At 47.7% G+C, this 144,179-nt stretch overlaps 1 protein-coding gene across 5 annotated transcripts; it reads right to left on the bottom strand.

Annotated features, from left to right (window-relative positions):
- Positions 1–26,166: 26,166 nt before the first annotated feature.
- On the bottom strand, positions 26,167–104,245 carry USP9X (ubiquitin specific peptidase 9 X-linked). Of its 5 annotated transcripts, none has more exons than XM_080652022.1 (45): positions 104,074–104,245; positions 84,080–84,333; positions 80,822–80,967; positions 79,531–79,610; positions 78,149–78,261; positions 76,916–77,134; positions 74,560–74,675; positions 74,103–74,354; positions 73,891–74,029; positions 71,959–72,111; positions 70,803–70,907; positions 69,949–70,155; positions 68,491–68,627; positions 67,168–67,316; positions 62,955–63,042; positions 62,135–62,477; positions 60,553–60,648; positions 59,826–60,037; positions 58,327–58,567; positions 57,624–57,773; positions 56,756–56,876; positions 55,165–55,295; positions 54,743–55,021; positions 52,794–52,919; positions 51,177–51,302; positions 50,412–50,578; positions 48,788–48,896; positions 48,443–48,589; positions 47,502–47,648; positions 46,934–47,156; positions 45,083–45,303; positions 42,852–43,042; positions 41,962–42,135; positions 39,128–39,269; positions 36,933–37,686; positions 36,007–36,130; positions 34,829–35,054; positions 34,221–34,350; positions 33,108–33,293; positions 32,414–32,634; positions 32,238–32,326; positions 30,153–30,309; positions 29,731–29,991; positions 28,821–28,916; positions 26,167–27,657 (listed from the first exon to the last, which is right to left on the bottom strand). In XM_080652022.1, exons 2-45 carry the CDS (start codon positions 84,173–84,175, stop codon positions 27,520–27,522), a joined length of 7,728 nt encoding a protein of 2,575 aa, XP_080508148.1. In that variant the 5' UTR covers positions 84,176–84,333; positions 104,074–104,245; the 3' UTR covers positions 26,167–27,519. The 5 variants fall into 5 exon arrangements, with proteins under 5 accessions (XP_080508148.1, XP_080508151.1, XP_080508149.1 ...); XM_080652025.1 differs by lacking the exon at positions 104,074–104,245 and adding an exon at positions 102,895–103,500 and having other exon boundaries at positions 29,779–29,991; positions 67,168–67,301; XM_080652023.1 differs by lacking the exon at positions 104,074–104,245 and adding an exon at positions 102,895–103,500 and having other exon boundaries at positions 67,168–67,301.
- Positions 104,246–144,179: the final 39,934 nt, after the last annotated feature.

A 144,179-nucleotide genomic window follows, 5' to 3' on the forward strand; every position in this document is an offset into this window, starting at 1 on the left:
CAGCCACTCTGGGCACCTTCTGAGGAGCCACAGAAAAGGTGCCTCAGACCCTGGCCGGTGTGGCTCAGTGAGTAGAGCGTCGGCCCCTGAAAGGTCCCGGGTTTGATTCTGGTCAAGGGCATTACCTTGGTTGCAGGCTCCATCCAGCCCCTGGTCGGGCGCACGCAGGAGGCAGCCAATCGATGTGTCTCTCTCACATCAATGTTTCTTTCCGTCCCTCCCCCTCCCTTCCACTCTCTAAAAATCAATGGGGAAATATCACCAGGTGAGGATTAACAACAACAAATCAAAACAGAAGGTGCCTCAGAATGGTCCGCCCGAGGGATGAATGAGAAGGCCAGTTAGACACAGGGTCCAAGCCCCAGTGACAAGGACTGCCCTGTGGTGTCCACGCGTGTATCTGAATGCCAGGGGGGTCCACGGTGGGCTCCCCAGCCTCCATCAAGGGACATGCTGCCACCAGGGGCCACGGGGACGTGTCAGCTCCACAACCGAAAAGCTCAAACGGATTGTGGAGTGGGGCCTGCTCCCTCCTGGGACTTCTAAAGGGCGAATGGGCCAGGCCGGTGTGGTCTGAGCACTGACATATGAGCCAGGCGGTCAGGGTTCGATTCCCGGTCAGGGCACAGGCCCGGGTTGCGGGCTTGATCCCTAGTAGGGGGCATGGAGGAGGCAGCTGATCTATGATTCTCTCTCATCATGGTTTCTATCTCTCTCTCCCTCTCCCTTCCTCTCTGAAATCAATAAAAAAATATTTTTTAAAATAAAAAATAAAATAGCCCTGGCTGGTTTGGCTCAGTGGATGGAGCGTCGGCCTGTGGACTGAAGGGTCCTGGGTTCGATTCCAGTCAAGGGCACATGCCCGGGTTGTGGGCTCCATCCCCAGTGGAGGGTGTGCAGGAGGCAGCCGATCCATGATTCTCTCTCATCATGGATGTTTCTCTCTCTCTCTCCCTTCCTCTCTGAAATCAATAAAAAAAAAAAACCCAAAACATGTATATATATAAAAAATAAAGGGCAAATGGTGGCCAGCTTCTGATGACAGTGGCCAGGACAGGGAACACTGTCCGTGGGTCAGCCTACCCTTGCAGAGAGAGGGGGGAAGGTTGTCTGGGTGCTTCCTGAGGGAGCCAGCCCTCCCTAGAGGACTTGCACGGTGGGGTGGGGTGGGGTGGGATGAGGGGCCCACGGAAGCCGAGGGCACGGCCCTGTGGCCACAACCTCCGGCCAGGTCCCAGCCCTGAGTCCTTGAGCCCCGGAGCAGGCGCAGGGGAGAGAGAATCACACCCCTCCCAGGAGCAGAGGGCGAGTCCCACCCCTCCCAGCTCTGCACCCTCCCCCACCCCAGTAGCTCGAGGAGGAGGGGGGGAAGGGGAAGTGAAAGGTGGAGAAATAGACAGGAAGCCAGCCATTACCATTACTGCGGGGGATTCCAACCCCGAAGCAGGCCTGAGCTGGGGGAGGGGCGGGCAACGGCCTGAAAGTCCCTCCTGGCTCCCCCCCCCCCGCCGGGCCCCTCCCCCGCAATAGTCCGATTCCCACGTGTCCGGCGACCCTGCAGCCTTTAGCCACCGCAGCACTTGACCGGTTCGCATGGAATTCACCTCTGGTGCCATCACGACTGCCCAGGAGGCGGCCGATGAGTGATTTTTGTCAAGAACATGTGTATATCCCGAGGAACAGAGCGCGAGGGGTTATTTGTGGAAGGTGGAAGCACACAGAGTCTCGTATAGGATCCGTTTCCCCGTTGACTGTCTTCCGAGGAGCATGTAATTGGTAATCACAAGATAATTAAAGATGAAAAGCTCCCGCAGAGGAGGCTGTGACGGATGGATCACCAGGGGGTTCCTTCTGACGCGGCGGGAGGGGGGGGAGACTGAGCAGGAGGGGAGCAGGCAGGTGAGGGGTCTGCAGGAGGCTGACGCCCGGGAACTGATGACCCTCCTCCATGAGCAGAGGGGCTCAGAGGCTGCGATTCAGAGCAGATGCTCCCCCCAACCGAGTAGCTGGCCGGGCACCTGACATGGCCCGGGGTGCGACGCTGAGACACACAAGCAGAGGCTGAGAGGCGGGCATCTGGGGTGATCTGAGATTCCTTGGGGCGGGGGGTGGGGGGCCTGGCCGCTGGGGGAGAGCCAGCCAGGGCCAGGAGCTGGGAGGGCAGGCGGGGGAGGGGGCGGGAGCGGGTCAGTGGGGGAGGGAATGGGGTCATCTGTAATACTTGATTTTTTTAAATATATTTTCATTGATTTCAGAGAAGGGAGAGGGAGAGAGAGATTGGAACATCAGTGACGACAGAGAATCATCCATTAACTGCCTCCTGCAACCCCCCCACTGAGGATCGAGCCCACAACCCGGGCATGTGCCCTGACCAGGAATCAATGACACAACCACTGCGCCACACCGGCCGGGCCCATCTGTAGTACTTTCATCCATAAAGAGACATTTTCTAAAAAAGCCATCTGGCCCTGACCGGTGTTGCTCAGTGGATGGAGCGTCAGCCTGCGGACCGAAGGGTCCCGGGTTCGATTCCCGTCAAGGGCATGTACCTTGGTTGCGGGCACATCCCCAGTGGGGGGTGTGCAGGAGGCAGCTGATTGATGTTTCTCTCTCATGGACGTTTCTAGCTCTCTATCCCTCTCCCTTCCTCTCTGTAAAAAATCAATAAAACATATTAAAAAATAATAATAAAATAAAAAAGCCATCTGGAACTCAGCTTTTAAGTGATGGCTTTCCATTCTTGCTTGGCGCCACGCAAATAAGCTGCGTTAATTTCCCCATTGCAAACTCCCCGACTTTCAGCGTTTGGCTTTGCTGTGTACCATGCGGGGACCCTCATTCAGTTCCGTTCGGTACTTTCACTATATTTACTGGAAGGACATGTTCCTGAGTACTGAACATAGCAGCCCTGGCCAGTGTGGCTCAGTGGATAGAACGTCGGCCTGCGGACCAAAGGGTCCCGGGTTCGATTCCGGTCAAGGGCACGTACCCCTCCCAGGGCGTTCGTGCAGGAGGCAACCAATCAATGCGTTTCTCCCACATCGATGTTTCTCTTTCCCTCTCTCTCCCACTCTCCCTAAAAATCAAAGGGAAAATATCCTCGGGGGAGGAGTAACAACACAAATTACTGAACATAAGTTTGCATAGCCCAGTGGTCGGCAAACTCATTAGTCAACAGAGCCAAATATCAACAGGACAACGATTGACATTTCTTTGGAGAGCCACATTTTTTAACTTAAACTTCTTCTAACGCCACTTCTTCCAAATAGACTCGCCCAGGCCGTGGTATTTTGTGGAAGAGCCACACTCAAGGGGCCAAAGAGCCGCATGTGGCTCGCAAGCCGCAGTTTGCCGACCACTGGCCCAGACCATCCATGCTCCCGGGAAGAGCCCTCCTCCTTCCAGAGAAGGAGCCTGGGAGCCCACATTATTTGGGGGAAGCAGCTCAGCAAAGGTGCCTAGCCTTCCTCTTCCCCAGAGCAACAGTCCCCCGATATTATTGGGGGTAGCAATGGGCCATTCCCAGCCTCCCTTGTCCCTTGGATGCACCCTCACATGTTCCTGAAACTACCCCCAGTGAACTTGGCGAGGGCCCAAGTCCTTGGGTGAAACTCAGACCATCATCCCTTGCGCAGGATGGAGGGGGGCTGCTTGAGTGTCCCGGCCTCCAGCTCAAGAGTCTGCATGGTCTGGGGATTAGCTGCACTCCCCCCCATGCCCCCCCCAAGTGGCCGGTGGCTCTTGGCGTGTGGTGGCACATGTCAGGGTTGTGGGCTCCACCCCCACTGTGGGGCTTGCAGGAGGCAGCGATCCATGATTCTCTTTCATCATTGATGCTTCTCTCTCTCTCTCTCTCTCTCTCTCCCTCCCTCCCTCCCTCTCTGAAATCAATAAAATATATTATAAGAACAAAACAATGTGGCCGAAACCGGTTTGGCTCAGTGGATAGAGCATCAGCCTGGAAACTGAAGGGTCCTGGGTTTGATTCCGGTCAAGGGCATGTACCTTGGTTGCGGGCACATCCCCGGTAGGAGGTGTGCAGGAGGCAGCTGATTGATGTTTCTCTCTCATCGATGTTTCTAACTCTCTACCCCTCTCCCTTCCTCTCTGTAAAAAATCAATAAAATATATTTAAAAACAAAAAAACAAAATGTGGTTTGTGCTGAACGCCTGCTTTCCTCCTGGGAGTCTGGAGCTTGGGCAGGCGTCAGGCAGGGGGTGAGCGACCAGCCCACAGTAACAGCCTGGGCGCTGGGTCTAAGGAGCTGGCCTGGGGGCACCATTTCATGGGTGTTGTCACCACGCGTTGGGGGAACTAAGTGTGTCGTGTGTCCCCACAGGGACAGGACTCTCAGAAGCTCGTGCCCAGCCTCCCTTGGACTTTACCCCAGTGCCGTCCCCTTTGCTGACGGAGCTCTGTGTCCTTCGATTGCAATAAATCACAGCCGTGAGCACAGCTATTTGCTGAGTCCCTGAGCCCTCCGGGGGATCACTGGACTGGACTGGGGGGTGGTCTTGGAGACCCTGACATCCCGGGCCCGGAAGGACCCGCTGTCACACAGACTCACACACAAAGCTCACCTCCCCCGTTCCGCTGGCCCTCCTGCTGCCCCTCCCTCCCCAGCTTCCCTCGTCTTGCCAGCCTCTCACCTCTGACTTCCTTTGCTCTCTCCATACCCCAACCCTGGACGTCATTGAGCATTCACTTTGCATCCCAGTGGCCCTGCCCTTACTCTGCCTAGGATGTCATTCTTTCCCTGTGTCACCAGCAAGGGACCGGGACCGAGGCAGGTCTGCAATGTGTGGGTTCTTGACTTCGTGCAGGAAACAATCCAGGTGGTTTTGAGGGGACGTTTATTAAAGCTATGGACAGAGAAACAAACGGAGGGATCAAGATAGAAGAGGCAAGATCCCAGCCACAGGAGTGAGCCACGCCGGGCTGTGTGGATGCGGGAAAGGAAGTCACAGCCACAGGAGTGAGCCACACCGGGCTGCGTGGACTCTGGAAGCAAGTTGTGGAGGCAAAAGGAGGGCCCTTGGAGACAGGTTCAGGGGGTTAGCCTAAGATAAGCTGCCGCTATTCACTGCTCCCCTGGTTGCAAGTCTCATGGGGACCCTTAGAGCTTAGGAGAAAGAGAGCAAAAGTACACGCCTAGGAAAGGGGGGTGGTGCAGGAATGCTCAAGAGGGAGCGGCTCTGACATCCTTTGTCTTAAGGGTTTTTATCGGTTTTTTATTTTATTGATTTATTTATTATTTTTACATATATGTTTATTGATTTCAGAGAGGAAGGGAGAGGAAGAGATAGAAACATCAAAGAGAGAATCATTGATCGGCTGCCTCCTGCACATCCCCCGCTGAGGATTGAGCCCGCAACCTGGGCATGTGCCCTTGACCGCAATCGAACCTGGGACCCTTCCGCAGGCCAGTGCTCTATCCATTGAGCCAAACCGGCTAGGGCTGTTTTTTTTATTTTAAAATATATATATATATTATTGATTTCAAAGAGGAAGGAGAGGGAGAGAGCGAGACATCAATGATGAGAGAGAATCATGGATTGGCTGCCTCCTGCACACCTCACACTGGGGATCAAACACCAGCCGGGCAAAAAAAATTTTTTTTGGGTTTAATTTTTATTTTATTTTTTTTAAAAATATATTTCTTTATTGATTTCAGAGAGGAAGGAAGAGGGAGAGAGAGATAGAAACATCCATGATGAGAGAGAATCATTGATTGACTGCCTCCTGCACGCCCCCTACTGGGGATCAAGCCCACAACCCAGGCATGTGCCCTTGACTGCAATCGAACCTGGGACCCTTCAGTCCCCAGGCCTACGCTCTATCCACTGGGCCAAACTGGCCAGGGCTCGGTTTAATTTTTAGAGCAGTTTTAGATTCCCAGCAAGATGGAGAGGAAGGTACAAAGATTTCCCATACACCCCTGGCCCTGCACATGCGCCAGAGCTGACCCTAGGCTCACTCTCAGGGTTGTGTATTGCTTGGGTTTGGACAAATGCCTAATGACATGTATGACACACACAGTTTCGCCGCCTTAAAAGTCCCCTGTGCTCCACTCTTCATCCCTCCGCTCCCCCCACCCCTCCCATCAACTGCTGACCCTATTGCCGGTTCCCAAATGTTGTCTTTCCCAGAATGCCACGCGGCTGTTCTCACCCAGCAGGTTTCAGATTGGTTTTCACTTAGTGACTCATTTTCCTTTTCCGGTCCGTTTCCTGCGGAGGGTTTCCCAGCCCTTCTGTCCTCTAGTGCACACAGCACAGTCTCCTCCATGGAAGAGACAGACCTTATTGCAGGTAAACTGCAATCCAACGCTCTTCCCTCGGGAAAAGGGGAGCTGACATTTACTGAATATTGGAGACCGCACATCCCAGCACCTGTAGGCTCAGCCACAGGACAGCCTGTCTAAATTGTCCTCTGCTTCATCTGCCAGAGCTGCCTCCCCTAGTCCCCCGCCCCCAAACGGGGTCCCATCTAAAGTAAGAAGAGTGTGGCTCAGTGGGTGAGCACTGACCTATGAACCAGGAGGTCACGGTTTGATTCCTGGTCAGATCCCCGGTGTAGGGCGAGCAGGTGGCAGCCGATCAAGGATTCTCTCTCATCATGAATGTTTCTATCTCTCTCTCCCTCTCCCTTCCTCTCTGAAATCAATAAAAATATATTAAAAAAAAAATAAAAATAAATTTTAGCCCTAACCGGTTTAGCCCAACCCAGGGCACATGCCTGAGTTGTGGGCTCAGTGGATAGAGCGTCGGCTTGCGGACTGAAGGGTCCCAGGTTCGATTCCGGTCAAGGGCATGTACCTTGGTTGCGGGCACATCCCCAGTGGGAGGTGTGCAGGAGGCAGCTGATGGATGTTTCTAACTCTCTATACCTCTCCCTTCCTCTCTGTAAAAAATCAATAAAATATATTTAAAAAAAATTTTTAAGTAAAACGAGAAAGAAAGCTTTGCTTTAAGGTTATATTATTTAGAACTCCATTGGGTATAAGTAACAGAATTTTCAAGCGCACTGAACCTCAGAAAGAGGTCATAGGTCATTAGGTGTGTGTGAACCAGGAGACCCTTATGGAAGATGGGAGGCTGCTGCAGGGGCCTCAGAAAGGCCTGGAAGGTGGCAGGGAGAATAAATCACTTTATTCTCTCTTTCTCTCCCTCCCTTCCTCCCTCTGTCCCTCCCCCTGCCTCCCTGGCCAGCAGCCTCCCACAGCTCCCCTAGCCACACAGGATGGTCTCTGGCCCTTTAACAGACACTGCTTCCCCTTCAATCCTAAATTCCTGGGCAAGGGGCCTGGCGGCCCAGGACCTAGGACAGGTGTGGGCTCCCTGCCCCAGCAGCTGGGCCTTGGCTGCTGGTACAAAGGGAGGTGCCTGGAGCGCATCCCTGTAAGGGGGAGGGTGGGGGGAGTTGGGGAGGGTGGGGGACGGAGGGCTTTCAGCTGGGCCTAGCCCTGTGCCGTGTGCCAGCCCTGCCCCCGGAGCAGGACCAGAGGGGAGCTGCGCTTTGCGTTTGCTTCAAAGCCCCTGGGGCTGGGATCTGGGCCAGGGCACGGAGGGACTCTGGGGCGAGCCTGCTTCTTCCTTCTTATGCAACTCGAGGGCCCCTGGGAAGACATCAGGATTTTGCTGGCTTGCTCCTTCTTCCTTTTTTTTTTTTTTTCAGTTGCAGCAGTTTACTTATTAATAAATAAATAAGAAGGAAGTAATGAACTAACCTCATGTTCTAGCCCGCGCTGTGCGCAGCGCCGGGAAGGGGCCGGACCCAGCGTGTCAGCATCTTCCGCTGCGGCTGCGACCGGCCAATGTAATTCATTCCTCCGCTCCCCTCCCCCTCCCCCGCTCCCCTCCCTCCCTCCCTCCCTCCCTCTGCAGTCCCCCGCCCCCCTTCCTCCCTCCTTCCCGCTCCCTCCCGGGTTGGGGCGTCCTTGGAAGGAGGGAGGCCTCAGACCTGAGGTGCCCCATCCGTCATTCCCACCATCTCGAGGAGGAGGGGACGCGATCGACAGGGAGATTGACACTTGGGGTTTACATGAGGGGGGGGGCCGCACCTCCAGGCCGGATGGGGGCCCCTCTGGGGACGGCGCTGGCCCTCCCCCGCCCCCAGCCATCTGCGCAGCGTCCCCGCTTGTATGCGACAAAGCAGGGAGCCTGGGTGTCGGGGTTCTGGGGATTGTGACTCAGAGGGGCCCCGCTCCCCCGAACCCCGGAGCTCTAGAGCGACCACGGGCCCCGGCGCGGCGCCCGCCACTAGTCCCCTCCCGGGATGGACGCGGGATCCACGGAAGGAAGCCCCGAGGTCCGAAGCAGCTCCTGGCTCCACCCGCTGGCCCGGCGCCCCTCCTCACCCCTCCCCATCGGGAGGCCGAGCCCGCGCCGTCGTGGCAGGCGAGCCCAGGGCTGCAGGGAGGAAATGAGGGCCCAGCAGCTGCCGGGAAGGCTGGGGTCCCCATTCCCCCCGCCCCGCGCCCCCGGGCTGAGGACAGGGGTTCCTGCTCTTTGGAGCCCCGCCTGGTGCGGGGCGCAGGCCGCCTTCGGAGGGGTTTCTGGCTGTGCGGCTCATCCTTATTGTCTCATGCCTAGAACATGTGTGTGACACGCAGGGGGGACCGGGGAGGAACTGGAGAATCCACATGGGGCCTGACGGGGGGGGGGGGAATGAATTTCACTCTGTGCGTTACGCAGCCGTGGAAAGACATTTACATATAAACTATTAGAAAAGGGGTTCAGCCCTGATCGGTGTGGCTCAGTGGATAGAGCGTCGGCCTGCGGACTCAGGGGTCCCGGGTTCGATTCCGGCCAAGGGCATGTACCTTGGTTGCGGGCACATCCCCAGTAGGAGGTGTGCAGGAGGCAGCTGATCGATGTTTCTCTCTCATCGATGTTTCTAACTCTCTATCCCTCTCCCTTCCTCTCTGTAAAAAATTAATAAAAATATATTTAAAAAAAAAAAAGAAAAAAAAAAAGAAAAGGGGTTCAACTGCAAGTACAGTGAAGCACCCTGAAATGAACGCCCTCCCAGTCAACCGCGGACCACGTGTCTCATGAGCACGGAGCTGAGAAATCCCTGTCACCTGCTGACCCCTAGCTGCTCGGAGGGAGCACAGCACGTCACGCACGTGCGGGTGCGGATGCGGGTGCACCCCAGGGGCAGGCACAGTGAACGGCAGGCTGCCCCTCTGGGTGTGAGTTCGCAGTGCCATTCCTCGGGATCCGTTTCTCAGGCCACAGTCCCATCTTTAGGCCGCGCGACACTGGATGCATATGCATTGTTCTAAGCCATCATTTCCAACCCCCCTGTGATTTTTCCCTTTTTACTATGAAAATGTCAAACATAGCCAGAGCCGGTTTGGCTCAGTGGATAGAGCGTCGGCCTGGGGACTGAGGGGTCCCAGGTTCGATTCCGGTCAGGGGCATGTGCCTTGGTTGCGGGCACATCCCCAGTGGGGGGTGTGCGGGAGGCAGCTGGTCGATGTTTCTCTCTCATCCATGTTTCTGACTCTCTGTCCCTCTTCCTTCCTCTCTGTAGAAAAATCAATAAAATATAAAAAAAAAAAAAGAAAGAAAATGTCAAACATAGTCCCGGCCTGGGAGCTCAGCTGGTTAGAGCATCACCCCAATGCACCAAGGTTGCGGGTTCAATCCCGATCAGGCCACATAATCAGCCAATGAGTGCACAGGAGGGTGGCCGTTTTCTCTCCCTCTCCCCTTCCTCTCTCGCTAAAATTAAAAATATATATTATTATTATTTTTAAAAATATATTTTTTATTGATTTTTTACAGAGAGGAAGGGAGAGGGATAGAGAGCCAGAAACATCGATGAGAGAGAAACATTGACCAGCTGCCTCCTGCACACCCCCTACTGGGGATGTGCCTGCAACCAAGGTACGTGCCCTTGACCGGAATCGAACCTGGGACCTTTCAGTCCGCAGGCCGACGCTCTATCCACTGAGCCACACCAGTTAGGGAAAAAAATTTTTTTTAAAGAAAAATGTCAAACATACAAAAATAGGTGAGTAGATAATGAATCCCCAGCTTCAACAATTATTAGGGTCGAGCCCATTTTGATTCATCCCTACCTTCCCCCACTTTCCTCTCCTATTATATTGTTTCTTTAAAGCAATCTTTTTAAAAAAAATATATTTGTATTGATTTCAGAGAGGAAGGGAGAGGGAGAGAGAGAGAGAAACATCAAAGAGGAGAGAGAATCATGGATCGGCTGCTGCCTCCTGCACACCCCCTGCTGAGGACTGAGCCCACAACCCAGGCATGACCGGAATCAAATCCAGAACCCTTCAGTCTGCAGACTGACGCTCTATCCACTGAGCCAAACCCACTAGGACTATTTTTTTAAATATATTTTATTGATATTTTTACAGAGAGGAAGGGAGAGGGATAGAGAGCTAGAAACATCGATGAGAGAGAAACATCGATCAGCTCCCTCCTGCACACCTCCCACTGGGGATGTGCCCGCAACCAAGGTACATGCCTTTGACCGGAATCGAACCCGGGACCCTTCAGTCCCCAGGCCAAAGCTCTATCCACTGAGCCAAACCGGTTTCGGCTATTTTTTTTGTTTTTAATGATAAACTGAGCTGTGTTCCTTCCAAGCTCCTCTGGGTGGTGGGTCGCTAGGCGGCTCTACATGTTCCTGGAGAGGAGTCATTGCTGTTCAGGGCGCACACCGGGCCGCGCCAGGATGTCAGTCTGCAGTGACTGCAAGGTGTTCAGATGCTGTAAATCCAAGTGTCCCCAAAACTTGGAAAAGCAGCGCATTGCTCACAAGGGCAGGGGGACTGAAGCTTTCGGTTGAGCAGCTGGCAAAGAGCTCAGAGCGGAAAATTCATTTGAATTTGAAAAACTAGCAAGGAACCTGTCACATCCCAGGGAAAGCTGATGGATGGAACGAAGAGAGTCAGATCAAACAAACGCCACGCTCCATGGGTGATGAGCAGGTGGGAGAAAAATAAGGACCACAGAAAGGTCAGGACTTCAAAGAAGTGAAACACAACAGGTGTCCCCCACTGGGGATGTGCCTGCAACCAAGGTACATGCCCTTGCCCTAGCCGGTTTGGCTCAGTGGATAGAGCATCGGCCTGGGGACTGAAGGGTCCCAGGTTCGATTCCGGTCAAGGGCATGTACCTTGGTTGCGGGCACATCCCCAGTAGGGGTCGTGCAGGAGGCAGCTGATTGATGCTTCTGTCTCATCGATGTTTCCATCTCTCTATCCCTCTCCCTTCCTCTCTGTAAAAAATCAATTAAATATATTTAAAAAAAAAAAAAGGTACATGCCCTTGACTGGAATTGAACCTGGGACCTTTCAGTCCGCAGGCCGACGTTCTACCCACTGAGCCAAACTGGTCAGGGCAAAACATATTTTTATTTATGTCAGAAAGGAAGGGAGACAGAGAGAGATAGAAGCATCAAGGATGAGAGAGAATCATGGATCGGCTGCCTCCTGCATGTGCACACACAAACACACACAAACTAGCGGGGTGTGGGCGCGGCTGTTTCTGAAACCTTACTGTTCAACCATTTCTATGAGCGCGTTGGGAAATCTCCTTTAGACAGAACATCTACATTAGTCATTCATTTTTACATAAGGCGACTCAAAGGAAAAGATGACTAAAAATGCATCTCTTTGCCCTGGCTGGTGTTGCTCAATGGATAGAGCGCCGGCCGGCAGACTGAATGGCCCGGTGTTCGATTCCGGTCAAGGACACGTACCTCGGTTGCAGGCTTGATTCCTGGCCCTGGTCGGGGCGAGTGAGGGAGGCAACCAATCGCTGTGTCTCTCTCACATCGATGTTTCTGTCTCTCCCTCTCCCTTCCACTCTCTCCGAACACCAATGGAAAAGTATCCTCAGGCGAGGATGAACAACAACAAAAAATCTCTTCCACATTGCTATCTGTAGGACATCAGATATTATGGGTGCGAGGTTACATCTCGATGTTCAACCTTCACTGGTCCAGGTATATATGTAAGTCATGACAATTCTGTGAATAAGAAGTGAATTGTGTATCCCTGACCGGTGTGGCTCAGTGGATAGAGCGTCGGCCTGCGGACTGAAGGGTCCCAGGTTCGATTTCGGTCAAGGGCATGTACCTTGGTTGCGGGCACATCCCCAGTAGGAGGTGTGCAGGAGGCAGCTGATCGGTGTTTCTCTCTCATCGATGTTTCTAACTCTCTCTCCCTCTCCCTTCCTCTCTGTAAAAAATCAATTAAATATATTAAAACACACACACACACACACACACACACACACACACACAAAGTGAGCTTGTGATTTACTTAGCCTTTGCTGTGTAACAAGTCACCTCAAAGTGCAGTGGCCCCAACAGCCATGGAGATGCTTCGTCAGGACTGTGGTTGACTGGACTTACTGAAGAGACAGGGTCTGATGGCTGGAAGGTGCAGGCGGCCTCCGTCACACGCCTGGCCCATCCTCTAGTTCTGGATGGACTTCCTTCTGTGGCAACAAACCTGCCGCGAGAATCCCAGCAAAAGCCTCCAGCTTCCTGACCAAATCGTGAGTCCCAAGTCACTCCCGCTCTCTTCTGTCCCTCAGGGCAGGTCACCGGCCAGCCCAGACTGGGGTGGGGGTGGGGGGATGGAGAACAGACCTCCCTGGATGGGAGGAAAGAAGGTTGGGGACACATTGCAAAGTGAATGCTAGCATGGGAGGGGATGGTGGCCTTGAACCTATCTGCCTCAGTGTGCTTTCATCAACACAGCTTTTTAGTCTTATTTTTTAAATACATTTGTATGGATTTCAGTGAGAAAGGAAGACGGAGAGGGAGAAACATCCATGATGAGAGAGAATCATGGATCGGCTGCCTCCTGCACACCCCACACTGGGGAGTGAGCCCGCAACTCGGGCCTGTGCCCTGACTGGGAATCGAACCGGGACCTCCTGGTTCATGGGTTGATGCTCAACCACTGAGCCACACCGGCCGGGCAACATAGCTTTTTTGGGTTTGTTTTTTCCATGTTGCCTGTCAATGATATCTCAGGGGGATGTGCACTTTTAAGGGCTACACAGCTTTTTCTAGGTCTTATGCTTGCACGGGCCACACACAGTTCCTCATCTAGACTTTATAATGAGGGACACGTCAAATGCTTGACGGTCCCCAGGAAGGAGAAGCTTCGGAAGCGCAGGTAAGCACCTGACATTCCTCCTCATCCCTTAAAATGGTGCAACAGCTGAAGGCTCTGGCGGTTCTTCCTCTGTGGACAGATGACATATTGAAATTTCTTATCGTAATGGAAATGGACTTTGAATCCAAATGTATCTTCTGATCAGGCGCTTGAAAAGAAAGAGAGCTGCCGAAACCGGTTTGGCTCAGTGGATAGAGCATCGGCCTGTGGACTGAAAGGTCCCAGGTTCGATTCCGGTCAAGGGCATGTACCTTGGTTGCGGGCACATCACCAGTGGGGGGTGTGCAGGAGGCAGCTGATCGATGTTTCTCTCTCATCGATGTTTCTAACTCTCTATCCCTCTCCCTTCCTCTCTGTAAAATATCAATAAAATATATATATATATATATATTTAAAAAAAAAAAGAAAAGAAAGAGAGCTAACGTGCTTATGACAGCACTGGGCTGGGACCCCGGAAAACGGAGAATCAGCCACAAAAGGATCCAGGGACCCGATCCCCCATGGAGATGGCGCTTCTGGGCGCGCTGGGGCCCTGCTCTCCCCGCCTCCCTGCAGCGACCCCCCACCCCCCACCCCCTGCAGGCCCAGCCGCCCTGCGGCCCCTGGGAAGCCAGCAGGCTCATGATGCTAACTGTGGAGACTTGCTCCGAGCTGGGCTCACACCTTCTGGCACCCAACACTCGCCCAGTTTTAAATAACAACAAGTCTATTTTGGTGCCCCAAGCCTATTTTCGCCATCTGGCGCATCCTCGTGCCTTTCACGGCTGCTCTTCAGGCAGGACCAGCAGCTCCCCCCAGACACCAACTGGGAGACCTTCAGATCACGTGACACCAACGGAGACCTTGCAGGTCACGTGACAAGCTGCCTGGCTGCAGGCCACACCCTCTTAGCCAGGGGTCCTCAAACTTTTTATTTATTTATTTTTTTAATATATTTTATTGATTTTTTACAGAGAGGAAGGGAGAGGGATAGATAGTCAGAAACATCGATGAGAGAGAAACATCCATCAGCTGCCTCCTGCACACTCCCTACTGGGGATGTGCCCGCAACCAAGGTACATGCCCTTGACCGGAATCAAACCTGGGACCCTTGAGTCCGCAGGCCGACGCTCTATCCACTGAGCCAAACCGGTTAGGGCTGGACTATAGTTTTTTAAAAAAACTATGAACAAATTCCTATGTGCACTGCGGGCCCGGGATGCGTCGGCTGCTAAGCAGGACAGGCAGCGGCCCCCGGCGGGCCGGATCCATGTCCTCGGCGGGCCGCATGTGGCCCGCGGGCCGTAGTTTGAGGACGCCTGCGAGTCTTAACTCTGAGCAACACGCTTTACAAAACCGCTTTCTGCAAAGGTCAGCGGAGCAAAAGGTCAAGTGCAGGTTTGATGGAAAATAACCTTTTTTGCGTAACAGGTGATGACAATCTTCAAATACCCAAGAGACTGAGTGGAAGAAAAAGCGGTCCTCACCCTGGGCGGGGTGGCTCAGTGGATAGAGCGTGGGCCCATGGACGAAAGGGTCCCAGGTTCGATTCCGGTCAAGGGCACATGCCCGGGTTGCGGGCTCCATCCCTGGCCCCAGTCAGGGCACGTGTGGGAGGCAGCCAATGGATGTGCCTCTCTCACATTGATTTTTTTGGTTTCTTCTCTCTCTCTCTGTCTCCCATTCTCTCTAAAAAGTTTTAAATTTAATTTAAAAAGCACTCCTCTGCCTGAGGCAACGGGGACATGATGGGCCAAAGCTACCCCAGCCTGGCCGGTGTGGCGCAGTGGTTGAGCGTCATCATTGATTAAAAAAAAAAAAAAAAAAAAAAAAAATATATATATATATATATATATATATATATATATATGGTTTGTTTTTTATTTTATTTTTTTAGTTCTTTTTTTTTATTGTTTGAAGTATTACAAATAGTAGTACATATGTCTCCTTTTTTCCCCCATTGACCTCCCCCCGGCCTCCCCTTCCCCCCAGTACATGCCTTTACTTGCCCCCCCCCCAGTGTCTTGTATCCATTGGTTATGCTGATATGCATGCATACAAGTCCTTCGGTTGATCTCTTACAGCCCCACCCCCCAACCTCCTCTGCCTTCCCGCTGTAGTTTGACAGTCTGTTCAATGCTTCCTTGCCTCTGTATCTATTTTTTCCCCTTTTCTTTCCTTTAAAAAATCTTGCCTCTGCAGACTAGAAATAAACGTATAATAACAAAAAAATGTTTGAGTCCCAATTTCAATGTCCAACAGTTCTGAGTCCCTGTTTCAATGTCAAACAGTTCCTTTTTATTTTTTTATTTTTTTTTAAATATATTTTATTGATTTTTTACAGAGAGGAAGGGAGAGGGCTAGAGAGTTAGAAACATCGATGAGAGAGAAACATGGATCAGCTGCCTCCTGCACACCTCCCACTGGAGATGTGCCCGCAACCAAGGTACATGCCCTTGATCGGAATCGAACCCGGGACCCTTCAGTCCACAGGCCGACGCTCTATCCACTGAGCCAAACCGGTTTCGGCAAACAGTTCCTTTTTAAATATATTTTGTTGATTTCAGAGAGGAAGGGAGATGGAGAGAGAGAAACATCAATGATGAGAGAGAATCATGGATCGGCTGCCTCCTGCACTGCACGCCCCCTACTGGGGATCAAGCTCACAACCCACCTGGGCATGTGCCCCTGACCGGGAATCGAACCCGGGACCCTTCAGTCCGCAGGCCAATGCTCTACCCACTGAACCACACCGGCTAGGGCTTTCCTTCATGTTTTAAATAAATAATATTTAAATGCATAATAATAATATTTAATAAATAATATTAAATCCATAGCTACCCACGGACCAACCTCCTCAGAAGTGCCTTCACCTGGCCTGGGGGCTCCAGAGGCCTGGGCCTGGGCCAGGAGGCCCCAAGGGAGCAGGCAGGAGGGCCCGCCAGGAGGGGGACATGTGAGGACGGCAGGGCTTCCAATGCTTGGGGCCAGGTGTAAGCTTCCGCCACAGGGGACAGAGCAAGGGAACTGGCTGGGCCCCCAGAGTGGACCTCGCTGCCCTGAAGGCACCGGGGCGCGCACCTGCAGCCCATCACTGCACCCCGCTCAGCCCCCGGCCCCAGGCCAGGGTCCCGCCAGCGCCTGCGGGGAGGACACTCCAGCCCCACGTCCCCTTGGCTCCTGCTGTGCAGCCCTCCCTTGGCATATCCCATTCCCCATCCCCATCCCCTTTCCTCTAATAAATTCCATTAAGAATATGTATTTGTATTGATTTCAGAGAGAAAGGGAGAGAGAGAAACATTCATGATGAGAGAGGCCCCCCACTGGGGATGGAGCCCACAATCCGTGCATGTGCCCTGACCGGGCATCAAACCGGGACCTCCTGGTTCATGGATTGATGCTCAACCACTGAGCCATACCGACCCGGCTCAAGTATCTTTTATTTATTTTTTTTAAATATATTTTATTGATATTTCACAGAGAGGAAGGGAGAGGGATAGAGAGTCAGAAACATCGATGAGAGAGAAACATTGATCAGCTGCCTCCTGCACACCTCCCACTGGGGATGTGCCCGCAACCAAGGTACATGCCCTTGACCGGAATCGAACCTGGGACCCTTCCGTCCGCAGGCCAGCGCTCCACCTTTCGCTTCTTAAACTCTCCCAGGGCTCCTGGCCTGCCTCCTTTCCTGCGGCCCGGACACCAGGTCAGGAGGGAGCTGCCTAAGAAGGGGTAGAACCAAGCCGGTACCCCAGCTTTGAAGGCCTGCACCTCAGGAAACAGCCCCCAACACATCTGCTTTGAAACCACCGGGATGCGCGGCCCGGACGGGGAGGACTCACCGGCTTGGGGGTGCGGTCCTGGCCTCCCCAGAACTCTTCCCGCGTCTGGATCCGAGCTCTTGGGCGGCCACCAGGGCCGCCTCTCACGGCTGAGGAGTCCTGGAAGGGCCACCACTTGCGGGTACAGCCAGAGGCACCCCGCGGCCCAGGCTCGGGAAAGAGCCTCTCATCCCAGGGCCCGGCTGCACCGGGGTGGCCCCACCCCCAGCTGGGGCCACTTCAAGTCTGCAGGCCGCCCGCCTCCTCTGCCCCATGCCCCGCAGCTGTGTGCGTGTGTTTACAGAAGGAGGGGGCCGGGCTCAGTGGCTGAGCGTTGACCTAGGAACCAGGAGGTCACGGTTGAATCCAGGTCAGGGCACCTGTCCGGATTGCAGACTCCATCCCCAGTGTGGGGGTGCAGGAAGCAGCCGATCCATGATTCTCTCTCATCATGGATGTTTTTCTCTCTCCCTCTCCCTTCCTGAGATCAATAAAAACATATTTAAAAATATTTACGTATTTCTGATTAGCCCAAGGAGGAAATGATGTAGGTAAAAGGGTGCAGATTCTGCTGTAAGAGGTTCTGAGGATCAGCCCACAACCCAGCCATGTGCCTTGCCCAGGAATCAAACCCAGGACCCTTCGGTCCACAGGCTGACATTCTATCCACCGAGCCAAACGGGCTAGGGTGTAATCAGAAATATTATTGCTCAGGGCAAAAATAAAAAGGATCCCAAATCAATTATATAGAAAAGACTCCTTTATTAACTTTCGGTTGAGAATAGGTTTGTATATTTTCAGAAAACAACTCCAAGACCATGTGGATTCCTGCAACAGAGAGGAATGGACAGGTCTGCTCCAACCACGAAGACAAGAGGAGAAACAGTCCAGAGATGGGAGACACTGACGACGCCTTGCCACGCTAGCAGTCAGCAGCTGTGCGTCACGGCAGGTTGCCCAGGACCAAACCAGAGAGGGTCGGACCTGCATTGCCACCATGTGCCCACCATCCAGATATCATTGCTGACATGTACACATAAGGAACTGTTTGACATTGAAGCGGGGACTCAGAACTGTTGGACGTTGGAATTGGGACTCAAACATTTTGTTATTATATGTCTATTTCTAGTCTGCAGAGGCAAGATTTTTTAAAGGAAAGAAAAGGGGGAAAAATAGATACAGAAGCAAAGAAGCATTGAACAGACTGTCAAACTACAGCGGGAAGGCAGGGGAGGTTGTGGGGGGGCTGTAAGAGATCAACCGAAGGACTTGTACACATGCATATAAGCATAACCAATGGATACAAGACACTGGGGGGGGGGCAGGTAAAGGCATGTACTGGGGGGAAGGGGAGGATGGGGGGAGGTCAATGGGGGAAAAAAAGGAGACATGTACTACTACTTGTAATACTTCAAACAATAAAAAAAAAAAAATTAAAGTAAAAAAAAATGAAGTACAATCCAAACAGGAAAAAAAAAAAAAAAGAAATATTATTGCTCAAATCAGAACCTCTTGTGGCTTCTAGAAATCTCTACATGAGTGATGAGCAACCTTTATTTTTCCTCACAAGAGCCAATTTAGGGGGAAATGGTGTTTGTGAGCTACATACATTTGCACTTCAAATGAAAATAGCTTTTCGTCCCATGGGGGGGGGGGTACTTGCCAGTGGTCGGCAAACTGCGGCTCTCGAGCCACATGCAGCTCTTTGGCCCCTTGAGTTTTTAGCAAAGGCCAGCTTAGGAGTACCCTAATTAAGTTAATAGCAGTGTACCTACCTATATAGTTTAAGTTTAAAACATGTGGCTCTCCAAAGAAATGCCAATCGTTGTCCTGTTGCTATTTGGCTCTGTTGACGAATGAGTTTGCCGACCACTGGTTTATGCTAATGAGAAAGCCAGGTCGCTTTCCAGTTGCTAAAAGGTTAACTCTGGCACATGGAAATGAATGAAAAAAAGCTGGGGTAGCAATACTTTTTTTAGTATATTTTATTGATTTTTTACAAAGAGGAAGAGAGAGAGACAGAGAGTTAGAAACATCGATGAGAGAGAAACATCCATCAGCTGCCTCCTGCACACCTCCCACCGGGGATGTGCCCGCAACCAAGGTACATGCCCTTGACCGGAATCGAACCTGGGACCCTTCAGTCCGCAGGCCGACGCTCTACCCACTGAGCCAAACCGGTTTCGGCAATTAGACTTGTTTTGATCCAATGCAGGAGACCAACTTGCCGCGAATCCTGCTTGTCCTTAAGGCACGGCCATCTGTACATCCGTGAGCGCTCAGCTGGCTCCTGAGGCGCAGCGGGAAAGGCCAGCGCTCTGAACGGCTGCTGGGCCTCTGGGCAAGGCCCTAAAGGGAGCCCGAAGCGAACCTACTGGAACTGGTCTTTCGGAGGCTTTAAGAAATCTATGTCACAAAAAATAAGTGCTTGTCCTGGCCGGTGTGGCTCAGTGGATAGAGCCTGCGCCCTCCGATGAAAGGGCCCCTCTTAGATTCTGGTCAAGGGCACGTCCCTGGTTGCAGGCTCCATCCCCAGCCCCAATGGATGTGTCTCTCTCACATCGATGTTTCTCTCTGCCTCTCCCTCTCCCTGCCACTCTCTCTAGAAATGGATGGGAAAATATCCTTGGGTGGGGACTGACACCGAAGTTGGGACTATGTTAGGCGGCTGTTGGCCTGCAGATCCCAAGTGGGGTTAGTGTGGTTGCAAGATCACCTTTCTCGCCGCGAGGGGTCAACTCATTTGGTCTGTGGGGTTCAGAGGCCCCCCGCCAAACCGCCTGGGCTCCAGTCCCTGCGAAGCACGGGGGCCGATCTGGCTCCCCGCGGGGGGAGCCACAGACAGGGCGGGTGGGGGAGGCCTGCGCCAAGATGGTAGATGCGGGAACTAGAACCCACAGAAGATACAGAAAACTCCGAGGCATCACATGATCAGGGAGATGCTTCCGGCTTCACTTCCTTCCGCCTGCAGTTTGGGACAAGAATGTTCCTCCCCGCAGCAAGACAATAGGGTCCTCATTGTTAGAAATGACTTAATGTTTCTCTCCCTCCCTGTCCCTTCCTTTCGGAAACCAATAAATAACACAGCCGAAACCGGTGTGGCTCAGTGGATAGAGCATCGGCCTGTGGACTGAAAGGTCCCGGGTTCGATTCCGGTCAGGGGCATGTACCTTGGTTGCGGGCACATCCCCAGTGGGAGGTGTGCAGGAGGCAGCTGATCGATGTTTCTCTCTCATCGATGTTTCTAGCTCTCTATCCCTCTCCCTTCCTCTCTGTAAAGAATCAATAAAATATATTAAAAAAAAAAAATAGCCGAAACCGGTTTGGCTCGGTGGATTGAGGGGTCCCGGGTTCGATTCCGGTCAGGGGCATGTGCCTTGGTTGCGGGCGCGTCCTCGGTGGGAGGTGTGCAGGAGGCAGCTGATCCATGTTTCTAACTCTCTATCCCTCTCCCTTCCTCTCTGTGAAATATCAATGAAATATATTTAAAAATTAAAAAAAATTTAAAACAAACAAAAAAAACAAAAAAATAAATAACACAGAAAAGGGGGCGGGGGCGCTGCAGGGTTGATTAAAGGGGGAGAGGGGAACGTAGGTAAGACTTTCAACAATCAAGATGAAAAGTGATTTAAAAATCCTGGACAAAAATAAATAAATAAATAAATAAAAATCCTGGACATTGTCAAAACCGGTGTGGCTCAGTGGATAGAGCGTCGGCCTGCGGACTGAAGGGTCCCGGGTTCGATTCCGGTCAAGGGCATGTACCTTGGTTGCGGGCACATCCCCAGTGGGAGGTGTGCAGGAGGCAGCTGATGGATGTTTCTATCTCCCTATCCTTCTCCCTTCCTCTCTGTAAAATATCAATAAAATATATTAAAAAAATAAATAAAAATCCTGGACATTTATCAGGGGCCACGGAAGCTACGAAAGTTGCCTTTATTTCTGCATCCCCAGTGTGATGCAGTTTCATTACGTTGTCTGCTTTGGCAGTGACTTTGGAATGCAGAAGAAAAGGGATCGCGTATGTTAAAATGCAACCCCTTGCTAGATTTTTCCCCACCAATATCATCTCATCAGGATAACTAATCCTTGCGGCTCAGCTTTTCCAATGCAAATAGATTTGACACTGAACATCGCGTAAGCGGAAGGCTCAGTCTTCCCTTTGTTCTCTCCTGTGGGGGTGCAGCGGCTGCGGGGGGGGGCGGGGGGAGAACTGGGGAACAAACAGCTTCCGCGCGGCTGTGAAACGCCCGTGATGGGCTCAGCGGAACGACACGGGGCGGGCGGATCGCTCAGTCCACGGCGCGCCCCGGGCCCCAGCCAGCGCCCCAAATGCCGCCCCGCTCCTTTTATTTCTTTCACCAAGACCGGAAGACAAAGAGAACAATTTCTCCTTCTCCTCTCGCCCTGCGAGCAAGCCCAGGAAAGCCATTTAAGCTCTTGGAGCTGATTTTTTTAAATCCTCACCCAAGGACACGCTTTTGTCATTGATTCTACGGAGGGAAGGGAGAGAGAGAGAGAAAAGAGAAACAGCCCTTGGCTGCCTCCAGGGGTGCAACCTGCCACTCGATCCTTCAACCACCCAAGCCCCCCACCCCCCGACCCCCCGGCCAGGCTGCACGTCGTTCGTGTCTATGATGAGGGTATTTCCTCTACCTCGGGGTTCTGAGGACGGAATAAGCCAGTCTCTCCATGCAGCCTTGTTTTATAGAAAAGACAACATAAATACAATGCCATCTTGTGAAATCATGTCGTGGATACGTAGGGAAAAATTCCATAGGCATTTTCCAAAGCAAACAACGCGATAAAGCCGCCCCCCGTCCCTGAAAGTCACCCCCCAAGCATGAGCCAGAGCCCCTCGGGGGGACCCGTTCAGCCAGTGTGGCAGAGGATGGTTTTGCTAATTCAGCCACAAAGCTCGCTGTACACAGAAAGCGACGCGGCAGCTGGGGACCCCCGCCCCCCGCTTTCCTTCGCCTGTCTTCAGAAAGCAGGAGGGCCGCCGTGGTCCCCAGCGCACGCGTGTGTTGCTCTAAAGCAAATCGCAGGCCGCCCAGCATCTGGGGTCACAATGGATCGCGGGGTTTCCTTCTGAGCTGGAAAGCGCTGTCGGCTGCGCAGCGCGCTTTGTGCTCAGCCCCGGCTTTGGTTTCGCTTTTCTTTGAAGCGGGGGGCTCAACGCGCCGTTTCATTTGTCATTCGTTCGGGGACGCTGGGCGGCAGGGGCTGCGGGCGTGAAGCTGGGGGGATCGATCGTCTCGGGCAGAATCAAAGCCCCCCCCCCCCCCCCCCCGCGTTGCAAAAGCGGGGCTGAGCGCTTTCCTTTTCCCAAAAGAAAATTGGACAGACCGGGACACCGTCCTCTTCTTGCTCTTGAACCCCCGTGAGAAAATCAGATGCTAGCAATCGTGTTCCCCAAATGGGGGAGGCTGGCTCCTTAGACCCCCCCCGCCCCCCCGCCATGGAGCAGGCCATTCAAACCAGGAGCCGCGGCCACTTCAGACACACACCATCCGTTCCTTTGGATGGTCTTGCTCGCAGACAGTACATTATGGATGCTCTCGAATTTACCAATTCTTTTTCTATTTTCTCGGAGTTTTTTTAAAAAAAATATTTTTATTGGTTTCAGAGAGGAAGGGAGAGGGAGACAGAAACATCCGTGATGAGAGAGAATCATGGATCGGCTGCCTCCTGCACGCCCCACTGGGGATGGAGCCCGCCACCCGGGCCTGTGCCCTGACTGGGGATCGAACCCTGGCCTCCTGGTTCACAGGTCACTCAATTTTGGAATATTGTTACATCGCCGCCGCTGAAAAGAACTCTGGGCTCAGGACCGCGTTTGTAGGGCGCTCTGTTAATAGTCTGAGGGCCCCTCAAGGGCTCAGTCCCAGCAAGCTTTGTCAACGGGCCGGCTTTGTTGACAATCACGCACACAAATAGGGTTTCTGTATCCCGCTAGCTTAATGGGAAAAAGAAAGCAATGCGAGAGGAGCCCACAACGAAAACTTGCTATTTCAAGGTACATTCACAAGCATCGCCTTGGCATGGATTATTACCAAAGGGGATCCCCGTTTTTGTTTTGCTTTTTTAAAAAAAAAAATATTTTAATTTTTTACAGAGAGCGAGAGTGATAGAAACATGTTTGAGAGAAACATCGATCAGCTGCCTCCCGCACACTCCCTCCTGGGGATGTGCCCACATCCAAGGTACATGCCCTTGACCGGAATCGAACCGGGACCCTTCAGTCCACAGGCCGACGCTCTATCCACTGAGCCAAACCGGCTAGGGCCCCCCCTCCCCCGTTTTAATATCCCCGAAAGCCAGCTGATTTTGCCTAGGTGCATCTTAGAGGCATTTGTGACTTGATGAAATGCGGTATATTCTAATGGTGGTGGAACACAAGACCCTCAAACCATTCCCATTTTTTAGTTTGGTACATTTAAGTGGAATGTCTTTAAAATAATCAACTCATTTTCACATGGGTCTGAAATGTTTGATGGAGGAGTTTCCCTTTAAGAAAATATTTTTATTTCACGGAGAGATCAATGATGAGAATCATCAAAGGGCTGCCTCCTGCATGCCCCACACTGGAGATTCGAGCCTGCAACCCCTGCATGTGCCCTGATGGGGAATTGAACCGTGACCTCCTGGTTCATAGGTCAACACTCACCACTGAGCCACACGGGCAGCACTTCCACTTAACTCCCATGAAAACATGTGCCCTGCTTCATTGCTCATTATTTATTTAAAGGAACTTTTAAACACCAAAGTGTTTGCTGAATCCTGATTTTAGAATGAACAGTTGTCAGCAATTACATAACTCAATTTTTGAACTTAGATGTGAATATGCTTTGAATATACAGTGAGGGCAGAATTTCAAACACTACCCTTTATAAATCCTGTTCAAATCTATCACAGCTCTAATTTACCTTCCATTTAGAATCCTTATTTCAATAAATAAAAGGGAAAGCCGACGTTTAATTTATAAAGTTTTATTTTTGTATATGTGCTAAATCTTAGGACCTGTGGACAATCTTCAGTCAGTCTCGGCTTGAAAAAGGCTGAGAAGTGTGTGATCTGGTGGTGAAATTTCCTTTTGGGAATCTGGGTTTCAAAATAAAAACATTTCACTGATTTCCAGGTTTAAAACATGATGTATCTTTCCCCCTTTTTTCTCACACCTCTAAGTTTGGAGGAGAAGTGCTACATTTTGCAAACAAATGAATCGTCAGAAATACAATCGGCAGCAAGGTAATACATTGAGCATTTCTGTAGTGAATGATCACACCCCAAAACTTTCCAAACACTAAACACTCACATCGGTGCGGGACCAATTCCGGTTGAGCCCTACTATGAAACCAGTACTGAATGGTTTTTCCGGTAACACAAAACGGGGGGTGGGGGTGGGGGGGAGAGGGCGTGTTCTACTTGCTAGGCAGTATATAGGTACCTTCAAACTAGAGACCAAAATCGGGCACTTATAATGAATGAAAAGGCAATTTTCTTATCCAGTTACAATTCTAAATAAGGCAGGATATCCACCAAATGAACCACAAAATTCAGCAGAGTTCTTGGGAGAACATAAGCTGGAAAAATACTAAAAAACACTTGAAAGGAACTCTTTTGGAGTTATCTGAATATTCAGACTGCTGCTTTCGTTTAGAAATGTAAATTCAAATAAAAAAAGGACCCTCATCTTTTGAACCACTACAAGGATTAAATACTTAAGTAGTTATTCGCTAATAAAAGTTAATCATGAAAAAATATAAAACATTTTAATAATTCTAAATTTGTATACATAAGAGCTAAAAGACACAAGGTTGGGGAAATTATTACTGAGAAAAATCAACGAAAAGACAAAACCCCCAAATAGGATTGTGTTCTTATTTCTGCCTCTACGATGCTGAACATGGAAATTTGCTTGGTGGAGGGCTTAGAAACAGCAGCAATATGGTTTTTACCAAGTTGTGCACGAAAACACTTCGATCCAACAGGGCAAAGCCCTTGTTCACAGATGAACAGTGAAAATATCTTCAGTCTCTATGTCAACAGCTTTTACCGTCTTCTAGAAAGGAATCATGCCATTTAGAATTCTGGGGATACTCCTTCGAAAGGAAGACTAGCGATTCCGCAACAAACATTTAAAGTAGGAAATATATATATGGCTCAAGAAATCAGTTGAGGGATAAATAATCTTTAGGCACTTTGAAGACTTGAAGTTTAAAATGTGCCATTTATGTTCAGAAAAAGATCTCAAAATCACCACTACGTTGCTCTTACAATAACATGCATCTTAAAATTTCTGGTTATACATTAATGCTTAAGAGTTAAATATAGAAAATAATTTGCACAAACAAAACAAACAAACATAACTCTGTTCATTTCCCCTTGATCCTGGTCACAACACAGACCACTCTTCCTCAAACGGAGGGAAAACAAAGCCACACGCCTCACCTGGCACAAGGGGACTTGTACACGGAAAGCAACCACGGTTGGAGAAAAATCCACAGCCTTCTAGCACGTCAAGCCATTCGAAAGTTGCTAAATGAAGTACATTTGTTAAGGAGCAGGGAATGCCAGTCGCCTCTCGGATGGTGAGATGGTGTGTTTCATGAGGGCGACTTGTCCAAATCAGGTGAACCTATTGCTAAGGAAGCTTGGAATTGAACTTTTAAAGGAAAAATTACCCAATGGAATTGCAAACAGCTTCCATCGAACGGAACACATTCCGATGTAATGTATTTAAGGTAAAAAACAGGATCTATCTGGTGTCAAAATTTCCTAGTATCACAGAAAATCTAGAAGCGCAGATGGACTGCAGAGAACTGTAAGGTACCCCAAGCTTCATCTGAAACACCTCCCCCCGTGACCACAATTTTGTCTCTGCTTTGATCCGTTCCAACCACAGCCTTTTGACAAAAGGTGCCTGTTAACTGAACTTTAAAAAGTACAACCAAGCTTGTGCTCATTAGATACACATGTGTATAAAAAACATACAAAAAGTACAAGATTGACTGTTGGGACGCTGTCACAGGGTCAGCGTCCCGTTTCCCTAAATCCTCAGCGAAGGGCCAAAGGTCAGCCCTCCCTGCACACAAAAACTCCAGGCTATGCACAGGACTGACGTCAACATGCGGTCCTTCCGGGAAAAAAGGACAAAAAACACCACCACACCAAGACAAAAAGTTCTTCTTAAATCAAACTCTATTTGTGAATTGAGCAAAATAATTTCTATAAAACGAAACAGCAAAAAAATATTTCAATAGAATAGGGTGGACTGTATCTGTGGGCAGGGGGTTTGGTTTCTAGACAGCTTCCAAAAACTTACACAGATTCAAGTTAGCAATTCTCTTTTCAACACAGTATGAACCGATGCGTTTCTTATCTCGAAGTCAGTGTTTATTCTGAAATCACATACCTCAATGAGGGTAACTAACCGGTATTTCCTCTTTGATCAGACCCTGCCTCAAATGCTGAACCTTTGTGGGATCAGGGGAAAGGAGCTGGGACGATTCTGGCTTTCAAGTAAAACTGGCTGAGCACACTCAACCGGCCGCCTTGGTGAAGTGGCACCAAGCTCTGTGGGGCTGAGGACTTCCGCTTCACTGGGATCCAGAAGGAAAGTTCGAGAAGACACACCTAATAAGCTCTACCAAAGAAACAAAACAAGCACACCCAATAGTCTTCTATTAGGCTCCGAGCATCCTGACACAGCGAAGTGTTGCATATTTGTCTTAAATGTTTTAAAATTCCCATCACCGACACTCACGCCTCTCTATCCCACCCAGAGAGCCAACTGTGCATCAGGTGTAAGCAACGGATGTGCGCCTAACTGAACACCGCCTGCTCGCCCCGGCTCTCCCCTTGGTTTCCGGTTTATGTTCTAGGCGTAGAAGGGAAAGCTGAGCGAGGCAGCTGTCGCCGGGGACAGCCGCTGTCCTGGGGATTTGTCCTCACTAACCTGTGGGAAGCCATGCTAAATGTCACAGCGTAACTACAGCTTCGAAAGGGCGAACTAAGATCCGAGTAAAAAGGCAATGAGAAAGATCTAGAAACGAGGCTACATCACCAGTTTGCCACATCAACCGAGTGGTTTCTAGGCTGGCAGGCAGCCTTCCACGCGTCGGGATGAGCCTGACTGCAGTGGCAGAGGAGGGGCAGGACCTGCTGTGTTTTGGTGAAGGGGCTGATCTGTGAATCTCCTCAAGAAAAGAGGTTCTTGCTTAAGAATTAACAGTCAAACATTAATATACTATGTACACCTTTGCCATTTTTACACATTAGCATCAGGCCATTTATTACAAAACACTATACACTTTCCACTGCAGGCGGGTTATATATGGACAGCAAGTTTCTGCAGATAAGACAGTGAATAAACTTTCCACTCCATGTTGATTAGGAATAGTTTTTTTTTTTGTTGTTGGGTTTTTTTGTTTTTTTTTAGTTTTTTTGTTTTTTTAGTTTTAAATATTAGCCAGACACAGAAAAAGGTTGGACTGTAAGGCCTGGGTGCACAGTCTTGATGGAACCAGTTGGGCGTGTGCGTTTCACTGATCCTTCGTCTGAGGCGGGGACACTTCTTCGCTGCCTTCGTAGTTTTCTTGTGCTCGTTGGCCAGCTCTCTGGGGGTTGTTCATGTGGTGCGCCGCGGGGCCGGTGTACGGCTGTCCGTGCACATGGTTGTTCTGCGAGGGGAGAGGGCACAGGTATGTTAACATGGTCATGTATGAACCTGGGACCTCATAAGCACAGGCTGAAGTTGGCGGACATGTAAACACTTCCTGGATCCCTGGGACTTAAAGAATGAAGTGCTTGGCCTCCCGGTGGGGAGAAAGAAATGGCTGGGATAGAAAAGCTAGCCTGGATGCAAACCCAGAGCCCCATGAGGCAGTGCGAGTCTGTACAGCCTGTGGCCCAAGCGATTTTCTGTTTTAGACCCAAGGCTGACAAGTAAGGGACCACAGCTCACGACTGCTCACGGTCAAAACGTTCACAGGAAATTCCCTGTGAGCCAGAGCACATCGATTCTGACTCTTCCCAGCACCTGAAGCGTCCTTCCGCTCCACCGAACCCGCCCCCTCTCCTGTCCGTTCCCACCAGCCAGGCCGCGCTGATTTTCCCATTAGCTTTCTATAGTCAGCATTGTGAAAAGTCAAACATGCAATTTCTAACCCCTTAACGTGCTTCTACCCCCCCTGAAATGTGGGGAAGAATGCCTTCAACGGGATCTGAAGGTACGGCTCCTGCACTGGCAGCAGCGGCTCCTGGGAACTTGTTAAAAGCCGAATGGGCAGCTCCGTGCGGTAACTAGCCCACCAGGGGGGTTTGCTGCCTCGAAAGATCTGAATTAATCACGTTGGGTTTTAGAGAGAACTCTCACTTAGAAAGTTCCTTCATCCTAATTTAACTTAGTTATTGATTTTACAGGAAATTGATGGAACTGTTAAATCCTTGATTTTTCCCCAACCACTTTTACTGTCTTGCTTAGGCTAAATGACCAAGAAACCCTTACATTCTGACCATATCTTAATGTCTTCACAATCCATTTGCAGACTAAGCCTAACAGGAGATGTCGTCATAATCCTTTGTACTGTATTCTATCATTTTATGTTGACACAAATTATCGCCATTTTGCCAACTTTCCCTCCTAGTAAAAGAGGGGCACCTAGTTGACCAGAAAAACACCCCATCACACCTCCCTCCAACCAGGCCCCACCTGATCACGCCCCCAAAGCTCGTCTAGATAATCTCTCTTCTACTTTCGTTACAACAAAAAATGAAGCCATCCTTTAAATATGGCATAAAACTTAACTCCCGGAGATAAAAACACACACTGACCCCCACTTACCTGTTGATACTGAGATCCAGGGGAGTGGGGGTACAGCGGGGCATCTTCGGGGGGAGGTGACTCATGCTCATCTGGCGCATCTTGGTCATCTGGCTCCTAGTGTTAAGAGATTTAAAGAGAAAGAATCACACAGGCAAACTCGAGTTTATTTTAACCTTTTTTCTACCCTATCTAATAAAGAGGGAATATGCTAATTGACCGTTACACCCCCCACAAAGATGGCAGCACCCACAGCCAATAAGGAGGAAATATGCTAATTGACTGCCACACCCTCAAAGATGGCGGTGCCCACAGCCACAAGATGGCGGTGCCCAGTCCCCTCAGGCCCGCCTGGGCGGCAGGCGTGTGGCATGCCCGGGCCCTCCCCACACACCTGCCTCCAGAGTCCCCCAGTCCCCTCAGCCTCCCAGGGCCGGCCCGAGTCGCAGGCAAGCCTCGGATGGTGGCTGCCCAGCCGCCCAGGGCCGCCCGAGACTCAGGTAACCAGGGCCGCCCGAGACTTGCGCTGCTGGCAGTGGCAGCAGCAGAGGTGTGATGGGGGCGTCACCTCCCGCCCCTGAGGGCTCCTGGACTGTGAGAGGGGGCAGGCCGGGCTGAGGGACCCCCCCTGCCACAGTGCATGAATTTTCATGCACTGGGCCTCTAGTTTGAAATAAAAATTGATAAAACTGACCCACTAACAACTTTTCTTTTACTGCAGATAAACAAATTAAAACAATTGAAAAAAATTCCTAATTTGGATTCTCTTAGAATTACTCTATTTCAGGCAATTTAATAGAAATTTCTCTAGAAGGCAGCGCTCTCAATTACTTAAGACCACATGTAGTAAGCACTGAAGCCAAGACCCCAACATCATATTTTTTACATTATTGTTAACACATAAACACTAGCCTACGAAGTAAAGAATTACTTTGGTTTCTTCCATTCCTATCTGCTGCACACTGGTGGCTTTGTTTACCTCCTCTGGACAGAGTTCACAAGCTTTTGCAAGGGTCATCCTAGCACTATGCGATCTCTCCAAGAAATAACCATTGGAGGTCTCATTGCTTTGCACCGGAGGTGACCAGTTGTTGTACGTGTACTGAGGGTTGCCAGTGTAGGGTCGTCTTTCGAGCTCATCTCCGAGCCACTCCACTGCCCAGGTCCACTTTCTTTTCAGATCTCCGTTGCCCTTCAAAGGAAAAGGAAACGATCTATGCCAAAGGTTTCGGGATCCTTTGCAAAGTGAACTTAAAACGACAACTCCAAATTCGCATGTTTCTGTTCTTTTGAAACAGATCCCTTCATTCTGACTCCGATTTCTACAAAATAATTGTAAGAGGAAACCCTCACCTGCAGAATCTGGTAAGCAACAGGACAGTTGCTGAAGAGAGCCACCATGCACTTTATGCACTGGTACGCCCTCTTTTGATAGTGATTCTTAGAGCGCTGGATTGTGTCAAACAGCCCATCTCGGTCATCGGGGATCCCTTTAAGTGCATTATGAATTCTGAAAGAGAACCACATAGAAAAGGAAAACGTCTAAAATCAGACAGCAGCTAACATTGATTGAGTGCCTACTATGTGCCACTCAGTATCTTTGACGTAGTCATGTACTCTAATGCTAGACAGTAGGTAGTTACCAATCCCTTGAACAGACGAGAAAAGGGGTAGAGAGGTTACATAGCTTGCCCAAGCTCATATAGCTGCCTAGTAGTGTGGCTCTTACCAATTTATTAGCAATCCCAAAATGATTTTGCCGGGTATGGAATGAAAATACACAACCAGAAGTGACAGAGTAATATAAACTTTTAAAATTAAAGTTTATAACAACGAAGTACTTAAGAACTTGCTTCATCAGTTCCTTTTCTAAAGCTGTATTTCCAAAGGTAAGTTACAATCCAGGGACTCGGCCACAGTGACATACTTTGGAAATCCGGAATTAGCATGAATTCTAATAATGAGAATATGTGTCAGGCAAAACAATTTTTACCAGCAATACAATTGGGTTGCTTGGCCAAGGATGGATGATTTCATTTCAGCGCCTGCCAAACTACAACAGAACAATATGCAGTCCATGATTTATTGTTCTGGCCCTCCACAAGCAATTTAAAAAACGGGTGTGGCCTTAGCCAGTGTTGCTCAGTGGCTAGAGCGTTGGCCTGTGGACTGAAGGGTCCCGGGTTCGATTCTCAGTCAAGGGCACATGCACGTCTTGCAGCTCAATCCCCAGTAGGGGGCGTGCAGGAGGCAGCCAATCCATGATTCTCTTGCATCATTCATGTTTCTATCTCTCTCTCTCTTTCCCTCTCAGAAATCAATAAAAATATGTAAAAATAAAGAAAACAAACTTTAAAAAAATGATCGTGGGGCAAGAATGTGCCTGGTTTGTTTTGTATTCAAACCACCACCCGCCAGCAGACATAGTGCATTATTATTCAGCCACAAAAAAGCAACCAAGTACTGCTTTGTGCTCTAACACAGATGAACTTGCAAACATTACGCTAAGGAGATAAGCAGTCACAGAAGGACAATTGTGACTCCACTTATTTCGAGTGCCCTGGCAAACCCTGAACACTCTGTCTATGACTAGGACAATCCACAGAGGCAGTAGGTTGGTGGTTTCCAGAGGATGGGGAATAGGGAGCGCCTGCGGAACTGGGTATGGGGTTTCCTTTTAGGGTGACGGAGATATTCTGGAATTAGACAGTGGTAATGGTTGTGCAGCATGTGAATGTACTAAAAGCCATTGAACTGTATACTACGGCGAATTTTACTTTTTTGTTAATCCTCACGGGAGGATATTTTCCCATCGACTTTTTAGAGACAGTGGACGAGAGGGGGAGAAGGGAGAAAGAGAAACATCGATTGGTTGGCTCCTGCAACCTTTTGGTGTACAGGACGATGCTCCAACCACCGAGCTACCCGGCCAGGGCGCGACGCTTTTTACACAAGCAAATGTTATCTCATGTGACCAATTCGAAAATGTAACCTAATTCTAAAAAAAGCCTAGGTCATGAATAAAATGAAAGTATTTACCAAAAGCCTATGCTAGTTTTCCTTAATTTAGAAAAGAAAAATGGAAAGAAAAGTTACTATATTAAGCATGCAATTGGGGCAATGAGAGAAAAGAGTAAAAATAAAATCAAGTTATGAGAAAAACTTATTGTTCGTGCTGAAGTTTTTGTTTAAGATGCAAGGGCACCGCCCTGACCGGTTTGGCTCAGTGGATAGAGCGTCGGCCTGCGGACGGAAGGGTCCCAGGTTCGATTCCGGTCAAGGCCATGTACCTTGGTTGCGGGCACATCCCCAGTAGGGGGCGTGCAGGAGGCAGCTGATCGATGTTTCTCTCTCATCCATGTTTCTAACTCTCTCCCTTCCTCTCTGTAAAAAATCAATACAATATATTAAAAAAAGAAAAGATACAAGGGCACCTACCTGTGAGTCTGCCACGAGTCTTCAATCAGCAAGATTTGCAAAAGCAGGTCCAAATAGGGCCGCAGCTCGTAAGTGTAGGAATACGCAACCTGCAAACAGGCCAGACACAGTGAATACCTTATGGGAAGGAACAACAAATCAAATGATCGATATAGGAATGTTGATTTTGCTTTAACCTGCCACAGAAGTTCACTGAGGACAGTAGATGAGAACTGAGGGTTCTCCCAGCAGCAAAAACGAAGCAGTTTGACGGTTTCCTCCGAGTTACTGCAATCCTCAATGATTTTCTTCACATAACTTGTCCTCACAAATAAAATGTCTGCCACATTCTGCTGAATTGGCATGATAGGCTGTGATAAATTGGGATCACCAAAAGGGTTGGGAAGAGGAGGATTACCTAGAATACAGATTTGCCATCAATGAAAAACCAATAGGCTCCTTCACAACAGTACAGAGCTTCCAGCATACAAAACAGCTTATGGGCTTTTAAATTTTTATTTTAGAAAAAACAGCATAAACCTTCGATCTTGTTTCATATTTATTTATTTAACTTTTTAGTAGAAGGATTCTTTTTTAAAGAAACATTTTTATTGATTTCGGAAAGGAAGGGAGAGGGAGGGAGGGAGATAGAATCAATGATGAGAGAGTCATCCATCGGCTGCCTCCTGCACGCCCCCCAATCAGGGCTGGGGGTGGAGCCTGCAACTGAGGCACATGCCCTCGATCGGAATCGAACCCAGGACCCTTCATTCTTCGGGCCGATGCTCTATCCTCTGAGCCGAGCCAGCTAGGGCAGAATTACTTTTAACTGGGTACTGCATATGCCCAGCAGGATTTCAGAACCACCGAGGAACAGAGCATTTGACTTACCATTGATTGAGGACTGCATTCTTGACGAGACATTGCAACAGCGGATCAGCTGTGACACTACTGAATACAGCTTGCCCAGCTCAGCATACTGGTATTTGATGGGAGGACCTGGGCCTTCGTCCAAAGACACAAGCATAAAGGTGGCAGGCACACTCAGTTTCAGAAGCTGTGTCTTCTCGGCCACACCTACAATGAAGAGGGACGAGAGACAGAGAAGAATTATATGAGAGGATCAATTGAGATGGCACAGGTTTCAATAATAAAGTAAGCATCTAAAATATTTTTCTGTAACTTTTGTGATCAGAGAATTATTTAACCAGAACAGAAAATCTACCGAGTTGTACTGAATCTAAGAATTAAAATGGTTAAACGGCGAGCATAACATGCCAATCACACCAAGTACCCATCTATTTCATTCAACAAATACCAAAATCTGAACACTGTCAGAAACAGTAAGTACAAGATAGTACGGCAGTTTCTTTTTAATTATGTCTTCCTTTATTTAAAGGAAGTATTACATACACCCTCCTCCCCTTTCCCCCACTGACTGCCCCCAGCCTGCCCCCAGCAAAGCATCCTGCCAGGGCAGGTCTTACGGGATCACTGAAAGGAGAGCAGGTGAGGGAGGAGCTGCTGTTATACAGAAATAATAGCGTTAATAACAAGGGCATTTAAGTGAATATTCATATTATTCTGAACTTTAAGTGACTTTACTTCAACAAAAACTTATGTACAAGTCAGTCCTTCACTCAACTTGTGGAGCACATACAACCACCTGGGGACCTTGTAAAAATGTGGGTGCCTTGGGCTGGCCTTGAGAATTCTCTTTCAGTTGGTTGGGATGGGGCGGGACTAGGAATCAGCATTTAAAAAACCACACAGATCTGGCACCGCCGCTTCAGGAGAACAGTATCATTGGGCAGAGCCTCTGACCTGTGCCTACTGCGGAGGTCAGACACATGCACAGCTACAGTACAAGGTGCAGAGGGCAGTGAAACAAGCCCCAGGTGAAATTCATCTTTCTACCTCAGACCAGGTTATGTCTCAGCACTTGACTTAGATGACTCCACCACCGAAGACACTGAGCCAGCATCAGAAAACGCCCGTTCTTACCTAAATTGGCATACATCACGAACAGGTTGAAATACTGCTGCAGATGGCGCCCGTGCTCCGAGACCTCCCTCCTCAGGAGATTCAGCACCGCCCTCAGCAGGTGATCGCTGAGGCTTAGGTTGTCATAAGCCTGCGAAGGAGAACACATCAGCGGCTTTTCAGAAGCAAGGTGCAGGCATGACACAATTCAATGCGCATGGAAAAGGGACACACACATGTATATGTTGAATACAGGCAGAAGTTTCTGGAAGGACTGATGACAAAGTGATTAAAAAGGGTTGCTTGTTAGAAAGGGAATGGAGAGCCACGGCAGATTTCCTAACAGAGCCTTCAGACTATTCTGATTTTTTAAAAAATAAGTCTATTTAACAGTAAGTGTATAATTAGGTCACCGCATGTAAATGATTCAACAGAGAAAACGCGAAATTTTCAAGAACCGATAATCACTACTCATTGCTCTGAACTCCTTTAAACGGAACCCACAGACATCACACTGTGCGGTGTGTGCGCACGCACACGTTAGGTAAATATGTAAGAGAGGCACATACATGTGACTTCAACTCCCAGGAAACAGAATTTATTTGTAACCAAAAGACCCGAGCAATTACCTGACTAGAAGGTCCGGGAGATGCAAAAGGTGAAGGGCACGGGCCATCTTGCAAGGAGAAGTGCGCAATGAAAACGATCAGCTTCGCAAAGGCGCCCCTCACCTCTGCACTGGGGCACTCCAAGAGGTATTCAGAGAAGCGATTGGACACATTGAAAAGGACATTATGAGCAAACCAAAAGCGCACGCTCTTGCTGTGACGAAGGAGAATACACAATGCATCATACCTAAGACAAAGCAAAAATAAGTCTATGAATAGCAATTCAGGCACACGTTTCATATAGTACAGGGGCGGGTCTCTATGAACCAAATAAAACCCAAAAACCTGTTACTACTGGAGGGTGCTTCTAGAACTAGTCTTAAAATGACAGGTGAATACTATGACTCGGTCTATTCTCACAAAGAGACAGAACAGACACCATCTTGTATGTCTGACTTCTCTATAAATCTATTGCCAAACTCCTCCTGGGTTCACAATGGGAAACAGCACCTGCCCCGCCCTTAACCATCTTACCACTGGGTAAGTAAAAATCGCTAAGTCAACGTATTATAATGGCCTTTACACGGTCACAATTACAAACACAGGAAGCTCGTTCTTTACCCTTTTAATCTATGGCAGTATTTTTTTTAAAAAATATATTCCATCGATATTTTACAGAGAGGAAGGGAGAGGGAGAGAGAGCTAGAAACATCGATGAGAGTTTAGAAACACCGATCAGCTGCCTCCTGCACACCTCCCACTGGGGATGTGCCCGCAACCAAGGTACATGCCCTCGACCGGAATCGAACCCGGGACCCTTCAGTCCGCAGGCCGACGCTCTATCCACTGAGCCAAACCGGTTTCGGCTCTATGGCAGTATTTAATATAGGAAAGCTAAAATGCATTACTCCCTGATCAAATAGTTCAGATTTTTTTAACTACCATCCTGTAATCTTTCGTACAGGGGATGTCAAAGATGATACAAAATAGTAGAAGCAGAAGGCTGCTTTTGAGGAATAAAAGGCCATGTTTATTAATTTAAATAATTACTTCAATGTGCTTTCTCTCACTATTGCTACCAACAGATTTTAAATTCTGTATTCCGATCTGAAACGAGATTATCATGGTTTGGAAAAAAAAAAACTGAAGAACCGAACTAAGTGCTAGTAGAATGGGAATGAAAACCCAGGGCAATGTACCAATCGCTGGCCGAGCCGCGGACCACTTTCTTGGTATGAAACCCCGTGGTGAAGAGGAACCTAGCAGCAAGCTGAATACTAATCATGGTGATTTCTTCAGCCTCAGGCAACAGGTGGTCTTGCCCTGTAAATGAAATGCAGACAGGAAAATCAGACCAGTTTCTATGTGCAAACCCATTTCAAACACGCGTGCATTCCCACCAATCCTCAGAAGTCTACTCGTGAAATAATTCTTTTATATATATATATATATTTTTTATTGATTTCCGAGAGGAAGGGAGATGGAGAGAGAGAGAAACATCCATGATGAGAGAGAATCATGGATTGGTTGCCTCCTGCACGCCCCACACTGGGGATCGAGCCAAAACCTGGGCAAACCCGGGACCCTTCAGTCCGCAGGCCAACGCTCTAGCCCAGGGGTGGGCAAACTTTTTGACTCGAGGGCCACAATGGGTTCTTAAACTGGACCGGAGGGCCGGAACAAAAGCACGGATGGAGTGTTTGTGTGAACTAATATAAATTCAAAGTAAAGGAGCGGAGGAGGGGAGAGCAAGAGAACCCTCTGCTCTTTCGGCTCCGCGGGCCGGATAGAACAGCCGAACGGGCCGGGGCCGGCCCGCGGGCTGTAGTTTGCCCACGGCTGCTCTAGCCTCTGAGCCAAACCGGCTGGAGGGCATGAAATAATTCGTAGTTCTCTAAAGCACATTCCAAACTAATGCTCAAGTCAAAAACCAATTGGTGTAATAAACAAAAGCTCCCGTTTTCCAACAGCAAGACATCATGCTCCTCTTTAAAGATGAGTCTTCTGAAGTCAGGGTACAAACCACCGACTGAGAAAACCACATGCTGATGCCTCCGAGGAAACCCTGCCGGGACAGGGAGAGCCACGCTTTAACAGGAGGCAGCTACACGCTTCGGACACTCACCGGGAGGAGGGTTTAAGTAAACACCATTACATGTAAGCAGTTTTTTCATGAACTGGAAATACTCCAAGCTGTACTGCATCCGGTTGTGCATGAACTGCACGTTCTGTTTGCGCACGCTTCTCTCAATGGCCGACGGCATGACGATCTGATGGGGCCTGCTGGTGACGGCGAGCTCCGATATGTATCTGATCAACTCATCGCCTTGGTCTATTGTGTCCAGTCGCTCGTAAAACAGTATGTAGGCATTCCACCACCTTTTCTGGCGCCTGTATGACATGCGCTTCATCATGTGATCGAACACTTCTCCCATGTACTCTCCGCCGAAGCACTGGTTTTTCATTTCTTCGTCGTCATCCATCTTGCACTCGGTCACGTCGCCATCGTCGAATTTATACCAGCGGTTTCTCTCCCCGTCCACGCCGTTCCTCTGGATGATGTAAGAGTAATAGTGGCCGCCGCTCGCCTGGCCGCTGTGGACCAGCACGCCCACGAGCCTGTACTTGGTGCTGCCCGCCGCCTCGCTCTCGGTCGGCTCGTTCTGCTGAATCAGCTGACTCTCGGGGTTCACGTTATCTCCCTCCAGCTTTGCGACACCCGCCACCGTGTAAGGCTCCATGTCCAGCTCTCGAGGAAACTCAAAGTAATCATTGAACTTGATCGCACACTCTCTTTCCCAGTCATAGTCGAATCGTTTCAGTTGGATAGCGAGAACAGGAGGTAATTTTTTAATTAGCAGGCGTTTGACAGTATCAACCTAAAATAAACAGACCGAGTTACTAGAGGCTGCTCTTACAATCAATCCACTGCAAAAAAAGGACTTTAAAATTGTTATTAAATTCTTTTTTAATTAAATTCATTGAGGTGACACTGTACGTGCTCTTAAGACTAATTTGAAATTGTGTGTCAATAAACACATGATAAGGAACACAAGTTAATTCTGTCACAGTTGATATTTTAAAAAATACTAACTAAAACTAGTATGGAAATAGCTAATGCCATTTATTAGAAATTACAAAAATTATTAATAGAGAAATGACTCACTGCATGGTTTTTACATGGTCACTGAACCATTATTACTTGTTTGATAACTACTGTTAATCTAATGAAGGTGTAGTTTTCTGTGAGCAAAAGGAAGAAATCCGGTAATAGCAGCTAATATTTACTGGGTAACCAGGTACCGAATAACATGCTAGGCGCTACCCAGAAGTAACATATCCACTCCTCACAACCCTCTCGGGCAGGGGCTACTGAATCTTAAGGATGAAGGTCAGGAGTAGCAGAGAGATCGAGTAACTTGCCTCACGTCTGAGAGCTGTGGGTGGCAGGCAGTATGGCCTTACAACTCACCATCATCTCAACCTCTAGACCAGGGGTCCTCAAACTTTTTAAACAGGGGGCCAGTTCACTGTCCCTCAGACCGTTGGAGGGCCGGACTATAGTTAAAAAAAAAACAACTATGAACAAATTCCTATGTGCACTGCGGGCCCGGGACGCGTCGGCTGCTAAGCAGGACAGGCAGCGGCACCCGGCGGGCCGGATCAATGTCCTCGGCGGGCCGCATGTGGCCCGCGGGCCGTAGTTTGAGGACGCCTGCTAGACTTTGACACCTGCCTAAGTGGTGTGTAAGGCAAAAACAACACAAAACCCAACACAGGGGAGTTCTATGTGAGAGGGTCTGGGAGCCCACCCAAAAATACACATTACTGTAGTTTGAACTGTCTCTCCCCAGAAGATGTTAGGTGCCCACAGATAAAAACCATCAGGTGGGTCTAAAAATCTGAGCCAAGTGGCAGAAGAAGCCTGATGTGGCTAAAGGAAGTAATTAATGGTTTCAGCAAACCTCTTGGTCTTGACAAGTAACTCTGGCCATGAGAGAAGAATTGATAGGGTCAACGACTCTATAGCTTCGAGGATTTCAGTAGCAGTGTGGTTGAGTATGAATAAAAAATGTCTGTGTTTCAGTCCAGAGAATGTGATACTAAGCTATTATGGCTGCTGTTTTCCCTACCCTCCCAGGCAACTTCCTCTCCATTTCCTTTCCCTGACAAACCTTTCAATCAGTTACCATCTCAACTGCCCTCCGCTACCACTACAAAGCAGGGTAGGAAATGAACGTGAATTTTAAGAACGTCAACTTCTTCCCAATCCATTAAATGTAATCATAATTAAGGTAGACGAGACGGGACAATTCATACCTTCTTATTGCATTTCTCACAATGATATGCATTTGCACCTTCTAATAAATCTCCTTTGACATACTGTTCCAAAGAATCAAGAAGGTTTTGGTGATTTCGAATGTCTACATTCAAAGTCGTAAAAGATTCTTCACACTCGTATCTAAAGATGTTATTTAAAAAAAGATCAAAAGGGAGTTAATCCTCAGTCTACTAAACATTTAGTCGCGGGCATTTGCGGTATGCATACTACAAATGAAACCCGTGGCTGCGTGGAAATGTCGAGAGCACGATCTTACGAAGACCCTGAAGTTCAATGCCTGCTCCACAACGGAACTAGTCTGGCTCTTGTCACAGGCCGGTTCACACGGAGAGCCCCAGCTCTGGTTTAGGGCTTTATTTGTCCCGAGCAGGGGTAACAGGCTGCGTGGGCCATTGGTCCAATGCGGCCCTGCGCCTGTTTTTATCACGTTTTATTGGAACATACCTGCCTTGACCTACTGTCGGCCTGGCTGCTTTCACTAGAACAGCAGAGTTGAGTAGGTGCCTCAGAGACCTCACAGCCCCCAAAAGCCTGCAATATTTATTTCACTGCCGGGCCTCTTACAGAAAATCAGTAATTTCCGAATAAATCTGAAAACCATCGAAAACAAATCAAGGACTAACAGGAATAGGTAACTAAAGAGCTGCCTATTCGGCCCTAGCCAGTTTGGCTCAGTGGATAGAGCATCGGCCTGCAGACTGAAGGGTCCCGGGTGTGATCCCAGTTCAAGGGCACGTGCCCGGGTTGTGGGCTCCATCCCCAGTAGGAGGCGTACAGGAGGCAGCCGATCAATGATTCTCTCTCATCATTGATGTTTCTCTATCTCTCCCTTCCTCTCTGAAATCAATGAAAATATCAAAAAAGTTGGCTATTGTATCAAGCAATTAAAAACAAGTATGGCCCTGACCTGTCTGGGTCAGTGGATAGAGCGTTGGCCTGTGGACTGGAGGGTCCCAGGTTTGATTCCGGTCAAGGGCATGTACCTTGGTTGCGGGTACATCCCCAGTAGGGGGTGTGCAGGAGGCAGCTGATCCATGTTTCTCTCTCATCGATGTTTCTAACTCTCTATCCCTCTTCCTTCCTCTCTGTGAAAAATCAACAAAATATATTTAAAAAAATAAAAATAAAAACAAGTATAAACATAAACTGACGAACAAAAATAGATCCAGAGACACAGAAGCATCAAATAGACCGTCAAAACTTGGGGGGGGGGGGTGGGGTGGGGGGAAGAAGAGGAGGGTAAGAGATCAACCAAAAGACTTGTATGCATGCATATAAGCATAACCAATGGACACAGACAATAGGGGGGGGGGTGAGGGCATGTGCGGGGGGTGGGTAGGGGGGGGAGGGGTAAGTGGGCCGGGAGAAGCAATGGGGAAAAAGGAGACATATGTAATACTTTCAACAACAAAGAATTTAAAAAAAAGACGTGAAAATGAGAATTTTATTGTCCACCTAATGTAACAAGTCTTTTTTTAAAGAAATATTTTTATTGCATTTATTTTAGATGGGAAGGGAGAGGGAGATAGAAACATCAATGAGAGAGAATCACTGACCGGCTGCCTCCTGCACACCCCACACTGGGGATGGAGCCTGCAACCCAGGCCTGTGCCCTGACCGGGAATCGAACCTGTGACCTCCAGGTTCCTAGGTCAATGCTCAACCACTGAGCCACGCCGGCCGGGCATAACACGTCTTTCAAAAGGACCACAGGCTGTGCAGGCTACGCGAACAGTGACATGCCCCCGATCTGCATGCTTTAACCTAATGCAACCTCTCGTTCACACAGTATTCCTCACCCCAATGCTTTCTCTGTGTTCCAAAGCGAAGCAGCCCGCCAACCACACACACACACACACACACACACACACACACACACACACACACACACACAACCCATGACCACATAGGGTGCTGCTTGGGCTCGGAGAAAATACTCTCTTACTGTGATATTTTGGCAAAAACAACTTCAAACCAACATTAATTGATAGATTCCAAAACAAAATTCCCAGGTAACAGGCAGAAACATGATCAGTAATGGATTTTTAATAGTTACCGAACTATTTTCAGTAAGTCCTGCTCAAACAATTTCCCTTTTAAGTAAAAAAGCCAATTTGTTTAGTCAACTCTTGCTATATTCCTTGTGGAAAACATACCTTAAGGATAATGACCATAATCAATGCTATTTTAAAAGTCAGTATTTCATTTGTATAGGAAATAGTGCTCCATTTCTGTCATCTTGTAAAGTCATTGTATTTACAATATTATAATTATTTTAATTCTAAAACAAAGGACACATTTATAAGTAACATCTGCATTGGTATGGAAAATGCTATTTTATTTCCTCAAAAATAACCATACATAAAATGCAAGAGTATGAAATAGTAAGGGATTATACAGTAAAAAGAAGCAAATCTATATCTATCTATCTATCTATCTATCTATCTATCTATCTATCTATCATCTATCTGGAAGGCTAATATGCAAAATGTCCCCGTAGAAGTTTGACCGGAGTTCTACTGCTCGATATGACGTGCACTGACCACCAGGGGGCGGTGCGGAACAAAGGAAGGCCCTGATCGCCCACCAGGCCTAGGGACCCTACGGGTGCATGAATTTCGTGCACCGGGCCTCTAGTTATTTTATAAAAACAAACAAAAAAACTCCCAAAGTAGTGAGGTATACACAGTACATAATTCATCCAGTCTGAGATACTTAGTCATCAGTGGCATACTCCACATACCTGCTAATAATTTTATTTTTGTTAGTAAATAACCAGCACAACATAAACTACGTAATAATGACCACTTACCTATGTGGGCAGCCTTGGCAAATCTTCTGATCAGCAAAGGAACCTCCTAAAACTTTGCTTAGCATAGCGGGATGTCCTAAGGCTTTCAAAGCTTCATCTAAACTATCCACGAGAGAATTAAAAAATTCTAAAGCATCATGTTGCTCACGTAGATTAACAGGCTCACCCCAAAGCCTAAGAAATGAACGGAATAAAAGCTGTAACGTGACGCTCCCAGAACAATATATGCAATGTATTTTTCAAGGGTGGAAACCTTTACAGGGTAAATGACTATTTTTTCCCTTCAACAAATAATTGCAAGGGCAAAAAAAAATAAAAAATAAAAAAGAGACTAGAGCCATAGCAGAATTTTGGTGTATGGACTTAAGTAGTGTCCTGCTTTTAAGATACAGTAATAAATAATCATGAGACAAGGGTATTGAGGACTTTTTAGAAGACAGGACAATAGAATTATGGTTATACTTTTCAAAAGACATCTGAGATACACACTGACATATTTATGGGCGAAACTACGCATGAGATCTGCTTCAAAGCGATGTGGGAAGCAGCGGAGGGAATGCGGAGTGAAGGAGCCTGGCCGTGAGCTGGTAACTGAGTAGCGTGGCACATACGTAGGGGTTTATACTATTTTCCCTACTTCTCTCAATGAGAACTTCTCAAAACCGAGAAAAAAACTAACATCGTTCAAAGACTAAAGAACGCTGCCGCCCCTTCCTGTGACACTTTCTCCCTCCTCCTTTGAGGACAATGAGCAAAAACCCTAATAGGGAGTTTGAGTGTTACTACTGCTGAAACGTCCAGTGCCTTCCGACATCGGTCTTAGAAGTTTAATGTCTTGAGAGGTTCCCAGGCTTAGGCCGCATCCCTGGCACCGCCCACCCAGGGTTTACCTGAACTGCTTCCAGAATCCTCGGGGCACGTAGTACTGCAGCCGAGAAGCAGCCAAGTGGCCAAAGATGACCTGCAGGTGCCTGAGGACACCGATGTTGTACTCCTTCCTGTCCTCTGTTTTACTCAATGCTGGCTTGTCTTCAAATTGCTGAGGATAGCCAAATACATCATCTCTGGGATCAACATTGCTCTGGAAACAACAAAGGGCATGGGTGAGCTAATTGAACTTTCAAGTATACGCAAATCTGCTGAGACAAAAGCCAATTAGTGAACAAATGACCTGTATGTCTACTTTCTATTTCCAAATAACTTGGAATTTGTAAATTTTCATTGCCAACATTTCACAAGAGTTGTTCTAAAGCAGGGGTGGGCAAACTTTTTGACTCGAGGGCCACCATGGGTTCTTAAACTGGACCGGAGGGCCGGAACAAAAGCACGGATGGAGTGTTTGTGTGAACTAATATAAATTCAAAGGAAAGGAGTGGAGGGGAGAGCAAGAGAACCGGATAGAACAGCCGGATCCGGCCCGCGGGCCGTCATTTGCCCACGGCTGTTCTAAAGGAAGAACCCCGGCTATGTACGGGAGAGGTGGGAAACACAGCTGGTACTCAGTGTAGCGATGAACCTAGATGGGGCATAATGCAGGCTCAGCGCTATCAGCGAGGTAACTTGTACAAGTGAGTTACGGGGGCAACGCATTCTTCGTGTAGCTGTTGTAGTGCATGAAATAACTTTTGTGAAAGAAACTGGAACCTTTGTACATGGTTGGCGGGGACGTGAAAAAGAGTTGTGAAAAAGCCATTGTGAAAAAGAGTTCCTTCGGCCCTGGCCGGTTTGGCTCAGTGGATAGAGCGTCAGCCTGCGGACTGAAGGGTCCCAGGTTCGATTCCGGTCAAGGGCATGTACCTTGGTTGCGGGCACTTCCCCAGTGGGAGGTGTGCAGGAGGCAGCTGATTGATGTTTCTCTCCCATTGATGTTTCTAACTCTCTATCCCTCTCCCTTCCTCTCTGTTAAAAAAAAAAAATCAATAAAGTATATATTAAAAAAGAAAGAGTTCCTTTAAAAATTAACAACAGAACCCTGGCCGGGTGCCTTGGTTGGAGTGCTGTCCTGTAAACCTAGAGGTTGTGGGTTCCATCCCTGGTTGGGGCTCTCATGGGAGGCAACCCATACACACACACACACATATCCTCGGATGAGGACTGAAAATTAAAATACCATCACCACAGGACCCAGCAATTCTACTTCTGGGCACATGCCCCAAGAACCGAGGGGTAAGTCTCAGAGACACATGCACACTCCGGCTCATAGCAGCGTTATTCACAACAGCCAAAGGGCGAAGCAACCCGTGTCCACGGGGATAAAGCGTGGCATGTCCATACATGGGATCCGTTCCGCCTTAAGAGGGAAGGAAATGGACACACGCTTTGACATGGACAGACCTGGAGGACAATGTGCCATGTAAAATAAGCCGCTCACAAAAAGACAGACACGGTACGATTCCAATTATGTGAGGGGACTGGGACAAATTCAGAGAGACGGAGAGAGACTTGGGGCTGCAGGACTGTGCCTGAGAAACAGACAATATCTAGTCCCTGCCCATCAGAACTTACAGTCTAGGGAAATAAGCACGTAGATAAAAACGCCAAACAAAACCCCCAAACTCGAGCAGCGTGGCGGAGTGGAAGACAACAGAAAGCAGAGGGCACAGCTTTGCACAGAACAAAGGCGGGACGTCTTATTTGAAATCGCATCGCGTTTTGTCTGCCTTGTTTACTTGTGGGTACAATTAGGCCTCTCTCTCGTTGTGCTTAGCTCAGCGTCTCAGAGCTGTGATAGGCTACAGAACTAGAATTTGAACTTGAACTTGCCCTCGGAGCAGTGGCTCTTCACCAGGGGTGAGTGTAAGCACCCCCCATGAAGCTTTCCTAAAAGGCAAAGGTGCTTAGGGGGCGTGCAGGAAGCAAGCAACTGATGATGTTCACCTCTCATCGAGGTTTCTCTCTACCCCCGCCCTCCCCCTCTCTCTGAAAATCAATAAAAACGTATTTTAAAAAACGAACTAGTTTCAAGTCCAATAGATAGTCCATGCCAGAAGATTCTAGCTTTATTTCCCAACATACGCCAACCGGCCCAATGAAAGTACAACACTCCCTGAGAGAGAACAGTGTTCGGTATCAGAACTTGAAACAGAGAACAAAAAAAACGCCAATAGAATAAAACATTTACCTCATTGTCCTGCTTCTCATCCCCCGACATATCATCATCTACATCACTACCTGTGCCTTCAATGGCAAGAATACCGTTCCTGATGGAGGGGATCATGTAGAGCTGCTGGATCACAGAATTCATGTAGCAGGTAGCACCGGCATTCTTCAGCCCCACAAATCCTTTGGGAGGGCGGGGTCCAACAGGGGGCAGATATTCCCACTCAGTAAGTGCTTCACATGCTGAAAGGAGAGGAGAGATTCTTCCAGTAGGGACACACCCATTTGACCCCCCCTTTCAGCTCTCCTAAGCTGATCCGTTAACATCAGCAACAATTCCACTCCCACAGCCGCCTGAAGGGGCGCTCCAAGCCTGCATGTCACCCTCAACAAACCCGGGACACACAGCAACGTGCTGGCACTATGTGGGTTCTTACTCCCCACCTGTGAGCCCACGTGTTATCGGGCGTTGCTTCTCCTAATGGCAGCCTCAAGATTGTACGATGCTACCTGTACTTTTAGCTTTATAGTTTAGTCATTAGGAACTTTCTACTTTTGTATGTTTTTAAAGGTGCCTTCCAAACCCATGGTGGCATTAAAGGCTATATAAACACATCAACATATTACAGAAGGACCCCTGCTTCTGGGAGAGTAGCTAAAGGTCTAACCCAGTGGTCGGCAAACTCATTAGTCAACAGAGCCAAATATCAACAGTGCAACGATCGAAATTTCTTTGGAGAGCCGAAAACCGACTTCGGTGCGTGGGCCACGAAGTTTCAATCGCACTGTACATGCGTGCCCACACGTGGTATTTTGTGGAAGAGCCACACTCAAGGGGCCAAAGAGCCGCATGTGGCTCGTGAGCCGCAGTTTGCCGACCGCTGGTCTAACCTTTAAAGCAGTCAGTTTCATCGGAATCTCCTAAAATGTTATTTAAAACGACCTTCTATTCTGAAGTCTAACATATCAAAAATAATGACATGTTCTTAAAAATTTACTGTAATCGATTATATTCTTAAACTTTGCAAATAGTGGTTTTCTCTTAAGAAAAAAAAAAGGCCTCTGTCGTGTTTGATTTTTCATTCCAGCTTTCTAGGTCACTTTCTGTTGCCCTCATTCATTTTGTGCAGGGGTCCTCAAACTTTTCAAACAGGGGGCCAGTTCACTGTCCCTCAGACCGTGGGAGGGCCGGACTATAGTTTAAAAAAAACTATGAACAAATTCCTATGTGCACTGCGGGCCCGGGACGCATCGGCTGCTAAGCAGGACAGGCAGCGGCACCCGGCGGGCCGGATCCATGTCCTCGGCGGGCCGCATGTGGCCCGCGGGCTCTAGTTTGAGGACGCCTGATTTTGAGCTTCAGCTCCATATCTGTTAAGTCTGGAGGCTATTTCACAGGCTTCACAGGAGCGTTAACTGAGGACATAAAGCGCACAAAAGTGTTGTCTTCTCCATTCCCAATCTTCCAAACCAGATTTCCTTGGCGCTCACATGGAAACAACAGTCACGAGCTGCCAAGTGAGGGCCTGGACGGTTGTCAATGCATGCAACTTGGATCTGAGGTTTGAACTCTGGCTTGGAGTTTGGCTTTGGCTACATCTCACTCTGGAGTTTGGGTGTTATTCCAGATTTGATGGAGACGGAGTTTACTTTGCTCAGGAGTCACACTACATACAGGAAGGCAGTTAACCAACATTTGAGAACTTTTACATTAAGGCTCCCTCCTCACTTGTCATGGTCTTAAAATTATACATCCGTTTGCTAGAAAGGCTCAACTAAACCAGCTGCTGAAAGAAAAGCCCGCACTGAAGATGGTTACTGAAGAGAAGGAAAACAGAGTTTGAGGTCTGCTATCACATTAGGTAATACTCACTGGTTATGGCTGTGCCAATGTAATACATTTCAGTCAAAGACTCTACTATCTGCTTGAGATTCCTCACGCAGCCAACCGCTAACGCCACCAGTAACTCGAAGCCAGCGTTGATGGTCGCCGGTGAGCTGCAGACGGGGATGGCCTGCTCGGCGGGCAGCTCCCCGTTCCTCATGTACTGCAGGTACACGTTGGACGCAGGGAAGATGAAGTCGTCAATTAACTCCTATGAGGCCCAAAGAAAGACGGCGTGTTACGATGACATAGTATCTGTGTGTCATTATACGTTCATGTTGTAGATTAAATCACTTGTCAGAACTCAAGACCTCATTACATCTCCAGAAAACTTATTTGCATTTCCCAATAAAAAGACCCCACTTTGTAACACTGCACTACAATGAACCACCATACACAAGTTTGTCTCATTTTAGTCTGACAAAGTGAAAAATTCCGATTTTCCGAAGAGGAAAATTAAACAGTGCTTATTTAACTTCATAAAATACATAGCACTGAAATGTCACTTATATACGAAAGTTAGAAGGCTGTAACAGGACCAAGACAACGGACTCACTTTAATGAGGCTAGCACCTCCCTTTTCACAACCGATATGGTACTTCTTCTCGGGGGTTTGAAAGGCCAGCAACTCTTTTGTTACCCCCAGGTGGCCTTCCAAGATCGTCTCCTCAACCCCTGTGTCACCTGTTCTCTTAACTTCATCCTGCCAGAAAGACAAAAAAATAAAAAAATAAAAAAATCAAACATCCAGCTTATGAAAAGGGAGGCAGCAAGGGAGGGAGGAACCAGAGCAAGAGAGGGCTGCGCAGACATGCGGAAATCCCTTCCGACCTGTCCATTCTAAGCCATTTCAGAACTTTCTAGAAGTCGCTTTAGAAGCTACCGAAGGCTAAAAGCTACAAATCTCTTCAGAAAGAAATTCCCATACAATTCTAAGTAAAAAGTATCAGGTCTTAAGATCAAGAATTAAATTAAGTGCTAGCCTATCAGATTTATTAAGAATACTTTTTAAAAGATGAAAATTTGTAACAAGGCCCACGATTCTAAAATGAAAGGTGAAAATCTGATTACCAAGTCTCAAGGGAAACAAAGCATTTTTTTTAAAAAAAATATATATTTTATTGATTTATTACAGAGGAAGGGAGAGGGAGAGAGAATTAGAAACAGAGATGAGAGAGAAATATCCATCAGCTGCCTCCTGCACACCCACTACTGGGGATGTGCCCGCAACCAAGGTACATGCCCTTGACCGGAATCGAACCTGGGACCCTTCAGTCCGCAGGCCAACGCTCTATCCACTGAGCCATACCGGTCAGGGCGAAACAAAGCATTTTACAGAAGTAGCTATGCATCCATACTGTGATCACCGAGTTACTAACACCCACCAATGCAGGGTCCTTTTCACTACTCTTTCGTGTTTTTCACTTAACCAAAATGCTCCAAACTGTAAGCTGTTAATAAACTGCTCAACTGATCGATATGGTAAATGCAACTTACCCGAATTCTTTTCAGCCAGTCAATTTCATTGTTGAGAAGAACTTCGGCATTGGGTATGTTAATGTTACTGTTGTAAGCGTAGTTCAGAAGGTGCCTCAGGAGGGTGAAGTAGTCCCCCGAGTGTTTAGCTCTCTCCCTGGCTGTGCTCTGAAACAATGAAGCAGAATGACATGAAGTCGCTTCTTACAAACTCACCTAGAGCAGAGGACTAACATCGTAGGGGAAAGTGTTCAGCTTAATGCACGAACAGACCGCTCTAACTTCAATACGATCTAACAGCACGACCTCCTGAGAGGCCCTTGTGTGAAGAACGCACCGCACGGGTAAGCGTCAGGAATGGCTCACCCCCAGGACGGTGAAGAGCAAGGTGATGAAGAAGAGCAGCGGCCTGTGGCCCATGCAGCACCGGGTGCACATCAGGAAGAACTGCTCCTGCGCCACCTGGCGGACAGTTCTGCAAGAAAAAGGCTTCCGGGTTAGTGTTTGTTTCTCATGAAGGAAAAAAGCCACAGAAATACAGTCCTGGTCTCCCTGGGCGGGGGGGACCAAGAGGTAGAGAAATTAAAAAGTTAAAATACAAGTATACAAGGTAACACCCCCTTAAGCCAGCAACATGCGTCCATGGATTTAGGCTGTGTGCCAAGAACTGTAACCTCAAGTTGTCACGGACGGGTCTGAAGGTGCCATTTAACACCTGTTCCTTGGCAAAGACAAACACTCCTCTAGATACAAGATGCGCCACAGCGAGCCTCACGCAGCTCTGGTGCGAGGTGAGCCGAGAACCGAACGCCGAGCTCACTGCGAAGAACCCGAGCGCACACGCTGCGTGCACTCACCCCCCCTCCTGGGGGTTGGAGGGTTCTGAAACCCCACACGGTCCTACAAGCCAGAGGGTGGATTCTGGTGGAACCCATGTTCACTGAAGTCAGGAGTACCACTTTTCTGGGGGAGAATAGGGTGGTGAAGGCCGGGGGTAGGCCGGGATCTGGGTGGAGGGGGACAATGGGAGCGGGAATATCTGTAATGAGCTCAGTAATAAATATTAAAAAAAGTCTGGCCGAAACCGGTTTGGCTCAGTGGATAGAGCGTCAGCCTGCAGACTGAAGGGTCCCGGGTTCGATTCCGGTCAAGGGCATGTACATTGGTTGCGGGCACATCCCCAGTGGTGGGTGTGCAGGAGGCAGCTGATCGATGTTTCTCTCTCATCGATGTTTCTAGCTCTCTATCCCTCTCCCTTCCTCTCTGTGAAATATCAATAAAATATGTTTAAAAAAAAAAAAAAAAAGTCTGATTAAATACTCCTCAGATGCAAACGAGGGCTTATGGTTGGTTTTTATTCTTAGTGTAAAATACGGAAGTTCTTACCATAACCCTGCCTTCTGAACGTCCTACTGAATTAACAACTTCTCTTAAATAAAAAACACACACACACCTTGTAGCTAGGTATTCAAGATGGGAGGCTAATGGCTCTATTTAATTTTAAATCTTGTAAACTAGATTTCTAAAACGGGCTACAACATACACCCATTAGGTCAGACGAAATTCTGAAATCAGAGAAAAATGAATTTCACTTTGGCAATGTTGGCGTTTTGCAGAGACTAAAACCAAACAAATATGGGTCTAGGCCAGGGGTGGGCAAACTTTTTGACTCGAGGGCCACCATGGGTTCTTACACTGGACCGGAGGGCCGGAACAAAAGCATGGATGGAGTGTTTGTGTGAACTAATATACATTCAAAGTAAAGGAGCGGAGGGGAGAGCAAGAGAACCGGGTAGAACAGCCGGATCCGGCCCGCGGGCCGTAGTTTGCCCAAGGCTGGTCTAAGCAAAACACGTTTAAATAACATTTTCCTAAATATTAATATGCTACGGAGACAATAGAGTTTTGACGGCTGGGATCCGTCTTGCCAGCAGAAATGACCTCTGTACACCAAAGCAAATCCAGCTGCTTACAACGAAAAGGAACTTACTTGCTGTGACAGTGCAAGAGCAAGTCAATGATGAACGTCTGCCACGCCTTTTCTTTGCTCAGAGCATCCAAGGCCGTCGGGATCAAGGCGAAACACAACGTCATCACCTCCAGGGCTTCGCAGCAAACCTGTTCGTCCTCCAGGTCCAGCTCGTTGCCCACGTTGGACTGTGAAACGACAGCGGTAAGTCATCTAGAAAGGCCTTTAAGGAAACGTTCCCCCGGCTTCCAGCCAGTGGGTACCAGCCCCTCCTCACCCAAGCCACCTGGCCCCGGCCGCCCCCGGCAGCTCTAGGAATAGTCTGGCAATGACCGCAGCAGACAACCGAGCCCAATTCCAGGGTCTCCCTTCCCAGGGAGCCGCAGGAGCGCGCTGAGCACACCACCACCGGCTTCTGCCCGCCAGACCCCTGGAGGCCTCCTGAGTCGGGTTCTTGGGCACCAACAGCCACTCCTTCCTAGAGAACCACGCTGCACCGCAGCTAGGAGCCCCCGGCTAGTCCCATCCCGTAGCTCGCCTGCAGCGCCAGCTTATTTTATTTTTTTTTTGCAGCGCCAGCTTATTCAAGCAACTGTCTCAGGTAGCTGATAAGGAAGGTTTGACAACCTACAATACGTCTGGGTAGGTAGTTCACTGACGGTCAGCTAAACTCAGATTTACACCGGACAGAAAGGTGATGGGGAAGAAGAGTGAGGACAGGAGCAATCCAATTCAGTACTGAACAACATTTACTGGAGAGAGAGAGATTTCTGTGACGGCTCTTACCTTTTCATAAATTTTAGTGATTTCTTCATTTGGGCTGAACACCAGCTGCAGAGCCCCACACCCGGAGGCCCAGATGATTTTCTGGATAGCCCTGATCACGCAGATGTCAGGCATGTACCTCGAAGCCTGCAAGACAGGGAGGAATGACGACAGGAGCAAGTGAGTGAGCGGAGTAAGCGCTGAAAGAGCAGACACGCTTCTCCTCGGGAAGGAGTCGAGTCCTGTGTGCTCAGGTTCCCACGTGGCCTGGCGGTGCCACGCAGTACACACCTCCAAGCCATACGACTCCCAGAAGAACCGCAAAAAGACTACAGAGCCCTGACCGGTGTGGCTCAGTGGATAGGGCGTCGGCCTGCGGACTGAAGGGTCCCGGGTTCGATTCCGGTCAAGGGCATGTACCTTGGTTGCGGGCACATCCCCAGTAGGGAGTGTGCAGGAGGCAGCTGATCGATGTTTCTAACTCTCTCTCTCTCCCTTTCTCTCTGTAAAAAGGCAATAAAATATATTTAAAAAAAAAGGACTACAGAGGACTGCCGCCATTCCTCGCCTCGCTGTTAGCCTGAGACACAGAAAAACCTGTGCTCACACCAACACTCGTCCAGAATGTTCACAGCAGCTTCACTCGCGACCAGAAAGGGGAAGCAATCCTGACGGCCTCCGCCAAGTAGACGGACAAACGCAACCTGAACTGTTCACCAGGGGACGCCACTCGACAGTAACAAGGGATGGACTAATGGTTCCCGCAGCACAGCCAGTTTCCAGTCGTCATTGGGCGTGAAAGAAGCCAGACATAAAAGAACACGGAGTTTGCTTCCACCTGTGTGAAATCCTAGAAACAAAAACCTAGTGTCCGGTGACAAAAGATCAGCGGTCACGTGGGGCAGGGATGGAGGGAGAACGGACCGCACAGGGGCACCCCAAAAGTGATGGGATCACGTGCTTGGGAGGCGTTTCTCAAAATTCACCGAATTACAGCCCGGCCGGTGGGGCTCAGTGGTTGAGCGTCAACCTAGGAACCAGGAGGTCAGGGTTCGATTCCTGGTCGGGGCACAGGCCTAGGTTGTGGGCTCCATCCCCAGTGTGGGGCGTGCAGGAGGCAGCTGATCCATGATCCTCTCTCATCATGGATGTTTCTCTCTCTCTCCCTCTCCCTTCCTCTCTCTCTATAAAATCAAAAAAAAAAAAAAAATTCAGCGAGCCCTAGCCAGTTTGGCTCAGTGGATAGAGCGTCGGCCTGCGGGCTGAAGGGTCCCGGGTTCGATTCCGGTCAAGGGCATGTACCTTGGTTGCGGGCACATCCCCAGTAGGGGGCGTGCAGGAGGCAGCTGATTGATGTTTCTCTCTCATTGATGTTTCTAACTCTCTATCCCTCTCCCTTCCTCTCTGTAAAAAATCAATAAAATATATTTAAAAATAACAAAAAAATTCAGCGACTCACAAACTGGAAAAGCACGCTGCTTACTGTACACAAAGAAGACTACACCCAGAAAGCACCGACACTGCTAGGAGACCAAGCCCTAACCGGCGACAAGGGGTCATGCTAAATGCACAGGGGGCGAAGGCAGAGAACCCCACGAACGCGCCAGGCGGCCAGAGCTTGCGAGGCCGCGCACCCACCTCGTCGGAGATCTGTTGGGCCAGGCGGATGGACACGTTCCGCAGCATGCACTCGGACGACGGGTTCGGGATGCTCTGCAGCGCGCTCTGCAGCACCACCGCCTGGTCGTGCGTGACTTGGTTGACCTGGAAAAGGTGACCGTTTCACTTGGAGCCAATGATCGGTCCGTAACCACACCCCCTTTTTCCTCGCCCATCACCCTCCCCCGGATGACCTCCTTCCACAGCCAGCACCCCACAGTGCCAACCGCGGGGGCTTCTTCCTCTTAGGCGTGAGAGCCCCCCCCTCCCCAACTGCTCCAGGCCCATCCAGCTCATGTCCCTGCTCTGGGCTCAGCATCACGGTAAGCCTGTCAACTGCTCCACGCCTTTCCCACGCATGCTCCCGGGCAGACCCGTCCCCAGGGCCCCATGACCAAATTCTTCTTGGGAAAGGAGGAAAATTAAGAAAAATCAGTAATAGAAGTGCAAAAACATGAATGGTATCAGTGTTTTACTTCATGGAGTAGCCGTGTTTTTAAACCCACAAGATTAGATTACTTTAAGGAGTCCTTTTCAGGCAGTTCTGCCCGCCGTCCAGGCTGCCCTGTCCCTCCTCCACGGTGCAGGCAGAACCCCTGTGTACCTCTGGGCGCACCCGGCCCACTTTCGGAATCAATGCCGTAAAGGGCGAGCGAGAGGGGAGCACTGAGCCAGGGCCCGCGATGAGAAGGTGTTAGCGAATCAAGAACCACGTTTCCTAGCCTCACAAACGGGCCAAAAAAATGCAAGACTTAGGCCGTGGAAGACTAATGAAAAATTTCTAAAATATACAAACGTGGCGAGAATAGTATTAAGAACGCCCATGTACCCATTGGCAAGCTCCAAGAATTATTAACAAAGGACCCAAATTGTTTAACTACCCTACCCCCCTTCCTTGCTTTCTGTCCCTTCCCCGGCCCAGAATATATTTTGAAAATAAATCCTGGATATGTAATTTCATTTTTTACTTCAGCAACTACTTAAAAAAAAAAAAAAAAAAAAAAAAAAAAAAAAAAAAAAGGGCGGTGGTGGGAAATAGTCCTTTCAAACATAACCATGGTGCCATTATCACACCCAAAACAATTATAAGTGCTATTATCTCAATTACATGTGACATTATAGTATCACATATCTAATCGACATTCCAACCTCCCTGATTAGAACCTAAGCCTTTAAAAAAAAGAATATATTCCTGAAGTCTTTATCTCCCATCAGTAACTTAGCAAATCATCACATATGATGCATATAACTCACATTTCAGTCTGTACTAAACGCAGCGTCACACCTCTAACCAACAGGCATTAAATTCTAGCATATCGTGAGAACTTTTGGTGGCAACAGGCTAAGTCAATTACACCTTTTTTATTCCCACCGGTGTCTTTAATACAGGGCAAATACAAGTCCATAAGGAATTCATACGGAGACTTTATTAGGCTTAAAAGAACTGAAAGTTGCCCCAACCGGTGTGGCTCAGTGGATAGAGCGTCGGCCTGCGGACTGAAGGGTCCCTGGTTTGATTCCAGCCAAGGGCATGTACCTTGGTTGCGGGCACATCCCCAGTGGGAGGTGTGGAGGCAGCTGATCGATGTTTCTCTCTCATCGATGTTTCTAACTCTCTCTCCCGCTCCCTTCCTCTCTGTAAAAAATCAATAAAATATATTAAAAGAAAAAAAAAAGAACTGAAAGTCAAACAGGATTTAAGGGGGCGCAGAACTAGTCTCTCAAAAATATAGTGAGCGAAAAGCATTTGCACTTTTAATAGAAATAAAATTTAACAGAAAAAAAAAAAAAAACAAACCCCTAAAAACAACACCCTAAAATAATGCATCACTGCAAAGGAACCTGAGACAGTTTCCCCTTGAACTTGATACTTGGGAGGTGCTGAGAGGCTGAACTTTAAAAGGTTTTGCAGAAGCCTGCGTTCTTACCGATGTCAGAGGCGTCACGCCTTCTACACCCGGCTGAAACGCTTCCGCCACAGCGCGGACGTGGCCGTAGCCAATGGCCGTCAGCAAGAGCTTGGCTATTTTCAGGGCATTGAGGTAGGCACCCCTGCGAGTCTCCATGTCTGCACTGGGCAGGAAGTTATTCCGGGTCAGCATACTCAGGACCAGGGGCAGGCCACCGCTTTTCAGGAAGTGAAACTGGAAATCAGAGGAGTCTTCGGCCAGAGGCGCCCCCGCAGGCATGAGCAAGGCGTAGACCACCTGGAAGAGAGGGACACGGCGCCCGTTTCCCAAAAGAACCCTCCCGGCCGCTCCAAGGAGACCCCAGGCCGCTGGGCCGTCCTCCACACCAGCACCGGGGCCAAGCGTGCAGAAGGCGGGGAGACGCGAAGGAAAAGGCGAACCTCTGTCAGGTACAGCACTTGGGAGGCGGAAGGGCCGAAGAAGAGCGAGTCGAGCGATGGGCTGAGGCTGCTTTCCCCGAGCTTGGCGTGGTCTAAGCAGATGGCCCTCAGCTTCTCTATCGTGGTGCTATCTGCAGAGGAGAGACACGGGCTCAGAGCAACGCCCTTCATGTGCGCACAAGCAGGTCACTTGGGGTATTTTGCAGACTTTAGGTGAAGTCACAATCAGTTCAGTTCCAGGCCCCGCTTCACAAGACAGAAGCAGATCTGGATTGATTCAAGAATGCCTGAGTAAATAGGCAAACCAACCAGCCGCAATCAGCCAGCCAGACCCCAGTGAGGAAGCTGGCCCCTCCTACTCAGACTCAAATCAACATGCCCTCCAGCCCCCCTCCAGCCCCCGGAGACTGAAAAAGCACAGGCACTTCAAAAGCAAGTTCTTAAGGAAAAATAACAAAAAGGAAAAAATGGCAAGCTCGCCGAAACCGGTGTGGCTCAGTGGATAGAGCGTCAGCCTGCGGACTGAAGGGTCCCAGGTTCGATTCCGGTCAAGGGCATGTACCTTGGTTGCGGGCACATCCCCAGTGGGGGGTGTGCAGGAGGCAGCTGATTGATGTTTCTCTCTCATCGATGTTTCTAGTCTCTATCCCTCTCCCTTCCTCTCTGTAAAATATCAATAAAATATATTTAAAAAAAAAAGAATAAAGGAAACTGCCTGTTGCTAATTTTTCTAAAAAAAAAAATGGCAAGCTCTTCCCTCCAATTGAGCCCACCACCCAGGCATGTGCCCACTGATGTTCAACCACTGAGCCACACCGCCCGGGACCCCTGCTTCCTTTCTTAAAGAGTGTGAGTGTATGTGTGTAGCAACCATGGCGACAGCTAACATCTGTTGAATACTGATTACATCCCAAGAACTAGACCATGTGTCAAAGAGTTATTCTTATTAGCTCGGTTTTACACACCAGGATTTGAACTGAAGTCCGGTTGAGTCCAAAGTCTCTGATCTAAACACTGTAATACAGTCATGACTGGCCTTTCTGAAGTTGGCTGTTTCAAATCTAGGCCTATACTTTGATCACATAAAATATGGAAAGAAAAAAAAAGAAGCGCCCTCAAGTTTCCCTGCTTGGAGCAGCCTGGCAAGAGCTCACTGTCGCCACCTGGTGGCATTATGCTCTTAAAAACAAGACCAGGGATTCTGGAGTCCTGGGTCAAACACCAAGCCGGTGGCTAGAGGGGATTGGAAAATGGCATTACAACGAGGCAGGATTCAATCAATGGGTTAAAGGAGACCATGCAGTTCATGTGGATGCCGATGTAAAGGAGCTCCAGGCTTCCGGAGAACCTGTGCCATGGGGCAGGGTGTTGCCCTGAAGGCGAGCACCGGCCCTGTCCACGAGTTCTATCTGAAAGCGGTTATTTGCGGGAAACCACCCAGTGGACCGAAGATTGCCAACTCCTGCTCTGGCCTATGCCGAAAGGCGTGTTCCACCTACGAACAGAAGCGGCTAATACATCCTGTTACCGGCCAGCATGTACTTTATCAACGTTAGTTTTTGTTTTTGTTTTTGTTTTTTTTAAATCTTACCTGGTGGCATAAGTTTCATAAGCACTCTTGCGCCATCTCGAAGTGATGGCATATTTAGGCTGCTACCTAAGTCTGCCACTTGCCAAAGGAAAGAGATGTATCTGGGATGCAGGGACATTATCTAGAACGCAAAACACACGAAACATTACCTGTACAGTCCACCTCCCAGGAAAGCCCAATACGTTTAACTGCCACACTGGGCTTATGCCTCCCCTTCTTCCCGCTTTTCACAAACCCTTCAAGAAACACACTGTCCAAGACGCCTCCAATAACTGCTACGTGACAGTTCTTTTTGACTCTTTGGTTAAACGATTTCTCTCATACATGCGAGCTAGAGCCTGTACTGATAAAAGGGGGCCAGGCCCACCAATAACTGAATTCCTAACCCACTTGTAGGGAGCAAATCCTTTTGACACCGGAGGGGCTGTTATTGTGGCCGTGAAAATTGTTGTGGGGAGGGTAGGAGCGGATAAGGGAGGGAGGAGTCACTGTCTCTGTAGATACAAGTTACTGACAATCAGAGAGAATATTTTCCGACAGAAACAGCTCTGAAGGCAGGACGCACTATGGTGGTATGGACAGAAACCACAGCGATGTATTTCCAAACTTACATTCAATAGTTATAATTAAGCTGTACAACAGATCAACTTTATGGAAACGTAACAATACTGGATCTACAGGGAGAGGTTTGAGATTCCCATTACAACCACCTTTCGGAGGGATCCACTCGGAAGTTCCGTTAACTAGAAAGCTATTTGATACGCAGGCACAGTAACCTCCAGGGAAAAACCCACCCTGTTCAATACCCTGCTTTATTCTCCAAGAGGCCAGCACAGTGCCCGGCGTACGGTAACTCACAGCTACTTACCACCCCGGGCAAACAGCTTTCCACTTCGGGGTTGGGACCATCGCTGTAATGGTTGCCATGGTTTCCAGGAGATCCAGTTGAGGAATCAGAAGAGCTATCAGGGCTCGAAGGCATATTGGAACTTATTTGTGTGAGCTTGGCTGTAATTAGCTGAAAGTGATACAGTACGTTAGCAGCAGAGACAAGGCAATTAAAATACACCAAACCGCAGTCAGTAACACACCAACCAAAACCCACACGCTGTACTTTTCCTAAGCATTGTCTAATATAACAGCACCATTTGTTTTTAGAAAACCTTTCCTCTACTACATCGATGCCTGCTTTATTTACCGTTACAATCCCAACACCGATACACAGCCTCACATGAACAGATGCTCAAGTAACATTTACTGAATGCAGTGTTGACTGTGGAAAGAAAAATAGCCTCGGCTTTGACTTCCTTTTTTAAAAAATATATTTTTTATTGATTTCAGAGAGGAAGGGAGAAGGAGAGAGAGAGAAACATCGATGAGAGAGAATCGTGGATCGGCTGCCTCCTGTACGCCCCACACTGGGGGCCAAGCCCGCCACCCAAGCATGTGCCCCTTACCGGAATCGAACCCGGGACCCTTCAGTCCACAGGCCGACGCTCTATCCACCGGGCCAAACCAGCTAGGGCTCAGCTTCGATTTTCTTGCAACGTTTGGTATTTCTGGATGCTTACCGATTTATCCTTTAAGTTTAATTGTCCAATCAACTTCCGGTCATCTGCAGGATCGATCAGCTCCCCGCCCACGAAGAGCTCGATTTTTGTGTGGGCCACGTTGGCTTTAATGCGGTTGAGGATGCACCGCCGCACGGAGCCAATCGTGTCGTTGGTATGGGACCACACGTCCAGGTCGTCAACCTGCCTGCCCTGGTTCGGAAAGCGGACTATGAAAGAGAGGTGTTTGCCACGGAAAGCTCTGGGGGACGAGAGAGAAACCATCGTCACGCTCAGCAGACTTCCAAACCTCCTCGCAAAGAAGATAAAGCTACAAATCGAACAGGGAATGTTCTTGATTAAACCAGAGAAAGTGAGCTAAGGCTAGTTATTTTCAGGGTCTTGAACATAAAAACTTACGGCGCCTTTGAACTACAAATACTGTAAGCGATCTTAAAAACACATCCCACTGTTGCAACTGTACTCCTGTGCCTATGGTTGCAGAAAATGAAGCATCTAGTTTATAAGAAATTCACACAAAGACACGAGTTACACTTGACTTCTTTTAATGCTATAAAAGCCCAACCCACTGAGACTTCAAATGTGGAAGGTAACTTTATCTAAAGAGCACCAACAAAAATGCTAAGGTGTTCATTTTTCTCTGAAAGTCTTAACATCAGAATTCACCCCCTCAGAATAATATTTATATTAGTATAAATATTACTGCAGATAAGATACAAAAAGCACAAATAAATAAGGAGCAGTTGTAAATAATTTCACGATTAACAAAGAACCATTTCATAGAGAAATCTTTTTAAAGAAACACTGATGACAGTCCGTGTTTAGAGATGCCTATAAACATCTCTAAATAATAAATACTGTTTGATTTGCTAAGTGGCCAGACCGTAAGAGAACTGTTCTTGCTATTCTGGCTCTCTGTCAAAGCAGCTTTTAACAGGCCTTTACGATTACTCGCTAACCTTACTCGGCCGTTATTTTTAACGGTGTAAATGAACGGCATCAAGACACTTTGAACTGTAAACATTCCTGCGACACTTACCAGAAAACAAGTCATTGGCAAAAATAAACCAGCAAGAGAGCAAACTTGACTTGAGTGAGAACACTAAACAAAAAAAAAAACCCGAAAACAAAACAGAAAATAGATCCCGGAAAACAAAAAGAGGTCTAGTATTGACCAAAGATTTCAAAAGATGCAAATAATGTTCTTCATGGCCAAGATCCCAACACTTTCTTCTGGTACATCGACTTGAGAGAGAGAGACCCATCAATGCAAGACAGAAACATCGATCCGTTGCCTCCGGCATGTACCCCATCAGGGGACCGAGCCAACCCGGACAAGCGCCCTCACCGGGAGTCGAACAGCAACCTTTTGGGGCACAGGACGACACTCCACCACCTGAGCCACACTGGCTCGGCTGGAACATCCCTTTCCCAAACCCAATGGCTAGGAAATACCAAGCCATCAAGCAACAGCACCGGTGGATCAATTATTCACAAACCTGGACATCGGCAGAATTGTTCTTTCCTCGTGGTAATCGCTGTCGCATTCATTTATGTACTCCCTCAACACGGTTAACACTCGAACCATCCGAACAGCTTCCTGTCTCGCACAATTAATACTGTCTTTGTCACCATCCAATACGCACAGCGTGTCATAGGAGGCTTTCAAACGATCAAAGCAAGACTGAATAAAGTCTTCATGGATCACCACCTGCAAATAACGGGTCAAATATGACAGTTCAAGTTGCTTTGAAATGTCAAAATTAAATGCACATATAAAACTTTATTCCAATTAAAGATGGCAACAACTCATTAAAGGGTAGCCGTCAATTAACCATGATTGTATTTAGCCAGGGAGTCTATACTGATAATAAAATATACTATGTATTGTCAAAGGAAGCTAGAGTTATATAAGTATAAACTAGATACTAAAAAAAAAAAATAACCTTCAGGATTAGGTGTTATAATCAAAAGAAATTCAGTCAAAATCTCTTGCCATAATTATACTCAAAATGATCACTTCAAGATAATTATTAGGACTAGATTCACTTAGATAGCATTTTGTATGAGAGAAATAGGGACCAAATATTTCAGGTATATTTATAATAAGAGTTGAAACAAAAGAATTCCTAGTTAATTCTAAATTAAAGAAAAGTTCTTTAAAGCAAAAGAGTTCTTCAACCAGATTTTCTATTTGCGTACGTCTGAATACACGGCAGTCCTCACCTGATTGACCTGTAGCCTCGGCCCCAGGTTTGTGTATATCTCTTTAAGGAGATCTATAGCTCTGCTGGCAATATCATCATTGCTCTGAATCACGACCTAGGTTCAAAAAGATATCTCAGTTGGCCATTTCAATTCAAACCATACCGTCAGTTATTTTGAATATAGCATTCAATAATTTCAGGATACACCGACTTCGGTAATCAAGACAACCACGTACCATTAAGTGAGAAAACAGACCAAAATAAAGAAGACAAATGCAAGGCTTTGAATAAAGAAATTCGTTAAAGAGAAGACTCATTTCCCTAAGGACATAATACGTTTTAATCAGGAGGATCATTATTTTTATTGACATACAATATATGTTAGTTTCAGGTGTACATTAGTGATTATTTGTATAAATTACGGAATGACCACCACGATAAGTCTAGTTACCATCTGTCACCAAACTACGTTATCATAACACTGACGATATTCCTTCCCTGTGCTGTACCTGAAATCCCCATGACCTGTAACTGGAAGGCCGTACCTCTTAATCCCCTTTACCTATGTCACCTGCCCCAACCAACTTCTTCAGATCTCTATCCTTCACCTCATTATGACAGTGGGGTGCCCATTAGATGCAGAACTTGGGGGCTCTGAGGAGGCGTCTTAGGGCCGAGCCCCGTGGCTGGCTTGGGGAAGGGAAGGGCAGGGGAGGAGCACAGGACTGAGGAGAACAAGTCAACCGGCTTTCCGTTCGCACCGCAGCTGAGTTTTCCATTCCGGAGCAGTGTGTACGTTTTTATTTTAAAAAAGGGTTCCTGCCATGTAAAAATGCTGAAAACGTGTCAACCGTAATTGAAAATCTTAAAAACTATTTAAAAATGTTGCAAACCCCTGAATCAAAAAGTCTGAATAATCAAATACCACAATAAAGATCTTAGACTAGCCAAAACCGGTGTGGCTCAGTGGATAGAGCGTCGGCCTGCGGACTGAAGGGTCCCAGGTTCGATTCCGGTCAAGGGCATGTAACTTGGTTGCGGGCACATCCCCAGTAGGAGGTGTGCAAGAGGCAGCTGATCGATGTTTCTCTCTCATCGATGTTTCTGACTATCTATCCCTCTTCCTCTCTGTGGGAAATCAATAAAATATATTAAAAAAAAAAAAAGATCTTAGACTAGCTAGCTTGCAGAAAAGTATTTCATGTAAAAATTATATATATACACTGCTGTGACCAGGTCAGGTTTTTTTTTTTTTTTTTAAATATATTTTATTGATTTTTTACAGAGAGGAAGGGAGAGGGATAGAGAGTTAGAAACATCAATGAGAGAGAAACATCGATCAGCTGCCTCCTGCACACCCCCTCCTGGGGACGTGCCCGCAACCAAGGTACATGCCCTTGACCGGAATCGAGCCCGGGACCCTTCCGTCCCCAGGCCGACGCTCTATCCACTGAGCCACACGAGCCAGAGCACCAGGTCAGGTTTTTAAAGGCAGGAGCACTGAATTAACCCCACACTGTGCCACCATGCATAAACCTTGGGGGTATCGCTGCTCAGCGGAGTCAGTTTGAAGAGCTACAGCTATACACCGCCTCACTTACCCTCCAAAGGTAGTCCAACCCGATCAACTCCAAGTCATCCATCATGTAGGCTCTCCTCTTGGCCACTAGCTTTCCTTCTCGACAATTCACAGCTTTGAAGAACCGCTCGAAACATTTCATCCCGTTTTCAGTTAAGAGGGAAGGGTCGAGCTGCAGCACGTTACTTTCGAAGAAGTCCTTGTTAATGTCGGGGTCCAAGTCCGGCTCATCCCCCATCAGCTTGGAGTACCACTTGAAGCAGGCTTCCCGGTCGCACAGGTACACGGCGTTCTCCGCCAGGCACTTCCAGATCTGCTTGGCCTGCGGGGCGCACAGCCACAGCTGGCCGTCCTTCAGCAAAAACCTGGACAAACGGATAAAAAACGGGCCATCAGAGCTCCATCACGTTTACCCCGAAACGCAACCGATCTGTACGCATCTAGTCGCTGCCTCGTGCTCCATTTAGCTTCGGCTCAAGGACATGAACCTTTGCCTCACCCCATCCCAACAACATGAACACGTGGCTCGGGACTGCCTGTGTCGGCCACTGCTGGGGCGCACCAGGCACCCGAGGACTCAAGCGTTCTTTCGGGTGCTGGTCCAGCAGCCTTTGGTCCCCATTCCCCGAGTGTCTCGGATGCCATTACGGTCAGTATGGCTCTCTAGCTGGTTGTCTCAAAGGATGGAAACTTGCGCTTAAGAACGGAAATCTGTACAGAAGTTTAAAATGTGTTCCCTTCAAGCACTGCAAAGGAGGAGAGTTAAAACTCAGACGCATCGGACCAAGTTGGCTTTCTGGTCTGGGTCTTAAGGAGAGCAACGGTGATTGCCTGACACGAACCTCAGGAAGTTCAGCCGCTCCTGGACTTCTTGAACGTGACTGTATCTGCTTCCCAGCCTGACAGTTTGTGGGTCATAGTCCTCATGGTCTGCAAGTCAAAAAGGAAAGCAGGCGTGACATATCCGGACACCCACATCACTGGGACTTCAACCGAAGAAAATGAAGTCACTTAAAAAGTCATTCACTGGACACGAAAAGGCATGGTGAAGTTTACTAATCATTGGCGATTTCTAGTCATCTCCTATTTCCCCCACAAAAATAAATGCTCCTTATACATAACCAAAAGGATCTGTTAAATGCGCTATAAAAAGAATTACTGACCAGGTTTCGCCACTGTAAAGCTGCTGTCTCTCTCTTTGTAACTGGTAATCTGTGGGGAGCCCACTATTTTAGCATCACCCCACCCCTCCTTTTTATTCAGGGGACAGCACTTTACGAAGACGTGGGACCCAAATGATCAAGAAAAGTCAAGCCGAAACCGGTTTGGCTCAGTGGATAGAGCGTCGGCCTGCGGACTCAAGGGTCCCAGGTTCGATTCCGGTCAAGGGCATGTACCTTGGTTGTGGGCACATCCCCAGTGGGAGGTGTGCAGGAGGCAGCTGATGGATGTTTCTCTCTCATCGATGTTTCTAGCTCTCTATCCCTCTCCCTTCCTCTCTGTGAAATATCAATATATTAAAAAAAAAAAAAAAAAAAAAAAAAAAAAGCAAAGTCAGGAAGAAAGATCCCTCTGTGCTAAATGGGAATGGAGAGGCCCTACGTTTCGTTATAGAAATGCTTCCCGGCTGTGAGAACGAAGATGGCAGTGGGTTTCCCTGTAAGCCTTCAGCTCCAAACAAATCCTGTGATCAGGGAGCGGGCAAATGAAGACTGAGCCACACGGCCCGGGCAAGACGACCCCTTTTTGAATCATGCTGCCAGCTATTAAGATTCCGCTGAAAACGGGAAAAAGCAGGTGAGACTAAATTAACTCCAGCGGCTCTGGCTCAGGCTAAAAACATAAAGTGGTTCTTGTCATTACGAACTGCCCAACTGTCTCGAATCCATTTCAGAACTCATGAGAAGAGTTCACTTTTTAAAAAGCACCTGTAATTGATGCATAATTCAAATACCTTAAAACCTATCCACTTAATATGTCTAACCCAATGGTTTTTAGTATAGTCAAAGCTACAAGATTTGAGTATCACAACCTACCCTCACATTCTGTAAGATTTCCCATCATCTCAAAAAGAGGCTCACATTTCATATGAATGGAAATCTTATAACATGTGGTCTTTCGTGACAGGTTTTTTTCTACTTAGGCCGGTGGTCGGCAAACTCATTCGTCCACAGAGCCAAATATCAACAGGACAACGATTGACATTTCTTTGGAGAGCCACGTTTTTTAAACTTAAACTTCTTCTTTAAAATAGACTCGCCTAGGCCGTGGTATTTTGTGGAAGAGCCACACTCAAGGGGCCAAAGAGCCGCAGGTGGCTCACGAGCCGCGGTTTGCCGACCACTGACTTAGGCTAACATTTTGCAGGGTTCATCCACGTCGTAAGATCCTTTTACTGCTAAATAGCGTTCCACTGTATGCATATACAACATACTGCTTATCCATTCATCAAATGATGGCCACAGAGGTGATCTCCACTTTTCTGGCTAACATCCACATCCAAGGTTTCGCATGGATCTGTTTTCATCTCACCTGGGTCTGTCACTGGGAGTAAACTGTGTGACCAATTCTGCTGACCACTCTGAGGAACTGCCAACTTGTATTTCAAGGTGGCCGCGGCACTCCGAATCCCACAAACAACACACAGAAGCTCCAGCCCCTCCTCAGTCTTGCCAACACTTGCAGGTGGGCCGTAGCGTCTCACTGTGGTTTGAGATTTGCCTTTCCCCAATAACTAACGAAGTCGAGCATCTTTTCATGCACCAAATGGCCACGTGCTTATCTTTGGAGACATGTCTACACAGATCCTGTCGTTTCTTAATTGGGTTGTTTTTTAACTGCTGAATCGTAAGAGTTCTTATAGATTCTGGATACAAGTCCCTTACCAGATACATAATCTGTAGCTATTTTCTCCCGTTCTTGGGTTATCATTTTATTACTCTATCATTTGCAGAAGTTTTAAATTTCGATGTAGTTCAACATATCGCGTTTTCTCCCCTAAAAATGAAAAATGTTGCTTTGCCTAACCCAAGGGCACAAAGATTTACTCCTGTTTTGTCCCTCAGAGTTTTATACTTTTACGTCTATGGCAATCCTACCAATGAGTGAAAACAGAAAAGTGGTTTCATACTGTGTTGTATTCACATAAAAACTTGAAAAGAGCGACTTGGTAAGCACCAGTGCCTGAAGGCACTAGTAGTAAGACCACATAAGTAAATGTTAAGAATTTCAGTACATTCATTACTTTAGTTAATAATGTTAAAAGAGGAGGTGGAGTCAGCTAACTGTACTACTGAGAAATGCTTTCTTTCGAAGATGAAGATGCTAGCGGTGGAATATGGGCAGGACAGTAATATTGGTGAAATAGTTATCAGAAATTGAGAATATCAGCCCTGACCGGTTTGGCTCAGTGGATAGAGCGTCAGCCTGCGGACTCAAGGGTCTCAGGTTCGGTTCCGGTCAAGGGCATGTACCTTGGTTGCGGGCACATCCCCAGTAGGGGGTGTGCAGGAGGCAGCGGATCGATGTTTCTCTCTCATCGATGTTTCTGACTCTCTCCCCCTCTCCCTTCCTCTCTGTAAAAAGTCAATAAAATATATTTAAAAAAAAAAATTGAGAGTATCAGCCAAGTGAGGAAGCCTGATGTTACCCTCAATTTCACGTTTATCTGAGTTTCACTGACATAGGAATGTATGAAATGTTAAGCGAAGATCTCATTTCATAGGCATATTGGGATTTTATACAATGCCAAGTCTACCCACTGTACTCAAATAACGAGCGTTAGAAATACCCTCATTTTAGCCAGTTAACTGCCAGGATAGTTTGAATTTAATTAAAAAAGGCTCGCCGCTTGCATCTATAGACTAAGCGTACAAATGGTTACAAATACATCCTCGGCTTCTACAAAGTCTGCTATAGAATGTCAAGAATGTTCTGTTCAGTAACCATGATGTTCACCTCCACCTCTAACACTGGTCATACACCGTTTCCTTTCCCTGGCTATGGGAACACACCGGAGCCTACGAGACAGAGTGTGTGTGTGTGTGTGTGTGTGTGTGTGTGCATGTGTATGCGTGTGTATGCGCGTGGGTGGGTGTGTATATGTGTGTGTGTGTATGTGGGTATATATGTGTGTGGTGTGTGTATATGTGTGTGGTGTATGTGTATGTGTGTGTGGATGTGTATGTATGTGTATGTGCGTGGGTGGGTGTGTATGTGTGTGTGTGTGTGGGTATATATGTGTGTGGTGTGTGTGTATGTGTGTGGTGTATGTGTATGTGTGTGGGGATGTGTATGTATGTGTATGCGCGTATGTATATGTGTGTGTATGTGGGTATATATGTGTGTGGTGTGTGTATGTGTGTGTGTGTGTATGTGGTGTGTGTGTGTGTGTGTGTGTATGTGCGCGCTGTGAACTGGGCATAAGCCAGGAGTATGTGCTGAGAATGCCTCTGACCCCCAGCACAGACTCTCACAGCCGTCCGAGGGCAAAGAGCATTGAAAGGGAGCTCCGCAGAGGGCGGGCACCCACAGCCGGGCTGTTGAAACAGCAGGAAACTTGGCCGTGACATGTTTAAACAGCTTCGCACTTTGAAACCAACGTAAACGTGGATTCTTGCAGCCTTGCACCTCCCCGCTTGTGACTTTTTAATTCACAAACCAACGCGCCTATGGAACATGGACTTAGACAAAAAAGCTTTCTCGGAAAGATGATGGCGGTGGCAGTAAGGAAACAAAGGGTGAAAATGAGTCAAGCACATACCTAAGAAGGCAAGAAACAATTGTGGGAGGGGCGGCCACAGCCTCCAGGCAGGGAAGGGAAAGAATTTACCCAGGGGAGTGGGGCAGGCAAACTCTAAAGAGCCGGAAAGGGAAAGGCTGGCGGGAGGTTAAGACTGTGTGAGAGTTGAGAGGAAAGGGAAAGTGGATCATAAGCTAAGAAAGGAACACACGATACATCTGTCATCTCTAAGGTAATTAATGCTGCCCCCGCCTCCAGCGGGGAAGGGAAGTGGCTGTTATTTCCCAGAATTCCCGTTAGCGTGTAATACATACCTCTAGCATACAGTCTCATGCTTTCCATGTAAGTTGCAAGATTTTCTGCTACCAAAGTAACTAGGGCATGATTGTGCTGAAGTTGATTGATTAAATCATGGCGATAAAATACATGGGGACTTCGCTGAGTTTGACTGAAACGAGAAGAACTTAACAATATAATTAGGCAATTAATTCTGTTGGAATCAAAAGAGTTTATATAATCTAAATTCTTAGCTACTAATTGAAAAACTTCAAGTGGGTTCTTTCATAACAGAAGCATACTTCTGGCCATTTACTTTAGTGGCAAGCAATTGAAAAGAAAACCAATGCCTCAAAAAAAATAAAACATACCGTTATTATCTAATACACACACAGAATACATTAATATTCTCCACTACACCAATGGGAGGCTACCTTAGTAACCGATTTCTACTTTTCATTATACTAGTGCCAAAGCACTTGTTTAAGTTCGCATAACTATTTGCAGAATTATAAAATAGAAACACTCCTCGCAAGATTAGCTCCACAAAAATTATGCTGCAATTACAGTAAAGAATGTACGTTTTCTCCACTGTTTGCTCCTATCGCTTTTGTAATTTCACAGTATTTTTCTAGCCTTAAAAAAACACCACACAGCAGATGACAAAGTTCAAGTGTTAAAACCCAAACACGTGGCCTTTTCTGTATCAGGCATAATCATAATCATCAAGAGCTGGAAAGGACCTTGGCAATCATTTAATTTTCTACATGTAAGAAAAGTACATTTCTTCAGTTTAGAGAATCCTGACAGAATGCTATGGCTGTTTGGATTCAAGGGTCATAACCCAGGAATCCTGATTCCACTGTGAGTCCTCTTTGCATTACACCCAGCTCTCTTTTCCCCACATTTTTCTTTCTCATGTTATCAGTTCCAACTCTATAAGCGAACGATACGAGGACCAATTAGCCCAGGAACCACAATTTAGCAAGTAAGGTCATGTATGTACAAGGGCAGACACTGGGCAGAGAGGGACACAGGCAGGAGGGAAGAACTGAAGGGAGAGATGAAATTGACACTGTCTGGCTCCCTGGCTGGAAGCAAGAGGGAATTCTGAGCCCAGAACCCGAAGGCAATATTATTGTCTTGACTGCGACACGTATCACTTAACTGCAGCTTACTTCCTCATCAGTACAATCAAGCAGGTGGTTATGATAAAGGAATCTTTTCTTCCAAATAAGCTCTTCTCTCAGCCGATCGTCCCAGTCTAATTTTCTCAGTTTGCTTCTACCAGCTGATAATGCTGCGGTTGCTTTTCAAAAGACGTAAGGGAAAAGACTGAAATTTTCTGTTAAAAGCCTTACCTCAAATTCTGAGGTGCCTCCCCAAACAAACTACAAATTTCTCTAATTTGTTTCAGTGCGGGGATGACCCATTTGTCATTTGTACGAAGTTCTTCTATAAAGCGATCTATCCACTGGATCTTCTGTGTGTCACGGTCCTTAAACGATTTCAATGTTTTATACAGGTCAATATAGCTTTCAGAATTACAAAACACAGCTTCTCTTGTACGATTAGCAACACAAACATTATGCCGTAACTGCAGTAAAGAGTTCAATGATAATTTTAAAAGTTGATGTAAGTACATGTTTATTTCACATTTACTATCAAAACTCTACAAAGTAAGACTCTATTAGAAAAGTTCAACATGACAGAGACTCGGATATAGCTACAGCTAGCTACACAAAGGTCTAGAGACTAAGCATTAGGCACACGGACAGAAACGGATTGGAAACGTTTGCCAGGAAGTGCGCATTTAGCTTCATCAATGGTTTTAGAGATTCCACCATATAATAAAATTCAGCAATAACATAGAAGCCTGATGGTTACCCTACACACGTTTGTTTTGAGCACACCGAGGGACCCTGAGGATTTATATTCTTACCAAGGAAATGATGGTCTGGCAACTTAGTTTCACCACAAGTAAAAACAAGGACATGTCCACATACACACAAGGAAAGGGACAGAAACGTGTATGGGCACAGGTGAAGTCAACATTATTTCATGTAACATGTTTACTTCTGATACCTCTACTTTCCTCCTTCCCCCGTCAATCGTCATCAGAAATGCAGGTCTGCGCACCTAATGTTAAGTTTGAGTTATTCTGTGGGTCTCCATTTACTGGTTGAAATACTAAATAAATACTTAACGGTCACAAAGCAGCAGAGCCAACGACCGCAGCACCTGACCTCACACCTACTTGAGCTTATTTCTTAGCTCTTGCTGAAATTTCAGTTCATCGGCGCAGCACAGTTCTCGTGAGGGAGAAACGGGCTGTGCAGCCACGTCCACGCGTGAGTTAGAAGGACACGTGTGCCCAGTTAGAATGCAGGGAGGCTGCTGTGTAGCCCGTTCACAGGAAAAGGCACCAAATGCTTTGCTGTTTGGGAAATTTTATTAGTTTTTCCTAACTTCTCTGTAAGCAGAGAAACCTAACCTCCCTTACCCCCTGAAGTCTCCGCACAGCTTTAACATCTCCTATCTCAGGATCTGGTTGAAACTGGCATTTCAGCACCACACATGTGACAAATTTTTCTCCCAAGGGGACTAAAATACTTCTCAGATGATACTCCAAAGTGTGACAGACACCTAAGAGGGGGCGGCAAACTTATACGAAGGAAGTCAATCCTTGAAAATTGCTTCCAAAATATATTGGAATAACCTGACTGTTCTGTAGCTAAGCAACCCTCATTGTGAAGGGAGAGAGAGGAAGAGGGGGAGAGAGAGAGGAGGGGGGGGGGCGCCGAGCGGCACCCGCTCACCTGGGAGCAGCTGTAATCGAGGATTTTGATGTGGGCGCTGAGGGCCAGGTCCATGATGTCCACGGGCACGTCGTCGCTGTGCGCCAGGTTCCACAGGAGGTTGAGCACCTTGTGCGCCATCACCCCGTCCTTATCATCCTCCGCAAGACGCCGAATCAGCTCCAGGAGCTTCTCACGCTGCTTTTTACTTGCATTTGTCCAACTCGCCTAGAAGAGCAATTCAAACGACACGGAACAACGCCTTTCTTCCTCCCGCTTACACTGTCCCCGGTGAACTATACAGTCATCACAAAAACATGGCCGAGCACAGAATTCTTCCAAGTGATTCTCCAGAGCAGGGGTTCTCAACCTTTCCAATGCCGCGACCCTTTAATGAATCGTAATGTAAATAATGCAGAGCCTAGCCCAGGGGTGGGCAAACTTTTTGACTCGAGGGCCACCATGGGTTCTTCAACTGGACCGGAGGGCCGGAACAAAAGCACGGATGGAGTGTTTGTGTGAACTAATATAAATTCAAAGTAAAGGAGCGGAGGGGAGAGCAAGAGAACCCTCCGCTCTTTCGGCTCCGCGGGCCGGATAGAACAGCCGAACGGGCCGGATCCGGCCCGCGGGCCGTAGTTTGCCCACGGCTGGCCTAAGACCATCGGAAAACACAGATATTTACATTACGATTCATAACAGTAGCAAAATGACAGTTATGACGTAGCAATGAAAACAATATTATGGTTGGGGTCACCTAAGGGGTCACTGCATTAGAAAGGTTGAGAACCACTGCTCTAGAACAACTCACAGCTCTAACAAATTAAGTATATTCAAACCACAAGGGTGCTCCTTTAGTTTATGTTGAACCTTACCTTAAAGCAATCGAAGAGATGATCGAGTTGTTCAGGAGAAAAATCCCAGGCCAACTTTGCCAATAGGTCATGTACATTCTTCACAATGGCCTCGTGCTTCCCCGCCTGGTGGAAACGCAAAGAAAACCAGAGACGTTGCTGACAACCATCCCGTAGAATAAAAGCCTAATATTCATTCCACCAGTCGCTATGACGTGCACCGACCACCAGGGGGCAGACGCTTGATCAGTAGGTTAGCTTGCTGCTGGGGTCCGGCGATTGGGACTGGGCCGGACACGACCTGGAGCCCTCCTGCGATCCCTCCTGCGATCCCTCCCGGGCCCGATCGGGGGCCCGATCCCAATCGTGCCCCGGGCCTCTAGTTAATCAATAAAGTATTCCCAGCTCCTTCTGTGTAAACACGAACATAAAAAATGCGTGACATTTTAAATGCTTTAAAACTGCCATCTAAAACCTGACGATTCAATTTTTTGCTCTGCATGGGAATTCATGCGAACCATTATTGAATTTAATGTGTCAATTTTAACACCGCACGTAGGAGAAACAAGGCACTCCAACAGTATTGTTTCGGAACTGCATCCTTAAGCACTTACGGGCACAACGGAATGTGTTCTTGGTTTCTAGACTCACGAAACGAAGCGCTGTCATCTAGAATTCAGTAATACTTCCCACGTGACCCATGAGCAGAAACGTGTCAGTAGGATAACCAAAGGAATCATTTTGCAGCCCTGAACTAAAACCGTTTGCTCTTCTCTCTGAGAAACTATAAATCCTTTGACTGTAGGTTTTTATAAACAACCTAGTGATTTCACTCCTTACAGTGACCTTTTTCTTTGTATCGTTTATGAAGAAACCAACTGTAGATGTCCTTCACTCTTCCAACAGGCATTCCTTATTGTTTCACAGTTTGCCTCGTATTTCAAACCACCCACAAGGACCAAATTTATCCGATAGATAATGTAACATACTTTTATTAAAAAATATTATTGGCTATTTCAAAAAGATTCCTGACAGGATCGCCGTAAACAACAAGCATTTACATATATTAAAAATAATATGATATAAGCCTTCACCCCATTTCCTAACTACTGTATTTCCTTAGCATTAGCATCTGTCATTTTTTAAATTCCAATGGCCACTGTTCTACTCTCCGTACCTGTGCTGCCCAGATATTATCAAGGTCTTGCAAGGTCAGAGCCTTTTCTTTGATGACGAAACGAAGAATCTTCTCCAGCTTCTCCACGTACTGTGGCTGGTGCAGGCTGTCTCGCAGGACGATGGACAAGATGTTGTTCTGCTGTATCCATTCCTAAACACAATTCGGAAACTGTCTTAAAGCAGGAACTAAACGCAGAAGCTTTTAAAGAGACGCGAGTTAGACCAGGGGTGGGCAAACTTTTTGACTCGAGGGCTACCATGGGTTCTTAAACTGGACCGGAGGGCCGGAACAAAAGCATGGATGGAGTGTTTGTGTGAACTAATATAAATTCAAAGTAAAGGAGCGGAGGGGAGAGCAAGAGAACCGGATAGAACAGCCGGATCCGGCCCGCGGGCCGTCGTTTGCCCACGGCTGAGTTAGACAACGCACATGCAACCTTTTGTCTCCCACCTAAATCCCTGGCCCAGGGCCGATGACGAGGCCCCCAAAGCAAAAATAAACAAGCGAGCCTCCATCCAACAAAAGCTTCCACACAGAAAAGGAAACCATCAACAAAACTAAAAGCGACCTATCGGATGGGAGGGAGTAACTGCCTATCGTGTTATCTATCAAGGAGCTAACATCCAAAGGATATACAGAACTCATACAGCTCAACAGCAAAAAAGCAATCCAATTTACAACGGGCTGAAGGCGTGAATAGACATTTTCCCCAAGATGACATCCAGATGGCCAACAGGTAAAGATGCTCAACGTCAGTCATCAGGGAAAAGGCAACTCAAACCACAACGACCTGTTAGCTCACGCCTGTCAAAGGGGCGCCTTCGGAGACACACAGGGAGTGTTGGTGAAGATAGGGACAAAAGGGAACCCTCGCACACTGCTGGTGGGAATGTAAGTTTCTTTAAAAACAGAACGAGCGTATGATCCAGGAATCCCACTAGAGGGCACACACCCCAAAGAAATGAGCTCCTCCTCTCAGCTCCCTGCAACACTTTTTTTTTTTTAAATATATTTTATTGATTTTTTACAGAGGAAGGGAGAGGGATAGAGAGCTAGAAACATCGATGAGAGAGAAACATCCATCAGCTGCCTCCTGCACACCCCCCACTGGGGATGTGCCCGCAACCAAGGTACATGCCCTTGACCGGAATCGAACCCGGGACGCTTCAGTCCGCAGGCCGACGCTCTATCCACTGAGCCAAACCGGTTTTGGCTCTGCAACAGTCTTTACAGCAGCCAAGATAAGGGAACAGCCTAAGCGCCCATCGAGAGAGGCGTGGATCAAGAAATCGGAATATTCTTCAGCCACAAAAAAGAATGACGCCTTGCCACATGTGACAACCGGGGGCCTATGTCAAGTACAGTGAGCCAGACAGACGGGTGGCTGCAAGAGGCAGGGGATGAGAGAAATGGGTGAACTGTTTTTACGCTCCGCCCCCCCCTTTCCCTCCTTTAAGTTTAAATAAAAATTGAATAAAAAAATTTTAAAAAATTGCCAGCAGTATTAATTAGCAATAGTAAGAATATGCCCTGCATACAAATATGTATGGTAACTAAGGTCTCCTAAACTTTCAATGTCAAAACGATATAAACGTTCAGTGCTTACATTCTTAAAAGGATCCAACAGTAAATCATGCAGCTCTTATTCTGGCAACTGCATTTCCTATTTGGAAACCTTTAAGGGCCAAATCCGGACCAATCCGTTTCCAAGATGATCGCTATGTGCTCCCTTTCCACCAACCCCGCCCCACAAGCTGATGACCCCTTCAGCTGTACGTTGACACAGGTGGGCTGAGATGCTGACACCATTACCAAATAGTCAACGATGCCGCTGCAGCAAGTTCTCGGGAGTACCCGAGTCAGAAATCCATGCAACCACCTCGCGATTTCAAGGTTTGCTCTGAAATGCAATCACCGACTTGGACTTACTGCCATCCGCTCGGCTGTCAGCCACTCTTCCTCCTCGGGGTTGCCATGGCGGTGAGTGTAGTACGACACGCTGGAAATCACCTTGTTAACCTCATTCAGCGCGTTCATCTTGCCATTGAAAGAAGAAATTTGCAATAACCTGTAAAAGAAACCGTGTTGAGTATGATTCTAAGTGTCCAATAAATAACGGTTTCAAGAGGTAAGTATCTTACCTAAGTATCATTTTTAACCTAAATATTTCTAAATTTTTTACAGTTTCCTCTTGTCCTGGAACCCTTGACGCTAAATTCTTCAAAGATTTAATAATCATGGAAAGGGCATCATTTTTGGCTTCATTCTTTGCTTCTTTTTTCAGCTCTTCGTCAGTTAAGTTCTCTAAAAACTGTGGAACCATTTCTATGACGGGAAGAAAGTACTTTTTCACCGTGTGGAGAGTGAGAAATTCGTAGCTTTGTCCAAACGGTCTGAAATAAAAAAGGCGATACGGATTCCTCTTGTAATACATGACTTCTTATAACCAATCAACTGGGACTGAACTCAACTCTTTACATTAACTTAAAAAATCCAAGTTATCACTTAAAGAAGAAGCCACACTTGAAAAGAGAAACTCAATGTGTCATCTAGCCATTTCTAGAATGCACTGAAGATGGATTTGAAAACAGAACTTACTTAATAAGAGCTGCGATTATTTGAACGTTTAATGCTGATCCACTAATAAAACGATCATGCAAAATCTGGAACCCATTTAAAGTGCCGAATTTGTTGAGGAGATCCACCAGCCAACCCTGCAACACAGTGAATGGGGAGTCAGCGGCCTGCCTTCAAGGCTCTGGCTGAAGTAAGCTCTGGACTGAAACATACTAGAAACAAGCAATTCAATAAAAGAAAAATATTAGGTAAAACCATCTTAAAAACCCCAACGGAACAAAATACTGCACATGCTCACAGGAACGCTGACACACAGACACTAAGGAGCCGGACAGAGTACACGACTAAGGCACAGCAACAGCCTCTGCTCAGGCCCATTCAGCCGGTGCACAGGAATTAGAAGCCAGACTTTGATTTCTTAGATCCCAACATATGAAAATACCTTTTTATCATCTGAAAACATATTTTAAAAAATCTAAGAGGATAAGATTCTTTAAACACACACACACACACACACACACGCACACACACACACACACACAGAATATATTCAGTAACTCAGATGTTTGAACTCACTTTTTGTTACAGGTAACAACCCCTGGTATTATATCGGATTCTCCTGACTAGAACATGCAGGCTGATGCTTCTGCTGACTCATGGGAATGCGCTCAGTTCTCCTCTTAGAGGGAGCATGATGTGACAGTATAGGTTGTCTTTCCACCGCTTCCCAAAGAAAGGGCCATGACTCAAAGTCAAATGCCAACGGGGATGTAGCTAAAAGCGTGCTTACGTGTAAAAACTTAAAACGAATTCAAATGTTACGGAGAGGTAAGAATCAAATGTATCTAAACATGTATGTACACATAACCTGTTATACTGTGCCTTCCAAAAGGCCATTTTAGAAGCCGTTGAGGGGAGGAGAGCCAGTTTCTCCACTAAGCCTTAAGCAAAAATAATTCCTACCACTATCAAAAATCCGAAAGACATGTCTAGCAAAATGAAAAATGCTAAGTAAAAGGTAACTGATTTAAAGAGACAATATGCTGGAGTTTGGGGTAGTTCTGATGTGATTTTATGAGAATCTAAATTAACTAAATTCTCTAATGAATCAACTATCGTATTTCTATAAATTCATTATTTCCTACCTTTTTATTTGTTCTTATAAGCTAATTGAAAACAATTAACTCACCAGGTCCCTCTTGGCATCCAGCAAACCTAAGAAAGCACACACTGATGTGACGTATTTTTACCTCTCAGTAATCGAAACGCAACCATTAGGCTGATATAACCTCCCCATATGTTTTCAGCTGCAATGTATGTTTAAGCCAGTGGTCGGCAAACTCATTAGTCAACAGAGCGGCAAACCGCGGCTCTGCCGACCACTGGTTTAAGCAATTAGGAATACTCAGTAATTATTAACACTCAAGAGCTAGGCTTGAAAAAAGATAAAATATCTTCAGCTATAATCCACCTTAAATTAAGTTGTTCCCTGTGAGTCTCTTAGAGATTATTATTGACCTACACAGGGAAAAATAAACTAAAATAAAGGAATACAGGTATATTTTGGAGATTGCCACCATTTCAAAATTAATTTGGTTTGCTCAAGCACAAATAAGCCAGAAGTGGCAATAATATGAGCCTTGGGAAATACCAGAAAACCTCAGCTCTAAATTAACACATTGTGAGCATTTCACTTTTAACAGAATAAACCCACCATTACATACATAAATTCCAATTTTCCTGGCTGGTTTTTTCCATTTATAAGGCCTACAATATTAAAAATGTCTCCCTAACGTCTAAAAATTAAAACTATATTGTTAATTATATAATATTTACATAAGAATTATATAGTTAGGGATATATTTTAAAGTATACACCGTTTATGCTGACATACAAAATTTACATTGGAGAACTTTTACATAATTGCATTTATGTATACTATTTCACTGATATTGATGTTTTACTCTTTTTCCTTTCATTTATCATTTCTGTAACTTCACTTTTATGACACATTAGACACTTATATAGTATATACTTGATCTTGGACATAATTGTAGCCTTGGTCAAAGTAGTATTTAAAAGCAAAAATACGGTCTGCTTTATACTAACCCAAATCAGCACGATTTCCCCAGAGGCTGGGCAGAACAATGGGGACCAACTACACAGGGAAAGCTTAAAAAAATCCAGTCCAAAACTATTCTGCCAATTACACCTCAATAAAGTGGAAAAAAATCCCCAAGCACAAAATAATGCAGATCTCTTAAAGAGCAGTATTACATTACTCCTCCCCATGTTGCGAGGAGGTTCGATCCCTTAAAGTTCTGTGGCACAGCAAAGCAACTGAACAGTGAATTGTGAAAATAACAAACCAACACACTTTTGGTGAGCGAGGGTCTGGAGAACGAGCAAAGAGTTCATCTTCAGGCAACTGAACACTTGAGGAAACGGATTCACACGGACGGGTACCATTGTAGATATGGAATTTGCAATGAGGATTTAAGGCCATGGAGAGAAGTTCTAGAAGTGGAAACCAGTCTTGGGACAACTTGGCCACACATAGTTCCACCAGGCGATGAGTGTTATTGATAATACACCTCTGTTGTATATAAGGGGGAAAGGTGATTTAGAAGATCAAAACATTGCAATTCCAAACAAATAGTTTCTGATCTTCATTAATTATGTTGTAATGCTCTTTCCATTCTTCTATATTGATCATTTGGACATTTCACTAATATTGGGATCAAACTGACATATCAAAATACAAATGTGCATCTACTTTATAATTTATCTAGTACCTACTTTCAAAAGCCATTTGCAGTGGCTTAGAACATAAAGAAGGCAATGCTCTATGTCCCCAGACAAGATGCAAATCGCCACTGTTTTCTCTTTGGAATTTATATACTAGAGGCAGCAATTCTAGAATCGAAATAATACAGCAATTATCCAAGGTGGAGCAGATTTGCTAAGCCTCAAAGCAAACACCTGCCAGCACGTGCAAAGTCTCCAGTTCTGTAGTTACAGTACACTTTGCTAGACAGGAGGTGTCCGCAGAGAATGCCTTCAATTCTCCACCTGAGAATTTTTTTGTACCGCAACCACAATTTGAATTCAGGACTACAAGTATGTTTGAATACCGGCTTGTGGTTTAAATTTTCCGTTCTCACCTCTTCCACATGCCAAGGTTGAGGCCTGAAGGTTTCTCTGCTGTCTCTGTATGGTGGGTTTGTGTGTCTGTCTGCGTTAACCCTGTGTCCCAGCTATTAGATCCCCACCTTGGGCATGTTTCTCCTTCAGTGGCACATAAAAAACGAGGAGAGCATCTCACGATTGGGGGCATCATTGAAATGCGGTGACTCGCTCGCCTAAGGTCACAGATTAAACCAAAGTTTCCTAAATCTCGTCTCACACTCATTCTCAATGATCGTGCTTCCTTCAATAGACATTATCATTTCCAAAAAGGATTCTCAAAGTTTTGCATTTTCAAACCTTCTTAATTCAACCAAAGGATCAAATATATATAACCAAATATACGTGTGTGTGTGTGTATGAATGAGAAATACAAGAATCACTATGTAACTGTGAATTTTTTAAAGTCAAATGCAAGACTCACGTGAATCTCAAACTTCCAGCCACTCACTGCCTCGTCTGTAAGGATTTTAGTGAAGGATATTGTGAGCCCATCTCGAAAGAATCGCTGACATGCTTCACTTTTAACATCAAGGCCTAAGGAAAAGGGGAAAAAATTAATGTAAACAAAGTATTTCTCTGGTTGTCTTATGATGTCCAATTATACAATAAAAGGTAATAAACAGTTATAAACTAGTCACTGACAGCTAACCAAGGCCGACTAGAGCTTTGGGATTTTAATTATATAAAAGAAATGACAATTAAAACCAGCACTATACTTAAAAACAAGTATGAACCTTCCCTAAGATAGTCCCAGAAAAGAAATATAGAGGTGGGGAAGATACATGTCCAGTGTCTAAACCACGCCAAGGACAGAAGTCTCTACAAATCTGAATTGATAACTGTGTGAATGAACATCAAATACTTGAGCAGTGGAAAATAATTGTAATCTGATCAAGCGTTTTCATAGCTTATTACATTATTTATACCTACTGACAACTAGAACATATCCATGGCTACCCTATTTCAGGAACTGAAATATAACTGCCTGACTGGACAGTGTGGTTCAGTGGTTGACCCCTGAACCAGGAGGTCACAGTTAAGATTCCCGGTCAGGGCACAGGCCCAGGTGGCAGGCTCGATCCCCAGTGTGGGGTGTGCAGGAGGCAGCCTATCGATGATTCTCTCTCACAATTAATGTTTCTCTCTTTCCCTCTCCCATCTTCTCTGAAATCAATAAAAACGTATTTATTTTAAAAAAAATGTAACTGCCCTTTATTTGAATTTCCAATTCCTAAAAAAGTGAATAGAGAATACTACAGTAGTTGTCCTTTGCTAAGGAGAATTCAATTGCACCTAGTAGACCAAAGTCATTGGGGGAAAAAGAGTAATTCCAACATTAAGTATTTACCTCTAGATAATAGAATAAAAAGACCAGATTCCTTTTTCTTGGCTTATTGAAAAGTTAAAAAAAAAAAAATCTGACCTCATCTTTCAAGTTTTTGAGAGAAAAATCAAACTTTTCCTATGTATTAAATAAAAAAACATGTAAGCTAGGCCAGTGGTTGGCAAACTGCGGCTCGCGAGCCGTGGTTTGCCGCTCTGTTGACTAATGGGTTTGCCCACCACTGAGCTGGGCAGTTTGCTTTAAATATGCATATACACAGATTTTACGTATAACTTCAGAATTTACAAACACCCTTAAGGCTGTCCAAAGGACACGAACCCTTGCTCTAGGCGTATGCCAGAAGCCATGGCAAGAAGTCACTGTCAGATGTGAGAGAGGAAAACGCCAGTGTTCAGCGATGAAGGGAAAGGCTAGGTAGCAGCACAGACTATGGAAAGCATACCAACAGCGAAACTCACCTTTTTTACTAAGATCAATAGCAGCTTCTAGAAGCACTTCTAATTCCCCTTTCGGCAGAACTGGAACCACCCACCGAGGCCTGAGAGTGTTAAAAATATAAAAAGATGTTTGTTTATTAGTGCGCTGAAAGAGGCACCGTAAATGAGCTACGAGTGATACGACGTCAGCATGAAAATACTAATATTCAAATAACATTAAAATAGTAAAACAAGGTTGGCAGAGTATCTGTGCTGTGAGACTTGTTTTCTAATGCTTTTAAGGAACTGTCAAACAGAAGATATAGCTATGAGAGAGAGGAGAAATAAAATTATTTTAGTAATAGAATATAAACCTACTGCAATAATCAAATGTCAATTAAATGGATAAGCTTTTGTTCCAGTTCGTGGGAAAGCACTCTTTCAGGACTCAGATTAGGAGACGTGATGATGAATCACTACTGAGTTGTTTTCGATTTCCTTGCAAAGAAGGAAAAAAATGGGAGGCGATGATTTGATTTCTGCTTTGATTCATCACTCTGTCACCTTTTCCTGAAGGCTAAGGGAGAGGGGAGTCTCCGAATTTACTCAGATGCCTCCGCAGGCACCCAACCCGCCCCCTCCCCCAAACCAGGACGCAGCCAGCATCCCTGTGCTAGGGCAGGGGTGGGCAAACTTTTTGACTCGAGGGCCACCATGGGTTCTTAAACTGGACCGGAGGGCCGGAACCAAAGCATGGATGGAGTGTTTGTGTGAACTAATATAAATTCAAAGTAAAGGAGCGGAGGGGAGAGCAAGAGAACCCTCTGCTCTTTCGGCTCCGCGGGCCGGATAGAACAGCCGAACGGGCCGGATCCGGCCCGCGGGCCGTAGTTTGCCCACGGCTGTGCTAGGGCCTCTGGCACCAGACCAGCTAGGATCTCTTGATGGCCTGGTTCACCTCAGGGCCATGCAAAAATCATTCAAGTCACCCAGCAACCGACATACCAGCGAGGAAAGAAATCTTCATAAAATCTCAGAAAGGGCAATCACACGTCCAGCCCCACCTCAGAAGCCGACCAGCTCTGGTTGCGATCCATCTGAAAACTACTGGGGTGGCGCCCTTTCATTTTTAAAATCCATTAAGAACCACAGCTTCTAAGTTCTTGACAATGACTGACTTGACAACGTCAGGCTATTAAGGGGGCCGTGTGGGTACTGTGGGAGCCTGTCCACTCCTCCTCCTCCTCCTCCTCTTCTCCGCTACCCGTCACTATGCCGAGACCGGGGTGCTGTGCCGCCTGTGTCACACCCACTCAAAGCCGAACCGACTCACCTATTGATCATGTCATCCAGCTTGGCCAGGTCGGTGTGCGGAAACGCAGGCTCCTCCTCTTCCAGCTGCGGGGGAGCGTCACCCTGACCCTGCTCATCGGGGGGAGTTGCCGGGGAATTTTCATTGGAAGAATCAGGCGATGACGTCTGAAAATGAACAATCCCAGACTGAGCGTTGTATGACGTGTGTACATCTAATACTTCAAACACCAACACTAACCAGGGGGAAATGACATAAATATTGTAAGCTTAGGTTTAAGGCCGTCTCCGTGCCACTGTGCTTTAAAATGATTTCATTTACTTCTCAGCAGCCTAAGGAAGTAGTCTGCCATTTAACAGATGGAAAAACACCCTCAGACAATCATTAATTAGCCCAAGGTTACAAAGCTCCAGCTCTGTGGTCAGGATTTGAACCCAGATCTAATTCTGCAGTTTGTGTTCTTAATCAACAATGTATACTGCTGTTCTGCTTACACTTCCCACCACGACAGACTTTATTACACAAATAAAAAACGTCACATTTTACGGATTTAAAAGGTTTGACTTGTAACTTATTTTTTAATTTGGAGAGAAAAAAATACATTTTATTCCATACTTCCCCTAAGTCTCAGATCATTATCCAAAAACTATTATAACTTCATGACTGTGGTTTCTAAATAAATCACATCATTTTCACCTGATGTAGCTAATTTTATTCATTCGTTCTTCCTTTCTAGCTCATCTTTCTCTTCACCCTACTTCAGCTGTGGATACTTTCACAACCTAATAAACTTTTAGGACCTTAATTCTCAGGAAAGCTGGTTTATTATTTTTTTAAAGCCCCTTTTCCCTCGCCTGGTATATATATTATAAATAATAAACTTTCACGTACTCACAACAGTAAACCTACTCTGCCCATCCCTATATACATGCTCATAGAAATCATAAAGAATGAAGACAAAAATAACAGTTGAAATACCTGTCATAGAACAACAGATAAGCACCAACATTTAAAATGATTTCCTTCCAATCTTTGTTCTATGAGCAAAAAAAGCCCGCCTACGTATGTATACATTTCAATAATATTAAGATGATACCTGCTTAAGCCTGTGTCTTTCCATTTGACAATTGCGTCTTTTCCTACACATCATTAAGAATCTTGTATAAAAAGTTTAACGCCATATAAGTATTAAATGAATTAAACAAATTAAAGGGTATTCAGTATTTTGCAGTTTTTATTGCTCAGATAAACAGAGCTGCAATGCATCTTCTTGTACATCCATCTTTGTGCTGAACTTCAATCATTCCTTAGGACGGGCGCCTGGACAGAGAATTACTGCAACAGCGGCACTGAAATAGGGTGCCACCGAGCGTTACTCCACACAGGAGCCTACAGTCCCCCCGGAGGGAGCACCCTTTAAAAAAATGTTACATGTGCAGTGAAAAAAACCTGATGCATTTTAGCGATTCCTTTAACGCCAACATGTAAAAAGCATATCCCCAAAGAAAAGAAAGCTGGGAAGTGATTAATGCTGTAGCTCCTTCTTGGTCCGACAGTGTCAAATCTTGCGAAATACTGCAACTGAAATTCTAACATTAGAAGTAGAGAAGAAGAAAATGAAAGGGACCTCATAGAATGTAATTTATTTTGTTCCTTTGTTGTTTAAATCATCATTTACGGAATTGCAAAGATCTATTAGAAGAGAACATAATGTGGAATCATAATATTAAATGGAATACCACATAATAATAAATTGAAACCCAAGAGCTCTAAGAATTATTAAGAACACCTTAGCCCTAGCTGGTTTGGCTCAGTGGATAGAGCGTCGGCCTGCAGACTGAAGAGTCCAGGGTTCGATTCCTGGTCAGGGCACATGCCCGGGTTGTGGACTCGATCCCCAGTAGAGGGCGTGCAGGAGGCAGCCGATCCATGATTCTCTCCCATCATTGATGTTTCTCTCTCTCTCCCTTCCTCTCTGAAATCAATTTAAAAAATAAAAATAAAAAAAGGAAACAAATAAAAATAAGGTTAGAAGAGAGGTTTAATTTTGTTTAAAGCCACACAAGCCATAAATACTGCCAAAGACATTAGGAATCCATGCACAACACAGGTATAAAGCTTGGGACTAAAGGGAGCAAAAGATACGCAAACTTCACTACTAGCTCCCGGTTTAAAAATAGGAGTCTCTGGCACCCAGCCTTAGACTATGTTTAAAGAAACCTGAATACTGGCTAACGAATTCATGACACAGGAAAGACTTAACTCTGTCCAACACCTGTGACCATGTACTTCAGTACTTTTATGTCTTAAATGTGGGGACTGGAGAGAAAGAGAAATAAAGTTGACACATTTATTTGAAAAAATATTAGAACGTGACCTGCTCACTTCTCTAAAATGGCAGGGGGAGAGGAAGAAAGGGAGAGGGGAAGATGCATGTGCAACTCTTTTCCTTCTTTCTCTCTTCTTTAAATATATTTTTATTGATTTCAGAGAGAGAAACATCAATGATGAGAGAGAACCATGGATCGGCTGCCTCCTGCACGCCCTGTACTGGGGATCGAGCCCGCAACCCAGGCATGTGCCCTTGGTTGGAATCGAACCTGGGACCCTTCAGTCCACAGGCCAACGCTCTATCCACTGAGCCAAGCTGGCTAGGGCCTTTCCTTCTTTTTTAAAATATGTTTTTATTGATTTCAGAGATCTAGAAACATCAGATGAGAGAATCAGGATCGGCTGCCTCCTGCACGCCCCACACTGGGGAGGAGGAGCCTGCAACCGAGGCACGTGCCCTTGACCGGAATCGAACCTGGGACCCTTCAAGTCCGCAGGCCGACGCTCTATCCACTGAGCCACACCGGCCAGGGCTTGCGCAGCTCTGTTCGATTACCCTTGTGCTAGAGAATGCCTACTCTATGACACCAGTTACCGAGGGCCAGAAAGCTGGTATGGCGCACAGCTAACATCGGAACACCAGCAGTATGAGCCGAGTCCGTGCTCTTAACCACTGTATGACTTGCTGCGCTCCCCCAGAATTGACACGGGGCTTTAAATGCTTAATTTTACCAACTCACAGCGTAAGATGCCAGAACAAGGACTACAGACTCAGCGTCACCATCTCCAACGCCCGAGCTTTCTTGTTCCCGTGGGAGACAGCTAACGTGGACTTTCCCAAAGATGGTTTATGGTTGCTTCACCAATTCTTCAGAACATGGTCCATCCGTTAAGCGCCCCACAGGAGACATACCAATGGGACTCGGACGCGCCCCCTCGAAGTCCTACCTGATTCTGCTGGAGGGGGGGCTGCGACTGGCCATCAGGAGCCTGACCCTGGTTGTCATTCCCTCCTACTGGAGAGCCACGAGTCGTGGCTGTCATACTCGACACAGGGCAGATCTTTGCAATTTTGTCTGCTTATGTAGTTGTCTTGAGAAAAGAAATCAGAGTCCACTTATAGAAGACGAAGTACCAGCATCTGTCAGTCTTCGGAAGCTCCAGTTCAAGAATAAACCATCCTGCACAGACCATTGCATAACCTACAAGCGGAAGAAAAAGGAACCTTTGTTTTAGACACAACAAACAGGCGTTAGGGAATCGCTCCCACTTAATGTCACCAGTGAAATCAGTGAGGAGAAGGTAGTTATAGAAATGAGAGCGCAGAGCGAGAAGCTCAAGTCTCATTAATACTATATCCAGCTTAATAAGCTGGCGGCAGCGCATCAGCTGTTACACCAAGGAAACCCAACTGTCTTCAATTCACCAATGCCTTAACCCAGTGGTCGGCAAACTCATTCGTCCACAGAGCCAAATATCCACAGGACAACGATTGACATTTCTTTTGAGAGCCACATTTTTTAAACTTAAACTTCTTCTAACACCACTTCTTCGACATAGACTCGCCCAGGCCGTGGTATTGTGTGGAAGAGCCACACTCAAGGGGCCAAAGAGCCGCATGTGGCTCGCGAGCCGCAGTTTGCCGACCACGACCTTAAACGCACTGCCAAAATGTGTCTGCTCAAGACAGACAAAGGGAATAAAACCTGACTCTAGAAACTTCTCAGGAAGCACTGCACAGCCAGCACCCCTCACTGGTGCCAAATGCTTTCAAACAAGCTTCCCAGTGGTTTTAACGAACTGTAAAATGTTGGGGGGCCTTTTCCTCCAAGGTTCAACCTCTATACTATTACTCCAATGCAGCTGAATTTGTCAAGTGACCAACTGCCAATGACCACGACGCCCCACTTTGGGCCACCAGCCCCGCAATTCCAGACCCAGGGTCTCATCCGGAGCTGCACAGGCGTCATCTGAGGGGCTTTATTTATTTATTTATTTATTTATTTTTAATTTTATTTCATTTTTTTAAAAAATATATTTTATTGATATTTCACAGAGAGGAAGGGAGAGGGATAGAGAGCCAGAAACATCGATGAGAGAGAAACATCGATCAGCTGCCTCTTGCACACCCCCTACTGGGGATGTGCCCGCAACCAAGGTACATGCCCTTGACCGGAATCGAACCCGGGACCTTTCAGTCCGCAGGCCGACGCTCTATCCACTGAGCCACACCGGTTTCGGCCATCTGAGGGGCTTTAATTAGCGCTGACATACAAGCCCCTCTGCAGATTGAATGGATTATCATATAACATAGATGTTTCTCTTGCTCTCTCTCCCTTTCCTCCCTCCCACTCTCTCTAAAAATCCATGGGAAAAATATCCTCAGGCGAGGGTTAGCTAACAAAAACCCCACCCCAGTATTGACTCTAATGTGCCGATTTATCGAGAACTGTAGCTGACTGGTTATAGGTATTTACTGCTATAAGCGGCCAGCGCACCCCTTTACCCCAGAACAGCCTAATGTTCGTTTACACCTCAAAATTAAATATAATTACTCAATCCAGAGATGGGGTTCTAACAAGATTTTGTTTCACTTGTCAACAGGAAAAAATCGTAAGTACTGATGAGGTTAAAGGCAGACAGAAAAATCTGTCGTATGTGAAGTGGAAAAACAAGAGAGTACATGATTGAGCAAGCTCTCACTTTTGTTTTCCATTTTTATACCCCCTACATTACCAGAAGTTATGTGAATCGACGATCTTAAAAGCCTGAAGAAACTCGCCTCTCTTCAGCTATTTTGGTCCGCTGGCAATTTATTTGAACATTTTTCTTGCCACTCCAAACATCAGCTAACCAGCTTAACTTAACTCCATCCTTCTCTACTTCAATCTGCTCCAATCTCTTCCACTTGTTCCCCAACCTGGACTCAAAATGGCCCTGTATGCTCCCCCCCCCACCAGTGGGCGGTGCTCCGAGCACCCCCTCAACTTCTCCTGCATGCTTTGTCCTTAGCCTAGAGTCCAGCCGTGGGCAAACTACGGCCCGCGGGCCGGATCCGGCTGTTCTATCCGGTTCTCTTGCTCTCCCCTCCGCTCCTTTACTTTGAATTTATATTAGTTCACACACACACTCCATCCTCCTTTACTTTGAATTTATATTAGTTCACACAAACACTCCATCCATGCTTTTGTTCCGGCCCTCCGGTCCAGTTTAAGAACCCATGGTGGCCCTCGAGTCAAAAAGTTGGCCCACCCCTGGCCTAGACCTATGCTGGAGCCCTTCCTTTCTGAGAAGATCAGCTCTGCCCTCCCCCTTCTCCCAAAACCTTAAAAAGACTGTCTTCCCTTTCACTTCTGCCATTCCCTCACCAACTGCTGTGTCTAAGCTACCAACACTGTGTGCCGCCAGTTGGTCTTAATTGAAGGCTGTGGATGGTTTGAAGATTCACTCCCATAAAACCCCACGCAAAGCTTTGTGGACATGAACATCTGGTGCAGGGAGAATAAGGTCTGACCCCGGACCATCAGTGCTCTGACCAATCACACTGGCGGCCACCACCCCGCCCCCTCTTTTCCCTCCAGATGCTAGCTTGGGAGACTTAGAGTGAGAAATCTGTCAAATCTGTAAAATCATCTGAGGAGCTTAAAAAAACACTGAACCCATTAAAACTGATTTCTGGACACAAACGTAACTCTCGTTCAAAACCCTACCTCTGTCCCTCACAAACTGCCTACCTTAAAGGCAGTAAGAAACTCACCACTTTCCCAGGTCTTTCCGACTGAGAGAATGCTATCCACAAAAATGCCGGGAGAATTATTTTAATAAAGGTGTTTTGCAAATACCAAGCACACAATAACTTTTTAAAATGTAATTTTCTTCTCCCTTTTTATTTTTATTTTTTTATTTTTTATTTTTTTTCTTCTCCCTTTTTAGAAGTACTGTGTAGGGTTTTTGAGTATTCGAAAAAAAATTATCCAAGATATGCTACAACTAAGTTATGCAAGAGTAATACTGTCACATTTCTTAATAAGTGCCATTTAAGCCACATGGCAGGATCAGGTTGCCTGGAGAACACGGCATCTTTTCATGTTCAAACTTAGCATCTCCACATCCCCCAGATGGGAAAAACATCACCCTCACCTGGATCAAGATCGCCATTACGTTTGTTTTCTTAAGAGGGGGAGAGGGAGGGGGAGGGAGAGAGGGAGAGAGAGAGGGAGGGAGGGAGGGGAGAAACATCCACCGGCTGCCTCCTGACCAGAACTCGAACTCACAACCTTCGGGTGTAGGGGACCATGTTCCAACTGACTCAGCCACCAGGCCAGGCTGGCATTATTTACTTGAAATAAGCAAACCACTTGCTAGCTATTTCGCACTTTGCTGAACTGGCTTTCTCTAGCAGCTTTCAATGGGAAGTCCTTAATACCAGAGACCCCCAGGACAGTGGTCGGCAAACTGCGGCTCGTGAGCCGCGGTTCGCCGCTCTGTTGACTAGTGAGTTTGCAGACCACTGGGATAGGGGCTTAATCACAAGGAACAACAACAGCCTGTAATTACTGGAATCGAGAGTCTAGGTCAGTGGTCGGCAAACTCATTAGTCAACAGAGAGCCGCAGTTTGCCGACCACTGCCCCAGGACAAAGAAGGCTCCTTCCCTGCCCAGTTATTATTCTCTCTCTGCTCAAATGGTCCTTAGAGTCTCTCCCCGAAACCCTGAAGCTTGGTCAAACCCCAGCTTACCTTGCTCCTTCAGGGTGTACCCCCTCCCACCGCCCCGGGCCCCTTTAGGGTGTACCCCCTCCCACCGCCCCGGGCCTCTGCACAAGCAGCGGGCTGGTTTGCACACACCCCCTCACTCGGCCCCACCTCTCCCGCAGCATCCACGTCCCGCACCAGTGCCTCCTAAGGCTGACCTACGGGAAGGTGGGTTCAGTTCCACTTTGTTCCTTCGAGCCCCCCAACCTCCTGAAGAGTAGTTAAGAGGGGACTTCACTGTGTCCACTCCTCCCCGGGGCTCTTGTTACATCGCATCTGCGCGATGCTTTCTCCCGCTCCCCAAAACGCCGAGTTCCCCCAGGTCAGAAGCGGTCTGAATTCTCCCTCACTGAATGCCAGGGACTCACTGGCACACAAGCAGGTGCTCAAACTAAAGTGGGGGGCTGGCGCGGGTCAGGGAAACAACAACGAAGTCAGACCCCTTCCCATCTGCATCAGTGACCTGCCCCCCTCCCACGGCCGCCCGCCCGCCCGCCTGCCCTCCAGGACCCCATGCGAACAGCAGCCTGGCGGGCCTCCACGCTCCCACCCAGGGCAACCCCCTGAGACAGGTCCTGCCGCCGCCGTTCTGGAAGAACTCGGATTCAAGGCCATCCACAGCGAGCCGTAACTTACTTTGCCGACACCGCCTCTCCGATCCTCCTCAACACCATCTTTCTTACTAAGGGTCAGTGTAGCAGCTGCCGGGAGTGTTTGCTTTGTGTGGGGTTCTACTGCAAGTGAGTTACAGGCACGAGTTTATTTAACCCTCAGAACAAGCCTATACTCAGCCCCACTTCAGGAGGAAAGAGGCTGGGGCGATAAGGAGGCGGTCAGAGGGCAAGAGCCAGGGGTCTCCACTGTGAACGCCCAGGCCATGCCCTGACGATGCTGGAACATCAGGGAGAAACCCTTTTTCTAAAACGGCACTTCTCACTTTCTGTGATGTCCCCATGTTAAGTGTTCTAAGTCACCGCTGATGGCCCGCGCACCAGACTTTGCTTCTAAAACACAACAGCTGTACTCCTGAGAGATGTGGCATGTACAAGGAACGTTCCAGAACTACTGTGCAACGGGAGGTGAGCCTTCACATATCGGACTTTGGAATGCAGCACATTGCTGTCCACGGCGGAGTCCACAGCGCTGTTAAAACGTAGCCTTTGCTCGAGGCAAGGCCTGATTTTCCAACTCCACCAGCACGTTTCCCAGCACCAATAACGGTATCATTAGCACAGGACTCATCATCCTTACCACATTCTTATGATAAACTAGACACAAATCCAAGTCAAGGCCGCGAACAAGCCACCCACAGAATGGCAGAAACAAATTCTAACCCAGGAATCCAATAAGGGACTTGCATCTGAAACATAAAAAAATGCTGACAACTCTAATGAAAAGACAATCCAATTTAGAAATAGGCCAAGAATCCAAAGAGGCATTTCTCCAAAGATACAGAAATGGGCCGAGAGCACACGGAAAGATGCTCACGATCGTGAGCCTTCGGGAAACGCCAATCAAACAGCTCCAACGATACACAGTGCATATAGGGCTTGGTATGTAATTAGTGGTTTCAAGCATCTGGGGGTGTATCCCCTGTGGATAAGGTGGGGAATACTGTGTGTCAATAATGACATGAAATGTGAGCGGGTCCAATCACAATGAAGGGAGAGGCTGGAATTGAAGAAGGAAGATCCAATCACATAATGTCAATAGGAGGCAGACTTTAGATCCAAGGACACAAACTGGTTGAAAAATAAGCATCATGCCAAACAGCAACCATAAGAACGCTAGAGTGGCTACCCATGTATAAAAATACAACTGTAGACAAAAGGGCTGCTCAAGATAAAGAGGAATAGTCTACGTAAAAGGGCCCATTTATCAAGAGACCTAACAATCCTAAGGTCATAGGCGCAACATAACGGAGCCTCAAAGCATGAAGGGGAAAAGAGAAAGGAGGGACACAGACAATTCGACAGTAACTGAAGACTACAAGGTCCCACTTTTACAATGGATAGAACTAAGCGGAAGATTAACAGGAGATGGGACGACATCAAACTCAAATGTTTCTGCACGGCAACGGCAATGAAATGAAAAGGCAAGCTAACTGGAGAAAACATTTACGGATCATGTATCTGATAAGGGCTTAATATCCAAAATACATAAAGAACGCATACAACTCAACAGCAAAAAAGAAAAGAAAAATCTTGCATTTGCAACAACATGGATGGACCATGAAGTGAAATAAGTCCACCAAAAAGAGAAATACTGTAAGATCTCACCTACATATGGAATGTAAAATGAAAACATAAAACCCCAAGCTCCAGGAATAGAGAGAAAAGATTGGTGATTGCCTGATGGACAAAATGGGCAAAGGTGGTCAAAAGGAACCAATTTCCAGTTTATAAAATAAGTTGGTCACAGGATGTAATGTACAGCCTGGCGACTATATATATAAAAGGCTAATATGCAAAGTGTCCCCCCAGGAGGTCAACCTGGAGTTTGACTGCTCACTATGACATGCGCTGACCACCAGGGGGCGGCGTGGAACAAAGGAAAGCCCCCATCAGCCCTGATCACCAGCCAGGACTAGGTACCTTACTTGTGCACGAATTTTGTGCACTGGGCCTCTCTAGCAGTTAATAGTATTGTCTGACATATTTCAAAGTAGCCAGGAAGCCCTGGCCCATGTGGCTCAGTTGGTTGAGCGTCTAAGGTCGCTGGTTCAATTCCAGGTCAGGGCACAGACCCAGGTTGTGGGTTCAATCCCTGGTTACGGTGCATACAGGAGGCAACCCATCCATGTTTCTCCATCTATCTCCCCCACCCTCTCTCTCTTCCCTAACCCCCTTCTCTCTAAAATCAATAAAAACATGGAAAAAAAGTAGTTAGGAAAAATGGATCTTGAAAGTTCTCATCACAAGAAAAATACTTTTTAACACTGTATGGTAATGGATGTTAACTGTACTCACTGTGCTGATGCTTCAGCCATATATCCGAATATCAAATCATCACATTGTACACCTGAAACTAATAATGCTGTCAATCACACCGCAATTAAAAACTAAAAACGAGACTGTAACACTAGATATCAACACCCTTAGAACACCCTACCGAAGAGCAGCAGAACATGTACATTCCGAGTGCACAAGGACAAATCACATGTAGGAATGTTTACTATAAAAATGAAAACGAAACAGACTAGTTTTTAAAAGAAAACACTTGAGCACAAGAAGAACAGAGAGATACTGTGAAGGCTAAAACCGTGCAAGGAGAAGGAGACGGGTGCGCGCAGACCATTAAAACTGGGAAGTTAAACGCTCCACATGCAGGGGTTTCTACATGCAATCCCCCCGGACCACTTTCGGTGACAGCATTGTGAAGCCCACTGAGTCAGCAGGAAAAGCTTTCCTTCCCTTGTCCGTCATACCTACGTCTTGTTAGTTTATATTTGGGCCCACTCACCAGAAAGTTAATATTCACAACTTTCTACACTACAATCCTTCAAAAGACCCAGCTTTACAGCCCACGTACACCCGGATTGCTTTTCGAGAGGAAGATATACCTTTTACTTAAACGTTCGTTCATCAAATCCTTCCGAACGGTGATGCCCCAGCCCGTTCCAGTCCCTACAACACATCAACCTGATAAGTGAGCAATGGTGACTTACAATATCTGACACAATCACATACCAAATGTCACAGAAGCCTACTCATCAGTTTCCTGCTGGTAAAAGGACAGGATAACAACGAAGTTGCCTATTAATAGTTCTCACCAATCTTTATCACAATTAACTTATAGACGTCACCAATCCAATCAGGAGATGCTGATCCAATACACGGCAAACAAAGACCTCATTTCCTTTAGTATTTTCAGCAAGGCAGATAGATGATCAATAATCCATTTTCGATGTGCTTCCAGTGGGTCCTTTTCTACCTGATTCTCCAGTTCGATTACATCACAAACGTAAAGAATTTGAAGAGAAAACCAAAGAATCTGAAATTCCTTTTAGTCAATGAGATTATCTTCAGGATATTAAATATTTTACATACAATAATTAAAAAATAACAGCCTCGAGATACAATTCACTTACCATACACACCACCCATAATGTGTACAATTCACTTGATTTTAGCTTATTCGGAGTTGTACAATTAGCACCACAATCAATTTTAGAACATTTTCATTGGCCCAAAGAGAAACCCCATATCCATTAGCATCAATCACTCCCCAGTCCCTCCTCCCTCCCTCCACTCCTAATGTAACCTACTTTCTCTCTCTAGAGATTTGTCTATTGTGGACATTCCGTATAAATGGCAGCACATAATATGGCACCTTTTGCGACTGGCGTCTTTCAACTAGCATCATCGTCTGTCCGGTTCACCCAAGTTGCATTTCTTTTTCTTGTCATTAAGTGTTCCAGTGTACGGTACACGTTTTTATGCGTTCATTAGTTGAACATTTGCGTATATCTTTTTGTTAGTGTTTTCGTTTTCTTCAAATGAATACCCAGAAGTGGCATTGCTGAATCATATGGTAGTTCTACTTTTAATTTTTTGAGAAACCTCCATACTGTTTTCCATAGTGGCTGCACCAATTTACATTTCCGCCAACAAGGGGTCCTTTTCTTCCGAATCCTTGCCGACACTTGTTATTTCTTGTCTTCCTGGTTTATATCTGAAGGCTGTTTTTTAGTCTGAAGTATTGAATCTCTCAAGAGAAAAGATTTTCCAGACATATTCTAAAGCCAAACGTGCATAGTTTTTTCATTAACAGGATGCTTAATCTCCCTTGTTACTAAATAGATTACGGGTGTTTTTTTTTTTTTAAAAAAATCGATGTGGGAAGAAATTGATCATCATAAGGAAGACAACTATTTTTTATTGATTTTCTGAGAGGGATGGGGAGAAAGCGATGGAAACATCGACTGGCTGCCTCCTGCACTGCCCCTACTGGGGATGGGGCCCACAACCCCGGCAGGTGCCCTGCCCGGGAATCGAACATGGGACGACACTCAATTCACTGAGCCACACCGGCTGGGTGATTAAGTTCATTTTTTAAAAGATCTTCTTTCAAAAAATTCACTCAACTAGTGATTTTGAGCTACAAGGCTTAAAAAGCTGTCTGCTGGTCAAACTTAAAATTTCATAGGTAAGTAAGAGTTAAGTATCAGTAAGATCAATCTATAGGCAAACATTTAAGCCACAATTAGAAATTCCTAAATCCCCATCAAAATGGCTCAAGTTGAAAGGACTAACAAGGGGAAGTGACGATAAGGAAGAGGAACCTGAGCCACATTGCTGGTGGCATTCTAAGTTGGCACAACCAGTTAGTTACCTGGGAAATGGGGTCCTGTAACACCCAGCAATTCCACTTCTGGCTGTGTAGCTACCACCACCGACAGACATGGGCTAACATAATCGTGGTAACACTTTTTAAAATCGGTAAAAACACTGCCACGATAAAACGGAGACGTAGACCATGGCCTATTTCATCCAGTGACTACACAGTAATGTGAAAGAAAAAATGAATCAAGCATATGTCAGGTAGAAGCGAGACTCAAAGGTGCACTCTCTCTTATTCCTTTTATAGAAGTTCTTAAAGGGGCCGAACTAACTCATTGCAAGATGGAGGTCAGAATATTGTGGGGTGGTTTTCTTTTTGGGGGTGGGGAGAGGGGGCATGAGGGAGCCGTCGGGGATGCTGGAAATGGTCTATGTTGATCTGAATGGGAGTTCTGCAGGCATTTGTAAAAAGTCATCAAACCGCACATTTAAAACGTGCAGACTTGCGGTATGCAAGTTATATCTCCCCTAAAAAGTAAAAATTCTTCGTAGATAAGCCGCTCAAAGGAGAATGCAGTTTCCCTGGGAGCCTGAGGCACTGGTTCTCTGAGTGTGGCTCACTAAGACCCCTGTTCAGCAGATTCAGGAGATGAAAATGGTTTTCAAGATAACAAGGCGGAATTTGCCAATTTCCCGGCATTCTCCCTCAGGTGTAGAGCCGAGTTCTTCCCGAGGCAGCATGTAATTATGTGACAACAGATTGAAGGCAGAGGCCGATGGAGAATCCAGCTGTCTTCTATTAAGCCAGATATGCAAATTTGCAAACATGTAAAACAGCAACACTCTTCTCACTAATTCCTGTTTGGGGAAACTTATTTTCCAGAAAAGCATTATTTACGTTAACATTCAGTGATTTTTGTGTTGAGTGCATACATACATTTTTAAAATATCTGTTTTAATTTCTAATGTAGTAAATATCATTGGATATAACCCCACATAAACTAAAGCTCTTCCACTGAAAATATGAATGTGGTTTAAAAAAAACACACACACACCAAAAATGGAAGCCAGGGAATCTTTCCATGATTTTCCTTTCACTGACACGATTCTCCTTCCCATGATGCACTGAGGAGAACGAGGCCATCCTCAAGCAGAGGCCACCTGAGACCGCTAACATTGACATTGTCAGACAGCGGCCTCCGCTATCAGGCAAGGAACACACCCGCAGGCCCGACATTAGGTTCCTCCCCCAGCCCTGTCTGGACCCCCAATCCCTCTCCAGCTCCAAGACAAGAACTCAAGAATTTTGAATAATTGATTTAATATCTCTAAAGGACACAGTACACAGATATATACGTACTAATTAAACACGAGTTTCTAGGGGTTTTTCCAATTCTCAAGTCAGAGCACAGCAAAGTATTATAAACCCTCTAATTATGCCTCACCTCTTATATATAAGCTTTACTACACGTTTGCCAGATTCATTTCCTGCTTCATCCTAATGATTTCATTGAGCCCTGAACAAAGTCAACCAATAGAAGCAGTGAGCACAACCTAACCCCGCCAGGTGACAGGTTCAGACCCTGATCAGGTCCCTGTTGCAAGGACACCAAGGCCACCGCTGAGACCTCCAGGCGACGCGCTTTTGTTTTCCAATTATTTTTACTTTTATTTTTAAAAAATATATTTTATTGATTTTTTTTTACAGAGAGGAAGAGAGAGTTAGAAACATCGATGAGAGAGAAACATCGATCAGCCGCCTCCTGCACACCTCCCACTGGGGATGTGCCCGCAACCAAGGTACATGCCCTTGACCGGAATCGAAACCGGGACCCTTGAGTCCGCAGGCGGACGCTCTAGCCACTGAGCCGAACCGGTTAGGGCATTTCCAATTATTTGTATAAAAGAGCAAAATGCAACTACCTTGCAAATTCGCACACAAGACGCAGGAAGCTGCTGGACCGGGGCTGTTCTCAAGCAGGCAGTACCGCCTTGCAAGACAAAGAAACCCCTTTAGCAGCCAAGAGGCAGAAGCGGGCCCTGACTTACGTTGAGGACTAGTTAACGTTTTAAAATGGGAAAAGGCGTAGACGGGAAGCGGAGCCCATCACCCTTACAGTTCTTATAAGAGCTCCTCACTCTCCATATACATCAGTGTAACATGCTGCTCTCTCATGTCCCAGGCCAGCGCACAGGGAGGGAGGTAGCGAAGACCTGAACCACAACAATGTGAAAATGACCATTAGGAAAAAGAGCTAGCTTCAACACAAACAACCCCTCAAAAAAACCCAGAAACATTTGTTCAAAGACGCCTGAAGCGTAATCTTGTGAAGCTCAGTAGCCACGGAAGAGGCAAAGCAAGAGATGCACAACATGGACCGGGCCGAAGAGCAATTCAGTTACGTTCAAGATGTCCCTGGCAGAGAACACCCGGCCGCTCTCGGAGGAGCACGGAGGAGCAGAGATGGAAACACGGGGAGCCTATGGAGAGCTGGGAGGCACGTGAATGGAGGATGGGGGACGGGACAGAAACAGTGGGAAATTAAGTTGGAAAATTACATTCAAGTCAACTTCATGATGACAGTTTGGGGCAGTATTTAAAAAGGAGCTGGGACCTTAGCCGGTGTGGCTCAGGGGATAGAGCGTCGGTCTGTGGACGGAAGGGTCCCGGGTTCGATTCCGGTCAAGGGCGCATGCCCAGGTTGCAGGCTCGATTCCCCAGTAGGGGGTGTGCAGGAGGCAACTGATCCATGATTCTCTCTCATTGATGTTTCTCTCTCTGTCCCTCTCCCTTCCGCTCTGAGATCAATAACAAACAAACAACAAAAAAGAGAGTTGGGAAGGAGGGGCATGAAAACCGTTCCAGAGGCAGGTCCAGAGGCAGAACACAGTTTAGCTAATTCATCAGGTCACTGCTGAGAACCTTTGATTCAACACACATCTATAATGCGGCTGTTTCAACAATGGAATTATCAGAGGTAGCGTTTGTGTTTTTGCTTTTCCCCCCTTTTGTTCCCCCAACTTTTTCTTGGGGGGGGGGGATTTTTAACATTTTAATACAGATCAGAGTCTAGTTCATTTCAGCTCCTTCACTGCCAGTACTGGGGCAAGGACTGCTTCCGTTTCCCTGCCTTCTGTCTGTCTGCGATGACCGAGGTATACAGGCATCTGCTGCATTGGACTTGAAACTTCCCATTATCCTCACTTTCCTCGATCTTGACAGATTTGGCATCGTTTCGCCTGGCTGCGTGCAGGGGCCTTGATTTCCTCAATTTTGTGAGGCAACAAGGTACAGAGAGCTCGCCACGGGCTCAGCTTTTTCTTAACAGAATACACTGACTTCATAATCAGGTAAAAGTTTTAAAGAGAAAGTGTAGAACTTTAGGAAGCTTTCCAGCAAATAGACTGGTTGAAGTATTTAAAAGTAAGCTTTAGTGTGTTCTGAAAACTTACTTTATATACTATCCCTCAAGACATGAAAATAATAAACTATTTTGATACCACATCGTTCCAAGTTAGCTTTCCTTTAACATGGGGTCAAACACCACGATGCTCTCTTAGACTCTAAGCGCAAAGCCCAAAATATTCACGATCTGGCCCTTTATAGAAAGTCTGCCGACACCGGAACTGAACCACCAAAGTCAACAGGAGGGAAATGGGCAAAATAGGACAGGGAAAGAAGTCAAAGACTCCTTTTACTCCTCCTAATGCTCTCTCTTCCCACTACACAGGCTGTGCGCCTGAGGATGGGACCCAAAACCACCAACTCAGAATCATCCCAGGAAAAAGAATTCCTTTGATGATGGCTGGTCCAGCTGAGTCTAAAGCGACAGAAGCTTACATGATTGATCAGTCACAGATATGGTGACACATCCATTTCGGACGAGCAGTTCTAGGTTACTGGGGGTCAAATATTCGTCCAGATTCTGCCATTCAGGCAATCAAACAGTTATTGTAAACAAGTGCTCTAACGCACAAAGATAAAGGACAGGCTCCCTGACTTTACGATCCATTATCAACCAGGGAGAGACTTTAGTGTGAATTTTATGGGAGTGACTACAAAGGGAACGGGATTTCAAGAATCCACTCATTAATGTGACTCCTTCCATCTGGAAACAGCTTCATGGGGCAGCATGCTACCTCAGTCGAGTTACTTGACCTCTTTGAGCCCCGTTCCTTATCTGAAAACCAGAGTTTGACCAGAGCTAAGACTCCTTTCAGAGCTGCTCACCATAAAAGGATTATTAGGTCAAGTTTAACTCCAAGCAATAAAGAGATTGGCGGGGGGAGGGAGGACAGAAATCAGACCAAGAATATGGTGGACTATTCATCCAACAAAAATATTATTGACTGCCTCACGTGCCAAGAACTTTCTAGGTGCTAGGGATGTATCAGTGGCCCTAGGATCTTGAGTCTGACCACATGGGCGCCACCAACCTAAAAGAATTCAGAGGACAAGATTAATCATCCAAAAAAAAAAAAAAAATCAAACCGAAAGACCCAGTATGGAGGTAACTTACAGAGAGCATCACCACAGGGAAGAAATGGCAGGAGGAAGAGGTGACACCAGAGCGTGTCATTCCAGACTCCGAAAGCCAACTTGCAAGAATTTGGAGAGAATCCATTTCTGCTGTGCATGACATTTGGGTTCACTGGAGAAGGCTGGGTTCCGAGTGAACTTCTATTTAACTTATTTAAAGAAACGGAAAGGTAAAAGGAAAATTCCACTGGCTTATACCCCAACTAGATAGACGTCTAATACAGTAACTTAACTCAGTCTCCTAGGAGGCGCAATGAAGAATGACAAAATTAGTTAGGACAACTTTTGAGATCAGCTAGTCCGATGCCCCCCCATTTCATACCAAATAAGATTCTAGACAATAGTAATTCTAGCCCAATAAATGTGTTGAATAGATAAAAAGGAAACTAATGCCTTAACAGATATACATGTATCAGAGCTGGACCCATAACTCTAAGAAGGTGCTCATGTGTATGTGTGTATGTGCATGAAATTCTAAGTGCTATCCCGGTCTCTGCCCACTCCTGGTGTCTGAACCTTGCCCTGTGTCTGCGTCTGGAGCTGCTGGCAGTGTGACTGACAAACTAACCCAAGCAGGAGTATTACTGCCTGCCGGTGGGACACAATCTCAGTCGCAGATCTCCCCTAAAATGAATTGCAAAAAGAACCAGAAACCCCTAACCGCGGATCACAGTCATCTTTTGGGGTTTTGTTTTTTGTAATACGTTTTTATTGGTTTTTTCTGAAGCGGGGGAGGAAGGGAGGAGGAGAGAGAAACATCCATTGGTTGCCTCCCGCACGTGCCCAACCCAGGATGGAACCCGAAACCTGGGCAGGCGCCCTGACCTTCTGCTGCAAGGGATGCGGCTCCAGCCAGCGGAGCCGGAGCCGAGCCACACCGGCTGGGCCGATCCATTTTTTTAAAGCTCCACAGGTGATCCTGATACACAGGGAGGTGGGAAAAGCATTGTTAGTGACTGAAAATAGATGGGAAACTCATTTGCTGTGGAATACATGTCTAGTGGATGGCTGTTCATTGAAGTTCATAAGCACAACACCTTTAAAGAATAAGCATAAGACAGCTCATCTTAACAGTATGTCTTTTCACACCTTATTCCTTAAAAGTATATTACATTGGCCTTTGTTATTGAAGAGCAATAACTGGGTGATCATCCCAGCTCCAATATATGCATAGCAGAAGATTCATTAAGTCTATTTTCCTTATGATAGACTTTACAGCATAGGAAGTAAGACTATAGTAATCATTAATTTAACAGAGAGACCTGACAAACCAGGTGCCGTGTTAAGAATGCTCATAGATTCTACCATAGCAGGCTCACTGCTCGCAATACAGAATTTAGCACAAGGGACAGACCGAAGGAATTAAAACAATAAAGTGTTATCACTATTTCATTAATTCCATACAATTACCAGCCAAAACGATAAAAATGCAAAATAAAGCCCTTGGTTTTTTAAAAAAAGCTTTTGTAAAATGTACAGCTATTAAACAAGGCTAAATAAAACTTAGAATTCTCAAATTGAACACAGATGCTCACACGATACTAAATGTTCACTTGTGAGATGATTTAAATAAACTACTGGGAGACGATGCCTCCATTTCGCATCTTTTAAGAAAGGGGGTGGGGGCAAGAGCTCGACCAAAGGACTTGTATGCTTGCATATGAGCATAACCCATGGACACAGACACTAGGGGGGCGAGGGCACGGTGCTGGGGGTGGGGGTGGCCGGGGAGAGGTCAATGGGGAAAAAAGGAGACTCATGTAATCCTATATGTAATGCTTTGAAATTATATATTATAATATATATAATATATAAGGAACTAAATAAAAAGGGTTAAAGTTGCCTGACATCCTTTTAATAGTAAACACACCGTCAACTAAACTATCAACCTGAACGTGTGGAAAGAACATACTTGCCTCGAAGCTTCAGCATCTCCCTGGACCAACCAAGATTATGTCCCAAACTGCAGATTACGGTCATATTTTAAATGTTTAATCTGGTTACTCCAGGATAGAAAACAACCCAAACGTTTTTTGTTTTGTTTTTTTCCCCCCAGCCAGGCCTCAGTCCCTCATCTGTAGAATGGACACAATACTCTCTCTGGAAGGTAGCAAGTGGGAAATGTTTTACAGTGCTGACGCTTTCTAATGCTCAATAAACGACAATCATGCTGATAACGGAGAACAGCTGAGAAAGAAAGGAACCGATCTTCTTTACCCGCTTGGAAGTTCGGTAAGAACATGCTCACAACAGTAACGGGTGGTTTGCAAGCCGGGCTGCATCTGAGAAATCACCCTCCAGCGCTTTCAAACAGGGCTTTGCCCAGACCCTATGTCAGAACCAATCAGCAGTCTCTGGGAGTGGGACCCAAGCATCTGGATTTTTTTTAACCCCCCCCCCCCCAAGTGCTTCTAATGTGCAGCCAGGGGTGGGGTCTGATGCGTTAACCCTTTCCCCATCACTAACATTAGACTCTGTGAATGTTAAAATAAGCCAACTTAGCCCTAGCCGGTTTGGCTTAGTGGATGGAGTGTCCACCCTCCGACGGAAGGGTCCCGGGGTCGATTCTGGTCTTGGTTGCAGGCTTATGCCAGAGGCAACCAATCATCTCACATCGCTGTTTCTCTGTCTGTCTCTCCCCATCCCTTCCAAAAAGTCAATGGGAAAGATATCCTTGGGTGAGGATTAACAACAAGAAGACACCTTAGCCACAAATACAATAGCTTTTACAGCTCCTAAAACAACCAAATGGAAACTGAAACCATGTTTTTCAATTTTTGAGGAAAAACAAAATTCAGAAAACGTAACAGCAAAAGAGGAAATATAATGCAGGCTATTATAAAGCATCACATTCCTTTAAAATTTTAAATCAACAACTCTCTCAACAACCACAGCATCAGACACCACCCCCAACCCAGAAACTGTCCAAAAAACTAACCCTCTCACCACACCCCCCTATATATTTCAAACCGTCGTTAACCTGATTTAAACAAAGACTGGTTTCAATATTAAAATTCTGAATCTGAAGTGTGCAAACTTCATTCGTTTTCAAATTGCCCTTATGAAATAATAAATGTGTCCAGCTACCCAAGAACTAACAAATCCAGGTTAAATTCACGGAAAACATCCATCTTCAAAAAGTCCAAGAGAGTTATTAACGCCACATCAAAGAAAAATTATCGCTGGAGATAGCCATGCAATCTCCCATCTTCACGAGATGTTAGAAAATGTTATTTCAAAATCTTGAAAGAAAAAAGATCCAAAGTAAATCCCACTTGAGCATTCCAGAGATAAAACAAGAGAACTACGGAACGCCAAGAGATCCCAATAATTTGATGAAAGGTACAATCTGCCTTCAAAGTTACTTTCTGAAGAATTTGCATTTCAAGAACGTCTAAATGTTCTGGCTGTTATCTAATCCCTCCAGAAATTTTCCCTCAGAAACTACCAAGGTCAGCAAACAAAAGAACGTCAAGATAATACGTGGAGGATTACAAATGAAATGTTCACGCAAAAAAAAAAATATTTTTTTTAAAAAGGAACGGGGAGCAAAAACTCGTGTAAGTTCAAATGTGTTATTTTTTTTAGAGAAAGCAAAATATATCAGGGACATTTTGATACACCCGTCTGAAATACTTCTGGTTTTCCCCGCATCCGAACACTGGGCAAATGGAGCTTAGAGTTCAAGTTGGAAGCTTTAAAATTGAGGGCAAACAGCGACACATTCGTGTCTCTGACACATGAAATCCCGAAGCTCTTGGAAGGCATCTGCCGAAAGCAAAATGGCAGCCCACTGAAACCAGCAGCCCAGGCCGAGCCGAAGGGGAGTTGGGAGGCTCTATTTTTATATGAAGTTCAAGTGTGCAGGTTCACAAAACCAGGCCGGTCACGGCTCATCAGGCCTCACCGTGTCATCCCTGGGCCGATAACGAGCTCGGGCAGAGGCTCGAGTGCCTGCTGCTGAAAAGTTGCCTAATTTTTTCCTCCAAAGTCAAGCTTTACCCACGTTAGGCAGACGTCGGGGGGCTCCAGGGTTTCCGGGTGAAGGAATGCTACCGATGCTACCGAATATCCCCGTCCCCCCCCCAATACAGCGCGGCCCCGGATCGTACGGGGGCCTCGCTCGGTTCCATTCAAAGGCCGCGGAGAAAGGCCACACACCTGTGCAAAGCGAACAGTGCAGCGAGCGCTTCAACTGCGGCGCTTTGCAAAAAGGAACCTGCGCCATTTGAACCAAGTTGTCCGCGAGAGGCGAGAAAACCCCGGGGCGGGCTGCAGCCGCCGCAGACACGCACCCGCACCGCACCGCACCCGCATACACCTGCTGCGGGAGGCCTCGGGCGAGTATTCCACAATGAATGGAAAGCCAACCACGCATCGACGCCCAAGCCTCGCATCGCCAGAACCGGGAGGTTTTCGCGTGAACGGAGTCGCACATGCTACTATTTGGGGCAGAAACGGTTAAAAATAGAAAAGGTGGGGGGTCCGAGGGAGCTTTTCTGCATCCAAAACCCCCCGTCCGGGGGGGGCCGGGGCCGGGGCGGAGGCGGCGATGACCCGGCTGCGGCTGGGGTCGCGGGGAGGCTGCGGGCTTCGACGGGCGGGCGGACGGGGGGGGGAGGGGGGAGGCGGCCGAGCCGTGGGGCCCGATCGCCAGACGGAGCCGAGGCCTAGCGCCCCGGCTCCAAATCACTCCACCTCAGTAATGGCGTTTGGTGTCAAGTGGAACAAGAATGGGGAGGAGGGCGAGCCGTCCGTGCGCCCGGCTGGCAGCCCCGGGCCAGGGGGGCCCGGAGCCCCCGACGCCGCGCCGGCCCCCGGGGTGCGGATGCGGAGGCTGCCCGCAGGGCACGGAGACTCCATCCTCCCACTCGGCCCCAGACAGGACGGGAAGGGGGAGGAGGGGGAGGGACGGAGCCGTCAGCCATTTTCCCTTCCAGCCCCAAACACTCACACACACACACGCTCCCGGGACGCCGGTCCGCGGGGAGCCCGGCCCCGCGCCCCCGCCGCGCGCGCCCGCCCAGCCGAGGCCCGGGGTGGGGGCGGCGGGGAAGCCCCCGGGCGCGGGGTGCACGGCGCACACACACCCCCCTCGCCCTCCTCCCCGCGGCCAAGTCCAGCTGTTGCCCCGGGAAAGCGCGTCCGTCCTGCCCCCCCCTCCCCCCGGGCGAGGTGGCCACTCACCGCACAACCCGGGCGTCTCGTCTTCAGCAGCGGGACACGCGGAGCCGGCAGCGCCACTCAGTCCCGGGGCAAGACGGACCCGGGTGCATCCCAGGCCCCCGGTGGGGGGGACGGGAGACAAAGTGTGTGGAGAGGCCGCGGCGACAGCTCGGGAGCCGGGACTTCGCGCTCGCAGCGCCCGCCCTGCAGCGGTGGCCGCCGCTCCCCCTCCGCCGCCGCCGCCGGTCCCCTTCCCTTCCTCTCAGGCCGGGCTCTGCGCTCAGACGGGCTCCGGGCGGTGCGTCTGTCCTGCGTCACCGCCTCCTGCTCCTCCTCCTCCCGCCGCGGCCGCTTCGCTTTCCCCCCGATCGCCGTCCGCGTCCGCGCTCCGGGCCTGCTCGCTGCGCTGCGGCTCGCTACTCGCTGCTCGCTCCCGGCGCCGACCGAGCCGGGCGCTGAGGAGCCGCCGCCTCCCGGGAGGGGCGGCACACGGACTCCCGCGAGGCCTGAGAACTGAGAGCGGGAGGGGCTGAGCGGGGAGGCCCCGGCGCGCCGGCTGCACGGGGGCTGCAGCTCCGGCGGCGGCCACTACCTTCCGCAGCCGCGGGTGCCCGTCCTCGTCAATATGGCGGATCCAGCAAAGCAAAAAAAAAAAAAAAAAAAAAAAAAAAAAAAACCACACAAAAAAAACCGCTCGGCCAGCGGCGGCGGCGGCAGGAGCGGCGGCGGCAGCAGCGCAGGCGGCGGCGGCGCAGACTCCCACCCGCTCCAGAGCCGCCCAAAGCCCCCGGCCCCGCCCCCGGCGAGCCCTCCCCCCGCAGGCCCCGCCCCGGCGAGGCCCCGCCCCCGGCCCGCGCCCGCCGCCCCCACCTACCCTCGCGATCAGCTGTTCCTCCCACTCCCTGGGCTCGCGCACCTCCCTCCGCTCCTCCTCCTCCCGAAGCCTGGGAGACTGGCGCGCCGCCCCGGGAGCCCGGCTGCCAGACGCGGAGAACCCGGAAAGCTGGGGGAGGGGAGACAATGCGGGAAAGATTGTTCGCTCAGAAGCGCTTCTGCCGCCCCGCCCTCCGGGATCGCGCTGCCCCCCCCTCCCCCCGGGGACACTGTTACCCAGCCCCGGGCTCCCCGCGGAGCGGGGACAGAGGTGGCAGGAGGACGGGCGGGGGTGGGGGCAGGGAGGCCCGCGAGGAGCCGGCGTACCACGCGGCAGGAGCTGGCGGATCGGGGTTGGCAGGCTGTACGGACAGGACAGAGTTAATCGCGCGAGCCACAGCCGCGTCGCTCAGAGTTTGACTGGGGCCGCTTGTTTTTGTTCCGTTGTGAACCGTGGCTCCGCCGACGAGTTGCCCGGATGATGACGTCACCGCCCCCCAGTTCCGGGATTGTGGGGGGAGGGGTGGCGGAAAGACTAGATCCGGAGACCACGCGCCGGGCGCTCGCACCCGCGATGCCTGGAGGGGGGGCGGGGGGAGTTGATGGGGGGGGGTGTCCCAGCGGCGCACGGGGTCCGGGAGGCGGCCAGGCCCCCCGAGGCAGGGACGCGGCCAGGCGGCACGGGTGCGAAGTCCCTGGCCACCTGCTCCACACCGATAGGAGGAAGGTGTGGCTATCTCCCAAGGCTGCGGGGGGGGGGGGGTTACTTGCCAGGGGGAGCCTTCCCAGCCCCCATGAAGCAGGTGCTCCGAGGAGCTCAATCACTGGATCTTGCAACATCAGTACCTGAAAGCACTTAGGCTTCCTCCAGCCTCACACTGACCCACCACCCTTTGACCACAGAAGCCCTCAGAACAGCAAAGGAAAACACTGCGAAGTGTCACGGACGACAAATAAAGCGCTAGAACTAAGTGGCCAGATCGGCCTCTCTTGCCAAATCATCAGCACCATTCCGTGTTGGAACCCCGAGGGGTCTTCTGAACCCGTGATACACATTCTGTCACAGACTAGTGTCCATGTTGATATTCCAGGCCCTGAGAGGGTAGCTGGGTTGATTGGCCCCATAGCCAAGGTTGTGTGATCCCCGGTCAGGGCACACACAATCAACCAACGAACACACAAATAAATGGAACAACAAGCCAATCTCTTCCTCGCCCTCTCTCTCTAAAAAAATCAATTAAAAAAAAAGCCTGCTAGGTTGACATTCCTAAGTGGAGGTTATCAGGTTAATTTAAGATGCATGGACTGCTTGGAACACGTCTACGCAGCGTACCTTTGATGCGAGTGCAGTTCCTAGTTTACCACAGCTTTCCTTTTGACTTAAAAATGCTGCACACGCCAAACTGGATGCAAAAATCATAGCAAAACCCCATACAGCAAATCATTGTATTTTGTATAGGACTGAGTTGGACTTCCTTATGTTAATTTGTAATAAAGGGTCGGAATCCAAACTAATTCAGGGTGACACAGTGACAGTACAACAACACTAGCATCCTGAATTGTAAAACCATTTGTCTAGCCCAGGCGGTGTGGCTCGGTGGTTGAGCATCAACCTATGAACCAGGTTCATTTCCCCGTCAGGGAATGTGCCCGGGTTGCAGGCTCCATCCCCCAGGTGGGGCGTGCAGGAGGCGGCGATCCATGATTCCCTCTCATCATGAATGTTTCTCTCTCCCCCTCTCCCTTCCTCTCTGAAATCAATAAAAATATATTTTAAAAACATGTTAAAAAAACCCACACATTTGTTTATACAGTATTAGACTATAGTTTCCACCACAAAATTTATCTAATAAGGTGTCCAAGACACAAACTTCATAGCCCTAATCATTCGTAGCATATTTTTATCTTTTAAACTTATCTCCACTTGTCCACTACCATCCATGTACACTGCAGGTTTGCTAAACGCATGGTTATTCTATTTAACCCTCAGAACCCTGTGAGGGAGCCAGTACATACACTGCTACCATTGGTTTGAAGGAAGGAAACATTAAGGGTAAGTAAGTGCTGAACACAAGCCTTTTAACCCCAACAAAAATGCACCTTTAACAAGGATGTGTGCTCTCAATTCCATTGTTTCTGTTTGGGACAACGAAAAAGTTCTGGAAATGGAAAGTGGTGATGGTTGCCCAACATCGTGAATGGACTTAAAGCGAATGAATTTTTAAAATGGTTCAAGTGGGGCCGAAACCGGTTTGGCTCAGTGGATAGAGCGTCGGCCTGCGGACTCAAGGGTCCCGGGTTCGATTCCGGTCAAGGGCATGTACCTTGGTTGCGGGCACATCCCCAGTAGGAGGTGTGCAGGAGGCAGCTGATCGATGTTTCTAACTCTCTATCCCTCTCCCTTCCTCTCTGTAAAATATCAATAAAATCTATTTTTTAAAAAAAGTCTGTTTAAAAAAAAAAAAAAGGGTTGCAGGTTCAATTCCCGGTCAGAGCACACACCTAGGTTTCCAGTCGATCCCTGGTCGGGACACATATGAGGGGCAACGAGTTTGCTTCCCACATCAGTGTTTCTCTCTAAAATCAATTTTTAAAAGAACATATCCTCAGGCGAGGACTTTAAAAAAATGGTTAAAATGGTAAATTTTGTTCTATATATTTTACCACGATTTTTGAAAAGTGGGAAAAATTCAATGTCATATGGTTTAGTCCCTAAATTACACTCCCACCAGCGGTTCTAGAGGGACCTAGTTTATCAGGGCAAGCTCGCCAGCAAGCAAGTCCCCTCTATGCGTTCGAGCTGCCCACTGGGTGCCCTACAGCACTGCCCGCTTTTGACACCTTTCTCCCAGTTAATGGGATGGGAAGTGAACAGCTGAGTTCAAAGAATAGGTTCAACGCCACAGTGCAGCTCCTTAAGTTCAAGTCCGCGCAGTCCAAGCCGGCCTTTTTATTGCCCGTGTTTTCGTTTCTTTCCTAACACCTGTGCTTTAGCTTTAAAATAACTTTTTTTAACTTCCTGGTCCTGCCTTGGTAGGGGAAAGCCTTATTATATTACATTTCCTCATAAAATTTCCCACTGCACTCACTCCCCGCCCCCGAAATACTTGCAAGGTATGCTCATTGTTTAGAAGGACACTTATCTTAAAGAATACACAGAATTTCCTGGGCAAGCTGACATTATTGAAAACGATCAGGGCTATGAATGTCAAAGTTCTTTAAACAGGACAGTAAATGTCACACAAGCGGGTAAAGGCTTCCGACCTGTGGAGCTGTGTTCTGGGTTCAAGGCTAAGCTAATATAAAAGAGGGCAAGCTTTCATAATGCGTCCCCCTGGAGAAGACTTTGTGATTTGAATGGAAGGAGGAAAGTCCACAATGATTCGGTATTTTGACCCTAAATATATGTTAACTAAGAATCGAAGTAAATGGCCCCATTTCATCTTCCTTCATGGCAGCAGGCAGAGGACACAGCTAGAGAGAAAACACAGGGAGGACGAAGTGCAATCGGAAAGATCACAGCTGATCCTATGCTGTCGCTCCCGGATATTCAATGGCACATGGGCCACCGACGCCTGGAACAGCACCAGCCCACCTGCCCCGTGAGAGCCCCCGAAACTGACCTGCTCCCAGCCAAGGACTTGGACGCAGAGTCCATGCTGCTATTTCCCTCCTTTCACTCGAGCCAGGGGTCCTCCAACTACGGCCCGCGGGCCACATGCGGCCCGCCGAGGACATGGATCCGGCCCGCCGGGTGCCGCTGCCTGTCCTGCTTAGCAGCCGACGCGTCCCGGGCCCGCAGTGCGCATAGGAATTTGTTCATAGTTTTTTTTTAAACTATAGTCCGGCCTTCCCACGGTCTGAGGGACAGGGAACTGGCCCCGTTTAAAAAGTTTGAGGACCCCTGCGAGACTTTTTGGAAGCCTTGGCTTTTCTGTAAAATTTGAAGGGTTCTGCTTTACTAGTGTGTGTTCTATACAAACCGCCACCGTGCAAGTAAGCTGAGCCCTTCCACTTGTTTTTACTAGCACAGCCTTGCTCGTTTGTCTAGAGTAGACCAGTGGTCGGCAAACTGCGGCTCTTTGGCCCCTTGAGTGTGGCTCTTCCACAAAATACCACGGCCTGGGCGAGTCTATGTTGAAGAAGTGGCGTTAGAAGAAGTGTAAGTTTAAAAAATGTGGCTCTCAAACGAAATTTCGATCCTGTTGATATTTGGCTCTGGTGACTAATGAGTTTGCCGACCACTGGGCTAGACTCTCAGACCGAAAGAGGTACACGTTTTCCTAGTTGGAGAGTATCAACTGCTTCCTGAGAAGCCCGCACCTTCCCCTCCCCAGCACCTTCCCTTCCCTGCACCTTCCCCTCCCCGCACCTTCCCCTCCCCAGCACCTTCCCCTCCCTGCACCTTCCCCTCCCCGCACCTTCCCCTCCCCAGCATCTTCCCCTCCCCAGCATCTTCCCCTCCCCGCCACCTTCCCCTCCCCGCCACCTTCCCCTCCCCGCACCTTCCCCTCCCCAGCACCTTCCCCTCCCCAGCACCTTCCCCTCCCCGCACCTTCCCCTCCCCGCACCTTCCCCTCCCCAGCACCTTCCCCTCCCCGCACCTTCCCCTCCCCAGCACCTTCCCCTCCCAGCACCTTCCCCTCCCCGCACCTTCCCCTCCCCAGCGCCTTCCCCTCCCCAGCACCTTCCCCTCCGCAGCGTGGGGCCCAGGTGAAAAGCCTCAGTAGGCCCTCGGGCTCCCCATTAGGCCTCAGCTCGGCCCCAGCCTGGTTCTAATCAACTCAGACTCCTGAACAGCAGTGCAGCTGGGCTCTCTGTGTCTGTCCAGAAGGTTCCAAATTTTCCAGGCCTCACCCAGCGAAACCGGGAGCCTCACGATTGAAACGCGGACCCGCAAAGCCAACCTGCTTTCCACAACCATTTCCCAAGCAAAACCAAGCAAAACCGCGCTGCGCTCCCCCAGAGCGGCCGCTTGGTCATTCCATGGAGACAGAGCCTGGAATTCCCGCTGCATTCCCTCCCCGTGAGCCGGCTGGTGCCGCTTCAGCTCCATCTTGCCTTCCGCCTGATCACACACCCTCCCCTTCCTCTGGGGCAGCCTGGAGGTGGTGTCAAAAGGCCAAATTTCAACCAAGTCTTCTTTTGCCAGAGGTTCTTCCCAGTCTGTTCTATAATTTGAAGACGTTATTGCTTATCAAAAAAGTAGACAATGAAGCTCTAAGATTCTGATCGCCAATTTCACCGTGTGTGTGCGCGTGTGCGTGTGCGTGTGCATGTGTGTGTGTGTGTGTGTGTGTGGCGGGGGACAGTGGAGGACCCCAGCATCTCCAACAGCAGTCGGGTGTCCTACCACTATTCACCTCCATTTTGACACTGTCCGCCCAGATCCCACTGTTTAAGACTGCCCTCCACCTGAGATGCCAATTGCAAGAATAAATTTTACCCAAAATGATTGGGTAAAATGTCTGTAGATTAGAGGTTTCTATAACCCCATCTCCTTGGGTTATAGGTTAAGGCAGGGGTGGGCCAACTTTTTGACTCGAGGGCCACCATGGGTTCTTACACTGGACCGGAGGGCCGGAACAAAAGCATGGACGGAGTGTTTGTGTGAACTAATATAAATTCAAAGTAAAGGAGCGGAGGGGAGAGCAAGAGAACCGGATAGAACAGCCGGATCCGGCCCGCGGGCCCCACGGCTGGGTTAAGGGCTCAGTCCTACAATGCTGCCCCCCCTCACCCCCCCCACACCAATTGAAAAACCAGGATGTCACCTGTGCTTCGGAGCAAATGGCCATAAATCAAGGCTCCCCGAATTCCTCAATCATTCTCAGTAACGAAAGCAGCATCTCCACAGCATCTGAGGCCAGCAGGGGATGACCTGAGGGCTATATTTCACACAGAGCTTTCTAGAAGCAAGAGTGGAAGGGCTGCGGGGGTCCAAGTTAAAGAGGTGCCCCCCCTTCCCTGGGACTCTACTGTAAGCTACTCAAGTTTGAAATTCGCTTTCTTCAGGACTTCTAAGACAGAACTCGTGTGCTGTAAGTGCATAATAACACATAGTGATTTATATTGCAGGTAATATACATCATATATGAATACCAAATAATTATACATTAATGTAGGTAACAACAGTGCTCTGTCTCTAAGTATATTCTGCCATTCAAACTTTTCACCAATACAACGAGGCTTTCTTTCAGCCCAGATCGGTGAGGTTTTTGGTTTATTTTCTTATTCCAAACATTGCATTTCTTACTTCTTTCCTGGCTCTTAAGCATATTTTTTGTCGGGTTCTTTTGAGTACGATTTATTCTTTTTAGAAAAAAATGCAAATGATTTGTCAATTACACAGCGCCCATGGCTCCCTTCCTTCCAGTTTTGACTCATTTCGGACTTTGGGGGGTTGCGGGGAGGGGGAGGGGGTGAGGGTGGTGCAGAGGCCCTCAGCTCGGCTCCCGGCTCCCTCTCCCTGGCAAGGGCTGGAGAGAACGACGCTGTTTCCAAACCAGCACGTCTTGTATGCTTGGTCAAGCTCTAACATGGGGTTGCAGACCAAAATGGTGATTTACCATGGCCTTTGAATGGGCTGGAATGTTCCTAGAACGGGTGGTATAACAGCAGAAGCGGGCCCGCTCCCTTTTGTAAAAGGGCTTTCTGGTACTGGGGGGAAGGGGAGGCTGGGGGGAGGTCAATGGGGAAAAAAAAAGAGACATATGTACTACTATTTGTAATACTTCAAACAATTAAAAAATAAATTAAATAAATAAATAAATAAATAAATAAATAAATAAATAGAAGGGCTTTCCGCACAAACAAAAAAAAACACCACACACTTTTGGAAATGTAATGTCACAAAATGTCTGGCAAACGGGTGGCACCGTCCTTTCTCCCATCACCAAAACCAATGACCGCTATCATTTTTGTGTATTTCCTTCCAGATTTGTTTTTGTTTTTGGGTATAAACAGTCCCTGAACCCAAACGAAGGAAGTCTGCACAAAATTGAGAAAAGGGGAGAAACCATCCCCATCAGGCTCCAAGGCGATCGTGATTTTTGGACTCGGTTCTAATCTTTTCAAATTGGCTTTTCCTTACTTTGAAGAATAGGAGGGACGTGTCCGTAGCCTTTCCTACAACATGCATTCGCTTCAAAGAACAGCCAGCAACCGGGAGCGCTGCGCCTGTTCCACACCTTGAATGCTTCACTTCAAACACCTGGCAGACTTGCCCTGTCCCCGCGGCCTTTTTTGAGTGCATAGTATTCCTCCCGGGGCGGGCAGCAGCCCTGGAGAGCCAGCCCTCTCCTGGTGCACATTTGGCATGTTTTTTTTTTAAAAGAGTCCAACAGATCGAATATCAACAGCTCCTCTTAGATCCGTCAGAAAACTGAGGTCCCAGGGCTAATAACTGCTGCCCCCCAACCCAACCTGGAAAGACGGGGCAAAGAGAAAGAATCGCAGCTTACCAGAAGCCTGGGAACAGGATCCTGTGGCCGAGCCAAGACTGGGGCGGAAAAACAGACGCGAGCTGATGAATTGCTGGAGGCACCGTGCAGACAAGCCCGCGGGTGAAACTCCCGGAGGTGGGTGGGAGGGAGGCAGCCTTCGGAGGGCCTCCCTCATTTTGTAAGTTTTATCTCAGCAGGAGAGGGAAAGTAACTTTTTGAAATCGCCCAGAACATTCTGTTCTCCTTAACAAATATCTGCCCTCCAGGGAGACTTTTTTCTCCTCCCAGGGCCTAAGCACCTTGGATGTTACAAGAGATGGGGGGAGGGAGGTGAGCCCTCTAATTTACAAGGGCGAAGGGAAATGCGGGATTCCAGCCCCGTCTGGCCATCCTGTCTCCCCTAAAGGGAGGATGGAGAAGGGACTAGAAGGGCTGGTGAAGGTCACCTCTCAGGGGCCCAGGCTCAGGAAAACCACGGAGACCTACTCACAGGACTAAAAATCTCCCCTCCCCCCACAGGACCACATCACTGCAGGGCCATTTACCAGGGTACCTTTTCCCCCCAGTCCATCACGGCTGCCTTTCAACCCCACATTACAAGGCACACCACCCGACAGCACACACATTTCGAAGAGACAGCACAAGCATTCAGAAGCAAGCGCAAACACGGCAGAGGGCCGAAACCGGTTTGGCTCAGTGGATAGAGCGTCGGCCTGCGGACTGAAGGGTCCCGGGTTCGATTCCGGTCGGGGGCATGTGCCTTGGTTGCGGGCACATTCCCGGTGGGGGGTGTGCGGGAGGCAGCTGATCGATGCTTCTCTCTCGTCGATGTTTCTGGCTCTCTGTCCCTCTCCCTTCCTCTCTGTAAAGAATCAATAAGGTGTATTGAAAGAAAAAAAAAAAAAACACGGCAGAGGTGTTAGCATGATCAACTAGGAACTTCTAAAATCCATGAGGAATATGCTGATAGGACTAGTGGGAAAAGCGGACAACAGGTAAGAACAGATGAATAACGTAAGCAAAGGGTTGGAGACACTGAGAGTGAAAAGAAAAGGCCAGAATAAAAACACTGTCACCGAGCCGAAACCGTTTTGGCTCAGTGGATAGAGCGTCGGCCTGCGGACTGAAAGGTCCAGGTTCGATTCCGGTCAAGGGCATGTACCTTGGTTGCGGGCACATCCCCAGTGGGAGGTGTGCAGGAGGCAGCTGATCGATGTTTCTCTCTCATCAATGTTTCTAACTCTCTATCTCTCTCCCTTCCTCTCTGTAAAAAATCAATTAAAAAAAAATAAATAAAAACACTGTCACCGAAATGGAGGATGCCGCTGATGGGCACACTGGCAGATCGGACATGCCCGGGAGAGTCAGTGAGCGTGAATGTATGTTAACAGGTGTGCACAGACACTTAACACCCAAATGCAAAGAGGAGCAAAAAAGAGTGAGAAACACAGCACGGAATATCTAAGAAGCGTGGGGGCAATTACAAAAGGTATTAACACACACATAACAGGAGTAACAGGAGAGGAAGGAGAAAAAAGGAATAGAAGAAATATTTGAAGGAATAATGGCTGAGAATTTTCCAGTATCAATGACAGACACCAGGAAGCTCAGGGAATTCCAGGTGGCATCAATGCCAAAAAAAGCGACATCCAGGCATATCATATTCAAACTGTAGAAAACCAAAGACAAAGAGGAAAACCTTGAAAGGAACACCTGCCTACAGAGGAGCAAAAATAAGAGTTGCACTGATTTCTCTTCAGAAGCCAAGCAGGAGAGAGATGAGTGGCGTCAATATTTAAAGTGTTGATACAACCTCGGATTCCGTATCCAGACAAATTTTTGTAAAGTGAAGGGGAAAGGAACACTTTCTCCAACAAACAGAAATCGAGGGGCCTTGTTGCCAGCAGGCATGCCTTGCAAAAGTTTCAAGTACTGCAGAAGGAAAAGAAAATGATGCAGGCCAGAAACGTACCAAATATTTTCTTTTTCTTAATTAATCTAACAGATAAGTTTGTTCAAAAGAGTAATAGTGACATGAACAAAAATCATAGCAGTACTTGCCCTGGCTACAACCCATCGATGTTTCTTTCGCTCACACTGTTGTTTCTCTCTCCCTCTCCCTCTCTCTCTCCCTCCCTCTCTCTGTAAAATCAATAAAAATGTGTTGGTTTTTAAAATATATATATATATTTTTTAATATATTTTATTGATTTTTTACAGAGAGGAAGCGAGAGGGATAGAGAGTTAGAAACATCGATCAGCTGCCTCCTGCACACCTCCCACTGGGGATGTGCCCGCAACCTAGGTACGTGCCCTTGACTGGAATCGAACCTGGAACCTTTCAGTCCGCAGGCCGATGCTCTATCCACCGAGCCAAACCGGTTTCGGCTGTGTTGGTTTTTAAAAAAATTATAACATGCCCTGACCAGTTTGGTTCAGTGGATAGAGCGTTGACCTGAGGACTCAGGGGTCCCAGGTTCGATTCCGGTCAAGGGCATGTACCTTGGTTGCGGGCACATCCCCAGTGAGGGGTGTGCAGGAGGCAGCTGATTGATGTTTCTCTCTCATCGGTGTTTCTAACTCTCTCTTCCTCTCTGTAAAAAATCAACAAAATATTTTAAAAAAATAAAAATAAAAAATTATAACAACACTTACTAAGTGTGAAAGCTTATGGATGAGTGACATGAATAACAACAATGGAATAAGAAACAGAAGGGAGGAGGGACTGGGAATACTCTGTCCTAAGTACTTGCAGCAGCATGAAGTGGTCTAGTGCTAGTAGGAAGTGGACTTGGACTACTTGTGAATATACACGGAGTGGCCAGATGACGATGATCTCTGAACGCATAATCATCTGGCCACTCAGTGTATGTCCTATAGAATAAAAGGCTCACATGCAAATGGTCCCCTCGACCAGGAGTTCGATCAGCAGGCAGGCCAGCCAATCGCCTATGTCCCCTCCCCCTGGCCAGGCTGGCCGGACCCCACCCATGCACGAATTCATGCACCGGGCCTGTAATACATACACATACACACACACACACACACACACACACACACACACACTCTGAGTGGCCAGATTATTATGCGTTCAGAGATCATCATCATCTGGCCACTCAGTGTATATTACAAACGCTAGAGCAGCCACTAAAAACAGTATAAGTGATAAGCTAAGAGAGGAGAGAAAGCGGAATATAAAATACTCACTTAAACCCAGAGAAGGCAGAAAAATGGCAGGAGACCAAAAACACACAAATAAACCAAAGAACAAGACAAAACACTAACAAAAATGGAAAATATGAATACAACCGTATCAATAATCACTTTCAACATCCGTGACCTAAATAACAACAAATAAAAGACTAACTGTCAAAGCGGATTAAAAACAGACCCAGCCCTGGCCCGTGTGGCTCAGTGGATAGAGCGTCAGCCCGCAGACTGAAGGGCCTCGGGTTCGATTCCGGTCAGGAACACATGCAGGTTCCCTGGCCGCGGTTGGGGCGCGTGCAAGAGGCAGCCCATTGATATGTCTCTCTCACATCGATGTTTCTCTCTGTCTCTCCCTCCCCCTTCCACTCTCTCTAAAAATCAATGCATGCAGATTAACAACAACAACAAAAGACCCAACTATTTTTTGTCTATAAGAAACCCACTTTACACATAAACACACCGACAAATTAAAAGGAAAGGGAGGAAGGAAGGTTTCTTCTTTAGCGGACAGATGAGCACTTTTTCTCTCAACTTTTCTGCTTTGCATTCTTTTCCCTTTTTATTGAGGTATGAAATGAATAGAGCAATGTGAACAGAATGCACTCAAGAGCATAGCGGATGGGCCTTGCACACAGACATTCTCCGCATAGCTTTAACAACAATGTTATCCAGTGATCTGGCCGTGATGTGCTTAAGCACGGCTCTAAGACTTTCCGTGGTAAGTTCCTTTCATCCTAATAACAAACCCCTACGTTCGGTACTATTAGCATCCCATTTTTTTTTAAATATATTTCTTTATTGATGTCAGAGAGGAAGGGAGAAGCAGAGAGAGAGAGAAACATCCATGATGAGAGAGAATCATTGATCGGCTGCCTCCTGTACGCTCCCTACTGGGGATCGAGCCCGCAACCCAGGCATGTGCCCTTGGCCAGAATCGAACCTGGGACCCTTCAGTCCGCAGGCTGATGCTCTATCCACTGAGCCAAGCTGGCTAGGGTAGCATCCCATTTTAGAGTTGAGGAAACTATGGCATAGATCGATCATGTGTTTAACAAGTTCAGAGCCAGAATTCAGACCCCAGGGTCTGGGATCTTAACATTCCTATACGATACCCACAGTCTCTGGAACACACTATGAAGTGTTCCATATTATCATCATCGTTATTACTACTGTTATTGCTGTTCAATTGAATTTGAGGTGCCATCCATTGTAAGATACACCATTATTTTATTTTTTTATACATTTATTTTTATTTTATTTTTTAAAATATTTTATTGATTTTTTACAGAGAGGTAGGGAGAAGGATAGAGAGTTAAAAACATCGATGAGAGAGAAACATCGATCAGCTGCCTCCTGCACACCCCCCACTGGGGACGTGCCTGCAACCAAGGTACATGCCCTTGACCGGAATTAAACCTGGGACCCTTCAGTCCTCAGGCCGACGCTCTATCCACTGAGCCAAACCGGTTTCGGCATACACCATTATTTTAAATGCTACAACAAGGAAAGGAAACGCTGTCTGTCCTAACAATGAAGACTGTACTGAGTGCTGTAAGAATCATCCCAATTTGCAAGGTATGAAGCGGTGCCGGGTTGAATTCGGCACTGTTGTGTGAGGGGTTCTGCAGTGAACACTGATGAAGACCCCAGCACTTGTATTTTCAGTCCTGTCCAGTCTTGGAACTGGCAACATGCATATCCTATTGCTTATTAAATGTCTCCACGTGGCTGCTAACAGGCACCTCAAAAACGCATGCCTAAAGCTGAGTTCTTTTTTTTAAAAAATATATTTTTATTGATTTCAGAGAGGAAGGGAGAGGGAGAGAGATAGAAACATCCACGATGAGAAAGAATCATGGTGGACTGGCTGCCTCCTGCAAGCCCTCCACTGGGGATCGAGCCCACAACCCGGGCATGTGCCCTTGACCGGAATCAAACCTGGGACCTTTCAGTCCACAGGCTGATGCTCTATCCACTGAGCCACACAAGCTAGGGCTAAAGCTGACTTCTTGGTAGTCTTTACCCTATCAGTACACGGCAACACTCTTTTTCCAATGATTCAGGCCAGAAACCTTGGTGTCAGCAAATTCGGATGGCTCTACCTTCCGTATAAATCCCGAATTCAGCCAAAACCGGTTTGGCTCAGTGGATAGAGCGTCGGCCTGCGGACTGGAAGGTCCCGGGTTCGATTCCAGTCAAGGGCATGGACCTTGGTTGCAGGCACATCCCCAGTGGGAGGTGTGCAGGAGGCAGCTGATGGATGTTTCTCTCTCATCGATGTTTCTAACTCTCTATCCCTCTCCCTTCCTCTCTGTAAAATATCAATAAAATATATTTAAAAAAAACCTAAAAATAAATAAATCCCGAATTCAGCCACTTCTCACCCTTGGCACAGCCAGGACACCATTCCACAGCGCCCGTGGCAGAGGATGCTAGCTGCTCACCTAACCCATGGTTTCCCTTTGCTCCTGGGCACACTTCCCAGCCTCCCTGGCACTCAGGTGTGGCCATGTGATCATAAGCAATGGGATCTGAGAGCAAATGTCCCGGGCCGCTTACCCTGTCAATCATGCTCTGAAGGCAGCAAAGCCTCCCTCAACCTGGGTTTCTGGGCCACTGCATGGAGGCCAGTCCCAACGACCTGCGCACCCACCCAGGACAGTAAGATGAGCAATGAACAATGTTGTTGTGTGAGCCCTGGCCGGTGTGGCTCAGTGGATAGAGCACCTGTCAGCATGCGGACTGAAGGGCCCCGGGTTCGATTCCGGTCAAGGGCACGTACCGCGGTTGCAGGTTCCCTGGCCCTGGTCGGGGTGTGTGCAGGAGGCAACCAATGGATGTGTCTCTCTCCCATCGATGTTTCTCTCTGTCTCTCCCCCTCCCTTCCACTCTCTCTAAAAGATCAATGGGAAAATATCTTCGGGTGAGGGTGAACAACAACAAAAGTTTTTTGTTGTTGTGTGAGGAACTAAAGGAAATTAAGGCATAAGGATTACTGTCACAATAAAACTTTCTTACATAAAAAAAACTGGCCCTAGCTGGTATGGCTCAGTGGATAGAGCGTCGGCCTGCAGACGGAAGGTTCCGGGTTCAATTCCGGTCAAGGGCGCCTGCCTGGGTTGCGGGCTTGATCCCCAGTTGGGGGTGTGCGGGAGGCAGCTAATCAATGATTCTCTTTCATCATTGATGTTTCTCTCTCTCTCTCTCCCTCTCCCTCTCTGAAATCAATCAAAATGTATTTATTTATTTATTTTTAAATATGTCTTTATTGATTTCAGAGAGGAAGGAAGAGGGAGGGAGAGAGAGAGAGAAACATCCACAATGAGAGAGAATCATGGATCGGCTGCCTCCTGCAAGTCCCCCACTGGGATCAAGCCCACCACCCAGGCCTGTGCCCTTGACCGGAATCGAACCCGGGACCTTTCAGTTCGCAGGCCGACGCTCTGTCCGCTGAGCCGAAGCGGCCACAGCAATATCCTAATCTGTGTGTGTTTGTTTTTTTAAAATATATTTTATTGATATTTTTGCAGAGAGGAAGGGAGAGGGATAGAGAGCTAGAAACATCGATGAGAGAGAAACATCGATCAGCTACCTCCTGCACGCCCCCTACTAGGGATGTGCCCGCAACCAAGGCACATGCCCTTGACCGGAATCGAACCCGGGACCCTTCAGTCCGCAGGCCGACACTCTATCCACTGAGCCACACCGGTTTCGGCAAAATGTATTTAAAAATATTTTTAAAAATTGTTACGTTTGAGCCAGTGGGCAATGAGGAAACATACTGGAGAGGGACAGTCTTGTTAAATAGCAGCAAAATGCTGGATGAAGATGTTTCCTGTGATAAAAAGAAATCAAAGCCAAGTGCCACCCGAGTCTGTAGCCCGAGCGTATACTTTTCGGGAAGGAGGGGGCAGAGTGACGTTAGCTCTCGGTGCCAGTGCACACCGAGGGTTCCTTGCCGTGTTCAGCAAGGCATTGCCAATACTAGGAAAGGAAAAAGCTCAGGTAGTAACCGGCTGGTCGAAAGGCAGAAAGGAAATTTGGGAACACAGGGTTAGAAGAGCAGATTGCTTCTGTGCCCCCAATAATAAAAGACTGAAAAGGGCTCCGGGGAGCGCCGTGCAGGGGAGACCCTCCAGGGTGATATGCCGGTGACCTTGCCCAGCTCCGCGGAGGCCACATAAGAAAGGCTCGTCTGTAGTCTGGCCCGATCCTTGGCAGCAGCTTCTGTGACGCCTCCCTCCCAGGACAAAGGGAGTGAGGACAGGGCTGCAAGGCAGTTTCTCACCCTATCTTGTGGGAGACTTCGCAAGGCCGTTTCCCACTCCTCCCCTGGTTTGGGGGAGGGCGACCCTTCCCGCCTCCTCTGCTCCCCGCCTGGGGCCCGGCTGCTGGCTCCTGGGGCTGTCCATACAACTGCTTGGTTATGGCTTCTCCGTGGCACAGGGACTTCCGCTGGGGGTCTGTCATCTGCCTCATGTTCAGTGTCACCCTGCTGGTCTAGGGCCCTGGGAGCTGACACCATGCTGGTCTTGCTTGTGTTGTCTCTGTAGGTGACATGCCATCTACATACACTTGGCCTTCCTTTTTTTTTATATATATTTTATTGAATTTTTACAGAGAGGAAGGGAGAGGGATAGAGAGTTAGAAACATCGATGAGAGAGAGACATCGATCAGCTGCCTCCTGCACACCTCCCACTGGGGATGTGCCCGCAACCAAGGTACATGCCCTTGACCAGAATCGAACCCGAATCAAACCCGAGACCCTGGAGTCCATAGGCTGACGCTCTATCCACTGAGCCAAACTGGCTAGGGCTATATTTTATTGATTTTTCACAGAGAGGAAGGGAGAGGGATAGAGAGTTAGAAACATCGATGAGAGAGAGACATCGATCAGCTGCCTCCTGCACACTCCCTACTGGGGATGTGCCCGCAACCAGGGTACATGCCCCTGACCGGGATCGAACCCGGGACCCTTCAGTCCGCAGGCTGACGCTCTATCCACTGAGCCACACCGGTTTCGGCAGCCTTGGCCTTCTTACCAGCCTCACAGCCTCAACAGTGTCAGCCAACCGCGCCGCTGCCTGGACCACTTGACGCAAAGGCACTTTGAGACGCCGCGGTTAAACCACCAACAAAATGAAGAGGTAATCTCCTGAATGGGAGGAGACGTCCAGTGAGGGGTTACTATCCAAACTATGAAAAACTCACACAACTCACCACCGATAAAAACAAACAACCTGATGAAAAAATGGGCTGAGGATCTGAACAGACATGTCTCCAGAGAGGACCCACAGATGGCCGACACACAGGAAAACATGTTCAAGCTCACTGATCATCAGAGAAATACAAATGAAAACCACAATGAGATAGCATCTCACACCTGCCAGAATGGCTCTCAGTAATGAATCAACAAATAACAAGTGTTGCCCTAACACAGTGGTCGGCAAACTCATTCGTCCACAGAGCCAAATATCAACAGGACAACGATTGAAATTTCTTTTGAGAGCCAAATTTTTTAAACTTGAACTTCTTCTAACGCCACTTCTTCAACATAGACTCGCCCAGGCCGTGGTATTTTGTGGAAGAGCCACACTCCAGGGGCCAAAAAGCCGCATGTGGCTCGCGAGCCGCGGTTTGCCGACCACTGCTCTAACCGGTTTTGCTCAGTGGATAGAGCGTCAGCCTGCGGACTCAAGGGTCCCAGGTTCGATTCCGGTCAAGGGCATGTACCTTGGTTGCGGGCACATCCCCAGTGGGAGGTGTGCAGGAGGCAGCTGATGGATGTTTCTCTCTCATCGATGTTTCTAGCTCTCTATCCCTCTCCCTTCCTCTCTGTAAAAAATCAATAAAATATACTTAAAAAACAAAACAAAAAAAATAACAAGTGTTGGCGAGGATGTGGAGAAAAGGGAACCCTCGTGCACTGCTGGTGGGAATGCAGACTGGTGGGGGTGCAGCCACTGTGGAGAACAGTATGGAGGTTCCTCAAAAAACTGAAAACAGAACTACCCTATGACTTAGCAATTCTACTTCTGGGTATTTATCCAAAGAAATCCAACACTAATGCAAAAAGATACGTGTACCCCTGTGTTCATTGGCAACGTTATTTACAATAACCAAGATATGGAAGCAGCTTATCGTTCTATGAATGGATAATGATGTGATACATACCCTAACTGGTGTGGCTCAGTGGATAGAGTGCTGGCCTGTGGACAGAAGGGTCCTGGGTTCGATTCCAGTCAAGGGCACCTGCCGGGGTTGCAGTGGGGGGCGTGCAGGAGGCAGCCGATCAATGATTCTCTGTCATCATTGATGTTTCTCTCTCTCTCCCTCTCCCTTCCTCTCTTAAACTAGTAATATATATAAGCAGTGGTACATATACACAATGAAGTATTACTCAGCCATAAAAGAGAGTGAAATCTTGCTGTTTGCAACAACAACATGGATGGACCTAGAGGATATGATACTAAGTGAATTAAGTCAGACAGAGAAAGATGAATACCCTATCATTTCACTTATACGTAGAATCTAAAAAATAAACAAACAGAACAGAAACAAACCCATGGATACATAGAACAAGGTGATGGTTTTCAGATGGGAGTGGGTGAAAAAGATGAAGGGATTAAGAAGTACAAATTGGCCAAAACCGGTTTGGCTCGGTGGATGGAGCGTCGGCCTGTGGACTGAGGGGTCCCGGGTTCGATTCCGGTCAAGGGCATGTACCTTGGTTGCAGGCACATCCCCAGTGGGGGGTGTGCAGGAGGCAGCTGATGGATGTCTCTCTCTCATCGATGTTTCTAGCTCTCTATCCCTCTCCCTTCCTCTCTGTAAAAATATCAATAAAATATGAAAAAAAAGAAGTACAAATTGACCTGAAATTAATACAAAATAATTCTGAATATAACCTGTATGTGTATATATATATATATATATATATATATATATATATTTTTTTTTTTTTTTCTTTTTTGTTAATCCTCACCCGAGGATATTTTTCCATTGATTTTTAGAGAGAGTAGGAAGGAGGGAGAGACAGAGAGAGAAACATCGATGTGACAGAGACCCATCAATTGATGCCTCCAGCACACGCCCTGACCAGAGCCGGGGACCGAGCCTGCAACCCAGGTATGTGTTCTTGACCGGAATCGAACCTGGGACCCTTCAGTCTGCAGGCTGATGCTCTATCCACTGAGCCACACAGGCTACGGCTAACCTGTATGTTTTGTTTTTTTTAATATATTTTATTGATTTTTTACAGAGAGGAAGGGAGAGGGACAGAGAGCTAGAAACATCGATGAGAGAGAAACATTGATCAGCTGCCTCCTGCACACCTCCCACTGGGGACGTGCCGGCAACCAAGGTACATGCCCTTGACCGGAATCGAACCTGGGACCCTTCAGTCTGCAGGCTGATGCTCTATCCACTGAGCCACACCGGTCAGGGCTAACCTGTATGTTTTAAAAGACTATTCAGTTACAGAGGGGCTCCTCCCTGAAGCAAAAATCAGACTGAGGGCGGTGTCCACAGGTTGAGGACCGCCAGCAGGGTCGCCTGAGACCATCTGAAAACACAGATATTTACATGACGATTCATAACCGTAGCAAAATGACAGTTATGAAGTAGCAACGAAAATAATGTTATGGCTGGGGGTCCCCACAACATGAGGAGCTGTATTCAAGGGTCGCGGCGTTAGGAAGGTTGAGAACCACTGGTTTAGAGGCAATGGAATTGCCAAAGAAACCAAGAGCCTGATCAGAAAAAGCTGCCAGATTTAAAACAACCTTTGGGGGTGCCCTGGCCGGGTGGTTCAGTGGGTTGGAATATCATGCTGTACACCAAAAGGGTTCGGGTTCAATCCCCGGTCGGGATGCATATGAGAGGCAACTGATAGATGTTTCTCTCTCTCTCTCCCCCTCTCTCCCGTCCTATCTTTCTAAAAATCAATTTAAAGAAATGACCACAAACACATCCCTGGGTGAGGATTCAAAACAACCACCCTGGGCAGGAAGTGATCTGAGACAGCTGACTTCGTTGCCAATCCCCCTCCTTATCTCTCTGACCTTGTCGCCTGCTGCCCCCTCACTCTGTCCCAACCAGCCTCCACCCCCTCACCGGGCCTTCAACACAGTAAGGACACTGTCACCTCGCACCCTGGGCCCTGGCTGTCTCCGTGCCTGAAAAGAAGTGTTTTGCAGATATTTACACAGCAAAGAACATCCTGGATCCCAGCCCCAAGTACACTCAGGGGTAACTGAAAGACAGCTCCCTCCCGTCCCCCCGCCCCCAGACGCCAGGTCCCCCGCTGGTGGCATCAAACCCCAGCAGGGTGTAGCGCCAGGCCAGGCCAGGACCTCAGGGCCCCAGAAAATGGCCCAATTGTTTCCAGGAGTTGCTAGGGGGATGTCACCTATGTTCAGCGACAAGTCCACCCCAATAGTCCCGGGGACACCCTGCTCTCAGAGGGACACCACAGTGCACAAGAGGCTTGGTTGGTGGGGGATCGTGCCAACTGGGACCCGCAGGCCAGGGCGGCGACAGGGAGGGCACCGGCCCCCTCCGCGTGTGGATCTCTTGGGGCCCCCTCCGTGTGTGGATCTTTTGGGCGTCCCGAGACCCAGTTTCCAAGGTGTGGACGGGAGGTTTCCCCACACCAGCCAATATTCTCAGACACCAGGTGTCTAAGAATCCAATTCCATCCCACTCAATTAGGACACCGCCTTCCCGGGTGGCATCAGAGTCCGCGGGTTCAGGGTTCAGCCCTAGGACTGCCCTCTCTCCCCATTCCAGGCGCCCATCACGAGCCCGGGCCTTGACGTGTGCTTCTGACCAGGCGGCTCCAGGTTCCAACAGCAGCCACAGGGCAGACGGTCACCTGTCCCTCTCGCCCCCGGGCTGGGTTCCGGGGCCCCTCCCTTGGGTTCCATTCATTCTCTAGCGCGGCTCACGGAACTCAGAGAAACAGTTCCTCACCAGATCGCCGGTCTCCCCGAAAAGGATGTGACTCGGGAACAGCCAGATGGGAGAGAGGCACAGGGCGAGGTGTGGGGAGGGGCACAAACCCCTCCAGGAGGGCCCCTGCCCGCACAGCTCAGGGTCACCAACCCGGCAGCCGTCCGGGCCCTGCCCATGGGGGCTGTATGGGGACCTCATGACATAGGGGTGAGTGAGTAAGTCATTGGCCATTAGTGACCGAGGCAACCTCTAGCCCCCCTGCCCATAAGAGGGATGAAGACCAAATACCTATTTCCTATAAATCACAGCGTCACACTCCACCCCCGGTCTCGGGAACACCTATCCCTGACAGCAAAGCCTTCACAGAAGTCAAGACCCTGGTGCGTTGCTAGAATCTCACTCACTCATTACACACTACCCAGTCCGCCCCGGCGCATCTAAAAAGGGGCCACTCAGGTTGGTGGGGTTCCGTTTGATCTTGCCCACTTCCCAAAGTGCAAGGTCTCCGTAACATATACCCCGTAACCTTTCCCGGCGTCTAGTATGATCCGACAGTGGAGTTAAGAGAGAGTATCAATTATAAACTGATGAACAAAAAGATAGATACAGACGCAGTAAAGCATCCAACAGACTGTCAAATCACAGCGGGAAGGTTAGGGAGAGGTGGGGGAAATAAGAGATCAACCGAAGGACTTATATGCATGCATATAAGAGTAACCAACGGATGCAAAACATTGGGGGGTGAGGGCATGTATGGGAGTGGGGTGGGGGGGGCAATGGTAAGATATGTACACATATAATACCTTAATAAAAAAATAAAATAAATAAAAAGAGAGATAGTATCATCTCCAGCCCAGACCTCCTTGGAGTCGTCAATCCTGATTTCCCCCATCACACACCCCACTGGTTCCTCGCTTACCCTCAGCTACTACGTTGCCTTCTCTGCATTTATAGCCGAACTTTCCCACCTCTGGAAGGTACCGGAGGGCTGGCCCCGCTGCTGGCCTAGATCGCAGGCAGCAATACTAGTCTGGCGAGTGCCTCCCTCCTCCTCGGCACACATTCCCGGGGAGGAGGGTCACACAGGAGCCCGTCCAGTGAGCGGCTGTGGCTGCCAGCCCCGCTCCATCCAATGGGGTGAGGGCACATCCCCGCGCATCAGGCCCTGAGGAATCCTGACATAAAGGTTAAAAACTCGGTGACACTTTCTTGCTTAGAAAGCATTCCTGTTCCCAGCCTTCTAGTTGCAGCTCTGGTCCTGCTGCTATTGCGTCACGTAGAAGGACAAAGTTGATGTGATGTGGGGAAGAAGGAATACCATCGCCTTCTCCACCCCCTCTCTTCCCCAGATCCACCAAAAAAAAAAAAAAAAAAAAAAAGAGAGAGAAATCTGCCCTGGGCGGTGGCCCTGGTAGTGGGCGAGGACAGGAGGCAACCAATGTTTCTCTCTCTCTCTCTCTCTCTCTCTCTCTCTCTCTCTCAAAAAAAAAAAAAAAAAAAAAAGACCAGGCTGGATCCTCGGCTGGGGGATTGCAGGAGGCAGCCAACGGATGTTTTTCTCTCTCCATTCCCCCCTCTCTAAAAATCCATTAAAAAACCATTTAAAAACTGCCTTAGCTGGTTTGGCTCAGTGAATAGAGCGTCAGCCTGCAGACTGAAGGGTCCCAGGTTCGATTCCGGTCAAGGGCATGTACCTTGGTTGCGGGCACATCCCCAGTGGGGGGTGTGCAGGAGGCAGCTGATCGATGTTTCTCTCTCATCGATGTTTCTAACTCTCTGTCCCTCTCCCTTCCTCTCTGTAAAAGATCAATAAATTAAATAAAAACACACACAAAAAAACCTGCCTTAGCTGGGTTGGCTCAGTGGATAGAGCATCGGCCTGTGGACTGAAGGGTCCCAGGTTCGATTCCGGTCAAGGGCATGGACCTTGGTGGCAGGCACATCCCCAGTGGGAGGTGTGCAGGAGGCAGCTGATCGATGTTTCTCTCCCATCGATGTTTCTAACTCTCTGTCCCTCTCCCTTCCTCTCTGTAAAAATCAATAAAATAGCCGAAACCGGTGTGGCTCAGTGAATAGAGCGTCGGCCTGCGGACTGAAGGGTCCCGGGTTCGATTCCGGTCAAGGGCATGTACCTTGGTTGCGGGCACATCCCCAGTGGGGGGTGTGCAGGAGGCGGCTGATGGATGTTTCTCTCCCATCGATGTTTCTAGCTCTCTGTCCCTCTCCCTTCCTCTCTGTGAAAGATCAATAAAATATATTAATAAAAAACATTTAAAAACATAGGTCTCCACAGCAGGAACACTCCTTTAGCCCCCCTCCTGTTCCCAGTGTGAGCGCACACTCAGGCAGCGTGGGAACCAGCACTGTCCGACGTGCGCAGCCAGTCCCACGCTGGGCAGACACCACGGGCCGCCAAGTGCACTCCTCGGTCGGAAGGAACGCTGGGGCCCCCCAAATTGGCGCACTGTCTCCCGTTCGGGCTTTTATGGCCTCTCAGAGCCCAGTCTAGAGTCCATGTCCCTTCCTGGCAGGACCCATGAGTAGCCACCAGCGTCAGTGTCACTCGCCAGCTATGTTCAGCCCCCCTCTCCCCCCGGGCGTCTGCCACACAGCCCTTGGCACTCGCTCTTTTGTGGACAGAACGGTTCTCACTGAAACATCTCATGGGCTCAGGGGCCACCCTAAGCGAGTCCATGGGTATCTGCTTGTCAATCCCAGTCACCTCCCAAACCTGGGAAGTTCCTTTTTTTTAAAAAGAAATCGAACCTGGGACCCTTCAGTCCACAGGCCGACGCTCTATCCACTGAGCCAACCCAGCTAAGGCAGGTTTTTTTTGTTTTTTTTTTTAAAATATATTTTATTGATTTTTTACAGAGAGGAAAAAAGAGGGATAGAGAGCTAGAAACATCGATCAGCTGCCTCCTGCACACCTCCCACAGGGGATGTGCCCGCAACCAAGGCACATGCCCTTGACCGGAATCGAACCCGAGACCCTTCAGTCCGCAGGCCGACGCTCTATCCACTGAGCCACACCGGTTTCGGCCAAACCTGGGAAGTTCTGATGGGCATCGACCTGTCCTCCTGCAACGCACCCCTCAGATCCCCATAGGGCTGTGCCCTGCACGGGGTGTCTCTGCAAAAGGCCAGGTTTCCGTGGCCCCCCTGCCCGAGCACAGGGCCAGGCCACGGGCCACTGCCCCAGCGTGAGTGACAAGGCACACTCAGGGGCTTACCACTGCTCAGGCCTCCCTGACGCCTGGGAAAGGGCATGCCCTTCAGCCCACCAGGCCGACCTGTTTTGTTGTTGTGAATCCTCACCCGAGGATCTTTTCCCGTTGACTTTTAGAGAGACTGGAAGGGAGGGGGAGGGACACATGGATGTGAGAGAGACACATGGAGGGGTTGCCCCTTGCACATGCCCTGGCCAGGGCCAGGGACCGAGCCTGCAACCCAGGTGTGTGCCCTTGACCGGAATCAAACCCAGGACCCTCAGTCTGTGGGCCGGTGCTCTATCCACTGAGCCACACCGGCTAGGGCCAGGCCGACCTGTTTTGTCTTCTTCGGCGTGGTGGCCATCCAAACAGGACGCTGTCCATTCCCCTTGGTACCCTGTCCACAAACCAGCCGCTCCTCACACAGCGGCAGGCAGTCCTGGGGGCTCCCTGGGCTGTGAGCGTCCCCCCCGCCTGTGAGCGTCCCCGCCTCACGTGCCTCACGTTCCCCGGGCAGCACAGTCCATAAACCATTTCCACGTCATCATGTCATCTTCTGGGCACCACCATCCCCCCTAGGGACTTCTCCAACCTCCTCCCAGACATTGTAGCTAGTTCAGGTTTTGAGATCACTTTATGTCCTTCCATCAACAACGTCCGATAACAAGGCAGGAAATACCCCCCCCCCATGGAACTCCCGTCCGAAGAGCAGTGTAAGCTCCACGAAGGGCCACCGCGCAGGGAATCTGTCCCCACCCGCACCCGCTTCTACCCACACTGTGTGGGCCCAGCGATCCCCCTGGTCCACATGCCTGTGTTATGATAGAAGGTAAGGGAACATTCCTCAGTCAGATAAAGAAGGGTGCGTTTCCCAACACATGCAAATGTTGAATCCTTATGCTGTACACCTGGAATTATTATAGTATTGTATGTTAATCATTCCTCAATTAAAAAAAAAAAAGATGCAACCACTTCACATAACGCCGTTCAAACATCCCACTTCTCCAGCACACTTTTCACCCGATTTCTCGCCCTCTCCTTTCCTCTCTAAAATCAATAAAAAATATATATATTAAACGGGCAGTCGGACATCCCTCCAGGGGTCCCAGATTGGAGAGGGTGCAGGCTGGGCTGAGGGACACCCCCACCCTGTGCACGAATTTCGTGCACCGGGCCTCTAGTATATATTTAAAAGACAACAATAAGAATATTGAAAGGCAGTCTATATACTGGGGAAAATATTCAGAGAACATTAAAAATAATATTTTTTAAATTCAGTGTAAGTTCCCATGCTTTCGTTTTACCCTTTCAGATTCCTTGGATATTCTAAGTCCTTTGTATTGCCATATACACTGAGTGGCCAGATGAATTATGAAGTAAGCTGGGACTTCACAAGACGAGGTTCCTAAACCAGATATAATACCCATTCCCATAAAAAATGCAGCAAGTTCCCCAGGCGGTGTGGCTCAGTGGATAGAGCGTCGGCCTGCGGACTGAAGGGTCCCAGGTTCGATTCCGGTCAAGGGCATGTACCTGGGTTGCAGGCACATCCCCAGTGGGGGGCGTGCAGGAGGCAGCTGATCGATGCTTCTCTCTCATCGATGTTTCTAACTCTCTATCCCTCTCCCTTCCTCTCTGTGAAATATCAATAAAATACATTTTTAAAAAAATGCAAGTTCCCCAGCCGGTGTGGCTCAGCGGTTGAGCGTTGACCTAGGAACCAGGAGGTCATGGTTTGCTTCCCGGTCAGGGCACACGCCCAGGTTGCGGGCTCCATCCCGAGTGGGGCGTGCAGGAGGCAGCCGATCAGTGATTCTCTCTCTCCCTCCCTCTCCCTTCCTCTTGGAAATCAATAAAAAACATATATATTTAAAAAATATATATTTTATTGATTTTTTACAGAGAGGAAGGGAGAGGGAGAGAGAGTTAGAAACATTGATCAGCTGCCTCCTGCACACCCCCTACTGAGGATGTGCCCACAACCAAGGTACATGCCCTTGACAGGAATCGAACCTGGGACCCTTCAGTCCGCAGGCCGACACTCTATCCACTGAGCCACACCGGTCAGGGCAAACATATATATATTTTTTAAATTCAGAAACTTTACAAACATATATATTTTTTTAAATTCAGAAACTTTACACCATACTTACCTAGACCAGTGGTCAGCAAACGGCGGCTCGCGAGCCACATGTGGCTCTTTGGCCCCTTGAGTTTTTAGCAAAGGCCAGCTTAGGACCACCCTAATTAAGTTAATAACAGTGTACCTACCTATATAGTTTAAGTTTAAAAAATGCGGCTCTCAAAAGAAATGTCAGTCGTTGTACTGTTGATATTTGGCTCTGTTGACTGATGAGGTTGCCGACCACTGGCCTAGACCTTCATAAGCCTACTGACAGTTCCATTTTTTTACTTTCTCTCAGTCTAGGTGTAGCCCAAGTAAGGGCTTCACCAGTGGGTTTTGGGCCACAGCTCAGTGGGGTCTCATGTCAGGGAGCCCTGGAAACACCTCTTCTCCACCCTGATCACTGTACCCACGCGTGTGCAATTGCTTCAGGTCCCCAGTGAGGGGTGGAGCCACAGGACCCGGGCCCTTCCGTCAATCTTTGGCTTGAGGAATGCACCTGACAGCTGTCCCAAGGGGTCGCCACTCAGGTTTCTCCTCGCAATTTTTCCCTTCCAACTTGTAAAATCTATCCACATTGGGATGAACGGGGCAGGCATCATTGGGGCCCTTTAATATTGGGGGAGCAACCGGGAATCCCTTTGGCCCGCCCGACCTCAGGTAGCGCCGTTCGGAAACGTTTGTCTTAACATCAGCGTCCGTTTCATTCATCCCGTCTTAACAGCCAGCTACAGCTGGCCACTCTGTGGGGACAAGTCCTGTAACCCCCTTTCCTGTCTCCTCTTGGCCTCTCCCAATTATTCGCTTTATTCACTTTTATTTCGCCCTAACCTTTCCCAAGGAGCCCCTCGCCCCTCCCCCCTGCCTACCCCCATTCTCTTGTTAATGAGCCTGATGTTCCCATCAGCATCTCTAAGGACGCCAGGGGAAGCTGGGACAGGAAATTCCAGGTTTTGGGGTTTTACAGCAGAAGGTGCGTGGGTGCCCACGGGAAAGCCACGGGGGACATATGGGTCCCCCAGAGCCAGGGCCCCCGGCTGCACACGCAGCATTATCAGCTGCTCCATCTGGGCCGTTCCACTCGGTGTTTCTAGGGGGAGCCGGGCAGTCCCCCCTTCTCTGGGCAAAACGACCTCCCAGAGGCTTTTATCCAGCTCACCACGCGGCTGTGTACCCCAGGAAATGCCCCCCTCGCTGTCTGGATCACACAGAACAGCCACCGTCCTGCATCCCCCCGACACGCTCTCCCGCTCGGCGGCACTGAACGTCAAAGCCAGCGGGGACCAGTCCCTCCCACTGCCCCTGTCCCCACAGCTTCCTCGGGGACACCATCTACCAGATGAACGGCTCTTCTGCTCTCCCCCCGGGTTTCCAGTTCTTGCCTTCTGCCCCCCCACCCCCCCACATTGATTTTTCCCTTGAGGGTGGCTGGGAGGCCAGGGGCCGACCCTCTGGACTCAGTAACATCTGAGCTTGGGCCAGCATCAGCTCCACTTAGCATGCTCTCCGCTGAGCTCAGCCACTACAGAGGACAGGAACCGGGGGGGGGGGGGGGGGGGCGCAGAGGACCTGCCTTCCAGGTCGCATTTCCGCATGCACCCCGGGAGCCAGCTCCCTGGGGTGGCCCCTCTTTTAGCAACTGGTCGCAAACCATCTGCTGCCCCACTCCAGGGGTGACACCTCGGGGCCACCCGGGAATCAAGGCCATCCTTTCACCCTTTCTCTTCCCAAACTGTATGTTTTGGGTGAATCGGGGCCATCTAGCCACTCCCATTTCACAGACACAAACTCTCGAATTCCAGGCCCCAACTCCTGAGGACGTGGGCGGTGGGAGGTACCCCACAACACCAAGAACACGCGGACACCAGCAGGATGTAGGGGATCCAACTCAACCCTCACCCTAGCCACCGGGATGTCGCCGGAGATCCCACAGATTCTGGTTTCAGCCCCACAAGCCTGCCCCTGTCCCCGACCCCCATGCTTCTGACCGACGGGCTAGGTCCCGGCGAGCCCCTCCGTGAGCCCCATGAATCTGCTAACGCGCTCACAGAAGTCCAGGAAACATTCACTTACTGGGTCGCCGGTTTATTCTAAAAGGATATGACTCGGGAACAGCCAGAGGGAAGAGAGGCACAGGGGCACCACTCCCCACAAACCTCCACATGCTCACCAGCCCAAAGCTCGGTGAACCCTGGCCTTTTGGGGGGTCTTTGTGGAGGCCTCATTACCTAGGCATGATTGATCAACGCACTGGCCACTGGTGACTGATCCAACCTCCAGCCCCCTCCTGTCCCCAGGGCAGGGGGGTGGGACTGAAGGGTCCCCTCTAATCACCTGGTTGGCTCCACAGCCCAGGAGGCCCCAGCCGGAGGTTCTGGCCAAAGGACGCCTCATTGACATAATAAAAGACACCTCTGCTGTTCTGTAATTCAGGAAATTCCAAGGGTTTCGGAGCTCTGCCAGGAACCAGGACGAAGATCAAATATCTATTTCTCGTAAATCACAGTATCACAGTTTGTAAATGGGACTACATCTTGGAGGACATATTTTTACCATCGAATACAAGTTTGAAAATACGCATTCTCTTAGCCCCAGCAATCAGACAAGACAAAGAAATAAGACAGACATCCAAATTGGAAAGGAAGAAGTCCAACTCTCATTATTTGCAGAGAACACGATTCTATACATAGAAATCCCTGAAGACGCCACCAAAAAAATATTAGAATGAAATGACTTCAGTAAAGTTGCAAGGATGCAGCCTCCATACACGGACATCTGTTGCATTTCTATATGCCGAGAACAAAAGATCAGAAGAGAAAAGGAAGAAACCAATCCCCTTTACGATTGCATCAAAAAGTATAAAATGCCCAGGAATAAATTTAACCCAAGAGGTGAAAGACCTGTACTCTGAAAACTTAAGACATTGAAAAGGTTTGGCTCAGCGGATAGAAGGGTCCCGAGTTCCATTCCGGTCAAGGGCACAGGCCCGGGTTGCGGGCTCGATCCCCAGTAGGGGGCGTGCAGGAGGCAGCTGATCCATGATTCTCTTGCATCATTGATGTTTCTATCTCTCTCTCCTTCTCCCTCTCTGAAATCAATAAAAAATAAAAAAGACATTGAAAGGGAGGTGGGGGGAGGTAGAAGAGAGTAAAAGAGGGATAAATGGTGACGGAAGGAGACTGGACTTGGGGTGGGGAACACACAATGTAATACACAGATGATGTACCCCTGGAATATAGAACTGTACCCCCGGAAACTATATAATTTGGTTAACAAATGTCACCCCAACACATTCAGTTTTTAAAAAGGACATTGAAAAAGAAAAGAAATTGAACATGATACAAATAAGTGGAAGAATATACCTTGCTCTTGGATTGCAAGGATTGATATTGTTTAAATGTCCTTCCTTCCAAAAGTAATATACAGATTCAGTGCAATCCCTATCAAATGACCTATGGGGTTCTTCTCAGAATTAGAATTCACCCTAAAAGTTATAGGGAACCAGGAAGACCCCGAATAGCCAAAGAAATCTGAAGGACACAGTGAGAGGTATCACGCTCCCTGAAATCACACTCTGATACAAAGCTACAATGATCAAAACCCCGTGGTACTGGCGTGGAAGCAGATATAGAAATACATGGAACAGAACGGACAGCCCAGAAATAAATCCTCGCTTATACGGTCAATTAATACATACATGCCAAAGGAGGCAAATATACAATAGGGTAAAGCCAGTCCCTGCAATAAATGGTGCTGGCAAAACCGGACAGATACACGCGAAAACAGTGAAAACGAACCACTTTCGCCCGACCGGCGTGGCTCGGTGGACGGAGCGTCAGCCTGCGACTGGAGGGTGCAGGTTCGATTCCGGTCAAGGGCACGTGCCTGGGTTGCAGGCTTGATCCCCAGTGTGAGGCCTGCGGGAGGCAGCCGATCAATGATTCTCTCATTATTGATATTTCTCTCTCTCTCCCTTCCCCTTCCTCTCTGAAATCAATAAAAATATATTTAAAAAAAAAAAAAAAGAAAACGAACCACTTTCTTACACCATATGCAAAAATAACCTGGAAACCGAGTCAAGATTTACATGGTAGACCTGAAATCATGAAACACTTAGAAAACATAGGTAGCAAACTGTGACATCACTCTTAGCAATAACTTTTTTGATGTAGCTCCTTCAGCAAGGACACGAAGACATAATCAACAAATGGGACCACATCAAACTAAAATAAAATAAAATAAAAAAATCAACAAAATGAAAAGACAACCTAATGAATGGGAGAAGATATTCACAAACGATACACCCAATAAGGGATTAATATCCAAAGTATAAAAAGGTCTCATACAGTTTAACACCAAAAACCCAAATAACCTGATTGAAACATGGGCAGAGGGCCTGAAGAGACCAAGGAAACACGTAAAGATACTCAGTTCTACTCATCAGGGAAATGCAAATGCAAATCACAATGGGACGGCACCTCACAGCTGTCAGAAGGGCTATCATCCGTGCGTTAACAAATAAGTGTTAACTTGAGAGGAATTGACAGGACTGCTCCAGCCATGAAGACGGAGGAGAAACAGTCCAGAGATGGAAGACGCTGACGACGCCTGTGCGTCGCGGCAGGTTGCCCAGGACCAAACCAGAGAGGGTCGGACCTGCATTACCACCATGTGCCCACCATCCAGATATCATTGCTGACATGTACACATAAGGAACTGTTTGACATTGAGATTGGGACTCAAAAGAACTGTTGGCCCAGAAAGAAACTCACTACAGACTGATTCATTTGCCTCTCAGCATAACCATTATTGCTTGTCTCTTTTTCGGTTCTTATAAGTGTATTTCTAGTATCACATGATCTCACTCATCTAGGGGAAATAATGAACAACATACACTGATGAACAAAAACAGACCCGGAGTCAGGGAAGCATCGATCAGACTGTCAAACCTCAGAGGGAAGGCAGGGGAGGGTGGGGGTAAGGGGGAGAGATCAACCAAAGGACGTGTATGCATGCATATAAGCCTAACCAGTGGTCACGGACAACAGGGAGGTGGGGGCATGCGTGGGGAAGGGTTTGGGATGGGAATGGGGGGATGAGGACAAATATGTGATACCTTAATCAATAAAGAAATTAATAAAAAAAACAAAAAACAAAAAAAAGACACAAATAAGTGTTAATTTTAAAAACACTAATTCAAAAGATATACGCAGCCCTATGCTCACTGCAGCATTATTTACCAATAGTCAAAACACGGAAGTAACACAGGTGTCCACCGATGGATGCATGGATACAGATGTGGTCCACATACACCATGGAATGTCACTCAGTCATAAAAACGACTGAAATATTGGCTTTGGTGACACCATGGATGGACCAAAGAGGGTAGTGAACTAAGTGAAATAAGTCAGACACAGAAAGACAAACACCACGTGATCTCACTTATGTGTGGAATCTAAAATTTAAATAAATAAATAAACAAAATAGCCCTGGCCAGTTTGGCTCAGTGGAGTGAACATTGGCCCTCGGACTGAAGGGTTGCTGGTTCGGTGCCGGTGAAGGGCACCTACCTCGGTGCCGGCTCCATGCCCAGCCTGTTCGGGGTGCATGTGGGAGGCAACCCATCGATGTGTCTCTCTCATCATAGATGTTTCTCTCTCTCTCTCCCCTTCCCTTCCACTCTCTCTAAAAATCAATGGAGCCCGGCTGGCGTGGCTCAGGGGCTGAGCACCAACCCATGAACCAGTTGAAAGAGAATATAATTATTACCACTTAGGAGGTCACGGTTCGATTCCCGGTCAGGGCACATGCCCGGGTTGTGGGCTCGACCCCCATGTGGGGCGTGCGGGCGGCAGCAGATGGATGATTCTCTTTCACCATTGATGTTTCTATCTCTCTCTCCCTCTCCCTTCCTCTCTCTGAAGTCAATAAAATCTACTTTGGTAAAAACTGATTAATTTTTAAAAAATGAGGTGGACCTGTGTGTCCTAATATGGAATGTCTTCCAAGGCAAACTGTTTTAGTGAATAAAGCAATTGCAAAAAGATATGTATACTATCAAGTCAACGCAAAATAAAATCTACAAAATAATGCCACATGTGTTTTAGGAAGCATACATGTAGGGCAGCACATGGAAGTGATAACGGTCAGTGGTGCTACCTGGGGCGGGGGAGGAAGGAAGAGGAGGGCTAGGATTGGGGATGGTAACCCAGAGGACTTACCCTTTTTTAAAATGTATTTTATTGATATTTTACAGAGAGGAAGGGAGAGGGAGAGAGAGCTAGAAACATCGATGAGAGAGAGACATCGATCAGCTGCCTCCTGCACACCTCCCACTGGGGATGTGCCCGCAACCAAGGCACATGCCCTTGACCGGAATCGAACCTGGGACCTTTCAGTCCGCAGGCCGACGCTCTATCCACTGAGCCAACCCAGCTAAGGCCAGAGGCCTTACCCTTATGCTTAATGCCCAAGTGTCTTGCAAGGGTGATGACTGCTTGTGTCATTAGAAACTAATTTTTTATAAAGGGCATTTGGCTGTGGAGCAAGCATTGCTGTGCCACCCGCGCCCCTCGTCCCTGTTCCTAGCACCTGGGCGCACATACCCCGACGTGCACCATCACCTTGCCCAGGGCTTTCTCTTGCTACCAGGCCGGCTGTTCCATGGCTTTGCCACCCATTACCCAATGCGGCGGCCCAGGAAGGCTGGGGAGTGACGGGGCGGCAGCTCACACCGATGCTGGTGGGAGTCGGGGTGCTGCTCAGCCAGAGCCCCGGCAGGAGGCCAAGGCCACGTTCGCTACGCGCACAGACACCATTTCACGTGGAAACTGGTCAGCGGGTGGAACGCAGGTAAGGGAGGCAGCGGAGACAGGGATCGCCAGGAGCTGCTCCCACCGCCGAGGGGGGGGGGGTGGGGGGGCCGCCAGGAGGGAGACTATAATGATTACAACTTAGGAGCTTGGAGGAAGGGCTCCACGGGGCTGGACCCCAGACCTCAGAAGAGGGGGCGCCGCTCACCTCATGCTGGTGTTTCTGATGAGACTGGGCCTGTGAGCGTCGGACAGTGACCCCCCGGAGTCCGCGGGAGACGGGGAGCCGCCAGGACGGACGGGAAGGACGGAAAGTGCGGTTCCCCGCCCTCGTCCAGCCGCGCAGTCGCTCTCGCGCCCCCTATAGACGGAGTCTGCCGAGGAGCCGCTGGCAAAGCAGGAAGGTGAGGGGCGGGCTCGCCGCCCCCGAATCAAAAGGCAGAGGCTAGAGGGGCGAGGTGGGAGCTTAGGGACAGCCACGGACTGCAGAGCAGAGCCGCCCAGTCCCAGGGCATCGCTCTCAGCCTCAACGCTTCTGACTACTTTGCCTTCCTTGTTTCATCGGTTCCCTTGGAGCATTTTATATATTTTTTATATTTTATTGGTTTCTTACAGAGAGGAAGGGAGAGGGATAGAGAGCTAGAAACATCGATGAGAGAGAAACATCGATCAGCTGCCTCCTGCACACCCCCTACTGGGGATGTGCCCGCAACCAAGGTCCATGCCCTTGACCGGAATCGAACCCGGGACCCTTCAGTCCGCAGGCCGGCGCTCTATCCACTGGGCCACACCGGTTAGGGCGCCCCCTGGAGCATTTTAAAGCAAACCCCACCATTTTATCCGTAAATGCTTCCCTATCCACCAGGCTACAGACTCGAAGAACACAGTACCACCACCACACCTGGTGGAAGGGATGCTGACCCCTTCATATCACCTCACCCTCAGCCTGTGCTCAGATTGTTGGACCGACTGTCCCAAAGATTGTTGTTGATTTGCTTGATCAAGACCCAAACAAAGTCCAGGTGGCTTTTATGTCTGGTTAATATGTCTCTTAAGTCTCTTTTATTTATTTTTATTTTTTTAAATATATTTTATTGATATTTTACAGAGAGGAAGGGAGAGGGATAGAGAGCTAGAAACATTGATGAGAGAGAAACATCCATCAGCTGCCTCCTGCACACTCCCTACTGGGGATGTGCCTGCAACCAAGGTACATGCCCTTGACTGGCATTGAACCCGGGACCCTTCGGTCTGCAGGCCGACGCTCTATCCACTGAGCCACACCGGTCAGGGCTCTTAAGTCTCTTTTAGTCTCTACCGCGGCCGCCCCCTTCCTTTTGTCTTTGATATCATTAATGCATCACAGAAGCCAGGCCATTTGCACGGTAGATCTGCATGTTCTAAATCTGCCGCATTGGATCCCGTTGGTATCATTTAACACGTCCCTGGTCCCCTTTATCTGTGAGATGGTGGCTACATCTGGAGCCCTGGTTAGATTCAGGTTCAATGTCTTGGCAAGGAGAGTTCACAGGTGCGGTGTACCTCCCATCACACCTCACTGGAAGGCACAATGGTGATTTTAAAAATACATATATTTTGTATTGATCTCAGAGAGGAAGGGAGAGGGAGAGAGAGAGAAACATCAAGGATGAGAGAGAATCATGGATCAGCTGCCTCCTGCACACCCCACGCTGGGGATTGAGTCTGCAACCCAGGCCTGTGGCCTGACCAGGAATCAAACTGTGACCTCCTGGGTCATAGGTCGAAGCTCAACCCCTGAGCCACACCAGCCGGGCACAATGGTGATTTTTAAAAATTGAGGTATAATCTTGAAGTGGAGGTAAAATGATTAAATTGAGGTATACTTCACCTACAATAAAATGCACAAAAATTAAGTGAACTGCCTGGTGAATAAGTACATGTTATGCAGCCATGCAACATCCACTTAGATCAGGACGTTAAAGCATTTCTATAACCCAGACCCCGCCTTCACGAAATGGGGATTTGCCAGCTCCGTCATTCTTTCAGAGTTGAATGCCTTTGTAATGAAGAACTTCCTCACCAATTCTGGCTGCTCTGAAATAGTCAGGCAGGATAAACGTTTAATTTTTTTCTTTTTGCTGCCAATTACTTGATTAATTGATTAATAAGTTGGTGTCCCAGCAGCCTCCAAAAAGTGACCATGGAGATTTTATTTTATATTTTTTTTGAGGTTTTATTTTTTTGTGTGCCATTTAGAACTCATAGAGTTTTTAAATATTTGCTGTATACATAAAAGTACTACTTTGCAGTCAGTATGCTTTTGGATGCTCTAATCGTCCAATCTTGGGCCAGTAGAATCCCCTTTAAAAATTGGTTTTAAAACCCTCTTGATGCATAGAAGTGACTTCAAAAACAGATGACCGGCCCTAGCTGGTTTGTCCAGTGGTTAGAGCGTTGGCCCTGCAGACCAAAGGGTCATGGGTTTGATTCTTGGTCAAGGGCACATACCTGGGTTGCAGGATTGATCCCCCACCCTGGTCTAAAAAATGAAATGAAAGAACACTAAAAAAAAAAAAAAAAAAAAAGGGGGACAGTTCGATTCCCCGTCAGGGCACATGCCTGGGCTGTGGGCAGCTGATCGATGTTTCTCTCATGGATGTTTCTTTTCTTTTTTTTTTTTTTTTTAAATAAATCTTTATTCAGATTATTACAATTATTTCTCCTTTTTCCCCCATAGCTCCCCTCCACCCATTTCCCACCCCACCTTCTGCCCTTACCTCCCCCCCACTGTCCTCATCCATAGGTGTATGATTTTTGTCCAGTCTCTTCATGAACCCCCCATACCCCTTTCCCCCTGAGAATTATCAGTCCACTCCCTTTCTATGCCCCTGATTCTATTATATTCACCAGATTATTCTGTTCCTCAGGTTTTTAATTTACTTGATTTTTAGGTTCACTTGTTGATAGATATGTATTTGTTGTTCATAATTTTTATCTTTACTTTTTTCTTCTTCCTCTTCTTTAAGAATACCTTTCAGCATTTCATATAATACTGGTTTGGTGGTGATGAACTCCTTTAGCTTTTTCTTATCTGTGAAGCTCTTTATCTGACCTTCAATTCTGAATGATAGCTTTGCTGGGTAGAGTAATCTTGGTTGTAGGTTCTTGCTATTCATCACATTGAAAATTTCTTGCCACTCCCGTCTGGCCTGCATAGTTTCTGTTGAGAAATCAGCTGATAATCGAGTATGGGTGCTCCCTTGTAGGTAACTAACTGTTTTTCTCTTGCTGCTTTTAATATTCTCTCTTTGTCTTTTGCTCTTGGCATTTTAATTATGATGTGTCTTGGTGTGGTCCTCTTTGGATTCCTTTTGTTTGGGGTTCTGTGGGCTTCCTGGACTTGTAAGTCTATTTCTTTCACCAGGTGGGGGAAGTTTTCAGTCATTATTTCTTCAAATAGGTTTTCAGTATCTTGCTCTCTCTCTTCTTCTGGCACCCCCATAATTCTGATGTTGGTACGCTTGAAGTTGTCCCAGAGTCTTCTTACACTATCTTCAACTTTTTGGATTTTTTTTTTTTTGCTTTTTGCTTTTTCGGTTGAGTGTTTTTTGCTTCTTTGTATTTCAATTCTTTGACTTGATTTTTGTGTTCCTCTTGTCTGTTTTTGGGTCTCTGTATAATATTTTTTATTTCAGTCAGTGTATGTTTAATTTCTAGTTGGTCCTTTTTCATATCTTCGAGGGTCTCGTTATATTTATCAGCCTTTTCTAGGATATTCTTAAAAAGCCTTATAACCGTGGTTTTGAATTCTATATCCAGTCGTTTGTTTTCCTCCATTTCTTTTGTTTGTGATCTGATTCTTTGATGCCGCATTTTTTTTCACTGCTTCCTTGAGTTGTTAAGGTAGATTTGTGTGCTAGGTTTCCAATATGGCCCAGTGGGTCTGCCTCCCCAGTTAACCTGAGGTGGACACTCTTGGTGCACCCCTTTGTGGACTGTGTGTACAGCCTTGTTGTAGTTAAGTCTTTATTGTTGTTGGTATCACTGGGAAGAATTGACCTCCAGGCCAGTTGGCTGTAAGGATCAGCTGTGTCTATGCTGGGAGAAGCTCGGTGCTGGAGACAGCCTTATAGGATTAGACTTGCCAAATTGCAATAGCCTCTGTGCTCGGCTTGGATGGGGTGGAGTCTCAGTCTTGGCTTCCCGTCAGCCTTGCCCTTGCGCGCACGTGTGTGCCTTCAGACCTCTGCCTTCCCGGCTCCTGAGTCTCCGCCCGAGAGTCCAGACTCCCCCCACAAGAGCGTGGGTCCCCAGGGGCTCGCCTGGAACTGGGGTTCACTGCAGTCAGAACTGGGGCTCAGTGTAGTCAGGAGCCTCCGACTCCCATCCACTAGGGAAAGCCTGTGGCAACCTCCGCAGCCTTTGTGCGCACTGGCACGCGCGCGCTTTCAGTCCTCCGTCTTCCCCGGCTCCCGAATCTCCCCCCAAGAGTCCAGACTCCCCCCGTAAGAGCGTGGGTCCCCAGGGGTTCGCCTGGAACTGGGGTTCAGTGCAGTCAGAACTGGGGTTCAGTGTGGTTGGGGGCTTCCTTCCCCCTTCTGCCAGAGAAAGTCCGCCAGGCTCTCAGCCGCCCTTCCCTCTGCGCGCACAAAGACCCTTTGCCGTACCTCCAATTCTCTGTGAGCTTTTCTCTTTCCTTCTAGTTGTAGAATTTTCACTCAGCCAGCTTTCCTGTGGTTCTGGATGGTGTCCGTTCTGTCTTTTAGTTGTAGTTTTGAAATTGTTGTGCGAGGCAGCAGTTTAGGTGTTTACCTATGCCGCCATCTTGGTTTCTCTCATGGATGTTTCTTCCTCTCCTTTGAAAATCAATTTAAAAAAACCTTATTCTTTTTTATTATTTATTTATTTTTTTATTGATATTTTACAGAGAGGAAGGGAGAGGGATAGAGAGCTAGAAACATCGATGGGAGAGAAACATCGATCAGCTGTCTCCTGCACACCCCCCACTGGTGATGTGCCTGCAACCAAGGTACGTGCCCTTGACTGGAATCGAACCCGGGACCTTCCAGTCCGCAGGCCGACGTCCTATCCACTGAGCCAAACCGGTCAGGGCAAAACTTATTCTTTTTTAAAAAGGTTTTGTTTAGTCATTTAACATCACTGTTTGAATTTATATTTAGCCACGACAATCGGGACGCTGGGTCTTTATTGCTATTGTGTTTTCATTTCTCTTAGGTCTTTCCAGGGCACAGAGCTAGGAAAGATGTGACTTTTAGAAATAGAAAAATAAATTATGCATTAATACTGCTACATCCAATAGAAATTACTTAATTTCTTTGATTTTGTGTTTCTCTCTCTCTCTCTCTCTCTCTCTCTCTCTCTCTCTCTCGTATAAAGTCTTGGTTCTTAATGATGTTAGCATGATAACTTGCTTGCTTTATGCTACTATATCGCTAGAATAGTGTCAGGGTAACAGTACCAATGTCATTGCTAACAGTTAGATCCCTGACTGCCATTGGAGATGTATTTGTAGTTCTTTTTGTCCCTAGGATCCAGCCCACTAGGATGCACAGTGAAAATACTGTGTTTGCAGGTCACCTGGAATAATTATTCTGGGTAGTTTCGGCCCCAAATCGATATGTAGTTATTTAGGTTCATTTGTTTCAGTTCTTCTTCCATTTAAAAAAATATATATATTTTATTGATTTTTTACAGAGAGAGAGGGAGAGGGAGAGAGTTAGAAACATCGATGAGAGAGAAACATGGATCAGCTGCCTCCCGCACACCCCCCCACTGGGGATGTGCCCGCAACCAAGGTACATGCCCTTGACCGGGATTGAACCTGGGACCCTTCACTCCGCAGACCGATGCTCTATCCACTGAGCCACACTGGCCAGGGCTCTTCTTCCATTTTTAAGGAAAGCTTTTTTAAATTTATTTATTATACTCAGTTTTAAAATTATTTTGAACAATTTTATGGTTCCAATGTATATTAGTGATCAGTTGCTGCATAACCAAATTTAGTGGCTTAAAATCACAAGCATTTATTACCACAGTCAGAAATCTGGATCGGCTTAGCGGGGCGGTAGTTCTAGCTCAGGGTCTCATGCAGGGGTCCTCAAACGTTTTAAACAGGGGGCCAGTTCCCTGTCCCTCAGACCATTGGAGGGCCGGACTATAGTTTAAAAACAAACTATGAACAAATTCCTTTGCGCACTGCAGGCCGGGACGCGTCGGCTGCTAAGCAGGACAGGCAGCGGCACCCGGCGGGCCGGATAAAGGTCCTCGGCGGGCCGCATGTGGCCCGCGGGCCATAGTTGGAGGACCCCTGGGACTCTCATGAAATGGAAAGACCTCAACTGGGCCTGCAACCATCTTAAGGCTTAACTGGGGCTGGGCAATCTGATCTCAAGATGGTTCATGTCCTAGCTGGTGTGGCTCAGTGGATAGAGCATCGGCCTGTGGACTGAAGGGTCTCGGGTTCGATTCCGGTCAAGGGCATGTACCTCAGTTGCAGGCTCCTCCCTGGCCCCGGTCCTGGTCAGAGTGTGTGCAGGAGGCAACTAATCGATGTGTTTCTCTCACATCGATGTTTCTCTCTGTCTCTCCCTCTCTCTTCCACTCTCCCTAAAAATCAATGGGAAAATATCTTCGGGTGAGGGTGAACAAATAAATGAAAATAGATGGTTCGCTCATGTGTCTGTTGGCAGGCTTCAGATCCTTAGTATGTGGGACTGCTCCAGAGAGCAATTGGTTTCCCCCAAAACAAGTGACCCAAGAGAAAGAAAGAAAGAGAGAGAGAGAGAGAGAGAGAGAGAGAGAGAGAGAGAGAGAGAAAGAAAGAAGAAGGAAGGAAGGAAGGAAGGAAGGAAGGAAGGAAGGAAGGAAGGAAGGAAGAAAGAAAGAAAGAAAGAAAGAAAGAAAGAAAGAAAGAAAGAAAGAAAGAAAGAGTGAAACGGAAGCCCCATTGTCTTGTAAGAGCCTCATCGTGGAATGTACACACCACAGCTTCTGCCGCGGCCTGTTGATCACGCAGACCAACTCTGGTTCATTGTTGGAGGGAACACTAGGAGGCCGGGGTCCTTGGGGCCAACGTTTACACAACGTTCTCGATGCCATTTTTAAAAAATTTCTTAAAACATTTTTATTGATTCCAGAGAGGAAGGAAGAGGGAGAGAGAGAGAGAAACATCCATGATGAGAGAGAATCACGGATCAGCTGCCTTCTGCACGCCCCCTACTGGGGATGGAGCCCACAACCCAGGCATGTGCCCTTGACCGGAATTGAACCTGGGACCCTTCCGTCTGCAGGCCGATACTCTATCCACTGAGCCACACCGGCTAGGGCCAGATGCCATTTTTGAGCTTTCCACATTCTCTCTCTCCTCCTTTAGGAAACCACTTTTTATTCGTTTTGGCTTTACCTTTTCATTGTTTTATTTTGAAAATGATCAGAAAATACGTGCCTGTATGTATATTTCCGAAATATACGCCTTTCTATACAAGTTCGCTGCACCTTGCCTTTTTCAGTTAGCGCCGTATCTTACAGACCACCTAACAGCAACACACAGAGACCTTCCTTTCTCCATTTTATGGCCTTCTTAAAGCTCACTATGTAGATACACTATGGTTTCAATAAAACTTCAATGGCTTCATCATTTATTAATTCGTCTCCACTTTTTGGATGCCTAAGTTGTGTATAATTTTCATCATTATAAAGAATGCTGTGGCCCTGGCCAGTGCTTCCAGTGGCTAGAGCCTCGGCTGGCGCACCGCACCGAAGGATTGCGGGTTCGATTCCTGGTCAAGGGCACGGATCTGGGTTGCAGGTTCAATCCCAGCCCCTGGGTGCATATGGGAGGCAACCAATCACTGGGTCTCTCTCACATCAATGTCTCTCTCTCTCTCTCTCTCTCTCTCTCTCTCTCATCTCCTCCCTTTTTCTCCCTCCCTCCCTTACACTCTCTCTAAAAATCAATGGAAAAAGTATCCTTGGGTGAGGATTAACAATAAAAAATAATAATGTTTTAACAACTATCTTTGTATATTCAGGTGTTTCTTGATGTAGGATTATTATCTTAGATTACAAGACTCTCAGATACAAATTGAATTCAGTCAAAGGTATGAGTAATTGCGCTGTTTTATTGCTAAATTGGTTCACAAAAGAGCTACACAGCATTCCATTTACACCTTCCCTGCATTCTCATCTGAATTGGGCATTCTAATGCCTTTTCATCTTTACTATTTCGATATACTTAAGTATTTTCTTGTAGCATCCATGTATTTTCACATCAGGCTTTTGTACTAAGGTAGTTTATTTTATTACTGTCTATTTAAAAGGTAACATTAATTTAGAAACCATAACATAGCAAATACCATTTTTGACTGAATTCATTTTTCTGTATCTTTAACCTTAAGAGCATGTGGATTTATGGAATATCTTTCTGAGCTAGTAAATAACTAGTCCTTCCATGCCAGACCATAACATGTGCAAAAATTATAAAGTACAACAATGATTCTACAAGAGCCATAAAATACAATAGAAATTATTCCAGCCATTTTATTTATTTATTTATTTTTTTTAAAATATATTTTATTGATTTTTTACAGAGAGGGAGGAAGAGGGATAGATAGTCAGAAACATCGATGAGAGAGAAACATCGATCAGCTGCCTCCTGCACACCTCCCACCG

This window comes from Plecotus auritus (assembly GCF_963455305.1).
Source record: "Plecotus auritus genome assembly, chromosome: X".
Lineage (NCBI taxonomy): Eukaryota > Metazoa > Chordata > Mammalia > Chiroptera > Vespertilionidae > Plecotus > Plecotus auritus.

Excerpts from the sequence above, each read along its gene's own strand:
- USP9X (XM_080652022.1), bottom strand. The coding sequence starts at position 84,175 with ATGACAGCCACGACTCGTGGCTCTCCAGTAGGAGGGAATGACAACCAG. Across the intron at positions 70,908-71,958 it reads ATAATATCTGGGCAGCACAG|GCGGGGAAGCACGAGGCCAT; the intron begins GTACGGAGAGTA and ends CGTTTCCACCAG. Across the intron at positions 36,131-36,932 it reads TTACTTAAACCCTCCTCCCG|GGCAAGACCACCTGTTGCCT; the intron begins GTGAGTGTCCGA and ends TTTCATTTACAG.